Source organism: Prunus avium, chromosome 3 (assembly GCF_965620075.1).
Source record: "Prunus avium chromosome 3, drPruAviu1.hap1.1, whole genome shotgun sequence".
In the NCBI taxonomy this organism is placed as follows: domain Eukaryota; kingdom Viridiplantae; phylum Streptophyta; class Magnoliopsida; order Rosales; family Rosaceae; genus Prunus; species Prunus avium.
Window position 1 is genome coordinate 2,761,706 of NC_142286.1, and position 109,804 is coordinate 2,871,509.

The following is a 109,804-nucleotide window of genomic DNA, read 5'->3' on the forward strand; positions in this document are numbered from 1 at the left end:
AACACACGAATATATAAGCAACTCACGGATGACCAGTTAAGGGCCTCAGAAAACACAGCCAGGGGATCCGGGAAGGTTGGAGGGGTCACAATGGTCCCGCTTAAAACCCAAACTTCTTAGACACCGAAGGTGTCGCCTAAAGAACTCCTAGACACTGTATTAACGGAAGTGCTCACTGGGGTTACCATAAGTCAGCTCATATGAAAAATCTTTTTTAAAAAATTTTAAAATTTTTAAGATAAGAAATAAAAACAAATTAAGATAAAATGAAACAACAAACCATAAAAAATGAACTAAGTACTGTAAACAAATTCAAACAAACAACATAAATTGTTGTACTAAAAGAAACAAACCAAGAAACCAAAGAAGAAAAAAAGAAAAACAAACAGTACTTTCTATCACCCTTTTATCACCATTTGGACAGATTCGTTTCTATGTTTTTCAGCTTCGACCTATGTTCAGTTTTTAGGCTATAACTTTCCAACCGTAAGTCCAAATTTTACGTTCTTTATATGGTTGGATTCAGCATAGAAAAACAAAGAACTCAACGCGGACCAAAAGGCAAAAACAACTACGGAAATAAACAGAATTCAAAGAAGAGAAAGGATTGAAATGCTCCCCCTTGAAGCGATTAGGTCGAGCGTGATGCACTTGGAGGTCGCGACTTCTCCCACTACTCCACACTTCCTATCTTTGAAGTTGCCATCTCTCTCCATTTTTATTAAGCTATCATAAATTGCTAAAACAAACACAGAAAACTTGAAACAGAATTAGGAAATAAAAACTAAAATGAAAAGGAAAATCAACACACATCCAATTCCATGCTTCAAAGCAACAAGCACCAATGGGTTGTGTAAGCTGGGACTTAAACCCAGTTCTCTTGCTTGTTGGGCAATTGTCCTTTTCTGTTGGACTACAAACACAACTTGTCCATTAACGTCATTAACTTTAAAACTTGAAATTATCTAGAAAAACATGAAAATGAAAAATAAAAATAAAACAAGTAGGGAAAAGAAATAGAACCAAACTATGTTGCCAATCCCCGGCAACGGCGCCAAAAACTTGTTGTGTAGATACAGCTGCACCAAAATGGATTAAGCTGCATCCTCAACTTGTGATACTCGCAAGTGCACGAACCGTTGGTAGTTTAGCGTATGTAAGTGCGAGGTCGATTCCACAGGGATTGGTGATTGAATGATCCAATTTAGTTTCCCTATACAAAACAGAAATGAAAAAGAAAGGAAATAAATAAAACAAGGAAGAAAGAAAATAACTAACTCAAGTAGATAAGTTCCCAAGTTCAATTAGATTAACGGATTGATTCTAGCTAATGTATGATTAAGCCATGGTGTTTGGTCATAACCTTGTGTTCCTAATTCCCTAATTTGATCATTTGTTGTCTAACCTAAAATTAAGCATTAGGAACCCATTAAGCATAGAAGAACATTTTAAACAACCAAGCATGTATCTAATCCCTGTTGTCGAATGTCCATACATACTCTTCCTATTCATAGTTCAATTCGAATTAAAGCATGGTGTCTACTCTTAATTCAAACCAAGATAGCTAACATGCAAGCCTAAATGGTGATCAATCATTCAAACTAGCATATTAACTTATAAGCATAATGAATAAGAACAAAAATCATAATTGAAACTTGGAAACTAATCAAACTTGAAACTAAAGAAAAGAATTTACATAACAATGAAAATTAAGTAGAACTTGGAAAAACTTAAGGAGAATTTCAGCACAAAGATCTCATTATAACAATTGAAAACTAGAAAGAGAAACTAAGAGAATTTGAGGGAGAGAAGGGAAGGGAGCTCTAGAGAAGTGTTTGAGAGCTCCCCCCCTTGGGGTGTGTTTACAAGCTTGGGAAACCTCACTATATATAGGCCTAAGGAAGCTGAAAATCTGAATTAAGTATGGCTAATGCATACAACACTTGTTTTATAAAATCTGAAATGGTTGATGCACTTCACTAATGCATACAACACTTCCATTATAAAATCTGAAATGGTTGATGCACTTCACTAATAAATCCCACCAGCAGCCCTAGCTCATCTTCATGTCACCATGACCAAGCTTCCAACCAGAAATAATAGCTCATCCTGAGGTCAGCATGACCAGCAACTTCAAGGGCTTACGAATTGGGCTTCCCTTAAGCAAATTAAGACTTTAAGCACTCAAACTTGAAGTTCAGAATGTCTTCTTTCCAGCCATATATCATTTGGGCCAATCCAAGGTCGGAGGAGGAAGTTAAGGCCAAAACAAATTTCTAACTCATTTTGCGCGCTGATAAAATCCATCCTGAGCATGGCTCTGTGTTTGCTAGGTAACAGACTCCATATTTATCCAATGGGGCTGAATTTTGGATATGTTATATTACACACCCATTGGAACAACTTTCATGAATAAGGTGGCCTCATCCGAGCTATGTAGGTTGCTGAAACAAAGCTTGCAATATGACCTACGAAACTGGGCTGGCAGGGGACTGTAGCCAAAATTGAGTTTGTCTTTAAGCTCTTCATCCATTCATCCAAATTAGGCCCTAACATGCTTGAATTGCATGAATTATGCTCTCTAAAGCCATCATTATTACCTAAAGCTCAATGAACTGAAAGATAAACACAAAAAGGATTAAAAGCACAAGTTTAACTCAAAAACATAACCAAATCATAAGCTAGAATGGTACAAAATGATATACAATTATGAACCGATCAGGGAGCTCTCAAACACTTCTCTAGAGCTCCCTTCCCTTCTCTCCCTCAAGTTCTCTTAGTTTCATTTTCTAGTTTTCAATTGTAGTAATGAAATATTTGTGCTGAAATTTTCATTAAGTTTTTCTTAGTTCCACTTTACTTTTCATTATGTAAATTCTTTTCTTTAGTTTCAAGTTTGATTAGTTTCCAAGTTTCAATTATGGTTCATGTTCTTATTCATTATGCTTATAAGTTAATATGCTAGTTTGAATGATTGATCACCATTTAGGCTTGCATGTTAGCTATCTTGGTTTGAATTAAGAGTATACACCATGCTTTAATTCGAATTGAACTATGAATAGGAAGAGTATGTATGGACATTCGACAACAGGGATTAGATACATGCTTGGTTGTTTAAAATGTTCTTCTATGCTTAATGGGTTCCTAATGCTTAATTTTAGGTTAGACAACAAATGATCAAATTAGGGAATTAGGAACACAAGGTTATGACCACACACCATGGCTTAATCATACTTTAGCTAGAATCAATCCGTTAATCTAATTGAACTTGGGAACTTATCTGCTTGAGTTAGTTATTTCCTTTTTTTCTTGTTGTATTTATTTCCTTTCTTTTTCATTTCTGTTTTGTGTAGGGAAAATGAATGGGATCATTCAATCACCAATCCTCGTGGGATCGACCTCGCACTTACATACGCTATACTACCGAACGGCTCGTGCACTTGCGAGTATCACAAGTTGAGGATGCAACTGAATCCATTTTGGTGCAGCTGTATCTACGCAACAAGTTTTTGGCGCCGTTGCCGGGGATCGGTAACATTGTTTGATTCTATTTGGCTTTCCTACTTTATTTTTTTTTCTTAACTGGACAATTTCAAGTTTTAAAGTTAATGACGTTAATGGACAAGTTGTGTTTGTAGTCCAACAGAAAAGGACAATTGCCCAACAAGCAAGAGAACTGGGTTTAAGTCCCAGCTTACACAACCCATTGGTGATTGTTGCTTTGAAGCATGGAATTGGACTTGTGTTGATTTTTCCTTTTCATTTTTAGTTTTTTTTTATTATTTCGTAATCCTTTAATTCCGTTTCAAGTTTTTGTGTGTGTTTGTTTTAGCAATGTAAATAGCTCAATAAAAATGGAGAGAGATGGCAACTTCAAAGATAGGAAGTGTGGAGTAGTGGGAGAAGTCGCGACCTCCAAATGCATCATGCTCGACCTAATCGCTTCAAGGGGGAGCATTTCAATCCTTTCTCTTTACTTGTTATTATTTTAAATTTCTGTTTCTTTTTTTTTTTTTTAATTTAAAAAAATAAAAAATTTAAAAATTTAAAAAGATTTTTCATATAAGCTGACTTATGGTAACTCCAATGAGCACTTCCGTCAATACAGTGTCTAGGAGTTCTTTAGGCGACACCTTCGGTGTCTAAGAAGTTTGGGTTTTAAGCGGGACCATTGTGACCCCTCCAACCTTCCCGGATCCCCTGGCTGTGTTTTCTGAGGCCCTTAACTGGTCATCCGTGAGTTGCTTATATATTCATTTTTTTTTCCTTTCTAAACCTTCTTCTTAACTTTTCCCCTTATCATTTACATGTTCTCAATCATCTTTACTTTGCTTTAACATTGAGGACAATGTTCAATTCAGGTCTGGGGGGAAGGTTTTCAATTTCAATTTTCTTATCCATTTGTGTTTTCAATTTTCGTTCTCTTGTCACTAATTTTTTTTTTTTAAGAATGTCATACAATCAATGCTATGGAGCTGCTATTTGAGGTTTTCATATCAGAATTTTGCACTTCACAAAGCTTTTGCTCTTAGAATTCTGGTGGCTAAAGTACCATGCTCAAATTCTTGAATGAAAATAGTGGAGACTACCCTAGTGAGCTATATCGAGCCTAATTGCTTTCTTGAGAGGGTTTAAAGTGTTCTATTTCTCATCCATACTTATTTTCTTCAATTCACTCTAATTGATCTCATCATTTCATTTTGATTGAATACTAAGGATGATTCTCTTTTGCAGATATCATGTGCTTGCTCTCATTCATGAATGAACTCATTGAAGTGATGCTAGGCTATGTGTGTATAACCATTTTATATGCTTTCTTTTCACCCTACCCATATGTGTGTTCCATTAGCCCTCTTGAAGCCAAACACTTCAAGCCTTTTTCTTTTATCACCCTCATCATTTTCCCTACCTTTGTATCTCAATCTGAGATACTTAACCTCTTGTAACCATACCCTATAACATATCCAAAATTCAGCCCCATTGGATAAATATGGAGTCTGTTACCTAGCAAACACAGAACCATGCTCAGGATGGATTTTGTCAGCGAGCAAAAACGAGTTAGCAATTTGTTTTGGCCTTAACTTCTTCATCCGAGCTTGGATTGGGCCAATACTTGTGTGGTTGGATCAGACACATTCTGAACTTCAATTTGGAGTGCTTAAAGTCGTCATTTGCTTAAGAGAAGCCCAATTTGTAAGCCCTTGAAGTTGCTGGTCATGCTGACCTCAGGATGAGCTATTGTTTCTGGTTGGAAGCTTGGTCATAGTGACATGAAGATGAGCTAGGGCTGCTGGTGGGATTTATTGGTGAAGTGCATCAACCAATTCTGATTTTCTAATACAAGTGCATCAACCAATTCAAGATTTTATAATACAAGTGTTGTATGCATTAGCCATATTGAATTCAGATTTTCACTTCCCTTAGGCCTATAAATAGGGATGTTCTCTAAGCTTGTAAACACACCCCAAGGGGGGGAGCTCTCAAACACTTCTCTAGAGCTCCCTTCCCTTCTCTCCCTCAAGTTATCTTGGTTTCATTCTCTAGTTTTCAATTGTAGTAATGAAATATTTGTGCTGAAATTTTCATTAAGTTTTTCTTAGTTCCACTTTACTTTTCATTATGTAAATTCTTTTCTTTAGTTTCAAGTTTGATTAGTTTCCAAGTTTCAATTATGGTTCATGTTCTTATTCATTATGCTTATAAGTTAATATGCTAGTTTGAATGATTGATCACCATTTAGGCTTGCATGTTAGCTATCTTGGTTTGAATTAAGAGTATACACCATGCTTTAATTCGAATTGAACTATGAATAGGAAGAGTATGTATGGACATTCGACAACAGGGATTAGATACATGCTTGGTTGTTTAAAATGTTCTTCTATGCTTAATGGGTTCCTAATGCTTAATTTTAGGTTAGACAACAAATGATCAAATTAGGGAATTAGGAACATAAGGTTATGACCACACACCATGGCTTAATCATACTTTAGCTAGAATCAATCCGTTAATCTAATTGAACTTGGGAACTTATCTGCTTGAGTTAGTTATTTCCTTTTTTTCTTGTTGTATTTATTTCCTTTCTTTTTCATTTCTGTTTTGTGTAGGGAAAATGAATGGGATCATTCAATCACCAATCCTCGTGGGATCGACCTCGCACTTACATACGCTATACTACCGAACGGCTCGTGCACTTGCGAGTATCACAAGTTGAGGATGCAACTGAATCCATTTTGGTGCAGCTGTATCTACGCAACAATGCCTCGGCGAGGTTTTTGATGTGATCTACACGTTTTGGGGCTTTGACCAGCATATCGTCCACGTAGACTTCCATAGTCTTGCCGATCTGCTCATTGAAGATTTTATTTATGAGCCTTTGGTATGTTGCTCCGACGTTCTTTAGCCCAAAGGGCATGACCTTGTAGCAGTAGGTCCCTCTCCTGATGATGAAAGAAGTTTTCGCCTTGTCATCCTCGTGTATCAGGATTTGATTATAGCCCGAGTAGGCGTCCATGAAGCTGAGCAGCTGATTGCTGGAGGTGGAATCTACGAGTTGGTCGATTCTCGGCAATGGGAAGTTGTCTTTAGGACATGCCTTGTTGAGGTCAGTGTAGTCGACGCAAACTCTCCATTTGCCCTTTGCTTGTTTCACCACCAGAACAACGTTGGCCAACCACTCCAAGTAGAAGACCTCTTCAATGAAGCCGGCTACTAGAAGTTTGTCGATCTCGGCTTCAATGATTGCGACCCACTCTGGGGCGAAGTTGCGTCTCTTCTGTGCCACTGGCTTGTTGGCAGGGTTGACGTGGAGGCGATGGCAGATGATGTTCGAGTCGATGCCGGGCATGTCTGACGGTGACCATGCGAACATGTCTTTGTTGTTCTGGAGGAAGGTGGTCAGCTCCACCTTCTCGTCTGGGCTTAGGCGCGAGCCGATCCGCGCTTTTTTGTCTGGCTGGTCAGGATCCAAGGGTATTAGCTCGACGTCCTCTTCGGGTTTCCATCCTTCTTCAGGGGAGACCTCCGGACGGATTTCCTCGACTTGGTCCTGATGCTTTGATTGCTATAAGGGGATAGCTATCCCCTTCCCCTTCTTGCTTGCTCGGTTGCTAGGAGTGAGATCTGGCTGTTCTACTCCCTTCAGATCTGCCTGATTCACAGGGAGGAACTGTGTTGGCTTGCTTTTCTTCAGCCCTTGAGCTGAGCATTTCCTCACCATTGCCTGGTCGCTGTTGATTTGGCCGACACCGCCCCCAGAAATTGGGTAGCGGATTTTCTGATGAGTGGCGGAGATGATGGCGCTAATCTTACCAATCCATGGTCTGCCCAAGATGCCATTGTAGGGTGAGACTTCGTCAATGACCATGAATGTTTGTGAGCTGATTACAGGTGGGGAGTAGACGTCGAGATCTATTGTGCCCACAGTAATCGTTGTTGCACCATTGAAGCCGGTCAGCGACCTGGCTGATTTGTTGATCTTTGCTTCCAAGCCCATCTGCTGGATGACAGTCAACTGTAGGATATTGGCTGCGCTGCCTTCGTCCACATGGATTCGGTCGACCATTAGGCATGTCGAGGCCGATCAGATCTTTCTTCTGGAAGCCGATCACTGGGTCGTCTTCCACCAGTGGAAGGTCGGTCGAAACTTGGGAGACCACCGTGGCCTGTTTGATCTTCCTCTTCTTTTCTTTGCTGGTCAGCCCAGACTCCTCGGAGGCGGCGAGGATTGTGTTAATCCTTATGACCTTCTGAGGCGGCTCCTTGGTGGTGTCGCGATCCTCTATCCGCTGGATGGCTTGCTTCGCAATGAACTCCGTGCAGTGACCTTCTCTCACGAGTTCCTCAAGGTACGTTTTCCAAGCAAAGCAGTTGTTTGTTGTGTGCCCGTACGTCCTGTTGAAGGCACAATATTTTCTGGTATCCCTCTTGTCTGGATCTCCTTTCAAGGGCGACGGCTTCCTTACCCAAGGTTTGTCCTTCACTTGGGCTAAGATTTGGTGTATGGGGATGGAGAATTTAGTGTAATTCTCTCCTGCCGTCGCGTCCTCTTTTGGGTGTGACCTGCGCTTGTCCTTGTTTCTGTTGCTGAACCCGTTGTTCTTTTGGCCTGCCCGCTTGGTTGGTTGATCTTCCTGCTTAGTAGACTTCTCTGCGGCGATTCTATTGTCATCCCAGAGCGCATAGCGTTCCGCGGTTACGAAGACCTCTGCCAGGGTCTAGCTGGGAGCGATAGTCAGCTCGCGGTATAAGTCGTGTTCAGCTGGAAAGCCTTTCTTGAATGCAGAGGACGCGATCCGGTCGTCACATCCTACGATGTTGGCCTTTTCTGCTTTGAATATCTTGATGTAGTCTCGAAGGGATTCGTCGGACTTCTTGCGTAGGTTGAACAGGTGGTCGGGGTTCTTCTTGATTGTCCGGTAAGACGTGTATTCTTTCGCGAAGACGTATGCCAACTCCTTGAAGCTGCTGATCGACCCAGATGGTAGAGTGTGAAACCAGTCCTGAGCTGCTCCCCGCAGGGTCATCACAAACACCTTGCACATCAATGCGTCATCGGCCTTGTGGAGGATCATGACACTTTTGATGTGTTTCAAGTGGCTCTCGGGATCGGAGTCCCCCTTGAAGGGTGTAAACGAAGGCGTCGAGAATCGCTTCGGGGGAGCCGCCTGCTCAATTTCGACAGTGAAAGGCGTGGAGTTAGCTTGGTCCATCTCCTTACGTAGGGCATCTTTGAAGTTCCTGCCGGCTTTCAAGTCTCGTAGTTAGTCACTCACAAGCTTCTTGACGTCCTCTGCACGCATTGCTGGTTGGACACATCGGCGACCCTCGCGATTTGGACGACGCTGATTGACCTCCTCATTGATTCGCAAGGTTCGAGCTTCTTGGCTGTGTTGCCTAGGCGGCATGTTGGTGGGCTGCGCTTGCGAGTGATTCTCCGCAGCTTGTCGACGAGAATCGGTCCTTCGAGAGTGAGCAGGGGAGCGCCTTTCCTCGCGGTTCTCACCGTGAAGGTTGTCAAGTTGACCTCCTTGGGAGCCTAGCCTTTGAAGAATGTTCCTTGGCGAGTGAACAGCAGAGCGCCTTTCTTCACGATCCTCATTGCAATGGTCATCAGGCTTATCTCTCCGGGAGCCTAGCCCTTGAGGAGCATTCCTCTGCGGGCCTAGGCGGTCGCGGACGTGGAGTCGAGGGCCCTGCCTTCCTCGCACATTGCTCTGAGTGTGGCTTGCGGATGCTTGTGACATGTTGGCGAGATGATCACGTTGTTGTCCCTCTCCTTGTCTGCTCATGCCTGCTTGACCTGCTCGGTGCCCGTTGATCTGCCTGTTGGCGCAGTCGTCCATCCTTCTCTCTTCGCCCAATGGTCCAAGGCCAAGGTTTTGAGCTAGATTGATTTAGTTGAGGAGCTGCCTCATCAAATTGCTTTGGTCATCCATTCTCTGAGCTAGCTGGTCAACTCTCATATTAAGGTCTGCTTGACTTCGTGGATCGGGAGGAGAGAAGTGTGTGGAGCCCAACTGCATACGGGCTAGGGTTTCATGAGAGGTGTACGCGGAAGCGTGCGTCGAGCATGGAGGCAATGGAGGGAATGCTTGAGGGATCATGCGTCGGGTTGATCAGAGAATCGTTGATCAGGTGGACCAAGGACTCGTAGGTTAGCCACCAACTCATTTGGTATTTTTCTGATCATTAGTGATAAAATGTAATTAGCTCGCATGATAGAAACACAATTATATGCCAACTATAATATCACTTGTGCCTCTAAACAATAAATCTATTAAATAAGGTATGTGCAATAAGAGGTGGAACAATTCCAGCCGCATGTATGGCCGTTCTGGTGGCCATTTGTGGCCGTTCTATGGCTTCTGGAGGCTGCGGCAAGGTATGGGCAGCCATGGGAGGTTGCTGCGATGTATTGGCAGTCACGGGAAGCTGCGGAAATGTGCTGGCAGCCGCGGGAGGCTGCTGCAAAACAGGTACAGCAGCTGTTTGGAGAGGTTGTGAGGCCCCCGGAGGTGGTTGGACAGCAAGGGCAGCCACGGGGGGCTGCTGGAAAGCGTTGGGGAGCTGCTGGAACGCCCTGGCAGCTATGGGAGGCTGCTGCAAGTCTCCTGGGAGCTGCTGGAACGCGCTGGCAGCCATCAGATGTTGCTGGATCTCGCCGGGAAGCTGCTGGAACGCGCTGGCAGCGATGGGAGGTTGCTGCAAATTGCTAGCAGCAGCTGTACCTCGTGGTGGCAGCGAGGTTTTGGCCTTTCCGGAGTGCGCAATCGCAGTGGTTTTGCTTCTAAGACGTTTGCTTCCAACCATGGTTGTTTGGAAGGCTTCGGTGGATTGGAAAATAGGAGGAACGGATTCCTTGAGCACACGTTGAGTATAACTCGTGCTCTCAATGAAAGCACCAATTTGTGGGAGCAAATTTCCTCCCACGGGAATATTCGGTTGAAAGATTCCTTCGTCTTCTCCGCTTCTTTGTCTCCCTGCAAAATGAATAGCAATAAGAGGACCACACCCGGGGGGTGTTGGCCAAAGGCCCTCCGATGCCTAAGTCAGTTCAATCGATCTATAGAGAAACGATAGCTAAAATAGGGTACGGAGTTATATGTGTTTTTGGGATGAACCGGGCGGCCGGAGCCTTATGTAAAAGAGGGAGAGAAAGGAGGTGGCTAGGGTTTCTGAGAGATAATTTCTGCAGAGTTTCAGTGGGAGTTTAGACGTACCTCAACCCTTGTGTGTGGCCATCCTTTTATAGAGGTCTCGGGAGCTAGGGTTTCAGAGGAATAATTCCGTAGATGGAAGGGAATTATTCCTCCCCAATTTGGCGAGATTTGACTAATTAGGGATTTGATTTATTTGATTTAAATCAAATCCCTAATCAGGGTAGCAATCAAATCAATACCTAATTTAATTAGGTAACTCCTCCATTAATTGAGAATATTCGTAGGAATCAAATCAATCCTCAACCTAATTAGCTAACATTCTATTTAATTGGGTAATCCCCAATTAAATTGAATAATTCCCAATTAGGTCAAATAATTCCCAAATGTAAGGAATTATTTGACCTAGGGTTACGAATTAATTCGGTTCCCACAAATATCCACATATCAAACATAAAAACAAAGAATCCTATGGGAAATGAAGTTTGCCTAGCTAGATTTTATGGTTATAAGATAAATCAAACTTGACACTAACCCTCTCACCCTATCCCATCCATACCAGTTGAATTTTATGATTTGTGGATTTGGACCCAAGAATCTTCAAGGAAAGTGGCAAATGAGCAGGCAAACCTCATTTGCCTTGCCACATCAGCATTTTCATGCTCCAAGAAAAAAGGCAAACGGGCAGGCAAAACATACATACTCTCACAAGGCAATATTGCCTACTTTACCAACAGGAGTTGGTCCAAGTGGAAGGGGCTTGGATCCTTTAAACAAGAGGTCCTGGGTTCGATCCCAGGCGCTTGCGAATAGAGCAGACTTTGTTGGGAGAGGTCTCCGCTTTGCGCCCGACAGTACCTCGAGGGTTAGTCCCCGCAATCGCGCGGGGGATACCTTGGTTTTCACCAAAAAAAATATTGCCTACTTTAAAGTGAAGAGGTATATTGGGACTCATGGCTAGCAAAAGAAAAGTCTTGTGGAGTCCAATTTTCCTCTTACAAAATTCCATGTGCCCCCTATTTCCTCCTTATTTTTGTGACGTGTCTCCTTTTACTTAACAGAAAGTTAACTCTTGATCTGTTAATTTCTTTAATTTTTATTAATAATAACAGGACTCAGGCTTGTGGCTAGGTTTGCACATACTCAATTTTAAATTGTTCTCTACATGATCCCAACGGTCGCATTTTATAAAACTTCCCTCTTTAGGCTTCTGTGCTGCGTGGTTTTCAAATTTCCCTTCTTTCAAATCTCTCTCACCCTAAAAAGTTCCCACATTTCCCATCTAAATAGAAGTATAAAGCAACCTTCCTGGTGTTTAAGCGATAAACCCAGATTGAAACCTATCAATGGCTACCTCTGAACAATCTAAATATCATCAATACGAAGAAAAAGATGGAGATTTCTTGGAAAACGGAGAGTCCGACCCGGAATATGATTCGGATGCTTCAATGAAGGACCCGAGTTATAGCAGTACTCTTGAAGAAACCCATGCCAACTTCTCAAAGCTCTCAATCAAGCGTAATTCAAAGACTCGGTTAGTGTCTGGTTTATCAGAGGGAAGTTTATGCTAATGGGTTCTTTTCTTTTGCCTTTAAATTATGATTTAATGCTAATAATCTATGATTAAGTTTTGGAATTGAAATGGGTTTTGTTGCATTTGCAGTATTGTTAAATATATCGATCTTGGTAGTGAAGCGGACCTTAATGGGCAGGAGGTGGTTTTACCTGAGCTGGACGAGAAAGATGAGAAAAGCTTTGAAATGGTCCGAAAGATTATTGAAGGTTAGCCCAGAAATTTGAACTTTTTGGTTCTTCAGAAAAAAAATAAAAATTGAAGAAAATACATGGCATTGGCAAACGTTCAGGAAATTATGCCCTTTTAATCAATTTCAGTTTTGTATTATCTTCCCTAAACTAATAAGCTGCTTTATCCTTTTTCATTAGGTTTATAGGCCATAAGTAATGTCAATGTGATTCTGTGAATTGTGACCCAATTGAGGTCAAGAAGATGTCGATTTGGACCAACCGATCACAAAAAATGTACACTAAACTAGTCATGTTCATCTTTTGTGTACTGATATAACTTTGCTATTTTCTGTCATTGTTGGCTGGCAGCTAGACAAATTGAGAAATTGAAAGTGGAGCAATGTAAACTGTACCTGAGGAAGAATGGGTTGAGATTGACTGGCAATAAAGACACGCTCATTCGGCGGATTAAGGAGCATTTAGAGTAATTTCAGCCACTGTAGTAGCTTTTTGGAGATATGATTAATCCTCCCATTTCTGAAGTTCGTTTATGTTCCTTAGGATTTTGAATGGTGGAGGTGAGAAAAAGTACCCAGCATCTAGCTTTGTTTTGAATTGTAAAGGTATGCTTGCTAAGTTAATGCATATTGTTATTATCGTCATTATTCTATTTGATCCTAGGCTATGTTACGAAAACACAGATTGTTCCCCCCTGCCTATAAACCCTCCCTCATCACTCGTTATACAATCATAAGATAATCTTTGCAATCATATCATTCCTTGTGTATGTCTCAATTTTCTTCCACTAAGATGGTGCACTTAACATTTTTCATTCCTCTAGTGTTTAAAACCCACTAATACGATGACCTTATGCAGGGGATGCATGCACTAGCGATGTTGTCATGTTTGAACAAAATGTTTATGAAATGTAAGCTTTTGTTTTTATTTGTGTTTTATTTTTACAGTTAGATGATTAAAGTAGTTATTACCTCTAATTTTGATGTTTGCAGCCGTGTACTACGTGTATTATTGCATATTACATTCAATGTCTTTGCTAGTTGATTAAAAAGCGCTTGGTTTATTTTCTTTATGATTCTCATGGAAACCGGAAATTAGGATCACAAGTACTGCTAACCCCCTCCCCAAATTTGTACCCTGGACTTTGACGTTCTAGTGTTAATGTTCTTTTATCTTTGTAGATTTGACATAGCGTCCAGGAGTGGAAGAGGCCCTCCATGTGGCACAAGGATTGTTGCAGGCCGAATTGTTAAAGAAAGCTATGGCGCTGCTAAACAGCAGCACACATTTACAGTGAGTCCAAGAATCTTATGATTTTTATCAAAGAATAGAAGTGTTAAAAAGAATTGCGCTGCATTTTAAACTTCCATTTAGATTGATATAACAATTGAAGTGGCTGTAAATTACCAATCAGCAGATTTAGCTGATTTTAGATGGAAAGCTATCACTCAACGAGCAAGTTAAGTCTTCATATTATTGCAGTTGCTAAAATTGCTGCTCTTGGCTATTCTGACCAGATTGAAGTACTCTGGAGCAAGGGGGAGAAACCACTCCCTCCACTTCATCCCCTTCTAATTAAGGGTCGGAATCTTTACAGGTTGAAAACTTTGAGACAGGTCTGTGCAAAGTAACTTTTGTTCCTTTGTCATCATTTGAGAATCTTTTTTATGGTAATTAATTCTATTCGTCAACTTTAGAGATGGGAAGATGAAGGGGAGAGGCAGAAAGTTTTGATGGAAAAGCACTCAAGAGGATCTCTTGCTAGGACTGCTAAAGAAGCACGGGTCCAAGAGAAGGAAATGAGAAAAATGCTCAAGAGAAATAGGTATTGGATATGATTGCAATGGAAACTAGTTGTTTATATCTAGCTAGTTAGTCTGCTAATGCTCATAGCAATTTCAGTTATTTTATTTTTTCATGACAAGCTTAAGCCTTCTGTACTTCAGGGTTTCAAGAAAGGAGGAACTGAAAAAGAACCAGTCTCGGTTTAACTCAACCTCGGTGCTCAAAACATCAGTTCAACCTCAACAATCTGGTTCACTTGTTAACTCAGCAAACCTACATCAACTAGTTGGTATATCAGTTCATTCAGGAAATACGAAAGTGTGTGCTCAGCAATTGGGATTGTTTACTGATTTATCAAGAGACCCTTCATTAAAACCAGCAACTCAAATTCACCAATCAGGGTTTGTTGTCTATTCACAAAATCCAGCAACTCAACCTCCAGCTCCGAAGTCCGGCTTTTTTGTTGATTCCGGAAAGGTGACAATTCAACCTCAACTGACAAAGAATACTACAATGCAAGGTGGGTATTTCAACCAAGCTTCTCAGAAATTGAATGAGAGTAGGAATTCAAACAACACAGAAAGAGTGTACAATAAAAGACAGCCATTGACAAGTGTGAACCACTTTCTTCCGACGAGTCCACGAGGCCAAAAGCAGATGTGCCAATATTATGCTCAGGGTAGATGTTATTATGGAGACAACTGCAAATTTTCTCATGAAATGAGAGGGAATTACAATGAAAGGAGGGAAGAGAGGTGGCCTCATGAGCAAAGGAACTTGTGTCATTATGGAGACAGCAGCAAATTTTCTCATGAAATGAGAGGGAATTACAATGAAAGGAGGGAAGAGAGGTGGCCTCATGAGCAAAGGAACTTGTGTCATTATGGAGACAACCGCAAATTTTCTTATGGAATGAGAGAGAACTACAGTCAAAGGAGTGAAAAGAGGTGGTCTCTTGGTCAAAGGAGGTCCTAGGTGGGAATGCTCAAGTTATATTAGTGGAGAAACCTAGTGATTGAACATGTTTTTGATATTGTTTTGTTATTTGTGACAAGTGAACAATTTTTTAATGAAGCTCACATGTACCCCACAAATTTCTGCCACACGGTTTTATATAATCTCTTGGCATGTTTACTAATCCGTAATGGGAATCAAAATAAGGAGTTGAATTTCTATTATAGATTACTCCCGTGTTTACTTCACATATAAGAATGGAAAAGTAAGTGGGGGCTCACACAAAATCAGGAGTAAATTGGACTTAGGTGGGAGGTGGTATTCTAATTCGTAGAAAACTAGCCCATCATTAATCCATCTTTTTTACACATTAAATCCTCATACAAATTTTAAAATTCTCAATTTGCTATCCACTTTAACCCAATAATTTATTTACAACAAATGCATTTTAGTAATCAAACTAGTTTCAATTCCGATTCATGAGAATTTAGTAAACAACTTATAAGGAATCGATGCTATTCCTACCCCGATTCCACATAGTTTAGTAAACAACTTTAATAAGAATTCACATTTCAACTCCTCCTCAATTCAATTCCTCTTAACCCGATTAGGGATTAGTAAACATGCCAAATGAATCTCTCAATCAGTTCAGTCAGTCTCAGCCTTAAAATTGGGAAATGAAACTTGTAGAGAGGCTGAAATAAGCAAATCAACATATGCCGAAACAGAAAAAGGTCTATTTGCACACGCTCAAATAGCTTCTTTCACAAGTGTAGATAACATTTAAAATTCCTTAAATTACCCCAACTTAAACAAAAATGCTGCTACAATCCAATTTAATAAAATAAGTATGAAGTACAAGTAGTTCATTGAATACTTAACAAATTTGAAAATTAAAATTAAAAACACTCTTAACGATATTATCCCACTATTATCAATTATTATAAGTTTAGGGTTGTTTGATAACTATTTCAATTTTAATTTTTAGTTTTTATTCTTTGTGCTAAAGTATAGAGGAAAATGAGAGTGAGAATGGGAGTGATGATGAGATTAAGAGGGAGGATGAGAGCTGCCATGATTATAGGGTAAAAATGCAAAGGACTCGTAGCTTAAGTGATAAGAACATTTACTCATGCACCTCAGCTCAGGTCCTAATATTGATTCTCCCCTCCGTTTGTATTTTAAAAAAATAGAAAAAATAGAAAAAATAGAAACAACTTGCCAGAAAATGACTTGCTCACAACCAGTCATGCAATGAGTAAATTAATGTCTAAATCAGTCAGCCTTGATAATTCTCTGATATCTTCCTCTTTCTCGGGCCCCACATAAAGAAACAAAAGTAATAATTTTTCCTAGAAACAGTCCAGTACGATTGTCTATTTCTCTGCAGTTCTTCAGGACAACAAAATTTTGGGTTTTCCAAGTCTCAAGTCACAGGTGTGTAGCTTACTTTTTGGTTTAAGATCAGCTTATTTGATTACCATGTGAGCTTGAATGCACATAGTTTTAGTGGATCAACACGCTTTCTTTCTGATGGTTTTGATTCAAAGCTTTTGAAGCAGTTCTTAGTTGTTTTAGTGCTAATTGTGAAGTAAGTTTTTTGGATAGCAAAACACATAATTCAGTAGTTGGTGAATATTTGATAAACACAAATTGTTTGAGATTATAGAGGCCCCATAACTTTTGCCTTTATTTCCTTCTGAAATGTCCATTATAAAATTGCAATGGATGTTCATCCAGTTCTGTAGATTCTAATTAAAATCTATAGCTCTTTCCTTGTAGTTTCCAATGTGTACATCGTATCATCTAGGATGGATTGTTCGAAACTCGAAAGCTATGATTGATCAATGTGTATGTTCCCAGGATAAATGGCCTCCGAACCTGTCAATGTGAATGAGCTCCGAGAATCGGCTAGGCAAGTTCTTCCAAAAATGTACTATGATTTCTTTACTGCGGAGCTGAGGACCAGCACACGCTAAAGCAGAATGTTGATGCATTTCGCAGAATCATGTAACGTTTAAACCTGCTGACGAATACCGTCAAATACAATATATTTGCTTAAGTGATTCCTATGTATTTCTTTCAGGTTGCAGCCTAGAGTTCTTGTAGATGTTAGCAGAATAGATATGTCAACTACAGCTATAATGATTGTTCCTACAGCTAGGCATCAGTTATAATGATTGTTCCTACAGCTATAATGATGTTAGCAGAATAGATATTGGGTTACAAAATCTCAGCACCTATAATGATTGTCCTACAGCTAGGCATCAGTTAGCCCACCCCGAAGGTCTAAATCGTATTTGAAGAGTGCTCAGTTGAGATTTGCTTTCAGACACTGCTAGTTTTAACCTGCTCTTTATATTTAATTTGGAAACAAATGTCATATTTCCGCTAATAGCTGGTGAATAATAAGTAGAATGGATTATGGAAAACCTAAATAACCTAATTTACTCAGAAGCAGTGATGCGCAGCATCCCACTTTCTAGGCTTAACAAGTTAAACATTTTAAATTACAAATAGAACACGATATTATGAGAAAATAATAGATAATAGGGTTATTCGCAGCAATGGTCCCTCAACTATACCCATAGTTACACTTTGGTCCATCAATTCAATTATTAGTTGCGGGGGTCACTCAACTCTATGTTCCGTTGCACCAGTAGTCCTTCCGTCAAGTCTGTTAGTTTTTTCCGTTTAAAATGATGACGTGGCAAGCATCTATGAGAATCTCATAGATTCTTGAGGGGCAAATCTGACTTTTCAATTAGCCTTTATCACCTCTTCCACACCTAGTTCTCACCAAATCATCTCCATGGTAGAATTATCAAAGCTAATCTCCCAACACCAACCCAACTTGCCCATAACAATTCTACTCACAACTTCCACACCTTCTGAAACCTCCGCCACATCCTCCTCTTACATCAACCTCATCTCATCTGATCCAAACCAAACCAACCCCAATCTCCCAATCTCCTTCTTCAATCTCTCAATCCAAAATGGCCATAACTGAATTCACTGTAAAGTGGGTTCCGTCTGGAAAGACTAGATATTGGGCTGAATTTAGAGTTGGTTTGCAACAAAGGCAAGTACTTGGTGACTTCAGGGTCTTCGAAGCACTTCTAAGAAAACCCATTTGAGGGTTTAACGAGCTGTTGAGCAAAGACGAGTATGCACTGCGGCGAAGCTAAAATTCAGAATTTTCGGTAACAGAAGCTGTTCGTCTTCCAAAATCACAGGGAATTATAACAAATACCTTCCAAGCACTCGAGCCATCTGCAATCAAAGCCATAAGCGATGGTTCTTGCGTTCCAAATCATCAAACCCCACCAATATTCCACATCGAGCCGTTTTCTATGGGGACTTTTGCAGAGCAACACGCCTTCCATTTCCCTTGCATAGCTGCTCATGTGCGCAGCCACAGGGACGGAGCCAGCTAAGGCTCACTGGGTGCAGATGCCCCCATTCATCCGCTTGAAACCATGAACCCAAACCCATCAAATTGATAACAAAATTCATTCACACTCCCCAAACCATATCTCTGCCAAACCCACTCAAATTGTTTTCTTTAGTTGCCCCCACTCATCCGCTCGAAACCATGAACCCAAACCCATCAAATTGATAACAAAATTCATTCACACTACCCAAACCATATCTCTGCCAAACCCACTCAAATTGTTTTCTTTAGTTTCCCTTGTTATTATGGTACCAGACCAGAGCCAGAGGCTGCTAGGACGATACCTCATGATTCTTGCTCACCCAGAGCCCAGGGAAGTGGAGAAGAAGATAATAGTGGAGGCCTTCTCGCCCAGAGCCTCATTGAAGCCATTGTACGACTACGAGACTATTTTTCTCTCCCACATCTCGGATCATCCCTATACCAGAAGCCGACGATGAAGACGAAGACGAAGACGCCACAAACCCATTCCCTGAAACGACGACGTCGAGGAGTTCTAGGCCCGTGTCTTTTTTAGGTTTTAAAATATTTTTAGGAAAGCATCATGAATTTCCGAATTTACCCTCACTTTTGACAGAAAAAGTCACAGACTTGACGGAAGGACTACTGGTGCAACGGAACACAGAGTTGAGTGACCCCCGCAACTAATAATTGAATTGATGGACCAAAGTGTAACTATGGGTATAGTTGAGGGACCATTGCTGCGAATAACCCTAGATAATACAAACTTACAATGAGTAAAATCTGTATAAATCATGCATCTTCATTGTGTATTCCCAAAAACAAAAAGAAAGAAAAAATTAGCCTTAGAGTAAAAAGATCTGTAGCATAGAACATCGAATATATGACTGTGTAATGGGAAGACTCAACTGATTCATACCTCCCAGCACAAAGAAGCATCAAACGTCTCTTTGACAAAAGCTTCCACTTTCGATCCTTCATCCTGCAGAGTAATTTACTCAGAGGCAGTGATGCGCAGCATCTCACTTTCTAGGCTTAACAAGTTAAACATTTTAAAGTACAAATAGAGCATGATATTATGAGAAAATAATAGATAATACCTATTCATAACTAAACAATTACACTCACAGAGTTTACGTCAGTTGATAAAATGCCTTCAAAGTTCTTCAACTGAGGTGCAACCATTCTGCAGAAGTTGTCACAGTCATGTTTCAAATGAGATGCATAAGATATAGTTCAATCCACCACATGAGAGTGTTAACAAAACAACATTTGATATGATGTTCACATAAAAATTTCTTTCATGGCATAAAGCAAGTTATATCACACTACAAAACCAATAAATTCCATGGCATGGAGAAACAGAACACAAGCAAAATGAGATGACATGAACCTGTTCTTTATGTCTGCCTCTCTTCGACCAAGTGTGGGAGCATCAACAGTTAAGACAATAGCCTGTATCCACTTTTTTCAGCTCTCTGAACTATCTGAGCTGATATACACTACTACAAAAAACGAAATAGACGACAGGGATCCACCGTCGTTGTAATGCTTTGAAATCCGTCGTTAAATCGACCGCTGTCTATTTGGGTGTCAAACTACGACGGCTTTTCACCGTCATTGTTTATCTGTAAAGACGACGATTTTTAAAGAAAATCGTCGTTGTTTAAAGGTAAAGATCATTAATTATAGGATGAAAGACGACGGTTTTAAAAACTGTCGTGTATTGTATGTAAAGATGACGGTTTTTTATGAAAACTGTCATCTTTACTTACAATAGACGACCATTTTTAAAAAAAAACAGTCATCTTTACTTCACAATAGACGACCCTTTTTAAAGAAAACCGTCATCTTTACATATAATAGATGACCCTTTTTAAAAAAAACCGTTATCTTTACATATAATAGACGACCCTTTTTAAAAAAAACGTCATCTTTACCTATAATAGACGACCTTTTTTATAAAAACTGTCGTTAATTATCTGTAAAGATCATGATTTATTATAAAAACCGTCGTCTAATACGTTCCCAAATTGCTACATTTTAGTTCTTTTTGATTTCCTATGATGCTATACAACGATTTTAACTAGAAAACCAACCATAATGCTTTATTAATGAATATATACACTCAAAAATAGTTTCTTTCATAAAACTTGAAGATTCAATAGTTATTACATAGTTAACCAATCTTTATTCTACAACAAACATAATTCCTAACAAGACCTACGTACTCCTAATCCAAGCCTTCCTCATCCAAACATACAAATGATGCACAACTGAAGTCTCCTCCATCATCCCTGTAAATAAATCAAAATGACAAAGAGAGAGAAAAAAAAAAAGCTAAGATTATAAACATAAAAAATTAGGAGGAAGAGAAATTTTACCATTGGACCATATTTCCATAGAAAACTTGTAAAATGAGCATAAAAAAGACCATCGAGAACCTGCAAAAGAAAAAATTTATAAATAAAATGATAGTGAAACGAGAAGGTAACAAATTTTCAACAACAAAAAAACATACGACTCACATAGAAAACCTGCAAAAGAAAAAGTTATAAATCTGCAAGCTTCCTCCTCATCTCCTGATAATAAAATCAGAAAATCTAAAAAGAAACTAGAAATATAAAAAAAAATTATGTAAACAAACCAGACAAATCAAGAGAGACAGAAAATTTGAAATCAGGGAGACAAAGAACATACTAGAAACGCAAAGAGACTAATCCAGAATTCACTAGCAAGATATAGAAGGGTATTGAGAGATTGGGTGACTTTCAAATCAAACCTTTCAACCAGCTTTGATTCTCAAATACAGAACCTCCCTCTACATCTTATGGATCTGCGAAAATCTCTCAACTCTTTCATTGATATCGATTTTTTTATGATTTTGTAGAGAGTTTCATGAGGGTGTTTTAGAGAGTGCAGGAGGGTTTCAAGGAGGGAGAGATAAGGTTTTCAGAGACGGGGGAAAATCTGAAAATTTGTCGAGCGCAAATTCACTTAAGTAGCCTTTTTTTAGCGTGTTTTAAAAGACGACGCTTGTTAATGAGAGATAAGGTTTTCAAAGACGGGTGAAAATTTGAAAATTTATCAAGCGCGAATTTACTTAAGCGGCCATTTTTTAGCGTGTTTTAAAAGACGACGCTTTTTTAAAAAAAACGGTCATCTTTACATATAATAAACAACCTTTTTTATAAAATAAAAAAAACCGTTGTCTTTACATATAATAGACGACGGTTTTTTATAAAAAGCGTCATCTTTACATATAATAGACGACCCTTTTTTAAAAAACACCGTCATCTTTACTTCACAATAGACGACCCTTTTTTACAAAAAAGCGTCATCTTTACATATAATAGACGACAGTTTTTTCAAAACAACCATGTCTTTACCAAAAAAAGGACACTTGATTTTTTAAAGACGACGCTTGTCATATCTTCTGTCATCGTTTTTTGGTCAGATTTTAACTCTGAAGAAAACTTTTTAATAAGACGACGCTTTTTTATTTGTGTGCGTCGTTATAAAAAAATATTCAATAGTACCTCCGTTTTTTAGTTGTTTAAGTCACTTATCTACGACGGTTTTTTTGTTACCGTCGTCTTTTTAAACACAACGACGGTTTTTTCTTCTACCGTCGTCTTTTTCTGGTCATCTTTTTCACTTTTTGTAGTAGTGATATCTCGTCTCTTGTAAACCTGTTCAGGAAATAGTACCATTTGATAGAAACTGAAAAAACTGTAAACAAGAAGAAATATTCCTGTAAAGAAAAACTTGTCAAGTGAAATTAAAATGAGTTCAAGAGAGAATAAATACATATAATTGAAAGAACCGAACAGCATCCTCCACTGTGCACGTAGACATGTTGGATAAAACCTACAATGAAAAATACAACAATTCAAAAACCTAACTACACATGTATTAGCTCAAACTGTACAATGAGCATTAGCAGACTAACTAGATATAAAAAAACTAGTTTCCATTTCAACACCTATTTCTCTTGAGCATTTTTCTCATTTCCTTCTCTTGGACCCGTGCTTCTTTATATAAATTTATACCAAAATCATGCAAAATAAAAGAATATATAAAAGAAAATTTCTAACATTTTCGAACCTTGATATTATCCGACTTTTACTTTTGTATTTTCTGTAACCTTTATATTAAAAAAACAAAAACAAAAAACTGCAATAGGGCCATTTTAATACAATGTTTAAGCCCATTTTACAAAGGACAATGCTTGGCTCCTGATACATCAGGAGCCATTCCTCCTCAACAATGATGTGGCCTCTTTAAAAAATGACACATGTTTTTTTTTTCTTTTTTTCTTTTTTCTTTCACTGACTCTCTCTCTCTCTCTTATCACCCACTCTCCTCTCCTCCCCCAACTCTCTTCTCTCATCTGCCCTTTTTTGTTTCATACAACAATTTCTTATCATCGGAGCCTTCGATAGTTCTCCCTCTTCATCATGGGCAGGTGCATTACCATCAAATTTCTGACGAATGCAGCACCATGATTCACGCATCCCTTCCATTCTACATTGTAGATCTAGATCTGAAGAGTGAGTTGAGATAAATAAATAGCTCTTGGAATTTGGTACACAATTGCTAGATCGCTGGTTGCCTTGTCGACGGCCACAGTTGCTGAAGATGACGACGACGACGACGACGCTAATATCCTCTCTCTCTCTCTCTCTCCCTTTCTTTCTAAGATTTTTTTGATGCAACAGAAACTTCCCACCGATCTAAAAAATGAAATGGAATCGCAACTAAAAAGATAACCCACAACAACTCACCTTCCCGGAAAATTCCCCGCCATGTTTTTCTTGTTTGGATAGGTTGATAATTTTGAAAACCCATCATGGTCCCCTTTTTTTTAAGACTTCAACAAGGAAAGGTAGTTGGGTTTTGATTCTAAAAATTATATTATTTCAGATTTACAAGAACAGTTTAGTTAGATTTCTGAGGGAGTTGATGAAAATATAAAGTTTTTATCGGATTAGTTGCTTTTTCCACCACATTTTGGCGACTAGTTTTTGCTGCCAAAGAGACAAAGAACAAAAAATGGCAGCCGTAAGAGACGGGGAGATGAGAGAAGAGAGAGTTGGGGGAGGTGAGGAGAGTGGGTGAGAAGAGAGAGAGGGAGAGTCAATGAAACAAAAAAAAAAAAAAAAAAAACATGTGTCATTTTTTAAATAGGCCACATCATTGTGGAGGAGGCATCAGGAGCCAAGCATTGTCCTTTTAGAAAACCCAACCCGTTAGTTACATTAAAAATTTAGATTATTATAAATAAACCCAATTCTAGACATGTATTTACAAAAAAACTCACGCACTATTTAAACATAGAAACACACCCAAAAGCAACCCCAAAATCAACAATTGTATATTTTTTGGGTGTGTTTATAAATGGGTCTTTTGTGTGTGTAATGATGGGTTTTGGGTGTGTTTATAAAGTGTTTTGGGTGTTGGGTTTTTTTATAATTTCAACCCCCATTTTGGGTGTTTTAGTGAAACTCCCTTAAAAATTAGGTTAGATGTCTTCTTCTTCCTAGCGTCACCTACTCCTTCCTCTCGTTGTTTCGACTTCATCACTCTCTCGGTCTTCCTTCCTAACAAGCAGTGCCTTAGTGCCACCTTAAGCGTCGCCGCCTCCTGCGCGCTTCAACCGCGCCTCGTCGACGCCTCAACGGCAAAACGCCAGGCCTAGGCGGGCGCTAGGCGGGGGCTAGGCGGCCGAGGCTGGGGCTAGGCGGCCTAGGCGGCGCCCAACTCCCTGGCGCCTACGCCTTAATGAAGATGCATGATTTATACAGATTTTACTCATTGTAAGTTTGTAACTTTCTGCAGAGATTGAGGCTATAAGACATCCATTGAAGTGCCTAATTTTTATACTCATTTCTGTGGCTGTGTGCTATCTGGTTTCTTTTCTTCTTAAATTTTTAGTTATTGCATCGCGTATGCAGGACATAGAGTGGTTGAAATCTATTACAAACTTGCCAATTCTGATCAAGGGAGTACTCACTCATGAAGTTGGTAAGATGAACTGATCAAGGCTCCAAATAATCGTATCTTTATCTTTACGTCTTGTAAGTATTAACTCGTAAAGGGAAAGATCAATTTGCGTAAAAAGGAAAAAGGTCTCGTAGATGTTAACTTCTCTCGGTATTCAAAGCATGATGATCAGTCAAAATAATCGACTCGGTGAAATACATTGGATTGACACTTGAAGTCAAATTTGGCATTAGCCCTTCTGAATAGGTGTTCCTCTTTCTACCATTTCAGCAAGAAAGGCTGTGGAAGTAGGTGTTGCTGGGATTGTTGTCTCTAACAATGGAGGCCGCCAACTAGATTATACTCCTACTACCATTTCTGTCCTGGAAGAGTTAGAACTCTATTTCTAATTCATAGATTTCTGGTGTAACCTGCAAAGCACAAACATGGCGTAACTTATGCATGGCTAAGCTTGTATAAACCCGAAATAGGATCTCAAGAAAAAAGGAGTCTTTAAAAGAAACTCTCCCATTGGAAAAGTTGTAAGAATGTTCAATCATATATATCTGTAATGTTCTCAGGTAGTTGACGCTGTTGGAGGAGAAGTTCCTGTTCTGCTTGATGGAGGAGTACAGCGAGGAACAGATGTGTTCAAGGCATTAGCCTTGGGTGCACAAGCTGTCCTTGTAAGATATCTATATCTATACAAGCTGCCCTTCTGATATGAACCCTTAAACTGCTTGTATTGTTTTGGATTTTCTTATTGAAATACAGGCAAATGTTGCTGCAGGTTGGAAGGCCTGTAATCTATGGCCTTGCAGCAAACGGAGAACGCGGTGTGAGACGGGTTATCGAAATGCTGAAAGATGAGTTTGAGCTCACTATGACCCTCTGTGGCTGCCCTGGTGTTATGGATATTACCAGGAGCCATGTGAGAACAGAATGTGATAAACTCCACTCCATGCTTTAATTTGTTTTAGAAGCATCAAACGGGAAACTACTTCAATTAACAGCTATTGGAAATCAACTTGTTTTTTCTTCTCTCTTATATTGTAGTTCAACTTCATTAAACGGCAGGTTAAATTTATATTTACTATGGAAGTGATAGCATAACATGTGTTTATGTGTCAACGGAGAGAACCATCTTTCGGAAGGAGTAGGCGACGCTGGGAAGAAGAAGACATATAACCCAATTTTTAATATAACTAACGGGTTGGGTTTTTTAAAATGGGCTTAAACATTGTATTAAAATGACCCAATTGCAGTTTTTTTTTTCAAAAAATTTTATATCTAGGTTACAGAAAATATGAAAGTAAAAGTCAGATAATATCAGGTTAGAAAATGTTAGAAGTTTTTTTTTATACTAGCCTCTCTGCACGCGCTTCCGCGCCTGCAAGAGGTTTTTTAAAATTTATTTTAGAATAAAAAAAGATAATGGGTAGTTGTGTTCCATAAAAATAAGATCTATTATCTAATTTTTCTTTTAATTTTAATTTTTTTAAATATGAAAAAGTGTGAATTTACCATATTATCCTCATTTAATTAATAATTTCAATTCTTAATGTTTGCATTAACTAAGGGCATTTTTTTGTATTTTGAATGTTTCACCATTCTCTGCCTTTTGCTTTATATATATAGATATTCTTTTATTTTGCATGATTTTGGTATAAATTTATAATACAAAATAATTATATTTAAAATAAATAAATATCCAACCGCCAGCTTAGGCCCCAATTACTCCTCTAGGCGCTACACTCCTACCTACTGCTTAGCAATTTTTCGAACATTACTTCACATTCACTAGGCTTGGGCAAATGTCGATTCTGTATGATAGAGGCCTCAACCCATCAACCGTACCGAACTTTCAGTAGAGCAAAGGAGGGTATAGTTTAAATTATTTTTATTCTTATGTCCGTAAAATCTAATTTAATTATACTCAAATTTTTATATTTATTAAAGTTTAAATTGAATACATCTAACTTTTATACTTAATTAATTACTAGCGCATGTGCTAATTGGTTTTCTTTTTTCTTTTTTCTTTTCTTTTTAGAATTAAGAAAAAATAACGTGGGTAGTTATATTCCATAAAAGTAGTACCTATTATCTGATTTTGTTTTCATTTTTATTTTTATTTTTTTTAATATGAAAATGTAAATTTACCATATTATCCTCATTTGATTAATAATTTCAATTCTTAATATTTGAATTAACCAAGGGAATTTTCTGGTATTTTGAATGTTTCACCATTCTCTGTCTTTTGCTTTATATATACAGATAATTAAGATGGTATACACATGGATGGCACATCAGTTAGGTGTCACAACATGGGACTATTTCAAATTCTCTTCTCTGTCCCTTTGTCGGGCCCCACATAAACGAAACTAAGTAATAATTTTCCCTAGAAACAGACAAAAACAGTCCCAGAACAGAACTAGATTATATAACACTCAGTCCAATACGATTCTCAATCTCTCATCCAAAATTCAACAAAGAATTTAGTCCAGAGGTAGCAGACTGTCTAAAGTTATATAGTGGGTAGCGGCTCTCCAGTTCTTCAGGACGAGAACAAATTTTGGGTTTTCCAAGTCTCAAGCATAGGTATGTGTAGCTTGTATTTTTGTTTTAAGATCAGCTTATTTGATTAGCATGTCAGCATGAATGCTCATATTTTTAGTGGATCATCATGCTTTCTTTCTGATGGTTTTGTTTCAAAAATTTTGAAGCAGTTCTTAGTTGTTTTAGTGCTAATGGTGAAGTAAGTTTTTTGGATAGGAAAACATATAACTCAGTAGTTTATTTGGCAGACAAAAATTGTTTAGGATTGCAATGGAATGGATGTTCGCCAAGTATTTTAGATTCTAAGTAAATCTATTGTCCTTTGCTTGTAGTTTTCGATGTTTATATCATATCATCAAGGATGGATTGTTCGAAACTCGAAAGCTATGATTGATCAATGTTTATGTTCCCAGGATAAATGGCCTCCGAACCTGTCAATGTGAATGAGTTCCAAGAATTGGCTAGGCAAGCCCTTCCAAAAATGTACTATGATTTCTATACTGGGGGAGCTGAGGACCAGCACACGCTAAAAGAGAATGTTGCAGCATTTCGCCGAATCATGTAACTTTTAAACCTGCTGACGAATACTGTAAGATACTTATAATTGTTTGAGTGATTCCTATGTCTTTCTTACAGGTTGCGGCCTAGAGTTCTTGTAGATGTTAGTAGAATTGATATGTCAACTACTATATTGGGTTGCAAAATCTCAGCACCTATAATGATTGCTCCTACAGCTATGCATCAGTTAGCACACCCTGAAGGTCTAAATCTTCTTCCAAGAGTTCTCAGTTGAGATTGGTTTCGGACACTAATTTATACCTGCTCTTTATGTTTTATGCAGGAGAGGTTGCCACTGCTAGAGCAGCAGCTGCGTGCAACACCATAATGGTATTTTTATGAGTTATTATGACATGTATTGAGCTAATGTGTGTAGTTTGGTGTTTGAATTGTAGTGTTTTTCGTTGTAGATTTTATCGAACATGTCTACCTGCACCGTGGAGGAGGTTGCTTCCAGCTGCAATGCTGTTCGGTTCTTTCAATTATATGTATTTATTCTCTCATCATGAGCTCATTTTAGTTTTGCTAAGCCAAATTTGTTCTTTACAGCAACATTTCTTCTTGTTTCCGCTATATCCTGCCAATCGAAGCTCAAGCTATCAAATGGTACCCTTTCTTTAACAGGTTCTCAAGAGACGAGATATATCAGCTCAGATAGTTCACAGAGTTGAAAAAAATGGTTACAAGGCTATTGTCTTAACTGTTGATACTCCCAGACTTGGTCGAAGAGAGGCAGACATAAAGAATAGGTTGAGATCATCCTGCTTTTTTTTTTTTCCTTGTTTCTTGATGCTGTGCAATTTATTGCTTTTGAAGTATAATAGGACACTTACTTTTCTGTGCAAATCAAGTCGAATGTTGTCTGCATTGAACTATATATGCATCTCATTTGAAACATGATTGTGACAATTTCTGCAGAATGGTTGCACCTCAGTTGAGGAATTTTGAAGGCCTTTTATCAACTGAAGTAGACACTGTGAGTGGAATAGTTTTATTGTGAAACTTTTCATTTAAATGTGCTATGTTTCTCAGTTGTATACATGACACTTTCTCTGCAGGATGAAGGATCAAACTTGGAAGCTTTGGCCGAAGGAATCTTTGATACTTCTTTGAGCTGGGAGGTATAATTCAGTAGACTCCTCCAATTATATGGTCATATGCTTCTAGCCCATATGTTAGACACTTTTTTACTAAGGCTAATTTTTTTCTTTCCCTTTCATGGGACTACACTACACTATAAAGATGCATGCCTTATACGGATTTTGTTCCGTTGTAACTTTCTTTTGAGATTGAGGCTATAGAATACCCGTCGACGTTATATATTGAATCATATATGCAGGACATAGGATGGTTGAAATCTATTACAAACTTGCCAATTCTAATCAAGGGGGTACTCACTCATGAGAATGGTAAACATCAACTGCTCAAGGCTTATCTTTAGCTTTTGCAAATATTATTAACTCATAGAGGGAAAGCTCAATTTACGTATAAAGGAAACTAGACATTACCCCTACTGAATAGTAGTTGTTCTGCCATTTCAGCAAGAAAGGCTGTGGAAGTAGGTGTTGCTGGGATTGTCGTCTCTAATCATGGAGCCCGTCAATTGGATTATACACCTGCCACTATTTCTGTCCTGGAAGAGGTAAAACTCTGTCTCTAATTCATCATTATTCTGGTGTAACTTGTAAGGCGCAAAAAGGATGCAACTTCCACTTGCTAAGCTTTTTTAAACCCAGAATAATAGTTTGACAGAGTCGTCTTTAGAAGAAACTTTGCCATTTTTGCAATAAAAGGGAAGCTTGTTTTTTCATAATGGTTATTGCAATGCTTTTTTCTATCACAATTTCAGTTGGCAAAGCTGTAAAAATGTTCAATCATAATATATCTATAATGTTTTCAGGTGGTTCATGCTGTTGGAGGAAGAGTTCCTGTTCTTTTTGACGGAGGAGTACGGCGAGGAACAGATGTCTTCAAGGCATTAGCTCTTGGTGCACAAGCTGTCCTTGTAAGATATCCACCACACTTTTTAATCGTCTAGCATATCAATCTTCTGCTATACTCAAATGTAACCGCAGGTTGGAAGGCCTGTTGTCTATGGCCTTGCAGCAAACGGAGAACGTGGAGTGAGACGAGTCATCGAAATGCTGAAGGATGAGTTTGAGCTCACTATGGCCCTTTCTGGCTGCCCCCGTGTTAAGGATATTACCAGGAGCCATGTGACCACAGAATTTGATAAGCTACGTTCGATGCTTTAATTTTCTTCTAGAAGCATCAAAACAATATTCTGCAGAGAGATGAATGAGAACGACTGCACATTGTTATTCTTGTCTCTCATATTGTAATTCAACTTTATTAGTGATCACAACGTTAACGTATGTGATAGTGTGAGTGATAGCACTTTCATGCTGAAGTTAAATAGTCATTGAGAAATTAAATAAAATGAATATATACAACCCAATCCAGGTTTGCATCTTTGTTGGCTGAAATTTAAAAAAGAGATCTTCTATCTTTGTTGGCTGCAAGTTCTTGCATCGTTTGTCTTCAGGTTTGCATTCCATCAACTTTTTAAGAAATTAATGACTTGCTAATGGGTTGCTGAGCAAACTGTTGAATCCTTTAATTCCTTGCTCAAATTGGTTCCTAGAACGAGTCAGTGATAGGTTTAGAAGATAAGTCTTTAAGAACAATGGTTTTTGGCATATGAGAGTTTATTTTCTCTTACTGAGCAAACTGTTTTATTCTCTGTTTTAGAAACACTTGCTTTCGTCCCCCAACAAAAGCAATCAATTCATCAACTGTTGTTGGGGTTACTCTAAATTGTGTAATGATCTATTGTTGTTAATATTTGTTTTTTATTATTTTTTGTTTTTATGTTCATATGTTTTTGTACTAATTTTGTGTAATATATATTCATTTGGTGATTTCATGTTAGAGATGTTAAAAACTGTGTTAGTAGCTATTTGATGTGGTTTGCTGCCAATATATGAATATGAATGAACGTGTATGAGATAGAGAGAAAGAGAGACCAACCTAATGATGTTGATGACTGCTGGAGAGAGAGAAAAACACAGAATAGTATATGTGAAAAGTTTTTTTTTTCATTGAAATTATGATTTGGTTATGTGGTAGGATTGATTTTTGATTGAATTGATGAACTGAATATGTGTTATATTAAAGATTTGACTATGGTTATGAACCAGACATGTTCAAGATTTGGTTTTTTTTTTAAGCAAATTTATGAATTTCGCATGTATTATTTGTTAACCAAACTTCTGTAGTGTGCATTGTCTTTAATTTTTATTTACTTTCATGGCTGAATGTTAAATGACTTACTCTGTTTCATATATTAGGATTGCCCGTCTTATCATATAGTTGTGAGCCATGTCAAATTTAAGTTTATCCGTTTCCCTTTTTGTTTAAATAAGGCAATACTCACATAGTTTTTCATTGTTCATAGCTTCTTTCCCTACTCAATTTCTCTATATTAAGTGGTAGTTCATTGTGTCGAATTTGGAGACAGTTTCTTTTTCTCATGGTTGTCTTGTCTTCAACTACAATTCGATTGCAAAAAAAGTATATTAGCTCATCTTCTAAAATATGATTATTTTTCGAACATATTTTACAAAGCAATTAGGTTCATATCCTTTTGTCCAAAAGACTACCCAATATGTTTGACTTTAAAGATTCTATCCTACATTAATTTTTGTAGTCCACTCAAGTGGTATACGTATACTTCAATTCTTCCCAATTCTAATATTTAGTTGCTGCAAATTTCAGCTCATATTAAGAAACATGGCTTTTTTGGGAAGATGAGTGAAATCTGGGAAAGAATAGTGAACTATGCTGCAAATTCTACCCATTTGTGCATTTGAGAAAGATGAGTGAAATGTGGTTGCTAAATATATAAAGAATTTACGGAAAGGGTTTAAGGTCTCTACTCTTTTTGTAGCTGCATAATATAAACTTCTGTTTCCTTTTTTCTTTAAATAAGGCAATACTGCTCAACTTATTTTCATTGTTATGATCCATAGAACAAACCACACATATTTTATTGTCTTATTTTCACTAGAACTTTGTCATTTATCTACACTGACAGCTACCATTTTTCCAATTTGTAACAGAGAAGTGAAAATACCTGCACATGAGAAGAAAGAAGAAAAAAACACCTATGCAGCCAAGCCAACAAAAGAAAAATACCCTTCCTGAAGACATCGATGAAAAACCAAGAACCAGTGAAGAGTGAAGTTTGCCACCATCAGTGTATATCTGTGTATAAAACATGTTATTTATCTATCTATTGCAACAGCTGTAATAGTTTTTTAAACACTACTTCACCTACATAACATGTTACTGATCTATCTTTTGAAACTTAAACTTTCACATGTACGTAAATAATATTGTGTTTCCTATACGTTTTTACAACTTTTTACATATATTATACAGTTTTAAAACCTGCGACATCACACGGGCACCTTTGCTAGTTAAAACTAAAGTTAAAAAGTCATTAAGATTATTTTTTGCTTTCTAGTTTCTAAATTTTATTTTACAAATCAGTTTTAATCCTCTTTCTCCCTTCCTCCTTTCTTTTCAATAAATAAGCAGACAAGGAAATTTCCAATCAAGCCCGTTTCTTCTTACTGCATCAACAAATTGCGTTGGCCAAAACGAAAACAAAAACAAAAACCAAACCAAACCACTGAGATATGACAATCTGGATAAATACTAACTATTTGAGTTAACAGTAAACTTTTGTGAGTCAAATAAACATTTAACCAATTCCCAAGAACTTATATACTTATATAGCACAATGCTTCTTGATGGATCTTATTTCTCAGCGCTCTGAAGCCCAGTAAAAGCATTCACCTTTGCACCTGTCAAAGGTGACATCAAGTACTAAAGTAGTACTTCTGCCAGACATTATTGAACTATATAAATGTTGTAATGTTAATTCCTAATAATTCTACAGGTTGACTTATCTCTGAAATTCAAAGCCAGTTCCTGCCCACAACATCAGCTTTTGCTTCAACAATTCCTGAACTTGAGGGGGAGGCTTCTGAGAGGAGCAGCTGAACCATTAACTCCAGAAAACAAGCCCAAGATTTCATATTTTTACTATGCATTACCAACAGAGTTGCTCTTGTTCACACCTTGAAGGTCCATAGGAGAATTTGTGATACTACCAACTGAACCAAGCGTTTGAGAGCTCAGCTGTGGGCTTGCAGGACAAGCCTCTGGATTACCAGCACTCATGCCATGGATTGCCCCTGAGCTCATCTGCTGTGGACTCATTGGAGTTCTTTGGCTCATTTGCTGTGGGCTAGCCTGCTGCTGTTGCTGCTGGCTTTGCTGGTTTAGTTGTGAAATTCCCATCGTTGAGGGGGAGCCCACCTGCTGAGGCGAAACAACAGCCTGTAGTGGTGAAGTTGTTTCTTGTTGCTGCTGTTGCAATTGCTGCTGCTGCTGCAATTGCTGCTGTTGCTGCAACTGCTGCTGTAATTGTTGTTGCTGTAACTGTTGTTGTTGTTGCTGCTGCTGCTGCTGCTGGTGGTTCATGTATATATTCATCCCCGCCACCAGCTTTGGTGGACCCATAGGTCCCATTGCCTGTTGCATAGGACTCATGTTAGTTCGGTTTAGAGACTGACCCAACATTGAGAGACCAGCAGTTCCCTGATGCATCTGTCTGGATCCTGACATCCCAGCCATGCTTGACTGAGGGACCCCTATCATGCTGCCTCGGTTCTGTTGCATCGTAAATTTAGATGCCATGAGAGTAGCTTGTGTTAATCTTCCAGATTGAATTTGCTGGGTTAAATTGCTAATATTTGAAGCCTGGCTTAAATTCATTGGATTCTGACCCACATTTCCCATTCCAGAAATAGGTGTCATGGGTGCTGACATTCCTCCTATTCCCCTTGCAGCTCCCATGCCCATTGTGTTTCCAAGGCCTGAAAGCCCAACCATGTTATTGCCTATGCTCCCCATACCCATAGCTGTTCCAAGTCCCATCATCATTTTTCTCTGCATTTGTGGCTGCTGTTGTTGTTGTTGCTGTTGTTGCGGCTGCTGTTGTAAAAGCTGAAGTTGCAGGGTGGAAATCTTATTCACCATCTGATTACCCAACTGCATGTTGGGATTCTGTCCAATTGCAAGCATCATTGATCTCTGGAGCTGGGGATGCTGCTGCTGAATCATGGAGTGTTGGCTTTGCTGCTGCTGCGGCTGTTGTTGCTGCTGCGGCGGTTGTTGTTGTTGTTGTTGTTGTTGTTGTTGTTGTTGTTGTAGTTGTTGTAGTTGTTGTTGGTGCTGCTGCTGCTGCTGTTGCTGTTGCTGTTGCTGTTGCTGCTGCTGCTGCTGCTGCTGCTGCTGCTGCAGCTGAAGTGATGGTTGTGACTCCAGCTGTTGTGGACGTTGAGGCATTGAAGTTCCTGTCAAGAGCCCCTGAGACATCTGTAAGGCCTGAGGGTTTCCAGGAGGCAGCATCCTTGTGCTTGGTAGAAGATTCTGGGCCGGATTTAAGGATGAATTACCACCATTAATTGGCTTAGCAACTTCATTGGATGGCTGACCTGAAACTGATTCTGCATATTGTTGCATCTCAACTGCTGAATTATTACGAGGCAGTCCAGAAGCATTTGATTGATTTCCTGGGCCAAGATTCATGCGGGTTGGCTTTGGTTGGATGTGATCCTCTTTAAGATAACCCTCATGTTCCATCTGTATAAGAAGATAACATAAATCACAAAGGAAAAGTGTAACTTAAACTCTAAGTTAACTTCAAGACCTTCTAAACCATACCAGTGAAGAGAACTGTGCTGCAAGCAAATCCGCCAAGTGCTGTTGCAAGGAATAAGTTAAATATATACGTCAGTTCAACAGAAAACATAAGAAACGATAAATTGTGAGAGTTATCCTGACATAGATTCCAGTCAAGCTCTCTTAGACAACCAAAGCTACTAGTGACTCTTCAGAAGGTTATGTATTATCATCAGCCATATGATAACAAATTATTCTGAATGTCAAGCCAAGCTTCATGATGCAGAATGTTGAAGGACAAATACAACAAGGAGCATTTTGCAACAAATGGCAGAATTTTTTTTTAAGGAATGTAAAGAATATAAATGCAGGACATCCAAGGACCCAATAGGATGAGTTGAAAGAGTGAAAAAAATTCTGAAACAGTGATGTGAAATTGAAAACAAATAAAGAGTAAAAGAGCTAAAAACTGAGAAACCACAAAAGACGCGTACTTATGGGAATTTATATTTTGATAAAATGAATTATCAATAAGATAGAATGACGAAAAAAAATTGTTGATTGCCTCAACTGGTAGTACACTAAGTTCACTCAAACAGATGGTCACCTCAGACAGTAGAGTTTAATTTGTACAATAACACTTACAGTATTGGGCAACGTCGGAAGATAATCCTCAGCAGCCAGAAATTCAGCATCATCTATTTCGCCATAGTACATTGCTACAGTACCATCATTTGGTTTCTCTGACATGATCAATCTAGTTCGTGCCTTCAGAACATAAGAAACAGTTCCTCCTGTAGAAACAAACGTAGACTGTAAGGGGCAGAGATTCTACTAGAAGTTTAAACAAATCATACAATCAGCACCTTGAACATATGGCCCAAAAGTTGAATAAATATATCAAAACAAATATTCGTGATTGATATGATATACTGCACCTTGAACCATACGATCAGCATAAAAATTCAAAACTCTAGTCTTGCAGATATTCATGTTGCCACCAACAAGCGACTTCGACAAAGGTCTCATGGATGGATCCTCTTTGAAATCATCATTATTGGAACCATTTGAGAGGGAGGTCAGAAGATGTTGAGCTGAAAATGTATTTGGCTTCCTGTTGGGTGGATCCTCAACCTTATTCTTTTTTCTGTTGAGTTGATACCTAAAACAAAAAATCGGACAAAAATAATTAAATGCTGTTATTGCCATATAATTGACTAACAGGTCTTTCGCCACAAAGATGATAGGATCTTAAAAATTTGACCTCGCATCTTTACAAGTTAAAGAACACTCAATGAAGGGCAAGTAATCAACATAGTAGGAAAGAAATCACATAGCTAGGCTGTAGAATCTATAGCTATCTCCTTGAATTGAAACTATTAACTGATTAAATGCTTACAACAATTAGGGAACATACATTTTTTAAAAATTCCATTTTCTATCCTGCCCTTCACTTTCTTTTGTAGGATCAGGGAGAGAGGAAAGTGCTGGTGATAAAGTACAAAGAATTTATATAAATTCAAAACTATTATGGTACTATGATGAAAAGGAAGAAAAACAGGAATTATACCTCATGGTAACAGTTTCAATTTTTGAGAATCTTTCAAGCATGCTTTGATCAGTAGAAGATGGAGTTCCGACAGAAGGACTGCCTGCATTTAGTGGAACACTTATATTACTAACGCTGGCAGGAGATCCAACACCGCTCATTGCTGAGGTCTTAGGGAGGGAATTTGACTTTCGCTTTGCAGCAACTTGAGACTGGTGTGGCCGTTGCATGGAGTCATTAGCACTGGAAGTCAAGGATGGGGTTCCAATAGCAGGAACTGAAGTCATTGCTGCCTTCTCCTTCTGTGATACCCCTAAAGCAGCAGTTGCTGCAACTGCTCCAAAGTGGGGTCCTACAGAACCATTAGAAAATTCCCCTGATTTTGATGATAATGGGGATTGAACCAAAGACACAGAAGATAATCGGGGACTTTGAACTGATTTTCTTTTTTGGAGTTGGTCATCCTTTCTTGCATCTTTCTCAATATTCTGACCAAAATTATTCCAGGATGGCTGAGAAAAATTAGATCTCATGAATGGATGCTGTGGTAATCTTTGGTGATGCCGTGATATTTGTGGGTCAAGATGGCCTGTGTCTCCTTCCACCATCTGCATATCATTCTTACTCCCACTGAGCTCTGACCCATCTAACTTACCTGTCTCAAACTGCTCTTCCTTGGCACCATATCTCATGTTTGGCTGTCCAGAAAATTGCATTGTCCCAGCATCCTGACTCGGTGCCCCTTCAAACACCTGCTGGGGAAACTTCTGAATGCCTGTATTGGAATACTGAATTCCTTTGGCCATTGTTTGCTGCTGCAACAATGTATTCTTCCAGTTCATATCTGATCCATGGAAGCTGTCTATATGTGGCCCTATTTGCTGATGTTGCATTCCATCAAGGCCAACTGGTGAGGGCCTCTGTCTTTTATTAAAATTAGATAAGTGTGACATTTGCCCATCTTGATGCTCTCTCTTTCCATGAAGAGGTACATTGGCGCTAACATTGTCAGCATATGAGATCATCGTGTCCTGCCCAACAGGCGAAGCTGATGCATTGGCAACAGTTCCTGATCCATGGTCCTGCATACTTCTTGGGGTTCCAACCCCCATATGATACCTAGATTGGGTGGGTGGTGCCGGAACAGAAGCATCGGACATAAAATTCTTAGATCGGACCATGTTATTTGGACTCAAATTTTGAGTGGTTAAATTTTCATTGATGTGGTGTGGCATCATATTGCTTGGAAGGATTCCTGAATCTCCCAACCTACAGTTGGAGCTTTCTGGAACTCTATCGATGCAAACTTTCTTCCCATGTGTCTTGCTACTAGATGTGATGGTAACTTCTGGCATCTGCCTCAACCGCTTTCTCCGGATACTGGTCAAAGCCAAATCGAGCTACAAGCACAAGGCTTGATATGGTTAAAATGCATCAGTTCATCCAAATGAAGAACATCAAATGGATCAAAACTTAATTACCTTTGTGGGAACTGGATTCTTACAGAGCCTGTCCAACTTCGGAGTTGGATCCAAGTGAAGTTGTGGCTGCAAAGCTTTCAATATTCGGGATTCCACTTCCTGCAAGTTAAAGTGAATACAAAATGTTGACATCACAACTCAACATATGACAGAGATCTATTTGGAAAGGATGGGAGACATCAAGGTACTTACCATCAGATCACCATAAGCCCAAGAATTATCTGAGATCAGTGGGATATCCTTCACTACATTTTCCAATGACATTTTAAGGCATACTTTATTTACAACAAGGGATCCTTCAGTAGGCGGACTACCGGGCCCTTGTTCAGAAATACATTTGCGATAATCACGAACCTGCAAGAAATGGCAGATAACCAATTTTTAAAGCCTAAATATAGCTAAATAATAAAAACTTCACATCTAACTGAGCATTTTGAAAGGTACATTTATAAAGTATCATAAAGGTAATCACAACCACGTCACCAATGCTTACGGAAGAAACTTGAACATCTAGAAATTAAACCTATCTTTAACATAGGCTTTTAGCCTAGTCAATTTTTAAGCTTGCAACTCTACAATAAATTTATGTATAAGACAGGATTCTCCAATAACATATTCATGCATGGAACCTATTACCCCCTTTCAATAATGTAGACTCTGAGTGATAATATAAAATTAATTATGTTCCCTGATAATTGGTAAAGCTTCCTTCATCTGAGGTTGCCTAGACCAGGATACCACCCAAATGGAAAAGGAGTGAAAAAGAGAGCCTCGTAAAAGGAATATGGGATACTAATAATATTATGGTAATTGACCATTGCTAAAGATTTTTTTCATTTAGAAACAAACTGAGCTCCTACTTTATACGCATACTTAAGCATGCATACAGAAACTGCATGATACAAATATCATTTTGGGATCAGAAACAAAAATTTATATATGAAAGAACAGGATCACAAAAGGATCTGGACAAGTAATCCGCCTATGCAAGACCAACTAAAAAATGGAAAACAAGAAAAGTCCCACTCAAATAAAAGTCAATTTTCCTGAAATTTATTCGTCTCAAATAAAATTCAAATTTCCTTACTATTTAAAAAAAAATTTGTGTTCCTATCATACCACACAACCCAAATAGAAGATGACTGCTTGATACAAATATGGTTATCTCAATCTGAAAAGCTACTATTATTTGTTTATATAACAATTAACAAAAGTTGATAGGCGTACTATTCATATTTCAAAGTTCTTATTTTATAGGAACATTTCACAGTACTTGATAAAGGTAAGCTTAAGGAATAAGATAACTCGCCTCACACAGAAGTGTTCCATCAACATACTTGCAAGGTATATCATCTAGAATATCTCCAGGCAACCGGCCAGATTCAATTGCCTGCAAAATATATTTGTAAATAAGAAAGGAAGAGAAATTTAAAATCAGACAAGCTACAGTAAATATTAAATAGAAAGTAAGAACTTCCAGATAGTAATTGTGAGGCAGACGACAAGGAGTTATAGGTGGCATAAAGTGATTTATAAGCTATTTAAATTCAAATAAATAAAATGATGAAACACTTTTTGACAAAACCATTATTCTCTCTTTCGTTTTTTGTTTTTTCCGTTGTTTGGTTTTACACACTCAGTCCATGTCATCATGCTCATTGATGGGTTAAGTCTATTGATATATGGATCTAATGAGAGAAGCTCATCAACAGTCAGCTTGCTGGAGTTCACTGAACCAACAAAACAGCAAAGATTTCATATACAATTTCTCAATATAAGAGTTGTCATAATGCATGCAACTATTCGATATTCTTAACAAAAGTTGCAAATTTCTAACCCTAACTGGATGCACAAAAGATATAGGAGGAAAAGGTTAAAATGACTAGACATTTACCGAAAAAAGAGTTTCAGATGTCCTATCATACGGGTGCAACAACTTTGGAACATCTTGAAGTGTAGCTTGATGAGCATTCTCATTCTGAAAATTCATAAAATACATAAGACCTTAAAATAACAAATAAGATGTAAAAGAATCAGTTTTTCATGAATATATATATATATATATATAATGTTATCCATAATTTATTTTTCTTTGTAACAAACCTCTGAGGGTTTTCCAATAGAATATCCATCTGGGAAGAGATTCAAAGTGAAGGAAACTTCATTCTCTGTCAAAACAAAAGGAAGCAAAACCAAGGTAAAACAATGAATATGCACCCAAAAAAAACGAAACAGAAAAACAAATTGTGACAAACCTGGAGATACGAGAAGCCCTTCAGAAGACACTGATGAACCAGATACCCTGGGCACACTACCACGTCTCTCAATGACATCACCCTATATGGTCAACCATTAGAGAATCTAATTTGTCAAAAAACAAAAATAGAATGCAAATTGTACATCAAACCCTCTACTCATTCTCCTTATTCAAAGGCTCTCACTCAAACTATAATCAAAATTCTGTGGTTGCACATTCCATATCAGGGTACACAAAAAGTTATGTCCGTGTATATATTGATTGCAAGAAAACATGATAAGAATATAGATTCCGTATGCATCAATCTCATTTACCACCGCAGAAAATGTAACTTACAGAAATTCAAAAGCTGTATTAGACTATTAACCAGTTAGACCAGGTATATTGATCAAAAGCGTCAACTCTCGAAATTTTCCTGCTCGTCACAAATTAAACCAAAACAACTAGAACCCACCGACAGAATGGAGTAAAACTACAAATTTCACAAGCAGAACTTTAACATATTCGTTGAGTCCACATAGCAACCCTTCAAGTCTAGTTCAAGAGTAGATTTAGCTTCAATGATCAGATCTTTTAATCATAAGACGCCACCGCAGCTAAAAACTCTAGGAAATGAATAAATTCCCCCTTAAGTAAAATACCCGTTTTGAAAATAAAGAGCTGGATCTGAAATTCTTTTAATTTCAACATCCAGCTTCCACCACCAAAAATAAAAATAAAAATATTCACTACGATTAAGCCAAATATTCAAATTAAGACTCTGTACAACGCCTGAACACACTCGTGCAAAACCCATATGTCAAAAGACCGAAGTAAACTGAAAAATTGAAAACCTCTATGTCTCTTCTTTCCTGTATATTCTGGGTAACCAAAAACAAGCCCAGTAATTAATCCTCCACTTGATTACACAGAAAAAACAAAAAGAAAAAGAAGGGCCCAGAAAACTGAAGAAGAAAATAAGTTCAATTTTGCTTATATACATATGCACACAAACACACAGAACCAGACCCAGATTTTCGATTACTTTTCTCGCATTGCCTCGCTCATTTTCCCACGTTTTATCAGCAACCAAATAGAGAGAAATTGGCCAATCTCAAAATTTTACCTCGAGCATTCGAGGATTGGATTCATTCCTGGGGGCAGCTCGGGAGCTGCTTCTGGAAGTATCGGACACGTCATCGTCAACAACGCTGGTCTCGGATTGCAGAGGAGGCTTGGGACGGAACCTGGTACCGGTCTTTGAGACCTTAAACGAAACACCCATGATGAGATTTTATTGAATTTTCTCAGAATTTGAATTTGAGGTCGCTGCGGAGGAGAGTTTGGATCATGGGAAAGAAGTTGGACAATAATTTTATTAATTTTATTAACAACAAAAAAAAAAGGAAAAGAAGAAGAGAAGCAAAAACCCTAAAGAAAAATTGTGTCTTTTTCAGTTAGTTTTGAATTCATGAGAGAGTTAACAGAAAATTGAGAAGAAAGAGAGACGCGGGGTAGTTGTGAAGCTCGTTGAAGAAGGTGTTTTCTGTTTGTGTTGTCTTCTTCTTGTGAGTCTAATATGATTTTTATATGGGAAATTCTAATAAAATTTGCTCTTTACACCCCATAATTTATGTACATCCCACTAAATTTTAATAAAATTTCCTAAATTGTCCTCATGAACCCCATTCTCTAACTCATTGTGTAAACCTCATCCCATATCAGACACTACCCATCGAAAACCCCCTTCCCTTTCATACACACCTCATCTGATATCAAACCCCACCCCATCCCATATCAAGCCACACCCCATTGAAAATTCCCTCCTCTTGTAGACACATCTCATCACACACCCCATCAAATTTACAACAAGCTCCACCGCACAACTCATCCCCTTTGAAACAGAGCCATCGCAGAACCTATCTCTGCAAACCGCCGAACCCCATTGCATAACCCATCTCTACAAACCTGAACCCATCGCACAACCCATCACTGAAACAGAGCCATCACACCCCACAGCCAACCCCAAACGCCTAACCCTGTCGCAAACCACCATCGCTCCAGTCATCTCAAACATCCATCACCAATCTGTCAAGTTTTCACAAATCCTTCGAAGAGCCAAGGTATGATTTCAATTTTGATTTCTATATTTCCGTTTCTAAGTGTTGATTAAGCATAGGTTTGATTTCACTTTTGAAAAGCCAAAGTCTGATTTTAATTTTTGATTTCAACTTTGTGGGTGTGGTTGGTTCGAACCTAGTTTTACGAAACTGAATTTTAGTTTCGGTTAATTGCCACCGAATTTGTTACATTGCTTTAATGGCAGTCCACCAAATTTGAACCGGATTTGTACTATGATTAATTTTACTTTCGGTGGGTTATCACCAAAATCATTACCTTGTTTCGGTGGTAGTCCACCAAATTTGGTTCTATTTTTCAGGAGATGTCCACCAACTGAATTTATGTTTTTCAGTGGTAATCCACCGAATATGTTTTCTTTTTTCAGTGATAGTCCACCGAATTTGTTTCCTTTTTTCAGTGATCATCTATCGAATCCGTTACTGAGTGTGTACTTAATATTGTTTTTTTATATATGAAGAGGACTCGCAGAGGTACTACTGAGGCTTCATCATCTTGACCTGATAGACAGCGTTTCATAGCCTCAACGAGGAGACAGAGAGCGGCTCCCCAAGATCACTTTGAGGATACTACAGAGGTTGAAGATGTAGCTCCTACTCATGATAATAATGTTGATGCAAAGGTTGAAGATGTAGTTGCTACTCATAATAGTAATGTTGAGGTACATGCTGAGCCATCTCGAATAGGTCCCGTTGATCCATCTTTACTTACGAGTTTTAAAACTCACATAGCAGCTGCATACAAGTGTCTGTCCATGTGGCCACAAACCTATTATTAAATGGATTTAACTAATTGTCATGTACATTCAAGAGCTTTTTGAAATTCACTGAACTTAGACTCAATCTGTCGCAAACAACACTAATATTCCTCTTCCGTTTTTAAACCAACCAAAGTATTCCAATCCTCATTAAATGCTTCCATTGTTTGAGGGTCCCAAATAACTTCTTGCAGTTTGCCAACACTCCTTTGTTAATATGTCATCTACATAATAAATGTCGTGCTTTCGGAAATATAGACATAATAGAATTCATGAGTGTTAACTCTCGATCGGTGACAATAACACCAGGAAGACAATTATCATCCAACAAACACCTCAATGCAGTCAAAGCCCATGTGTAATTGTCTTCCTTCTCGGCATTCATATAGACATACGCAACAGAGAATGTCATATTAGTAGATATCACCCCCACAATTTGCAATAGTGGGAAACGATACATATTAGTCTTATAGGTGCAATCCATGATAAGTACATGTGGAAATGCACGCAAAATCTCAATATTATTGGGGTGTGTCCAAAACAAGTCAGTTACAATATCACCAGATGTCCTATGCCACTGAATATAATTGTGTTCAGGTAACTTAGTAAGCAATTGTTGCATTTGGATTCTCCCAGCAAATTCTTTGGTTCTATTTCGGATCCTAGCATTGTATATTGTCTTCACAGTTGAAACATTCATTGCATCTCTATCCTTCAGGGTGACCAAAATATCTCTAGGTTTCACCAAACTCTTAGATATGTCCACCAATAAGGCATTCTCTTCTTGAGAAAGTCGCGCCCACAAATGAATGACCTTGAAGATACTCTTAAATATGATGGTTGTGTACTCCACAAACCACTTCCAACTTCCATTCATCCACATCACCTTTTGACAAGAATGGGCATCCACATTTCTTGGTATCAGTGTCTCTAGCACATTTTTTTCATATCACTATTTGCATCCGACCTTATATTAGTTGTCTCACTAGATTTGCAAGACTTATAGTTATCGCTCATCTCACAAGCAAGTATTACTCGAGGTCTTCTCTTGCCCCCACCTCCATAATCAGACCTTTTAATTACAATGACAATATTATTCATTTTTCCTTGTGCACGAGCCTATTTAAGTAATGCATCTCTATCATTGAATATATACACATAAAACTCATGTTATTTAAAGAGAAAATTTGAAACATTAATGTCGCATTAATGATACTAAAAATGATTTCAGACAAAAAAAAACTCAAAATAATTACCGAATAAGTTGTGAATTGATCGCTATAATCCATTACATATTCTGTTCCCACATTGTTGCCTTCAGTAGGGACGCCACCTTGTTTTTGTTCCCTCAATGGGAAAAAGATCAAAATAGCTTGCATTAAATTTGTGGTTGATAATAAGTTATTGAAAAAATAAATACATTTCGGTTTGTTTCCACTGAAACATAGGTAAAATTTCGGTAATAAACAACTGAACAACGTTCCATATTACGGTGGATCTCCACCGAATATTAAGTTCATGATCAGTCAAACACGACCGAAATAGGTGCAACGTTTCGGTGGCATCCCACCGAATTTACCTATCGCGTTCTGTACTAATGTGTTGAACGCAACTAGCGACCAACCCTAAACTCTAAACTTGCAAAATGCCAAAAAATAAACTCATATCTCATTCGAAGCCTCTCTAACTTCAATCTCACCCTTCATGAATAAATACAAGATATTCTTTCGCCAATATAAACATATAAATCTTGTTAGAGTTGTAGGAACATGATGGTTTGAGAAAAAAAGTCAAACTAGGGTTGCATGAACATATGTGGGGTGTAGTAAGCAATTTTATTTTTATTTTTTAATTTTTTTGTCCTTAACGGTAATTATGTACAAGGGTAAAATAGGTTATTCATGTTTAAAGAGCAAATAATGGGATGCCAATACAATCTCCCTTTTTATATGATTAGCATTCGGGGAGTCATTGGCTGCGCTGCTTAGTAGTTGCCTATATGTGTTTTATATACTGATTTGGATTAAGCAAATTCTATTTTCATCCTTGTTTTTCCCAACACATTAATTTTTCTGTCATATTTTTTTTATCAGAATTTGTTTTTCACATGTATCACTTTTTTTTTAGCATACATACTTGTGACATAAATTTAAAAACAATGTTGTTATTGTACATATATTATATTTTCCCATCCACTTTTTAATAAAAATCTTAATGAAAAATTTATATTTTCATAAAACTAAAAGTATAGTGATTTGCCCCCTGAACTTGTACTTAACTTTCAATTAACCCCCTATACTCCTAACTTTCAATTAACTCTCTCTCTCTCTCTCTCTCCAGGTTAGCTCTGAGTCGACATCCTCACTCCCCTTCATCCAGAAGTTTCGAGGCAAGACCATTGTCATCAATTATGGCGCCACCGCCAAATCCCAATCCCTCCAGGCCTCCGTCGTCAATGGCATCATCCTCCTCTCCTGTGTTGGGCTCAAGACCGTCCTCGTCTACGGCGATGGGCTCGAGATCAACCACTAGCTCAAGTACCTCAACATCAAGGTCACCCTCCACGATGGCCTTTGAGTCACCGACGCCGCAATAATGGATAGAGAGAAGGGCGGTTACAACCTCTTTTCCGGGTCGAGCTCAGCATTCCTCTGGAACTCAATGTACCCAATCACCAAAACCTCGAGATGCGGATAATGCGGGAGTGGTGCCACCCGTGGAGGCGATTGCCTGTGTCTGCACTGGCAGCCCTCTTGAGGTCTAGGCACAATGGGTCTTGATCTTCACCAAATTGAAAACACTTTCAAGTTGTTTTAAAAAATAAGGGTGATTTGAAAACTAAATTTCACTTTTTTGAAAACTGAAAACAAAATTTGTTACCAAAAAGAGTGATCATGAAAACTGAAAACTGAAAACGAAATTGTCCCTGAAATTTATTGAGTTCAGGAATTGCTCAATACAATGGACTAATATCAATCAGATTATGTTTAACCACAATAAAATACTAACAATCTCATCGATACTTCTTAATATTCGATACAATATTTGTTCTTTCAACCCAAAAAAAAAAATTATACTATGTTTTTTTGATATTTTCATTTAGTAATTTGGTTCGATATCAATCTATTATCAATGTTTCTACTTTCTATATTTTCCATCAACGTCAATATGCTAACCAAAATAATTAAGTCGAGAAAGCAAAGATCTTCATCATATGTAGTATACCATTTTACAACTCTATAAACCTTGCAGTTGGCACCAGAGACCCACCTTGTCATGCTCATGACCAACAACAGTCAAGTCAAGAAGAAAGCTCCTCTTCAAGCTCCATTTGCCTTATGGAGTATTCCCTCTCAACCAATAAAAATTCCTACACATGAGACAGCCGTTCAATTAATCAGCTCATATCAATCGACAACGGCTTCAAAAGAGCAAGTAAACTAGGGAGAGCTTCACAGAAGCTCTTCAATGGTTATCCGTCGAAACTTTGACAGTGAGATATTTAATTTACACTACAAAAGTGACTGCCCCTAGGATATATGCATTTTCATCTGATTGTTTAAAAGTGGAGACTGCTCAATAGACAAAGAAGAAATATGGTTAAAGCATCAAGTTATAAATTGTCTACCCTGTAAACAAATGCCAAGTACACATTAGCTTACCTGCAATTGTTGGTGACTAAACAAATGAAGAACCCCAGCCTCGGACGAAGCAACTAAGTCAATCAACTGATCATGACCTTCAGGTGGCATACCCAACTCTATAAGCGAAAGAGAGACCTGCATATAGTGACATGCATTACACCATGAAAGGGGAGCACAGTTTTTTTGTTATTATATAAAATGATTTAAACAGAGACTTCAATCGGGGCTACCAGGGAAGAAGGTTACCTCCATGCACCGAAGAATGACTTCTGGAATACAGCACCTACGACAAAGGCCCTGCACAATGTATGTTGCTGGGCTCTCTAAGGAACCACCTTTGCTCGAATACCAGGCATCTAATCGGGAAATCTCCATTGTGACTCCAGATTGAAATCGAAGCAGCTCACCTGCAATGACAATTAATCAGTTTAATCACCACTTCTGCTATTTTTTAAATATAGCATTTGGAGAGTACATTCTATTCCCTTCATAACCCTGTTTTAGTTTCACATTGTTACTTTTCTTTGTAAAGAAATTTTGTTACCAGTTGATTAGATTTTATTCAGTTTTGATTATATAGCAGCACGACTGTACTTTGATCAACTGATCAAGATTGGGTTAGGTTGAACATAGAGAACGGAATGCACCCAAAAGAAAAACAATCCATTTTATTTCAATATAACCTTCGCTTTTTCTTGAAATTCCAATATAACAATTAGTTCCTGAACAAGTGTAGCCGACATGCAAGGCAATATAGAACTGCAGTATCAATAATATTGCTTACCTTTGAAGCCAGCAGCCATAACAGTACTAAGAATACCACCATCATTGTGCTCCTGTTGCCCAAGACCATCACCTGCAACTGCCAAGCAGCGAAGCACAACCTCTACGCAGTAATTGTCCTTTGAGGATATGGAGACATTTATCTACGGAAAAAGAAAATTCCTATTTGTAAGGAAAATAAAAATTAAGAAACAGAGGCATTAATGCATAAAAAATTACGTAGGCCTAGCCAATATTCTGGACAGCATAAGTCTCTATTATTGTTCTTGCCATTGAGATCCCACACCAAGAGGAATTTGGATTCTTAGTTTTGAAAACATGTCAATCCACATTTACTTTACCCTTTCTTCCCATCGGTTTCCGCAAACAAATAAACATACCATTAGTTGCCGATTTAACACATCTTGCTCGCTTACTGAAGAGTAAAGAGCACTCATTAAAGTGGTGCACACAGTTGCATCTGGAGGCAAGCATTCACCGGAACGCAAGCAAAGCATTGCAGTGGCATGCAATTCAAGAAATATAGGTTCCACAGATTCGTACACATGATCTTCACGAGAAGCTAACCAAGGATTTTCTTTTCCTATAGCCAAAAGACAGAATATTTATACGTCAGGCCATTCAAATTCAATCTGAAAAGCTGAAACAAAAGAGGACACAAATAATGGATTCTGTCAAGCAATTAAAATTAAATATGCAAAGCTGAATCCATTGTCCTCAGCAAAATCCGTAGTGTTTAAACTAACACAGATCTTCTCTTTTTTTTTTTTACATCCAATAAGAGAAATAATCAACTTACTCAGTAACAATGACAAAGACGAATTCACAGTCTCCTTGGCTGCTAAAATAGCCCTTTGTTTTTCCTCCATTGAGAGTTCAAGTAGAGAAACCTCTGCATTCTCTAATTCAATTTTGAGCCAATTGCGATATTTTGCATCACAAGAATAATACTCACTCTGTTCAAAATGAATAATGATTCAATACCTATATTTATATAAAATTTCACAGGGATGGGATAGCATCCTAATAAATTGGCAAGGTTAATTGGCGAGAGAGAGAGAGAGAGAGAGAGAGAGAGAGAGAGAGAGAGAGAGAGAGAGAGAGAGAGAGAGAGGTACAAAAATGAAGCATACCCAATCATGGAACTCTTCCAGGTTCTGAGAAACGTTGTAATCCTCCAAGCTATCAGAAGATTCTGAAAGTTGCTTCAACGGTTCAGCAAGAAAACTAAGTAATGTGTGAGCACCAATGGGCATTGCAGGAACTCTCCACATTGAAACCAGGGCAAACTCCCGGAACAATATGTTGCTATAGGAAAAAGAATTTTTTTTTAAAAAAAGGTTATATTTGAGGAAGCCAAGAACCTAGAATAGTTCGCATGCAGTGTATTCATTTTTGTTTGATTTCAGAGCTGCAAACTGACGAGAAATCAGCTTCATATTCCACAATCCTAATATCAAGCTATACAGCATGGTACAACCATTACCTGTGCATCAAAGCTCTCAGAAGAAGTTTTGTACTGACATCCTCAACATTAGTAATTGTGGAGGGGGGTGTGAAGCAGAGCCACTGGATAACCATAGCTTTCGGAAGGCTCTGCAGCCGGTGCTGCTCTGCAACATCTGATAGCTTATCATACTTACCAACTTTGATTTCCCGAGATCTTGACAAAACCCTGTTTAAACAGTTTGTTAGAAGTTGAATAACTTATAGCAAGATCAAATTGCATTCTTCCTACCCGAAAAGTAAAGTAGTATCAAGAAGAAACAGAAAAACCTCTCAACAATTTCTTCAAAACTTCCTTTCGAGTTGTCCACAGGGGAAAATTGTAAATAGTCCATAGCAGAAAGGAAGATCTTATATTTGACATGCACACTGTTAACAGGCAACAAAGAAATCATAAATAAGAAGTTATCGCTAAAGCTGCACGTGGACCTTTGCACAGAATACCCTACAATCTGAAATATCTTGCTAACATAAAATTATGATACAAACTGCAAATCTTGCATACCATATAGATTTTTGTTAAAAAAATATGCATAGAAACATTAACCTCATAACCCAAGTAAGGAGTCACCATTACCTGCTGTTCAGCCTCAGTTCCATCATGTGCACAAAGAGGTCAATGCATCGGTGGCGTGCAAGTTGAGAAGCATATATACCCACCAACTCCTCATGTTGCTTGGAAAACAAAAACATTGCATACCTGCAAACAATAAGACAAAATTTAAGCTTCCCCCAAAGACACCCTCTCTCCGCACTGAGCTCATTCAAGGGTCAGTGAAGGTAGACACCTCTACATGGGAGCCAAATCCATGTCAAGCACATGTTGAAGAATTCCACTACGAGATATAATTTTGAAATGTGCCATATATCTCCACTTTTAAAAGAAAATATTTTAACTTTTAATTACGAAGGGGGGGAGATTACAGAAAAATAGGATGATAAAAAATCCAAATAAGGTATAAGAACAAGACTCCAATGGAGCAATAAAGCAGTAGAAGATAAACACACTATTTTATGGTAATTGTCATTTCTTCTTGGTAAGATTCTCTACCATTATAAACCAAAGACCTTCCCCACCACCTTCTGTGAAGACAAATTTGGCAATTTCCGGGTCTTTTCTGTATACCCCAAAGAAAAAAGAAAAGCAGAAAGGAATACAGCCATAGGGAAGAACTCAGCTTCAGCTTTTGGCCTAAAGATAATTACATGGTTAAATTTCTGGGATATCTATTTACCAACATGATAGAAAATAAAAGCATATTGTAATTATGATTGTAAAAAGATTTGGTTTCCTAGCTTGTTAGGGGGTGTGATAGTCCCCTAAATTAAGTGACTTGGTTGAAATTTAGTTTTCTCGTGTCAATAGAGTTGTATTCTATTTAATCCCTTCAGGGGGTTAAAGAATACATCTTATTTCCTCATATTGTTTCCCCGAGTTTTCTTTTTGTTGTTCATCATGGTCATTGGTTTCACAAAATGGTAATTAACTATAGTTTGGGTACCTCATCACATCGCAACTGCATTAGACATGATTTGATACTACTTACATGTGTACAATGAGATCACCAACATTCATAATTTTCTCTCTGAAAGCATCCATTTCATCACCAAGTAAGTATCTGAGCACAAGCACTAGATGAGCACCAAATCGAATCATCTGAGGATCTCCATGAGGCCTGACAGAAAAAAAACAACGCCCATTAGGCATTTAGCAAATCCTAAGCAACTAGGAGAACCACTTGATGTGTTTGGTTTAGTGGAACATGTAGGACTACAAGAAATTTGTTTGCAAAAATTTATTGAAACTGAGAATACTCATGTACGAAAGAAATCACCAAAACACATTAACATGAAAAATCATAATATCATCGTGATCATCCATTGAAGAACTTGCATGTTGCATTGAGCATCTGATACATTGTCACTGGGACTTTCCAGTGGACAGAAACAACACTTATTTGTCTGAGTTAGTATTTGGTCATACCAAATGTTAAAAGGCCCAGGAAAAAAGAGTTAACTTGGTTTGTCCTCTGACACATATATCTAGAACTGAGTTGAAGGCAACTAACATAACCTTACCTGAAGACATTCTGATCATCTTCTGAAGGTGCTATCCATGACCATATAAGGTCTAGCAATCGTGCAATATCCCCTAACATTAGAATCATCTGTGAAACAATGTGTCGTTATAATCACACACAAATTTGTATCCTTCCTTTGGATAAAGAAGAAATAGTGGGAACTTAGAATCATCTGTGATCACCAAATAATGGAACACAGGCAGGAGTGGGGAGTTAATATATATAAAATAGTGCACATATATTCATAGAAGAGTTGAGCAAATATTAGTGATGAATAAAATAGCATTAGGAGCATACATAAATAAAAAAAATCATTAACACCTTCCAATTCTTTTGTCAAGACAAATAAACATGAACATAAGATTCAACAGAACACATTTACCCAATTTAGTAGAAACACCAAACAACTTCACCTGGAAATCCAATTCTAACTAAGGCTCTATTTGTTAGGAAATCAGATTTCTTTGAGGAAATTTTTTTTCCCACAATAACATTTTCTTGATTATATTCTGGTCAAAGGCTTTAACCTTGTACAAGTGTTTGAGAAACCTTTTTCCTTCATATTTTCTTTGACCATAATTTTTTTTTTTTCTGTTTTGTAGATTTTAGGGGGAAAAAATTGTAAGAAAATGCCCGTGTCCTAAAGAAGTTTCCACATGAGAAAGCTTTTCCATTCAAACGAACATTAGAAAAAAATTTCAACGCAACTATTTTCCATCAAAACAAACAGAGAGTCACTAACTTATTTCCTTTTCAAGATACCTCAATTTGGCGTTGCTGCTCCTTGCATCCTCGAGTAACACTTTCATGGACCATTTCCCTAATTCAAAGAAAATAAAATTTGCATATTGAATAAATTACACTTTTGTTACCATTAAGAAACACTGCAGAACGGACAGCTCAAAATCAGAATGAAAATCGCACTGTAAACATTACCCTGAATGAAGTTTCTGAAGAAGATCAGAAAGTTGTCGTGGTTGCTGGTTCAAAACTTGGAGTGGCCAAATTCCTGGTCCATTTGAAGGCTGAACAGCTCCATCACTATGTCCAGGACTTCCATCAATTGCATCTCCAATGCTTTTAAATTGATCCAATCTTCCTGGTTCTAAATGAGCCAATTCCAAATCCACCTGAACATCTAGCCATGACTTTGCCATTGCCCAGCAGGCTGACTGAAAATATGTTTGGTCAGATTTCAAAAAAGGCATCTAAAACTGACAGTCGTGTTACAAGGAAATAAAAAAAGAAAATCAATATTATCAACAAAGAACTCCAAGAGAACAGCATTCCTAGACATATAAACTAGTTTTACAATGCAGCAAACATAAAAATATTTTCACCATACAAAAGTGGACTTGGCAAGCAGACTTTGTATAAACTTTGATGGTTGGAAACCTTAGAAAGTGGAACAACATTATTATCAATTTATGTTGCATGCACAAGAGTAGTGGCGATACAGTTGATCTTGACCATCTTTTGCTGAATTGTCTGCTTAACAGGGAGCTATGGTCTTTTGTGTTTTCTTTGCCTGCAGTGAAATAGGTGATCCCAAGTCTGTGACTCACATTCTTGCTTGTTGGGAAGACTTTTTATCAGCCTTAAAATTATAAAATTTATTGTTCTGGGACATTTCTTTTTCAAACCTCCTGTGCATGAGTGGAGCCAATTTTTTAAGCTCTTTAGGAATTTTTTTATAAAAGTTATGAAGGGACTGTCACACGCTGTCACTTAACAATTAAAAATCTCAATATATGAACCATTAAACAGTAAATACAAAACAAGCTATTGACTCCTCAGAAAGAAAAATCATATAAAAATTAGTTACAACAACATATGAGATTAAAGGAGATTTGAGGATTTTTGTAAGTTGGGGAAAAAACAAATACCTCCCAGTCAGTACAGATTGGAAGCATGCGCTTTAAATTGCTACATTGTGCTGCATAGACTGCTGATTCATATTTACCAGCATCTTGCTCCGCTATTTTCTTCCAAATAAAGATAGAAAGGAAATTTAGCATGTTACAATACTTCAGGTGTTAAAAAAAAAAAAACAAGCAACCTCCAAATCACAATTGGACAAAAAATTAATTGTAAAGAAACGCAACAGATAATTTTATGACAGTAAGAACAACGAGAAAACCATGGAGAGAAAACAAAAATTAAAAATTAAAAAAAAAATTATATATATCTGTGTGTTTGCAGGACCTGCCTTCAGCCGCAAAATGCATTCAATTTTATTATTCACACATGTTGGAGAGAGATGTTATAAAATTCATAGAACCTAAAATGGATGAAACAACATATGAACTTCATCTAAAAGGACAGAATTTTCTATTGCCAAATCCTTCAAACCCTACCTCTGATGCACAATAAGAAGCCCACTTCCACAGATGCCATTGGTGGCCAATGCCACTTTCCAACTCAATGGCTTGCAAAGTTCTATCCTTTCCATTTTTCACCAGGGCTTCAATTGAAGGAAACTGATCAAGTCCTCCAAATACGCACAAAGTTGCAGCTCTCCATGGCTACCAAAATGTTAATATGTATCAGGACAGGAACATGAAACCTAAAATAAAGTATTAATCTCATATTTTTCAGAACTTCTCTTACCTGTCCTGCAGATCGGCAAAGGTGACATGCCTCTTCCAGTCTTCCAGCTCTTAAAAGAGTCCAGACATCTTCCAAAAGAGATTCATCTTGTTTCTGTAGGAGTGAAACTGTCAAAATGTTATCTGAGACGAGCATACATGCATAAAAATATATACAAGCCCCTTTAGGTAACAGTCTTCGACATGGAAAAAAGTGCAAGTCAATCACTCACGTTAAAATTATATTTGTATATCCCTAGCCGGAAAAAAGGTGAGGGTTGGAGCCCAGTATATAGTTAATTGACTCTGACTTGACAACACCTGTCCCCTTTAATACAAAAATAATGTAAACCTAGATACTATTTTTGGAAGACCAATTTGTGTTGTGTTGCAGCACAAAGGCACACATACTGCATTTGTTAAAACTCTATAGAATCTAAAGTACTTTCCATAATTTTAAATGCAATTTCCAGACAACAGACAAGACAGAAGGTTCATATTCTTATAAGAAAATATACAATGCTGGTAATCTTCTACTTACAACTTGATATTTTTTCCATTATACTATGGTGTCTTCCCTACGTGTTCACCTGGTCAAATGTAAGTTTTGTACTCATGATGGTAAAAGTATATTAATCCTCTGATTGGTGTTTGTGTCTGTGTTTGTACACCTGGTTGCATATTTATGGGTACTACAAAATAAGCCAGCAATGCATTGGGAACTTAAGGAGGGGAAAGGAGGCAGTTATAAAAAGAAGTCCACTAGACAACCCATTTAATTTAAAAATCCATTTTTATAGTAGATAATTATTTTTAAAAGTGCATAAATTTTATATACAAATGAAGAAACATGGCCACAGGAAACATCAAGATGGGACTGCAAAAGCGAAGCAAACTTCAAAGAAATTTGTAAGACAAGCACAAAGAATACTTTGTCATCAGGTAATTGTTGAGCATGTTCACGTGTTGGAGCATCAAAATCCAAGTGATGAATCGTATTTGTACTGGATGCTCCTTTCTTAAGATAGCACTGAGTATGGTACCAAATTCCAGAGCTTGGGAGACAGGCACCAACATGAGACCCTCGCACCTGAAAGTATTGACAATTTTCCATGTTCAAAATCTCTCAGTACACAAGAAGCTGTGAGAGTTCACTGTCTTTTCCAAATAAAGGGGCTAATACAGGCCATGGTGTGATACTAGTACTCAGAAATTTGCATAAGAACAGATTGGCATATTAGCCAGATCATAACTTTTTGTGCACAATTCCAGATATTTTGGAATAAAAAAATGTAGCAGTAAGTAATAACCTTTCTTTCCAAGTCAAGTGCTTTGGAGGCTAAGCCTTCCAGCCATTGAACAATCCGTAGACATAATTGTGCCGTATGGTCCTCTGCGACGAATTGGCAAGCCTCCAAGTGTGATGTTGAGGGCAACTGTCATGAGTCAATATATTTAAATGAGAACAAACTCCTCCCTGTAACTGGCTAACCTCCCTGTACGTAATGTACTAAATTTTCTGAAAAAATAAATAAATAAAGGAATTCATATGTTTTCCAATCAAACAACTAACGACAAGGAAAATGCCTTACCAGGGTGAGCTCTTTAGGAATCTCTTCAGTCCCTGCAAGAAGAAGATTAACTGTCACACTAAAACCCAGAGCTCATAAGTGTAAGACTCACAGCCAAAAGCAAATGTTAGTAACCTAAGGGGAAAACAAGCAATTAATTCTCCTTTTCACCAACTAGAAAATAAACACAACTCAGAATATAGCTGAATAAACCTATAAAATAACCAAAACATTTACCTAGTTGTCTCCACAAACAGTTTTTTTCCTAGAAGATGGTAAACTTTTAGAAGAGATTAGCAGATTAGAATAAGCAAAGATAAAATATTAAATTTTGTCGGATTGCCTGCAATTGCAAATTATTAGAATACAGGTATCATAAAGTATGGCAAGTTAGTATAGAAAGATTTTTTTTTTTTTTTTTTTTTGACACAGATGGTTTTTCACATTTACAGACATGTATTTGTATTTCCATTTGGACACCGAATGTACAAAGCATTAAAAAACAGGATTGGCGAGTCCAAGAACTGAAATCCATCTAACAATGTTGCATTAAATCAGAGAAATTACGCCTCATCAAATTCATTCATTATTCAAATACTATTTCATTGTCATCAGAAGATTTGTACTAGCAAATATAAGACATCTGAGACACTTTATTATTAAATTCACCTGGATTACAGCATCCTTATAGTCTAATTACATTACATGTATTTGTGCGAACATCTATATGTGGTTGTGTGAAGGAAATCAGTTCTAGCATAAAAAGTTCAGAGGTTAGAGATAGATTTCCTTTCCCAAAAAGGTACCACAGGAGCGACCATGAAGCAGCCTCATCGAGAAGGAGCTGAGCCTTCTGCCTCATCAACTTGTCCTCTACTATACGATGCCGTATGTTGGAACCATACCTGTAGAAGAAACCCAATGGTTCATGTATGTGTATCTGCAATACTAACAGCTTCTATACCAGATTACAAGTGTTCTCAATAACAGGGAGCATACCTAATTGACTCTGAAACGTTTCGGCAGGATCTTTCAAACCTTAGTATCAAGTCAGGAAAAGACATCAACCCTGCAAACCACCAATGATGCAATTAAATAATACATCAAGCTGCTCATTAGGAAACTTTGATACAATTTATAACAATGAGACGAAGCTTGAGATCAGAAACACTCTCAAAGGAAATGTTGAAAATGGAGGGAAAAAATATAATAAATAGAAATCTGAACTTCGAGTACAACATTATTTAGGTATGTCTAGTTCAAACACCTTGAAGAGCAGAATCAAGTAGAGAAGCAAATAAAGTAAAGGTTGTATCTCCATCATCAGCCAGTGAGTCCTCCTCCTGCTTGAGCAATTTTATTGAATGGTGGACTAAACCAGAACCGGCACCAACATCCACCTCTGTCCCATCAATGGGCGACCTCCTTTTTGAGACAGGAGTCTTTCCAGGAGTTCCCTCCAAGTGATAAGGATCAATGCTTTCAACCTCTTGCTTAATATTTTCTAGAAGAAGTGCAGCATTGGTCGGGCTATGTATACTCTGCCCATCATAGAGTAGCCTAGAGTCACTAAATTTTGAAGCTGAATTCTCTTGGTGCGGAGATATGTTTGAACCCAAGTGCCTTTTCCTGGCATTACATTAAAGCAAAAATAAATGTCAGACTTACTTACAGTTCCAAAAACACCTAAAAGGGTTCACTTCAAACATACAAAATGGAAAACCAGTAGGAACAATACCCAGATTTTTCAGTAAACCATAAAGGAGGATACTATGAAGGGACAAGGGAAAAGGAAAAGAAAAAACAGAGTGGAGCTCTCTAAGGGCATTTGAAGCACAATTTTGAACATTAATTGCAAAATACACACATCATGCCTAATTCAATTCTGAGCCTTCACAGTCTGAAATCATAACCCTAATGCTTGAACCAATATTTACCAATCAAAAATAGATGAGTTTCCATTAAAATGGCACAAAAGACTAAAACTTCCATTTATTAATCAAGCTTCACCCAGCCAAAACCAAATCACCCAAAACAACAGTATCTTAAGCTAAATTGGAAATCTTGGATTCGAACCCGTATCGACGAAATTTCTCTCTGGTTGAGAGGTCTTCTGGGTCGAAGAAGCTTGGAGAAGTATCCATTTCGACGTCCATTGCCACCAAAACGACGCTGTACTCAAAACCCTAGGGTTTTCCAGTGGCTTCTAGGTAGCTGGTTCTCGCTTAAACCCAAGAGGAGCTCAAAGCGCGGGAAGCCGAAGTGCTGTGAGGGTTTAATTAAAACCCTTTGTCTGCTTCAGAGACAGACAGAGACATGGAAGACTGAAGAGAATTTTATCATATATAAACATTGAGGCCCTATATATATATAGCCAAAATGACTTTCAAATATACTAAAGAGACAAAGATACCCTTGAAAGAAACTCAGTTTTTCATAAACCCAATCTTTTACCCAATATCATCTCCCTTCAATAGAGACCAATCATCATCTCTCTGTCTGTCTCTCATCATCCAAGTCACAATATCAAAACCCATGCTGAAATGCTTTCTCCATCCATCGCTGCTATATCCAAATCCAATATTCTCTGCTTATTTTCTCACTTTTCACCCAATAGAGCTTCTCTGCTCAGCCATTGTAACAAAACCCTTCAACCCCAATTATCTCTATAATGGAAGGTACTCTGTTTCCATCCAGACCAGTATATCCCCTTCCAACAAACAGACCAATACAACCAAGCCCTCCTGTGAAATTCAATTCAACAACATTGCCACCCCCTCCTCAGACTCCATCTCCTCCATTTCCTATTGACTCTCTTCTCCAGCACCTTCTGAGCCTCTCTTCACCACCCAACACTCCCCCCAAGCTCAAACCTTTAAACCCACCTCAGCAAACCAATGGCAATTTCCCTTCTCTTCAAATTTCAGTTGATTCAACCCCAAAACAGCATCATCAACTGAAGAAACCCGCTTCAATTTTGGCCCCAACTTTTGAGGACGATAAAGTAGAGGTGAAACCAGAAGATGGGCTTCTTGACTTTTTGACAATAAAGGGTAAGTTGATGTTCAGTTCCATTGTAGAGGAGCCTTTGCATAGTTTGAATGATTTCTTTGATTCTGCTAAGTTTGAGTTGTTTGAAGTTGATTTGATTAGTCTCTTGAAAGCTTTGGACCTCTCTGGCAATTGGGAAAGAGCCCTTTTGTTGTTCGAATGGATTCTGTCCAACTTAAGCTCTGAAAATTTGAAATTAAATAATCCGATGATTGAACTAATGGTTAGAATTCTTGGTAGAGAGTCACAGCATTCGATTGCATCGAAATTGTTTGATGTGATTCCTATAGAGAAATACTCATTAGATGTTCGAGCTTATACGACTATCATTCACGCTCATTCTCGTACTGGCAAGTATGAACGTGCAATTGACCTGTTTAACAAAATGGTGGAGATTGGTCTCTCACCAACTTTGGTCACATACAATGTCATGCTTGATGTTTACGGGAAGATGGGTCGATCTTGGTATAAAATTTTAGGCCTCTTGGAGGAGATGAGGAGCAAAGGATTTGAATTTGATGAGTTTACTTGTAGTACGGTGATATCTGCTTGTGGAAGAGAGGGGTTGTTGAATGAGGCAAAAGAGTTCTTTGATGGATTAAAGTCACAAGGCTATGTACCAGGAACTGTTACCTACAATGCTTTGTTACAAGTTTTCGGCAAGGCGGGGGTATTTACAGAGGCCTTGAGTATATTAAAAGAAATGGAGGACAACAATTGCCCACCTGATGCTGTTACTTACAATGAGCTTGTGGCAGCTTATGTGAGGGCCGGATTCTCTGAGGAAGGTGCATCTGTCCTAGAAACCATGACCCAAAAAGGAACAATGCCAAATGCTGTTACATACACGACTGTGATAAATGCATATGGTAAAGCTGGAAAGGAGGAAGAGGCTCTAAGGTTGTTCAACCATATGAAGGCGACAGGCTGTGTTCCTAATGTTTGTACCTACAATGCTGTCCTTGGAATGCTTGGAAAAAAATCACGACCAGAGGAGATGATAATGCTGCTTTGTGATATGAAGGCAAGTGGATGTGCCCCTAACCGTATTACCTGGAACACAATGCTTGCCATGTGTGGTGATAAGGGTAGGCACAAGTATGTGAATCGGGTCTTTCGAGAAATGAAGAATTGTGGTTTTGAGCCTGACAGGGACACATTTAATACCTTGATCAGTGCGTATGGACGGTGTGGGTCGGAAATAGATGCTGCACAGATGTACGATGAGATGATCAAAGCAGGATTTACTCCATGCATTACAACTTACAATGCACTTCTAAATGCTCTGGCTCGGCGAGGGGACTGGAAAGCAGCAGAATCTGTTGTTGTAGACATGAGAAGTAAGGGCTTCAAGCCTAATGAAACCTCATATTCATTGATGATCAACTGCTATGCTAAGGGAGCTAATGTGAAGGGGATAGAGAGAATTGAGAGAGAAATTTATGATGGTCATATTTTTCCTAGCTGGGTTCTTTTAAGAACTCTTGTTCTTGCAAACTTCAAGTGTAGAGCACTGAAGGGTATGGAGAGGGCATTCCAGAAATTGCAGAGCAATGGATACAAACCTGACTTGGTTCTATACAATTCTATGCTTTCAATTTTTGCTAGAAACACCATGTATGACCGGGCGAATGACATGTTGTACATGATTCATGAAAACGGCCTTCAGCCAGATCTTGTAACCTACAATAGCTTGATGGACATGTATGCCAGAAAGGGAGAGTGTTGGAAAGCAGAAGAAATACTTATGGCCCTACAAAAATCTGGTGGGAAACCAGACCTTGTCTCTTATAACACTGTCATCAAAGGATTTTGCAGGCAAGGGCACATGCAGGAGGCCATAAGAATTCTCTCCGAGATGACAGCCAGAGGGATTCGGCCATGTATCTTTACCTACAATACTTTTATCACAGGCTATGCAGGGCAGGGAATGTTCTCAGAAATAGATGAAGTGATTAGCTATATGACTCAGAACAATTGCAAGCCCAATGAGCTAAGCTACAAGATTGCAGTGGATAGTTATTGTAAAGCAAGAAAGTATAAAGAAGCCATGGACTTTCTCTCAAAGATTAAGGAGATTGATAATTCTTTTGATGATCAATATGTGCAAAGACTTGCTTCCCGCATTAGGGGTAATTTGGAATCATAACTTCATCATATATCACTGTTGGTTTTGATTTGCTTCTTGTTTCGAGATGTGCTGGTCAGTACTGAAAAAAAGCGTGTGAACTAATTTTCCAGCTACTTTGTTCAATTAGCAATGGATAAGTCAGACAGGTAGTCAAAGTTATATGGAATCTTGACATGGAAGATAAATAATGGGTTTCAGCTTCTGAATTCAAACCTATCAACTGCTTTTCTGTGCAATTGTTGCAAATTGATAGTGGTACAAATTAAAATCTCAAGCATCAGTTTGAGTTGAGTTCTTTTGATCCCAAGACCTGCATAACAGGGTTTCAAAGCGAATCTAATTGTAACGGAATGTAAAATCAGGTATGTAGCTGTCCTAAAGAGACGTTTGTTACTTTGTTGTTGGGTATGTGTATTAAATTTTTAAGGCTAAATTATTGAAATACCCCATGTAAGTCCATTTCAGTCTCAGTTTCCCCCATGAAAAGGGAAACTGGTTTACTGTTTTTGATTGGAAAAGGGAAGCTGGTTTATATGTTTTTATTTTATTAGAGATATGAAGCTGCTGGGGATTATGTTTTGATGTAAAAATATGTTTTTTTATGGCAATTGTGTTGATTGCTTTTGATTAGAAAAGAGCTGATGGTTTATATGTTTTTCATTAGAGATTTGAAGCTGCTGGGGATAATGCTTTGATGTAAAAATCTGCAGCAAATAGCAGTTTAATGGTTTTTTTATTCCAAAACAGCAGCAGGTTTATATGTTTTTAATTAAATATATGAAAAGGTAGTCGAGGCTACTGTGGATTAATTCATGTAAAAGTCTGCAGCAAATGGCAGCTTGCTCACACATTGTAATGCACCATTATTTCATGTAAAAATCGCATATGTGAAGCTTCAGTTTGCATATAGGTTTTCTGTTAGTTTGTCTATGAGTTTGTAGATTACGTACTACTTTGAAATGTACATAACCCTATGTTTGGACGAAGGAATTGAAAATTACATAGAATTCTAAAATGATAGAATTTAGATCTTTGTCATTTAAATTTCTGGCAATTTAGATCTCATGCCCCAATTTTCACAATTTTTTCCACTCGTCATTTAATAATTCCATGTTTTAAGTTGCCAAACAAAGAAATTATCAATTTTTCCATTTAAATTCCCGACTTTTACCAAATTCCGAGTTATTTTTCTTCATCCAAACGAAGGGTAAGAGATGCAAAAGTGCGGGTCGGACGAAAACCATCGGGAATTGCATAAGACGACGTGTTTTTGGGCTTGACGTTTTGTTGGGCTTCTCTTTTCCCGCTCAATGTTACTTATTGGGTATGAGCCCAGCAAATTACCAAATAGCACCAATTTAATTGCAAGCCCACTCTTGACCAAAAACAAATTGCAGGTCCACCAGCAAGTAATAGCCCAACTTATGCCCTCTTGACTTCTTTCTTTTTTTTCAAAGAAATTGAAGGTACAGTAAATTTGAGTTAGGCCAATTCACATCAGTGTGCCCGCTTCCTCTAGAGTAGCTTATAAAAAAGTATTCTCCAAAAGAAAAATTAAATTTGAAGCCCTTGGTGATCATTTGGTTGCATGGAGAAAAACTTACATATCTCATACTTCATATCTCTTTCTCTCTATTTGTCTTACTTGGTATAACGAGGTGAACTATGAAAAAGACCTTTCAAGAAGTGTCAAACAAACTCCAATGCCTTAAATTGCCATTTGCACCCTTATACATGGCCCTACATGGGTAAAATTGAACAAAATTGAGGTGAAAAGTTTGATTTAAATTGGATATTGGTAACTTGCTTAACCACAAGGATATTATTAAGAACTTTTACAAAGAAAGGGACATTGACATATGATTCATACCACAAAGGATTTGTGTAATTTGGCAACTAAAGAAAAAAGAAATAATTATTTATTTGTTTTAATAGCTAATGGCATGATGAGGGTGTAATTGATATTTTATGTATGAGAACTAGGGCTGGTATTGAGATGTGTCATGTCAGACTAATAAAATGTTCAATTCAAACCCGATCAATTTAATAAACTTGTTGTGTCGAGTTTGGGTTTTGTTAAACAAATTATTAAACATGTATTCTATGATTTATCCAACAAAAAAAAAAACAAGTATGTTGTTCAATAACATATTTAATAAATTATTAAACATGTAACATGTTTTTTTTTAAGAGATTAAATTTAATAAAGAAAAAAACATGTCACATGTTTAAGAAGAGACTAAATTCAAAATAGATATGAGAATTAGAATAAGAAGATCGACTTGGTCTAAGGTTTTCATTTTGATGGGTTGAAATCCACTATCTTAAAATGCAAGGTGGAATCTATATATATAAAGTAAAAGGCATAGAATGGTGAAACATTCAAAATACCAGAAAATATCCTTGGTTAATTCAAACATTAAGAATTGAAATTATTAATTAAATAAGAATAATATGGTAAATTCACAATTAAAAAATTAAAAAATAAAAACAAAATCAGATAATAGATCCTACTTTTATGGAAAATAACTACCTATTTTTTATTTTCTTAATTCTAAAAACTAAAAAAAGAAAACCAATTAGCACACGCATGAGCATGTGGCAAGGGGCTAATAAAATAGAATATAGCAATATATTCATGCCACATATTTATTATTATTAATAAAATTAAAAATTAAATAGTAAGGAAGAATGTTATCCATTATCAATATCCAAAATACAATCCTTATGCTCGTGTCGGATGTCTAGTGGCACCAATGTTATTTATGAATTAAAGTTATTTTATAGTTGACAAAGATTCTGCTTATCTAAAAGCCCACAGTAACGCCACCAGCGTTTATCCGAAGCAATGGCGGTGGTAGCCCGTTTCTCCTGCTGCTTATTTACTCACCCGAAGAACTCCGGCCGATCTCCACTGTCCGATCAAATCTCCGTCAAGTCCAGTCTTCCTGGTTAGTAATGACTTCTTAAAGTTCTTTCTTTTAGGTGCCAACTTAGTGACCTTGAGTTTTCCGGGGGATTTTTAACTTGGGTTCCTGTTTGGTTACTCAGAAAGTTAAGGAAATAAAATGGGATGTTGTTGACTTAGAATTCTCAGATATATGTGACTTCATAATTGAAAATTTTCCCTCTTTTTAGTTTTTCTTCCTAGATTGAAATGAATAAATAAGCTTGGCATGGTCAAAGGTGCGAGTGGAATGTGAGGATTTAAAGCTACTGCATTATGGGATTTTTCTTGTCAATGTTCTTGGGCAGTAACTTAGTACATTATTTGTTGCAAAAATGAGTTGGCACACTTGAATTGAAGCTGATCTGCATATTGACATGGAAGTTTTTTTCATTGTAAGAACCAGGGAAGTTACCTTTTCTTCCATTTCAAGCCGGAAAGCTTAGGTCAGCATTTGGACTTACTTTAGATGGACTGTTTGAGATCCACCATGTATTGCCAAACAAAAAATGTCAGGTATGATGGTGAGTTCCTGTACCAGCTTTTTGTGGTTTATTTGTATATTTATTTTTGGGAGATTGGGGTTTTTCATATTTGTCACCGTCAACTTGCCTGCTTTGTGACTTGTGTAAAGCCAGTCTATAGATAAAGTATTACAAGAGGAAAATATATGTTACACCCTTTTACGAAGCCAATCTATAGATGACAACATCATTTGTATTTTATTCGAAGGTTTATGTAGAAACCTGATGAGCATATGCATTCTGATGCTCCGTTCAAGTATCTTAAATCCCCTTGTTGATTGATTTTCATCTTTTGACAGATGCATCATTATGAGGGAATAAAAAGATATTTGAGTTTGTCTAGTATCATGAAGATGCATGTGCTCCAAATTCCTATTTTTTGTTACCCTAAACCCTTCGCATCTATTATGATCTGATGATCCCTATTTAACAATTTTTTTTTCCACTCCTGCGGAAACTATCACTTCAGCAGGGAGACATACAGTTGAGATTCCCAGCAATGGAACTTTTGGTTGGTAATGCCTTAATACTGACAACACCTTTGAAGGCCTTGGCAGAAACATGTGAAGCTGAAAACTCTGTTTTCAACATGAACATGCCTGTACTGCTATTTGTAGCCCTCGTAGGGGCCACTGTTGGTGGTAAGATATTACTGGGTTTGTAATCAAATCAGCATTAATGCTGTTCCATAGGATTTAAGGGCTTTGCTTATGAACACGTTTTAAGTAGTTCCATTGCATTTCTTTTTTCAACAGACTCTATTCAGTGTATTCCTCATAGCCATGTTGAGTAGTTTGTTGATGGTTTATTGCTTCTATGATAGGCTTGCTTGCTCGGCAAAGGAAAGGAGAATTACAGCGAGTGAATGAACAGTTGCGTCAAATCAATCAATCTCTAAGAAGGCAGGCTAAGATTGAGTCATATGCTCCCACTTTGAGTTATTCACCTATTGGTGCAAAAGTACTACCAGAGAATGAGGTGATAGTTGATCCAAGAAAGCATGAGTTGATTTCTCGATTGAAGGCTGGGAAGAACTTTTTGAGGAATCAAGAAACAGAAAAAGCACTAGGCGAGTTTAAGACAGCTCTTGAGCTTGCTCAAAGTGTGAAGGACCCAATTGAGGAAAAGAAGGCTGCAAGAGGTTTAGGTTTGTTTCCGTTACTCTTGTTCATTACTTTCCTGTTTTCACATATAATATTATTGCAGCAGTTCAAATGTGAATAAGAAGAACTAAAGAAAAGTAGCAAAATTGGAGGGCCCGTATCTTGGGAACAAACATTTTCTGTTCCTTTTTCGCATCAGTTAAGTTGTGTTGTTGAGTCATTTGTAATATAAACTACATTGAGCACTCCCACTGAATGTCTCATTCATTGGCAGGTGAAATTCTTTTGCAACTTTGTTAAGACAACAAATAAGAAAAACTAGATGCGACTGTTCATTTTCTCTATCTAATTGAGACTGAGCATGCATTATGCACAGATTCACATTTTTGTTCTTTTATTCTTTTGCTTACCAACTACTTCTGTCTCTATGAGCCTCATTTCTTAGCTTCAGGTGGCAGTGTGAATGGTGTTGAACAGTTTGCAATTGTACTTGTCTTAAATTATGTTGGTTTGGGAATTTTTCTATTTTGAAATTCTTTTCTAATGCTGTTCTTTTTAATGCGATTTGCATCTCTTAGGAGCCTCGCTGCAAAGACTGGGCAATCACCGAGAAGCCATTAAATACCATTCTATGGTTTTGGCAATCTCCGAGCGAGAAGGAGAAGACTCAGGAAACACAGAAGCTTATGGAGCAATTGCTGATTGTTATACCGAGCTCGGAGATCTCGAACGGGCAGGGAGGTTCTATGACAATTATATTGCAAGGTTGGAATCTGACTGAATCAGCCTCATGACCCAGAAGTTTGGTCTCTATCTATGTATTACAGAGTTAGATGTAGCCTGCGGATCCCGGATCATTTTGTTTCATTTTTTGTGCTAGAAGTAGTTTGATGCATAATGCCTTGTTAAACCGTTTACTCTTTCCAACCTTGTCATTTTTTGTCACTCTAGATTGTAGAAGAATATAGATGTTCAATTTTTAATTCGTCCAAGAAAATAAATTACAGATCAGTGGGTCTTAATTGTCCAATCTTAACTTGTTGACCCCAGTTCGTGCCTTTACCTCCAATGTTTCAACTTTCACGGAGCTATGGCAAAGAGAAAGTTAACTTGGAATTGTAGCTTCCAGATATGATAATGAGTGAAATTGTATACTGACTTCCATGTATTAATCATACCTTCAACTATTGCTGATAGCTTAAACAAAGGTGGGTTTTACCATTACAAAATCAATAACAGCTAAAATGACAACAAAGGCAGAAAAAATAAATAATAGAGGGGGAATAACTGAAAACAAATTTGAAAAAGCCAACTCCCTCTAATAATAATAACCACTCATCATAACACAGTAGAAAACAGGAGATCATACATGTTACATATCCAGAGACAGCAAGCACATAAGGCAGGGTAACAAGCTCACCGCTCAAGGGGCGGAAATAATAAAAAGCTTCCTAAGGGGTTTATAACTCAGATAACACCTGCATAGTGGCAGGAAATATATATATATATATGTAGGTTGTACCATTTAACAGAACTCTTATGTATTATTACTGATAGTACATGAGCTGCTGGGCAGCAGCAACATTCTGGAATCCGCCGTCGTATATAGCTTGGCTTGCTCCAGCAGTGCCCATTCCCATTGCTGCCTGCTTAAGGGGATGCTGCCCCTGGGGGTGCATGAGAGCATGGACACCACCCATCTTGCTCATTGCAAGTTGCCGTTCATAGGCCAAGAGGTCTGTTGCAGAGAGACCTGGTAAAGGTGCTGCTGCTGCTGGTGGAGGGAGTGGGTTTGAAATTGTTCCTGGTGGAGTAGGCTTGCTACCCCAAGAGCACTACATGCACAAAAATAATACGAGTTCAACGATCAATGTACAGACACAAAAAGTAGAAACACTCGGACAACAAATATGCATCACTAAGAGAGAGATAACCCAGTATGATTGAACGACACAGTCCTCTACTATTTCCAACTTCCTGAAATTCATAACTCTAATAATAAGCAGAGAACCACACCTTTATTTGTCTACCACACAAAATTGACTGAGTATTTCCCATTTGAATAGCCAGAGCTGCCTCAGCATGGGTACTGAATCTCACAAAACCAAAGCCCTTATCACGCTGGAGCCGAACCTCCTCAATCACTCCAACACCAAGAGTATGAAAATGCCGATGAAGATCAAGCTGAGTGACCTATAACGAAAAGACCAATTTAACAGGTTTTCAAATGAACGAATAACAGTGGAATTTCTATGATCTAAAAGTACTGAAGATATTCATTTAGTTCTCTAAATCATTTCCTCTTTCAAGAAACTAAAAGGCGCCAACTCAAGTTGAAAAGCAGTTAAAGTAAAAAATTTCATCTAAGGCATGGCAGAAATTAATGTGTGACAGTGCAGGGGGCAAGTAAATGTGCGTATCTGAGTGTGTGCACATGTTACACGCGCACACACAGAGAGAGAGAGAGAGAGAGAGAGAGAGTAAAGAGATATAATAGATAAGAAAATTTCTTGCCTCTGGAGCAAGATTGCCCACATAAACAGTAGTATATTGAGGGTTGTTCTCCGGAGCCTCGCTGTTTGTCGTCTCCTTTCCATCTTCTGCACAATCAAAACTGAATATGAGTCTGTCAAAGGCAGAGGGCTCTATCCTTTCACACAATAAATTTGAAACTAGCAAAAACCAAATTATTTTCCTTTCGACATAAAAAATGACCACGGTGGGCGCACCTGATGAGCCATTTGTAAGTTCCACAACACTTTTAGCATCTGAACTCTGCTTATCCTCATTGGAACCAGCACCTTTTGTTGCCCAGTTGCAACGTATCTGTCTACTTCCAAGCCACTTACCTGGCATCACAGCCAAAAAAAGTTCAAAGTATGGTGAGAAGCAAAACAAGAGAGGAAGCCATAACCACGTACTTAGCATCTATGCATTTTTAAAATAATTTTTAAAGAAGGAAGAACGTCGTCCTTACCAGTTAAGTCATTTATTGCACTTTGAGCATCCTGAAAGAGAAAAAGGAAGTATGATGAGAATCAATTTAAGCACAAATCTACACAATTAAATAAATGCAGAGGCTGGGTTTTGGCTAACGCGTTATTGACTCTTTAAAAGAAAATTTGAAATTTGATATCATTATATCAAAGCCGTTACCTAATTTCTCTCATCCTAATCCCTTGCATTCAGTTACCAGTCCATCAGAACTACCATTCAGACTCAGAATAGATTATTAAGAAAAACGAATTCAAGATCCCATGCATTCCAAAAGATACCAAAAGTAAAGAACATGCTACCTGTTGGTTTCGGAATGAGACAAACCCAAAGCCTCTTGAACGCCCTGTCTTCTGATCCCACATGACCCTTGCATCTCTAACACCAACAAAATAATCAAATTAGATATGTCATAAACACACTGGATTACAAGGTAAGCTTAAAGAATGTTAACGGATGACCTAAAACTTTCAGGAGTTCTAACTATTGGCCATCAGATGTCCTATAAAAAATGATAAAATTAAGAAAATGGGTGTCCAAGAAAACACTTACGAACAACTGGGATAAACAGAAAAGCATGCAAATAATGTAGCATCAGTAACCTCAGGGCTTAGATCACCAACAAAAATGTTGAAATGGCCTGCACATCAAAAAGACTATCAAAACTAACCTAGCTGATAAATGCGAAACCTACATCAAAATTAGTTCCAGGAAAGAAAAAACTTGAACTAACCTGATGTATCCTCCCTTTGACCACTAGCATATGCCCAATTTACTTTGATAGGCTGCCCAAACCTTGAAATCACATATCAAAATTTTAGAGACAATCATAACAAACAAAATAACCAGGAGAGTAATTAAGATTTGTACTTACAGATGTCTGCCATTGAGAGACAATATTGCAAGGGCAGCTGATCTGCGATCAAAATAGTGAATGAACCCATACGATGACTGCAAAAGGCAGAGAAAACAAAAATTATCGTCAGCTGGTAAATTTGAGTTAGGCTCATAGTAAACTAATTGATTCAAGAAATTTTCAATAGCCACAAAGTAGACTTCTTTGGTGAACAGAAAACAGTTAAAATAAACACCAAGGGCGGCTATGTGGACCATTGCAAACTTACCTTTTCCTTTCTTATAAGTTTGCAGCTTTCAACAGCACCGGTACTTGCAAAAACCTCTTGAAGAAGTGGCTCAGTCACCTGGGTATGTATGTTCCCCACATACCTGAAATTTCTCAAAAATAAAGAAACTGGAAGTTCTAAAACCAGAAGAGAAGAAAGAAATTAAATTAATCCATAAGCAATTACTTTCGATCAGAAAAGACAAAAATATAATGCAAGTAACACATAGAATAACATCAAATTGATATTTTTGGACAAAGAGCATGGCCAGGGAAAGGGTAAAACTGCAATAAAGGTGCATAATTTAAGATAGTTGAAAATTTAAAATACTTTAGGAAGATAGCATGGCTAAGTGAAGAGCAACAATGAAAGAAACAAAACTATGATAAAAATCAAATATTCAATGAAGTATTGATTAAGGGTATGAAAACTAGGGCGAACTATAACAGTTACATAAGCATAGAGGTGAAACAAAGAAAAACAAAAGATGAAAAGAAAAAAAATTGTCTAGACAAAACACTCACACACTGCGGCAAGTACTTGGATCAAAACCAGGAGGCAGATTTCCACTTGGGATTGGCTCTATCTGCAAAATAAAAATATGAAAAAGAAAAGAAAATAAAGAAACCTAAAAAATACAAGCACAATAAAAGAAACCTAAATCAAAATAAACTAAAATCCCCTACTTCTTTATCAACCAAGTCAGGAGTACTTCAACCTGAAAGCAGAATCCACTTAAATAGGTATTTGCACGAGAAACTAACAAGGACAATTTAAAACACTAGTGCTCCGCCGTGAAAAAGAATGATTATGCAAGACAAAAACATGGTTGGCAGGAAAACTAATGTTAACGTAAAAAAGGGCAACCCTACGCAATTAATCAAAATTCTAAGATAGGTCAAAATGACTATTTGGTTTACTTCTATATTTGAAAGTCTTTTCTGCAACTTACTGGAGCCTTCAAAATCACCAGGAACAACATACTTAGAAACAATTCAAAAAAACCAGTGTTCAGAATAGATAAATCAGTACGATATTTTTATTGCCATTTCACTACGACATAATGATGAGAAAGTTACCCAGATGCCTATAATGCTTCTCCATATTTGAATTCCGAAAAAGTTTTAAAAAAATTATTAATCTAATTAAACATGAATCATTTGACCCCAACACTCGAGCTCCGCTTAGCTCCAAAACATAACACGGAGAAGAGAAAATTCAAAAAATAAACTCAAACTCAACACCCTAGCTCAATTTCCACTATCGAGAAACAATCAAATTTAGAACGTTCGCACAACAAAATCTATAAAAAAAATCCAAGCTTGGAAATCAGGTACTTCCAAAACAAGGAAGAAGAGAACTTAACCCTAGGTCGCTAGCTTCCATAATGCAATCACATAGAAAGACAACCGGAGCTCGAAGATCAACACCAAAATTCAAGCAAAACTCGAACCCAGAAAAAGAATCAAAGTCACAGGAAAAGAAATAAAGAAGAGAGAAAGCTCGAACCTGAGGGGGAGCTAATAGGCCAGGGTGGTAAAGAGAATGCTGCTGAAGAAGAGCCTGTTGCATCAGAGCTTGTTGCTGCTGCTGCTTCAGCCTCTGGTGCTGCATTTCCTCGGTGATTTTCCGAGAAAGTCGGTGTCTCGCCGAGAAATTTGAGGTTAGGGTTCGAGCAAGGGCCTCAATAGAAATGAAAGAGAAGGGAAGAGAGCGAAAGAGAGAGAGAAGAGGCCTCTGACAGAGAAAAAAATATTCATTAATGGCTCTTGGGGTTTATATAGAGGGATATACCAAAGACAAAGAGGGACAAATGCTAAGCTAATGAATTTGGCTCCCCCTGACCCAATCTCTTGCCACATGCCACTTGGCCACTTAGATTTAAACTTACTTCAGTCAGTGAAATAATAAGCTCATTATTTCTGGATTAGGCACTAAAAAGTCTTATTTATAACTTAATTGGGCTTTCCTAAATGGAAATGTCTCCACACTTTTTTTGCAACTAATTAGGCCTTGGGGCTAAGGCTAGGAAATTGAGCTTGGATTTTGAGGTGGTGTTGGACTTGTTACATATGGAGTCCACTCCAAAGTTGGGCTTCAGCCTTTCTTTTCTAGCCCACTTTAGGTATTTGTCATTTAATTTTCAATTCCTTTTTTTGAGAAGATGACGATATTTTTATTTTTTTTTCTAATACAAGTGATAGTCTAAATTACTTCAAATTAATCTAATTTATTAGGAGGGGGACTCAAACTTGAGCAATATATTTTGAATAATACCATTTGGTTCTTTTACATTACCTTTATGTTGTTTCGTGTTGGTCTAGTTCAAGTCTTTACCCAAAAATTTCTCGTTTATTCATTGTGTACACACTTTTTGACAGAAAAATTAGGTATTAATCATAAGAATCTTTACCAATTAGGATTTGATACCTAGAGTATTTCTATTTAGGTTTTGATACGTAGAAATCAAATTTTGTTTTGAATTTGGCCAAAGAGGAGGCCCAAATTCGTTGGATTTGTCTAAATTACGAAGGTAAAATACAATTTTAGCCTTTTTGTTTAAAAGCCTTCGCCAAATCAGATCTCATCCTCTCCTATATGACGATGGAGATCTCTACAACTCTTTGCCGCGATGAAGCCACTGCCGTCCTGATCCTCCATCTGAAAGCAAGCCATCATGTTCCAGTCCGTACAAGGTGGGAACAACGATAGCACCAAATTCGCGTCCATGAAGTAACCCAAATTCATGAACTTGGTTTCGTTAGAGTTGAAAACTTTAATCGAAACCGGAGCTGACGTTTCGTACTTCAACGACGGCGGCCTCACCCCGCTGATGCAAGCGCCCAAGTTGGGCCATGAAGACACCGTCAAGACTCTTCTAGAAGCTGGCGCGCCATGGAACGCCCTATCTCTTACCAATCTCTCCGACAGCGACTTCGCCATGGACGCAGGCCACGAAGAAGCCTACGACATGCTCCTTAATACCGATACGCAAACTTGCAAGTATGGATTGTATTTGTAATTAGCAGTTTCATTATCAAGCTAGAGACCTCATGTGACGGGCAGACAACAAACTTGCAAAGCTTGGAGTGTAATAGAGCTTCCATTCTCACTTGTATAGTGTGTTGAATTGTACTTTTACTAATTGATAGTTGGGATTAGTTAATTGTTCATGTTATTGGTTGATAGATTTGTCTATTTAATCTGTCAATCCTTTGTGCTTGCCTTGTCCCTATATTAATATATTGCAGAATTTAAGTCTTAGGATGGGGTGAATAAAGCAAATATGCAAGTACATACTTTGTTCACCACCATTGAGAACAGTAACCCAGATGTATATTTTTCTTCTTTGGCTTGGTGGTATCATATTCAAAATATATTTTTGTTCACAATATTGTCATTTGTGTATTTTTCTTCTTTGGCTTGGTGGTATTGCAGTTTCCGTTTCCGTTTTAGTACTTTCATCATGGTTTTGCATTTTGATTCCTCACTTATTAATATCAAGTTCTCGGAGATTGTAGATTGATCATTGACACAAAATCAAGTTCGAAAACTGCATTGCAGACAATAGAAACTGCATTGCAGAAAACGGAAATTGTAATGCAGAAAATGGAAACTGCAATGCATAAAATAGAACACAAATAATCTATTTTACGTTCTAGGTGGTCTTCAGTCCCATTCCCCCACTCCCAACATGGCTTGAATTAATATATATATATATATATATTGTTTTGTTTTGTATAACTCTAGAGCTGATCATGAGGGATTTATTAGATTGTAGATTGATCATTAACACAAAATCAAGTTCTCGGAGACGAAGGGTGATCTTCAATGCCACATTCTTCTTCTTCTTTTTTCAGAAACTACATTGCAGATAATAGAAACTGCATTGCACAAAACGGAAACTGCAATGTAGAAAATTGCATTTTCCGCTTCTGTTTTAGTACTTTCATCATGGTTTTGCATTTGGTTCCTCACTTATTAATTAATTATTTTTTCTCGTACTTTGCAGTGCAGTTTCTAATTTGATTATATGATTTTATTGGTTTTGGTTGTTTCTTACTAGTTGTTGGCATGAATTTTTTGGTTTTCAGCTTTTATTTTTGTTTGCAATTTTTGTTTTTATTTACAGTTTTTGTTTTTGTTTACATTATTTATATCTACACTATTTGTTTTGTATAACTCTAGAGCTAAGCATGAGGGATTTGGTACAAATTTTGCACGTATCGATGTTGAAATAATTTTATTTTTAAAAAAAACCATTGATTGTTAGTAGCATGCTTGACTTAGAAGGAGTGACATTTTGTGTAATTTTGATGTTTTTTAATTACATTATTGTAAAATTAGATACTACTTTTTGGTCTTTGGCCTTGTGCTAATTAGATGAAATTGTGTTCCTATCTTCCAAATTAGTAAACTATATAGTGTCTTAAAATGAAAGCTCCCCTTTTTGATGCGGATCTCATATACCTTTGGAAAATGTTTACATTGATCTTCTTCGTAGCATATCTTCCACATCCATGATCATCAATCTACACCTCTCTCTCGGTTTCATCGTCTATGTCACGCCATTGCTATAACGACTCCCTTGCTCTTTGCCCTTGCTTTTTGCTAGGCATCTCCTTTGTGTTTTATTTTATAGATCATTATTTCGTCCATCTCAAAAATTGCCTCTACAACTGAACTAGCGTTTAGCCTCTATGCTCATTGATCGCACCAAAACCGTTTTCTCGGTTATCTAGCGTGGTCAGCAAAAGCTTTCACTTATTTGGTGTCAATTGCATATTTTGCCTACAGAAAAGCTCGATTCAAAAGCCTGTTATGACCATGAACATGGTTGGACCACATTATGCCTGATTTTAAGAGAAATTATTCTGTATGCCCAATGAACCGCATGGAGTGTTCGACCACGCTCGCACAACAGTGAGAGCACTGCATTTTGGTTCCACCCATCCCACAATGATCCTAGCAAAGTAAGTGTGATGTCGTATACGGCAACTCACAATAATTTCTTAGACTTTAAGGCATGAATAGGAGTGGGAGGGTGTAAAAGGAATGGAAGGTAAACTTAAACAACTTTGTGGATTAAGGTACTTTAATTAAAAGTTAATTAAACAAAAGTTGACCACATTAACTAAAATGATGCCTATTAATACAACTCAGTGTGAATCCAAAACAACCCTAATTTCTTTCTTTTTCCTTTATAACCATCCACTACTAGTTGATCAACTTTGACTAATTCAAACGTGTAGAGTTTCTTTCTTCTGTTTCTTTACTTTCCAAGATGAAACAAAGACATAGAATTAGGGTTAGGAAATAAAATCTTCTTCTTCTTCATATCGTCTCCTCTGAAAAGTAGGAAACATAAGTTTTTTTTTTCATGTTTCTCTCCGAACAAACAACAACAAAAAGTGGAAGAACTTGATTTTCATTTTCATTAAGATCTAATTTTTTGTTATAAATTATATAATTTGGATCTAAATTCTCATATTAAATCTCTCAAAGAAATTTCGATTACACACATACTAATAATATCCATCCATAAATGGATCCAATCCCATTGATAAAAAATAATTACAAAAATTAAATTTTGATGGAAGAATAAATTGGGCGTATAACAAATTACACAGTCAGAATCATAAAGCCGCCAGGAACCCTATATATATTTTATATAATAATGATAATAAAATCTAAATCTAATAAAAATTGGGAGCCCACTAAATCACTATAGCCTGAGTTCAAGCTGCTTTGAACATTGACCTTCTACTTGATCCCTTGAACTCATTTCTTCCTCAGACTTGGAAGGAGATGCTGTTTGGTAGTTCACTTGGTATGGTGCTATAGCTGCCACCCTGAAATTAAAATTCCCAATAAGAATCTCTTCACACACATTTACCCAAATTAGGGAACAAGACTTTTCAACCTAGAAATTAAATTATTTTTCGGAAAGTAATTTACCTTTCTTTCCTCTTAGCCAGAAACTTGTGAAGTGAAGCTCTTCTTGCAATTGGCAAATCTGTTTGTACACAAAAATTGTAGCAAAAAAAAAAATCAATATCCAAAAAACTACAAGCCTAGCAAATACACAACCAACAGCTTCACTCTTCCACCTCCACCTCCACTTCCAGGCACCCAATGAATATTGTTGTAAACTCCCTCCCCGAATCGCTTGTACTAAAAAAAAAAGAGGTAATTTAGTGGGGATGAACAATTTAATTACCTGAACCAATAACTTGAGGCTGAACTTTCTGAATGTCCTGAGAATTAGCTGCAATATTTGGCTCAGAAGCCACCATATTGGTCACAGAGGAAGAACCCAATTTGTCAATACCATTAGAAACAAACCCAGAAGAAATCTTGGAGCTTCCCTTGGTAGCCAAACCCATGATTTCTCTTGCCTTTCCTGCTTGAAGATCATTGAAAACCAGCACCTGGCCACCATAAAAGATGGTCATTTGGGCAGATCCAGGCTGATCTGCCAAAACTGCTTCTGGGTTCTTAGCAAAATGAGGAAACAAATCAATACTGGGTTTTGAAGATGGAGTCTCAGCAGCTGGGCTGGTCTCCATGTTATTCAACAAGTTCATGGTTGTGGGGAGGCTTCTCTTCTCCTTCAAGTACTGGCTCAGGAGGTTGCATGTTTGTGCAAAATTGAACTTCTCTGCCATGGCTTTTCCAGTTGATGGTGATGAAACTGAGAGAAAAATCAAATCTTGTTTGGTGATGATGATGCTTGAGGGGCTTGAATTGAGAGAAATTCTAATGGTGAAGAGAGAAGGGGAGGAGGAGGGAGAATATATGGAGAGAGTCAAGTGAGGTTGCCTAGCGTGTTCTTTGAAACTTATAATCGGCAATGAGCTTTCTTGGGTGTCTTTATCTTTGAATATAATATTACAATTAATTGGTTAATGGGTATTCTATTTTTTTTAATTCAAATTTTTTAATGTGGGTTTTAAGCACGTGTTTTTTGCATTGTATAAAAATTCGAGGCTAGCGCAAGCAAGTGATATGATTCAAACACGTGGACTCAAAGGGCAAGAGGGGAGAGACCTTCCTACATAATAATGCTTTCCCACTTGGGATCTAATTACAAAACTGTCCTCCAACACTACAAGGAGGAAACTTCGTATATGGAAAATGTTTTTGTTTTTATTTATTTTTCTACAAGTGATATTGGAGATGAAGGGACGACTTTAGGATCTCGAATATGGGAATCAATATTTTTAATCACTTCAACTACAAATATTTTACATGAAAAATGTTTTATCACTCCAAAAGTAAATTTATATTAAAAAACGAGGATAGTTGTAGAACAATTTTTCTTTTATATTAAAAAACGAGGATAGTTGTAGAACAATTTTTTTCTTTTATATTAAAAAAAGGAGGATAGTTGTAGAATAATTTTTTCTTATATACAATTGATAATCTAAACTGCTCAAAATTAATTTAATATATCAAGAGAACTTGAAATTGAATGCAATGAGACGAGCTCATTACCCTAACCAACTGATATAACTCACATTTACTAAAATAACTTTTTTGAAGTAACAATAATATTTCTTTGGACAATAACAAATTTTATTTTGCTCTTATCTTTTATTTTCTTTAAAAAAAACATATATTATTTTTTAACGAATAAAGTGTGGGGTATATTGGTAATTTCATGTACTTGACGGAGTTAGAGTTAACAAGGTTAGGCGGAAGCGTAGAGTTTGGTTCCTGGATTTCGTGCCGACAACGACCAACAGGGTGGCGGGGCCCACAGGTGACAATTACAAGCAGGCGGTTCTCTTCTTCGTGTCTTCGAGATTCCAGACTTGGGTTGAGCAAGAGCACGTTATACACAATTCTCAATCCTCCTTGGGTAATCTCGTCACTTCACTAAAGTGGCCATAGTGATCGCCACGTGTCGAAATATTACGCGCTTCGACGGATGGTCACAGACACGGACCCAATTTGGGGTAGTGGTAAAGTGTCCTGTCGTGTTATTCACGTGGTTACATTACAGTATGAATTTATGTATAAATGTTTGAATTTTTTCGGCTTATTTTGTGGTTGGGCTTTCTTATTTTCTTACATTAATCATAACATTTATTTATTTATTTTTAATTTTATAAAAAGAAATTAGGAATTATTAGGATCGAAAATATCATTAAATTAATATCTAATTAGTTCATTTCATGTTGCTTAAGATAAAATTAGCGCAATAATTAGATGTGGTTAGCATAACTTATTTTTTCCTCCTAAATTCATAACAAAAACTATAACTTCCATGTGACATGAGCTTGTTTATTGACGTAATGTTTGTCCACATTATATTATCACTTGTTTATTATTCTTATAAAATATTTAGGTATTTCCTAATAACTTAATTTAATAGGAATTGAATGACTGATGAGCAATTGGATTGCATGCTATGTTCTAGTTATATTTTTTCGTAATGCAAAATTCCGACTGCTTGAAATGAGTTATATGAGTTGATATTTCTCTGCTTATGTGCCTAATTTTGTACAATAATGAACTAATGAGATGTTGTTACTTTTGAAAAAATAACGCATTTAAAAAATCATTATATATATACGATATCATGAGACTTTATCAAACTAATTTAACATATAACGATCTAATGATATAACATAACAGACAAGACAATGAACAACCATATTAGTTTCTTGAAAAACATGAGTTATCGAAGAATCATGAAATTGAAGAAAACCATCCCGAGCATAATCAATAATCTTTCTCAAATCAAATGTGTTTGAAATTGAGCTATTGCAGTGCTTGAATCACTTTGAATTGAAATCTACATTGCATCATGAATTTCCCTAGCTAATACGTATGCATGTTACATTAAGAATTTAAGATTACATTACTCTAGCTGCAATACAAGTTACAACTGCCACTAGCATTACTTAGTTTAGTTTTTTAAAATCATGAATCATTACCCCCACCCAGCCCTATGGCATTACTTTTGGTTTTTTTTTTATAAATGATTTGTGACCGGAATTAAGGGTATGTTTGGTAGCTCCTTTAGATAATCAAAAGTGGTTCTGACAATATTTGACAAAACAAGTTAAATTGCTTCTCACGTTAAATAAAGCAGTTTTGTGTTTTCGAGAGAAGCACTTCCAAATGAATTTTCAACACCAAGTGATGTTTGAAAAATCAAAAGCAATTGTTTTGGTCTTTTATCTTCAGTCTTTTATAAGTTAAAAGGTGTTCTATGCTTTTGTCTTTCTATTTTTAATCCGAAGCATGATTTTAAACACACCTTATTTATTCACTCATGCATATTAAAGAATGCGATTTGAAATCTCCCACGCGGTTTGTTACTCACCCACTCTCATTGTTTGTACACATACTATATAACATTGACAATTCAGACCAAATAAATAAAATAATAAATAAAATAATAAATTAATAACTCCACAAAATACCAAAAATTTATACTTGCTTGGAACAATGGGTATAACACTATTTTGATATACCCGACCAGGCACAATATGCCACATATGTCAGTCTGTGATTGGTTGAAAATAATAAAATAATGATATCCCCGTTTTATACAATTTTTTTTTGGCATTTGAGATGGCATTGTGCTCCAAATGCACCTCTCTTAATTTTTTTAATCTATTAAAAGCATCTCTACTAAATATATTTTTTTGTTGACCAAGAGAGAGAATTGACGAAATACCAGCAGCCATATTCAAAACGTGTTAGCTTTGATGGGAAGGTCGGGTCACCCATCAACATAAAGGTTGCCAAACAAGTCAAGAAAAAGTTTGAAAATTGATTGGGGTTTTGTGGTGGTGGTAGGGCAGAGCCATTTGGATTGGAATCTTTCAAAACATTGGTCAAATAAAAAAAATGATAGGGCACATGATCCATATGTGTACTTGTATTTATAGTAAGTATAATAATTATCATTTAATTTAATTTAATTGGTTGGTTTGGGGGGTACTTTGCACGAAATTTACATCTGTGTCTCTGCACTAATAGCATTATGCTAAATTTGCTCTGAAACGTTCAAAGTCTTCTTGGCACCGAATAAATTAAAAAACTTCTCCCATCACATCAGAGAAGTCAAGAAAACGCCGAGTGACGGGACAAATCAAACTATGCATGCACCAGTGATGTTTTCCACAAATACTCTTATATACTTTTTAAACAACTATTTTTAACTAATTTTTCAAGAACCTTTTTATTGTTTATTATGTTTAATTTTTATTGGAAATTTCTAATCTATTAGTATTTTGTATAGGGAGCTGATTTTTCCACTTTCATTTTCTCCATTTACACTACCTCTTGTTTTTTAAATATTTTTTAATCAATTTTTTTCTTTCTCTTTTCTATTTTACCATTACCCTTCATTAATTTATTTTTACGTCATTTTTATATTATTCTTTTTCTTTATAAATTATACTTAATTTTCCAACTTACACTCTATTTTTTTTTTTTTCCTTTAATCGAGTAAGAAATAATTAACACTGTATATTTGTCTAGGCAAAATTAAACGGTCCACCTGCTGCAAAAACTCATGCCCCACGAATAAGGTCTTTAGTTTGGATTAAAAACTAGGGTTTTATGCGACCATCTTTATAACCCTTATTTCGTAATAGACACTTCCACAAAGCTTTATCTCATATTGTCTTGGATGCCCCTCCTTTAAATACCTAACACATAGCAATGGCCAAGCTGACCTAATGTTGACGTCATTGTGATGTCAACAACCAATTTAAATAATAAAAAATTGAAAAAAAAGAGGAAAAAAACCAAAATTTTTAAAAATTAAATAACTCGTCATATTCTTCACTTCTCACGCCAAACTCATGTGAATAATGGTTGCTCTTGGGTTGCCATGATAATGGGTGGAAAACCAACAAAGAAATTGCAAGTACAGACACTATTCACTTGAATGGTAACAACCATTACCTCCCTTTATTTATAATGTCTTAATTTCTCTGAAATGGAATTGGGTGCTCTTGTTCTTTCTCTTTGCTCCAATCCTTATGCGAAGAAGTGTTGTGAAGTGTTCCATTTTGTTGTGAAGATGTTCTCTCTCCCTGCTCTTGCTCCTGTTGGCCTCTATGCTTCTTCCTTGTTGGTGTAAGTTAAATGAATTCTAGATTTGTGCAGGTGTCTATTACGAAATAAGTGTTGTGAAGATGGTCCATCTTAGCCAATTCTGCTAAAAACCAAGCCCTTTTTTACTAATTATGGTGGAAGAAAAAGTCATAGCCTCCTTTGTTTTACTTATTTCACTTGGACTCAATTAGTCAAGTCTTTCTAACCAAAAATAAATAAAAGCTCAAGTCCTCAACTATAGCACATGATATATAAAGAGTCCTGGATTTATGGTAGACTGAGGACAAAATTGATCAATTCTTTTGTGGTCCAGGGAAAAAAAGTCGTACTTCTAGTTCTAGTCTATAAGCTACAAACAAGATACTTCGACTCTAGCCCTTCTCATTGTCTAAATAATAGACCCCAAAAAAAGAAGAAGTCAATTATATGCAGATCTTGATGGGCTTAGAATCATTACATTGAAAGAGCTGTTGGGCAGAGCAAATCAATAATACAAAACCAGGCCTCATTAGAATCAAAATCCAACCCAAATTTGCCATTTTTGTGGTCCAACCCAATTTAGTTAAACACCATCTCAAAGTTGGGTTATTTGTAGTGAGCCCACTACTAACCTTTGTGAAGTAAATATTTTTGAGAAATAACACCAAAAGAAAAATAACAATAGTTTGCAACCTTCCTATCTATTAGGCCTTTTAATTTCCATAAAGAAAACACAAACCAACAGTTTACCACAATATACTATTAGGGTGTTAGTTGGACTGACTCAGGTCTTTGGTGTCTTCCGAGGTGGTCATTGATTCAAACCCCTACGATACCCGTGTGTGTGAGTTTTCCCTATTTCTCCTTTCTAATTTTGGCAACAACAAAAAAAAACAATCATTTTATCACAATATTTAGTAACATAATTTATTATTATTATAAGAAATATCAATTTTGTGGTGACTCTGGCCCTAGAATAGGATTTATTTACAATGTGATTGCAGTTAGAAACCCAGGTAAGCAAAGTCCATAATGTTCAATGAAAAAGAAAACGGTTATAACGGTTTTTTGAACCTGGCTTGACTTGTTCAAAGAAAGAAAGGGTGTTCACCAAGTCCTTTAGGCCTCCCTCTCATTCTGAGGCTCTTTAGGCCTTTCTGATTTTTGAGGCTCTCTTCCTCTCACCCACCAAACAAACACAAAAAACAATCACCCCCAAAATTTTTGCACACCCCAACTACGATGCAGCACACAACCAAAAAAGCTTTTTCCGACTAAAAAATAATGGCTGCAACCTGGTTTTTCGATCACCGGCCGCACCACCTCCTCTTCTCCTCCATCATTTTCTTTGTCCTCCCTTGTATAGCATACTCCCTAGCCGAACCCGAAGCCTTGTTCAAGCTCAAAGAATCCTTTAAAAATGTTGAGGCACTCAATTCTTGGACCCCCGACACCGCACCCTGTGCGCGAAACACACAATGGGCAGGTCTTATTTGCTCCAATGGCATCGTCACAGGACTTCGTCTTGGGGGAATGGGTTTAGCAGGGGAAATTGACACGAAGGCCCTCGCTGAAATCAAGGGCCTTCGCACCATGAGCTTCGTGAACAATAATTTTTCGGGGCCAATGCCCGAGTTCAACACCTTGGGTCCCTTGAAGGGTCTTTACTTGTCGGGCAACCAATTTACAGGGGAGATTCCGTCCAATTTTTTTGTCAAGATGGAGTCTCTGAGGAAGCTGTGGCTTTCGGATAACAAATTCACAGGAAACATCCCTCCTTCGTTGGCCACGATTCCCAATCTTCTCGAGCTGCACCTTGAAGACAATGGATTCAGTGGAAGCATTCCGGTGATCAATCAATCAACGTTGGTGTCGCTCAACATGTCCAACAACAAATTGGAGGGGGAAGTTCCAGCCAGCATGTCGAAATTCGAAGCGTCGTCGTTTGTTGGGAATGCCGGCCTCTGTGGAGGGAACTTGGGCAAGGAATGTGCAAAGCCAGAGCCTCCACCTGCAACATCAACATCCCCTAATGACACCAACAACAATGGTGGAAATGGTTCGAATTCGAAAGGCAACGGGGGAAGCTCCAAAGTTGTTGTGGCGGTCTCAGTAGCTTCGGCAGTGGTGCTGGTTGCTCTCATCGTCATGTTTTTCGTGAAGTCGAGGCGGAAAGAGGATGAGGCAGATTTCGACATGCCCGGGAAGGAGAACACAGAGAAAGCAGATCATCCGGACGCGGTTGAGCTGAATGTGTCGGAGATAAAACAAAAGGAAGTGGTGGTGGATCGCCCCTCAAGCTCGAAAAGGGCGGGAAACAGCTCAAGAAAAGGGTCCAACAATGGCAAGGGAGGCGGAGGGATGGCGGAGCTTGTGATGTTGAATGAGGAGAAAGGTGTTTTTGGGCTGCCAGATTTGATGAAGGCCGCCGCAGAAGTGCTTGGAAATGGGGGCCTGGGGTCATCTTATAAGGCGGTCATGGCAAATGGGTTCGCGGTAGTGGTGAAGAGAATGAGGGAGATGAATGGCATGGAAAAAGATGGGTTTGATGCAGAGATGAGAAGGTTCGGAAGTCTACGCCATTGGAACATCTTGACACCTCTAGCTTACCACTACAGGAAAGAGGAGAAGCTCTTGATCTATGAGTACATTCCCAAGAGTAGTTTGCTTTATATATTACATGGTATGAAATTAATTTAACCTCTCTGTTTTTCCTTTTTTTTTTTTCTCATTACATTGGAAGGAATTGAACTCTAAACTTGCTGATTTTGTAGGTGATCGGGGACCGTCCCATGCTGAACTTGATTGGCCTACCAGGCTAAAGATTGTTCAAGGCACAGCAAAAGGGCTGGCTTATATTCACACAGAATTTGCATCCTGTGATGTGCCCCATGGCAATCTCAAATCAAGCAACATACTACTTGGCCCTGACTATGAGCCACTGCTCTCAGACTTTGCATTTGGGCCTTTGATCAACACTGCAAATGTAGCACAAGCGCTATTTGCATACAAAGCCCCGGAAGCTGCAGAACATGACCGAGTCTCTCCCAAATGTGATGTGTATTGTCTAGGGATCATAATTCTTGAAATCATGACAGGAAAATTCCCTTCTCAATACCTCAACAATGGGAAAGGAGGGCTTGATGTGATCCAATGGGTTCGATCAGCAATCTCCGAAGGGAGAGAATCCGAATTGTTAGACCCCGAAATTTCGAGCACGAATAGTTCACTTGGTGAAATGGAGAAGCTCTTACACATTGGGGCAGCCTGCACTGAGAGCAATCCAAATCAACGGTTAGATATGAGGGAAGCTATTATAAGGATAGAGCAGGTACAAGTTTTGGGAAGTGACTCTGTGCCACACACAAGGCATGCACCAACTTTGAGAGAAGGGGTTGGAGAGCTCCCCGAGGAGACGAGGCTCAAATCAAACGCCATCGGAAGCAGATCAGGGCGCCTTGATGGAGATGATGACGCTGCCTTTTCCATATCTTAATTAGCGATCGAGTTATGTTAGGCAAAGGCAAAATGATAGATGGTGTGACCTCAAAAGAAAACTTGAGCTTCAAGGAAGTGAGTCAGAGTCAGAGTCAGAGTTAGAGAGACCCCCACAATGGTTTTTCTGGGGCATTATTGTACAAGTCTTGGGCAAGACAGAAAAGAAAAGACATAATGAAGATACAACAATGCATGTATTAAAAGTATAAATATACAAACATTAACACATTCAACTTCTGCTTAAGCATATGTTGATGTAATTGTAAAAAAACAATAGATAAATTTGCTTGAAGTTAGACCAAAATATGATTTGTAAGCTTGCAATGCATTTTTATTCTTTTTACTTTTTACAAAAAAAAAAAACAACTATTGCGCTAGAAAAATTATACATACTTAACCAAATATAAGTGTTCCCTATTCTGCAAAATTCTATGATAAAACTCTTCCATTGTATTGTTTTAGGAACCCTTCTCATGCTTTTCACTCTGTTTTGTAATCAGCTTTAAAATTGATGACGTCTTAACCGGAGTGAGAATTATAGCTCACGTTAAGTATTAGTCGATCTTATTTTCAACGTGTACAATTAACCATGTCAAATGACTTGATACTAAGCTAAAAAAACTTCCATTTCTACAAAATTCGTAGCTCATTTCAAGTTATATCCATATAATTATAGTTTGCCAATTTCAAGTTAGATTCATATCGTTTCACTTTCACGAGGCCAAAGTTTGTTTATTTCAGCTAAGTCAACCCTAAACTCCAGTTGGAAAACAGCAACCCAAAAAAAGGAAAGGAAAAAAAACAGCTGGAGATATGTATATTATAAAGGGATAAATTGTCACTTTGTGATAGTGCAAAAGAAACCGGGTGCATAACAGAACAATGGCCCCATTTAAAATTTGGAAACTGTATGTTAATAATTATTAGGCTTTTTATCACAAATGGTCCTTCACGTTTACGAAATTATCACGAATGGTCCTTGAGGTTTTTTTGTGACACTAATAGTCCTTAACGTTTGGGTTTTTTATCACAAATGGTCCCTGCCGTTATAAATTCTGTAAAGTGTGATGTGGAAGATAAGTGGAGCCCACATGTCCAATCACATTGTGACATGTGGATAAAAAATAATTAAATAATTTTTTAATGAAAATTCCAATTTTTTTTTCTGCAACTTTTCATCCCCTTCTTACTCCGTCTCTCCCTCTGCCCTCGCTCTCCACCCTTTGCTCTCCTTTTTGTGGTTCTGTTGTTGGGTTTTGTTATGTTTGAGTGGTTTTCTGATGTTTGGTTTACAATTACTGTGATTACATTTGCAGGGCATATAGATCACTCTGCTAGAGTGATGCGTGTTATTACATGGAATCGTTCTTTTAGAGGAATTCCAAATGTCGATGATGGCAAGGATGACTTCGACTCAGAAGAGCATGAAACTCATGCTAGAGTTTTGGATAAGTTGCTGGCATGGGAGAAAAAGCTATATGACGAAGTCAAGGTACTAAAAAACTTAATCAGTTTCGTTTTGCTATCACTGTGATAGAGAAACTGTGTGAGAAATAGATAGAGAGGTTGTGCATTCAGGTCTCAAAGGTTCTAACTATTTAGGGCTCCACTGATATCAATATTTTGGTTTAATTACTACATTGTTGTACACAATTTCATGAAAATGTATATCTTATATTTTTTTCTTGTAGGTGGCGGTGGCAAAGAAAAAAACAGAGGGAGGAGATGGAGAGCAAAGGGTGGAGAGCGAGGGCAGAGGGGCTGAGAGACGGAGTAAGGAAGGTGGATGAAAAGTTGCAGAAAAAGAAAAAAAGGAATTTTCATTAAAAAATTATTTAATTATTTTTTATCCACATGTCACAATGTGATTGGATATGTGGGCTCCACTTATCTTCCACGTCACACTTAACAGAATTTATAACGGCAGGGACCATTTGTGATAAAAAGCCCAAACATTAAGGACTATTAGTGTCACAAAAAAACCTCAAGGACCATTCGTGATAATTTCGTAAACGTGAAGGACCATTTGTGATAAAAAGCCTAATTATTATGTACTCTACTTGACATTTACCGATGCTAATTCATTGAACCAATATCGTAATTTGTCACTCTATATAATCCTAGGTTCTACTAATAAATAACATAGTTAATCGATAGAAAAGCTATGCATTCAGTGGCGGACCTAGACTTCTGTCCATCTGGGGGCGTAAAAAATAATTTCATAACTGACTCCTACAAAGTCTAGGTTTTCATAGCAATACAATATATATTATAACACATAATCTATTTCAATAATTTTTTAATATATGATCTTGGGCCAAAATCTAAGGCTTTATATATTGGACCACATGTTTATTAAGTCTTGGGCCTTGATATTTTCAATATAGGTGAGCCCAAAACCTTGAAGGCTTTACTTATTTAAGGTGTTGAGTGGGGATTTTGCATGTAAAATATTAGCTAAGTCTCTTTATTTTTATTGGCAAAGTGTTTGGCTAGAGGGTGAAGAAAACACTGTGTGGGCAACTGCCCACAGTAGGCATGTATTGGGTCCGCCAGTGTATGCATTAATGATATTGTTTTAAGCGTAAAAAAAGTGACACATGGCATAAGGAAAAAAGAGAAAGTTAAAGAGAATGTTGCTAGCATTCTTCTTTATAATAAAGAAAATTTTCATAAGACAATTGTAAGATTAGAATTGATCTACCGCATGTTGAGAAATGTGTACATAATAGGATAATATTGTTTTGCTTTACGTTCTGTCATATGTGATAAAGATTTCACATAGAGGAGCGTGATTGAATTAATATAGTAAAACAATGTTATTCTCGTGACATGCAAGTTCTTTTTCATTGCATGACACAAATCTTAATAAAGCGCATTAATTGGGACCAATAGTACTTCTTATGCTCCTAAAGCCGCTTGGGTCTAACTTGAAAGAAGGGTGAAGATAACGACAAAGGGCTGAGTTGGAGTCGGGTATGTCATTATATCCTCGTCCCATGGGGTCAAGGGCGGAACTAGGAATTTTTTGAAGGGTGGGCTAGCTAAAAATTTTAGCTTAAAATCTAATGATATTTTTTAACTTACAATTTCTATATATTTTTTTCTAAAAATAAAAGCATACATTAAATCATATAATCCTAGTTCATAGCCTTATTAACTAATTTTCAATAAGTTTAGCATATAAAAAATACAGATTAAATGCAACAAAAGGGTTAATATACGAACAATTGGGAAACCACTAAGAAGACCACAAAATAGACTTTGGAAAAATAATATTTCCCTATTCATAGAAATAGTGCGGAAATTGCCGAAAAGACCACAAAACGAGGGGCCCAACCACAAGTGAGAACGACAAGTTGATGGGCTCTATAGGTTTAATTTTGTTTTTATTTAAACATTGGCTACAATAGGTTTAAAAAACATCTTCAAAAACCTACATAGGCTGGGCTACAGCTTAGGGTAGTCTTGTAGGTAGTTCCCCCCCGCATCGGGTAAATGGTGTCACAAGAAACTTATCTCTCCGATTGATCATCCATCAATTTCAAATCCTCACGGTATCATAGTTGTGTGTGTGTGAGAAATCTCAATTCTCTCTAGTTTAGACTGTCGTTTGTACAAAAAAACAGAAAAGAAAAAAGAGTGCTAATTCCATGTCTTTTTGCAAAGTTGAAATTAAGTCTCCAAATTACAAACAAAACAAAGGCCTCAAATGTTAAGAACTTGCCCCTCCTACCCAGTGGCGGACCTGTGTAGGCGGAAGGACGTGCACCTGCACCTCCGGTCGCTGGAAAACTCCTGGAGTTGCACCTTTGCTCAGACCAGAGACGCACAGAGACCTGGGTGCTGCGCTGCTGTCTGCAACGCGCTTTATTTTATAATTTTTTATAATTTTTATAATAATAAAAATGGAAACAGCTGGGCCATTCGTGGGCTTCTATAGGGTTTTAGTTGGGTATTTATAATTCCTTGCTGAATTGGGTTTTGATTGGGTTTTTGCAATTCCTCACTTAATTGGGTTTTTGTATTCCAATTAAAACCCAATTAAGTTTTCTTTATTTAATTGGGTTTTGGGAATTCCTTATTTAAGTGGGATTGAGAATTCTCTTTATAAAGGACCAATTTAACATCACCCAATTTCATCAAAGTGTGTATGCATTACAAGAATCCTACATTTTTCTTTTCCTTCTTGAGTACGCCAATCCAAAGTAAGTCAGATGCATATATATTTTTTCTTGAGCAAATGCCGATTTTGTTTTTTTTTTTGTTTTTTTAATAAATCTTATTTTTACATTGAGAAATATGTTTTTTCTTGTATTAGTAATGCAAATATAATGCGACGTTTTCATGATATGAAATCTCGTCGACAACAATTGTAGTTAATTGTAATGTTTTTTTTTTTCAATTAATTATGGATAACATTAGTATTGTTTAAATTATAAGGATGTTTAGTTGTCTTTTTTACTTTTGTATTTTTTGAACTCTTAGCTTTTAAAATTTGCACATCCGCTGAAAAATTCCTTGGTACGCCTCTGCTCTACCATCAACCATGGGAACTTTACAGTACTAGCACAACATAGGGCAAACAAAACATAGAGCAATAAATGAGCACGAAAAAATAATTTGCTTCTCCTTAAACGCAGCCTGCAACACTCGTGCAACTCTGAAATTCAAACATTTTTCTGTCTCTCCCTTCTAGATTGTTCTTACCAAAATAATAAATGTATAGTGTGTTGTACTAGTAGCCACCTATGTTTACACCAATCAATAAATAACAAAATAATAATTATTTTATTTTATTTTATTAATTTTTTTTAAAGACAATACTGCACACAATATGCTTATATGATCCTGTTACATCTTAAAGTATTGCGTTATGCCCCCTTTAAATTTTACTTCATGGATTTTTTTTTTTTTTTTTTTGGGGAAGAGATATGGATGATTATATTCTTAATGAATTAATGCAAATAAATAGCGTGTGTACGTGCAAGCAAGCATGCATGCACGTGAATGTCGCCCTAATTTGGCAGTAGATTAGTTGACTTCATTAATTTCATCATTTAATTTCGTGATTAGTTTAAGTTTGCTCTTGTATGTGGCTAATAACAATAATAATTATTGTTAAGGCTAATTAGTATATTAATTATAGACAGAAAGCTTAGGCCAGAGCCAGCAAATCATGCTCTTGTTTAGCTGGCATTGCACAGATTTCTGCTTTCATGATAAAAGATTAATTAAAACTAATGACTACAGAAGGAGAGCCAAATGTCAATACTTAACTAGGCCTCATTTGAGTAAGTTTGGGCCCATCACTGTGGCAATATAGGTACAAAACTCATTTGAGTAACTCAAATTTTTGGAATATAGCTAGGGCTCATCTGGTAATGTTTTCGGAGAAAAACTATGGGCGGGGATTTTCCTGCCATATGACATAATGAATCCAATTAAATCTGTCATTTCTTCCAAAATTTTGACTATGAAAAAAACGTTACGATAAATGAAAATTCTTATATAAGGAGGTCAATTAGTCAACTTGCCACGTAACAAGAAAGAATCGAACGAAATTTTTGCGTACGCTAATTTCTTTGGATATACATTATACTTGAAGAGATAATTGAAGTTTTTCAAGTATGTATGTGAGAATCCCATATGAAATTTGATGTGACCATAAAGCAAAGCAATGCCGTAGATATTTATTTTTTGGTGACATCCTGTCACAAAAATGATCAAAACTCAAGAGAAGAAGAGTAAACCCAAAATAGTTTGCTAAAAGGGTGAGCCAATCCGACACGCCGTCAACATGTTGAAGAAGAGAATAGTAGTAGTAGTAATTCGGGTTCGATGGTTTGAATGGAACGGTCAAAATTCAACCAAGTCAAGTCTAATATAAAGACACATATCTTTCCTTCCTTATTCACCCTCTCTCACTCTTTGTCCTTTTTTGGGTAACGTCTTAGCATTAACCTTGTCATGTTGGTTCATGTTGGTGGTTGGCATTACCAACCTCAACAACATTATCACAAAATTAGAATAAAACACCTACTTATCCCATCTTAATTAACCTTGTATTGCACCACTTTTATAATACAAATACGATACAACCCATTTTATGTATTGGACCGCTTGTAAGTTGCGTTATGGTTGTTGTACTTGATTATTATAGATTTAAGGCGATTAAGTCCAACTATCTATGGCCCTGTGGGACATTAAGTTGACTCTACATAGCTTTAAGTGGAGGTGTACCATATAAGTTTGATGATGTGATTAGATCCCTTCGTGTTTGGTGTAGTCATTCGGGGGTGTTTGTCATAGCTCTTGAGACTTTTGTATTTGTATTGCGCTTTTGTCATAATTTATAAATGCAATCTCCCAGCATTTGACCAATAGAAAGAAAATTGAAGAGAGACAAATAAGAATAATATTATCACATTAATGACTTATTTGACTACTTACATATCTAATACTTCTATTTAGAAAGCGCTTTTTTAGAAGTGTTTCTATTCTATCAGAAGAACAATGTGAAAATTTGTATTGAAAATTAAAGTACTTATTGGAAAAGTACTTGAAAGTTATTCTTAGAAAAGTACTTGAAAATGATTCTTGAAAGGGTGTATGTGACCTAGAAACACTTATAAGTTTCTCTGTTAAACACTATGAAAAGTTTTTATTTATTTTAGAATCTTCTTAAATAGACTTTAACATCGCAAAACCACTAGTGAGCAAATCAAGATCCTTATATGCACTGGCTAGACACATTGGCATGAAATGTTTTAATTTTAAATGAACACTGCTCGACTCCTTGTTAGTGGAAAAGTTTCAATTTCCGTACAAGAAAGATTCAGTTTTAAACGCGAAATACAGCGGCGGCATCCGAGCCCCCGTGTCTTAGACAAGTCATGGTTGAGTAGCAAAAGGAAGTCAAAACTGTCAAAAATCAAGTCTTTCTTGCAATTTTACCTTCTTCCAGTTTCCCATTTTTCCATTTCCACAGTGTCTCTCAACGACTGACGCTACGGTCGCTATTACCACCACAATTGACAAAAGATCAAGAGCAACAAATTTTTTTTTTCCACAGCTGCCTTTCGAAGACCATCGTCTACTTCCTGAACCTCCAATCTTTTTCCCCCAATTTTCAACTCTCGCCACCACCACCAGCAGCTCAAAACGCAGCGTTTCATGGAAGCTCCACCTCCGCCTTCGCCTACAGAGCTCGACGCGGCGGAGAGGATTATTCTCCTGTGGGACTCGACGGCCTCTGAAGAAGCCAGGGAACGAATGATATTCGAAGGCCACCGGGACGAAGTCGATCGCTACTTGCAGGCCGTCGATGAAATCCAACGCTCCATGTCCTCCGCCTCCCTCGTCTCCGACGACGACCAGGCCAAGCTCAACTCCGCCATCCAGATCGCCATGGCGAGGCTCGAGGACGAGTTCCGCAACATCCTCCTCAACCATACCTCTCCCATCGAGCCTGACTCGCTCACCTCCACCGATCCGAGCTCGTCCACTCACTCCTGCGCCGCTGATTCGAACTCCGAGTTCGAGGATTACTCTGCCGAAGACGACTCCGGTTTGACAACTCCCAAGGCCTCCTCCGCCTCCGTCGGCGACGCCGACGAGCTGCTTCAGCGCGGCGATTCGTCGAACACTTGCAGCTACAGGTCCACCAGCAGCATCCGCGAGCTCGATCTCATCCCCTCCGATGCCGTCGTCGATCTCCGCAACATCGCCGAGCGGATGATCGCCGCCGGATTCCTCCGCGAGTGTATTCAGGTGTACGGTGGAGTACGGAAGTCCGCAGTAGACTCGAGTTTCCGAAGGCTAGGGATTGAGAAGTTGAGCATCGGCGATGTTCAGAGGCTTCAGTGGGAGCAGCTCGAGGCCAAGATCCGACGCTGGATACGCGCCGCCAAGGCCTGCGTCAGGATCGTCTTCGCCTCGGAGAAAAAGCTTTGCGAGCAAATCTTCAACGACATCGGCACCGCCATTGACGACGCTTGCTTCATGGAAACAGTGAAGGGCCCCGCGATTCAGCTCTTCAACTTCGCCGAGGCGATCAGCATCAGCCGGAGGTCGCCGGAGAAACTCTTCAAGATTCTCGACTTGCACGACGCTCTGATGGACTTGATGCCGGATATCGAATCAGTGTTTGAATCGAAATCGTCCGAGTCGATTCGGATTCAGGCGGTGGAGATCCTGTCGAGGCTTGCGGAGGCGGCGAGGGGGATTTTGTCGGAGTTTGAGAACGCAGTGCTTCGCGAACCTTCTAAGGTCCCAGTCCCGGGTGGAACGATTCATCCATTGACTCGGTATGTAATGAATTACATCAGTTTGATATCGGATTATAAGCAGACTTTGAATGAGCTTATTGTGTCAAAACCCTCCACGGGGTCGCGGTACTCCGGCGACCCCACCACCCCGGATATGGAGTTTGCCGAGCTGGAGGGAAAGACCCCTTTGGCTCTGCATTTGATTTGGATTATTGTGATTTTGCAATTTAATTTGGATGGCAAGTCCAAGCACTATAAGGATGCTTCAATAGCTCACTTGTTTATGATGAACAATGTTCATTACATAGTTCAGAAGATCAAAGGGTCCCCGGAACTGAGGGAGATGATTGGTGACGATTATTTGAGGAAGTTGACCGGGAAGTTCCGCCAGGCGGCCACTAGTTACCAGAGAGCTACTTGGGTGAGCGTGTTGTATTGTTTGAGGGATGAAGGGTTACATGTGAGTGGGAGTTTTTCTTCTGGGGTGTCAAAGAGTGCTCTGAGAGAGAGGTTTAAGTCTTTCAATGCCATGTTTGAGGAGGTTCATAGGACTCAAGCTACTTGGTTGATACCGGACTCTCAGCTTAGGGAGGAGCTAAGGATATCTATCTCAGAGAAGTTGATCCCAGCTTATAGGTCGTTTCTTGGGCGGTTCAGGAGCCATATAGAGAGTGGGAGGCATCCGGAAAATTACATCAAGTATTCGGTCGAAGATTTGGAAACTGCTGTATTGGATTTCTTTGAGGGGTACTCGGTATCCCAGCACTTGAGGAGGAGATCTCAGTGAATGTGATCAAATTGAAGTTAAGTTTTGCAAGTTTAGAAACTAGGACACATTCTTTGAATTTTTTTGTGGAGTGTTCGGGTGGTGTTGGTGTTGGTCAGTCTGGGATTCAATGAGCTTTCCATTTCATTACAAATCCTACATAGTTCAATATTCTGTTGATTGGAGGAGATCAGATTGTTTGTGAAGATCTCAGTTGCAGCTCTACAGAGTGGCCAAGTCTACAAGCCTGAATGCTTCTGCCCTGTAAGCATGTTATTTATTATCATTATTATTATTATTACTACTACTAGGATCTAGATTTTGTTTCATTTGTTCATATTGGAATTGTTGTGTGTGTGCTTTGTTCCAATCTTTTTAATATCAAGAAGCAGTTTCTTATAATTAGTTCCAGGTGACTTGTATACCAGGTCGTATTTTTAGCCTTTTCATAAGGCAAATTTGGAAAATGAAATCTTAGATAAGTTTTGACAATTATAGCAATTTCCAGCACAAGCTTCAGATGATTTCTATGCCGTATCGTAACTTTCTGGCCATGATTGAGATGCATATGGAAAATGTTGTATAAATAGGCTTCTACATCAAAGAGGAAACCTTATGGACAATTGCTTCTAATTTTAGTAAGTAAAACCGCGCATGTGGAGTCGATTTTAAGTAAAGTTCGTTTGAAGTTGTTTGCATCTCTCAGTAACTAAACTACTGTATATAATATGTAGCTTTGTCCCTTCAACTGCCCTTCCCAAGTTGCATTACGGCATCTCTGCTTCAGTTGAGGTTTCTGTATGTTAAATGAGTTAGTTTTCTAATTACCTTAGTTTTGCTCCTTATGTTATTTATGATATATAATAAATTTAGGTTTACACATGGTATTTTTCTGTATGGTACTAGAGTAACGTTACTTATTGAATTTCTCTCGGTAAATGTAAATATGTTTTTATGGATTTGATAAGAGAAAGTTCTGTGATTAATAAGTTAGCTGTAGCCTGGATCTAGAATATATTTGGCAAGAAAAGTTGGTGCTTCTGTTTGTTCTGAACCAATATTTTGGAATTCCAATTCCTTCCAACCCTGCAAATCTTGCTTAACTTGGGCAAAGCCATTCTTTCTTCATGTGGAAATGTTTCCCATGGCCGAGAGAGGACTTCCAAACAGGCCTCGGGGTATCGATCTCTCGTCGGGCCTGCCAGATTTTGCATCCACTAGTACAGAGCAAACAATTTCCTGACCTTTACATTTCATAACATAACCTTCAGGATCAGATGATTTGTTAAAATCTCACTTTTAAGACATTTCCATTGACATAGTTCATTCAATCTGTCGGTTCTACGTATTATAACAAAATATTTGAACTAGTCACTTATTTGCAGCCAGATGGTGTTCGGAAAATTCCTCTACAAAAGCTAACAAATCATTTTTCATGCAAAGGTGCTATGATATCAAATGAGTTCCACGCGCATCATAGTCCCTCTGTCACAGGAAAAATTCCCATAACAAGGAAAATGCTCAGGATCCACTCTATCATCAGGTACTAGATCTTATGGTAAAGAATCGCATACGTGCACACACTTACAAAACATGCGCTAGAGATTAGAGTGTTGTAGCTCAAGTGGTTAACATTTGTTCGCCCTCCCGTATTTGATCAACAAATTAATATAAAAATAGAAAGGAAGTAATATGTGAACAGCCAATGATATAAATATATTTATCAGAAAAGAACACAACAACAACAGATCTCATTTGCGTATCTTTGACTACTTTTAAGTGGAACATTAATAAAAACGAAATAATCGAATACACAAGGACATGAAACAAAACTAACTAGCTAACGTTATAATCCCAACATAAAATTTGAATTTTCTATCCCATGATCAATTCTGCTCCTCTGTATATCATACGGTCCCTTTGTAGTGTAGGAGCAGCTGGATATTGATGCAATGCAAACAAAATATTCCAGCTGGGCGGTGGTTCTACTTTACTCTATCTTGTCTTCTTCATCATCACCTTTTGATAACCCATTGCTGCCATGCATTGCTCTAGCTTCTGGTGCACTAAGGACATCCTTAGCAGGTGTTAGAGATGGCTTTATGAGTGTCAAGGTCGTATCGTCCTTGTCAAACTCTTCGCTTGCATCGCCCGAGTAAGCATATCTAAGAAAACAGAAGAGAGATAGGTTGGGGATAAGGGATAATTCATATACCAAAAGAAGGAGGGGTCTCCAGTTTTCAAATAAAAAATACGAAAAGGGTAGATTCATGTAACAAGTTTAAACATGAAAGAACTTTTGTGAGTGAAAGGATGGAAGCCAGATCTTTACCTTGTTGAGTTCTGCGATGGTGCCCAAAGAACGCAGATGACAAATAGGAGAGAGAAAGATAAAACTTGCCAGAAGGCAGGGACGATCCATGCATTCTGCCACTGCTCATTGTACACATCATTTGATTTGAAATATAGCTGCAAGTACAAAGTTCAAAATGCTTGACTTATCAAATTAAAAACAAAGAGAGCTGCACGCCCCGATAATGTTGTTTTCAACAGATGCAAATCATTCATCTGTAAGTAAAAAATTATCCTGAGCATGCTAACTCACAACCAGATCACAAATACTTTATTCATCTTCTTAGGTAAAAGTGCACGCATTTCAATTTCAAGATTACCTCATAGCATATCCAACCCACGGACACGACGACAGTCACTGCCAAAGCGTTGGTAAACTTCCTGTAAATATCTAGTTTAACCATCATTCGCCTAGCCTGCCACATCACAGAGGCAAGAAGAACTTATCAGCCAGATACTTATAAGTTAAAGTTCTTGACAGAAATTGGTGGCATCACATCATGCAGCATACATTAAACCTAAGTATACGAATACAATACCCCTGGATAACCCACAAACAAGAGATTAATGGTAACTTATGGTTGACAAAGGGTATGATTTTCCTTCATTTGTTCTCATATAATTTTCCTCAAGATTCAAGCACCTTGGTTTTTCATTTTGGTAAGACAAATTGGCAGATTATATGAAGCAAGTGCAGAAAATTAGTAACTGAAGCTTATATTGAAAATAATTCACTAAATATCCTTGGAATCAAAACCAAAGCACGTACCTGAAGCTTATTTAAAGTTGCGGAGAGGGAAGTGAATATCCAAAGAATGAAGAAAGCATCCAATATTGCAACAGGAAGAACCAAGAACAACCTTGCCTTTCCGGAAAGATCACTTACTGCACCTACGTTTTCTACCATCTCAAGAACCTCGGATGCTACAAAGAAGGTCAGTCCAAGCAAAATCACCTTTGATGTAAGCCCACCAAGGGAAGGCCTTACAACACCGAAGCCCATGGAGACCATTAAAAGTATCACACGTGCCACCGTACGTTTAACTGTCCCGAAGGTAACTGCCCATACAGTTATCCCAGTTGGTCGGACTCCGGTCTCATTGAATTCAGCATACTCAAAATACCATAGAGCCATCTCAAACATACCCAGTGTTATTACCAGAGTGATACAGTTCTGCAATGGGAAAACTTCTCTCCAAAATCTTGCATACTGTGAGAACCAAAAGATCCCAAGTATGACAAAAGCAAGGGACATAAACCCATAGAAATTCATAAAAGGTGCCATTCTACCAGGTAAATACCCAGTAGGGTTTTTCCATACAGTTTTCCCCTCAACAACCAAATCGCTCAGCTTCAGATCGCAATGAATGAAATACAAATTGTACATCCCAGTTTTAGTAATCTGTATGGATTTGGATCGCAACATGGCAACTTTCTCATGTGCTGCAAATGAGACACCAAATACCTGAGGCCAACCTGGATTCTTAGTAGATGGGCGGTGTATGATTTCGCCTTCAGAACAAACTCCCAGCTTTGCAAGATCCCCTGTGCAACACACTGCTCTTTGACCACCATAGGCTGAACCCCCAATAGTCTCTCTATCCTCCACCTCAAAAACAATGGCATGGATAGGCCATGAGCTCAAGTTAGCAGATTCTTTGCTTCTCCTAAATGTAATCTTTTCAAAGCTGGTTCCAAATTATAACACAAAATCAGACAATGGGTACAAACAGGGTTTAAGAAATGTAATAAATAAATAAAAAAAATAAAAAAAATAAAAATCAGCTACAGCCACTAACACATGAACTGGCCAATCACATTCAAAATTCCCATGAAAAATCTTGGTTTCTTTACAATTTACAAACCAGAATTACCAATTATGCACCCAAATAATCAAATATTCAAGTGAAGCAAATTGGGCAACAGATCTTATCCAATTACAAAGTAGACTACAGCTAGAAAGCAAAGAGAGAAAATGGGAAAATGGCATTCATGATTTACCGTATATAAGAGTCGCCGTTGGCAGAGACGGAGGTGGATTGAGTAGGGGCAGAAGAGTAAATTCCCTCGCTACCGCCATGGACGACAAAGGCGTTGCCTTTAGTGGCGAATCTCTCTCCGGCGTACTCGTGGACCGAAGCTTCCACGCTCAAAACGCATAGCAGAAGAGCAAGAGCTAAAGAAGAGAACCACATTTCAATTTCAAATCCCTAAATTCCAATTCAACCAATCTCAAAACCCAAATCTAAGAGACAGAAGAGAAAGAGAGGAAGCTTCTCTCTGGTGGTCTCTGAAATCTGATCTGTTTTAGCTTTCAGCTGCCTTTGTCTCTCAAGACTCTCTCTCTCTCTCTCTCTCTCTTCCTAGTTTCTACTCTTTCAACTTCAGACTTGCTGGGACTATGTTTAGTTAATGTTTGCTTAATGTTGAGGTGGGAGAGATAGTCTTGTGTGTAACACACGTATGGCTTGGTTTTCGTGTGAGTGGGGTTAAAACCGTTGAACTGAATGCACGAGGGAACTTGCGAAACCACGAGCGTCTGATTATTTACTTTTCATATAATAATAATTTTTTATTTATGGATTTTGAATATAAATAATGTGTTTGTTTGGTTTGGCCTTTGAGACTTTGAGTAAAAGCCTGGCCAGTAAGATTTTCATCCTTGTGTTGTGAACTTGTGACGAGAGGAATGCCATCGAAGTCAATGCTGTCGGTGTTTAGAAGAATTGGACACTCCATTCCACACTCTTCTGTTCTACACTGAACGAGAAAAACTTACTACCGAACAGGGTTACGTTATGTGGCTTGTTCGGTTGGTCAGGCCGCCTGATCACGTGAATTGTCCGGCCGTCCGGCCAACTTCAGGAAAGAAAGAAACCCCCGTTCTTTGATCCCACTCCATGTGATAGGGCTGCCGGTGAGAGTGGCAGCCCCACCATTGTTTTCAGCACTACAAAATTATGCTAAGATGACAATAACAGCTTTCGTTAGTACTGTGTCGGCTTCGATGCGTCATTCTTGGTGTTCATTTGATTCTTTGATGTTCTTTATTGCGTCAAAAGGGTTTATAAACAAACTAAATCAGGGTCCCTTGGACTTTCGAATCCACACAAAGTTTTGTCATACTGCTAGTACCAAAAGCAAAGGGATACTTCTATTCAACTCAGACAAATATTACAGAAACAAATTTGAACTATTGTTCATTACAATTCTAATTTCCAAGGATTTTAAAACCTCTAGCATCTACGAACACCGGACAACCTGAGGGAGAAGAAGAGAAAGAAAAGAAGCCGCTATAATATTTGCGGATGGACAACAAGTGAATAACTCCATGAACTTGGAAAAAAATCCTTTAATCCATGTCGAGGAACTCCATTCTTTTTCTCATGGTACCTTTAAGATCAGACGCTTCTCGTTCTGCTTTCTGTGCCTGCACAATTACAAGGCAAATCATTTGTACAGGATTCCAATAAAAGTGGCAAAGCAAAGCACATAAAAATATAACAAACAAAGCAGAACCAAATATAACAAAAACACTGGAAAGGAAAAAATGGAAAACCATTTATTCATGAGCCCTACCACCAGGAAAGCCCTAATTCAAACCCCACTCAGGGACCAACATCTTTTGGCCAGGTTTCTAGACATTCTGCCTCTTGGTATGACTTTTGCAAAATGGCTTACCAAGTTTACTCAAATTCACAGAATTATTTAACCCCAGTTTTGGTTACCTAGAAACCTTTTCTGTTGATCTGTTGACTCCAATACATAAAGTAAACAGAAATACAAGAAAACATTTTTATGAAGGTCATTTGAAAAAAAAGGCATAGACCTTAAAGGTACTTAGAATTTCATCCACTAACACTCACTCTTCAGAAAAGATATTTGGGCTAATCATTACAATCACCTTTACTCTAGCAATGTCAGATATTTCTCTCTTCTAGAAATGTTAATGATTTCTCCTATGGATACTTAAACACACATAGAACAAGTGATCCTAATATCCCACCAGACATTTGTATGCTTACATTTTGAACATATAGCACAAAATTAAATGCACCAGCTCAAGCATCCTATACACTGGAATCAAACTTCCAAAGTTGTGATGAACATATGCTTCTAAACTGCATCATTCACCTACTAATTTCCATTGTGAATTTTATTCCCCTAATCTTCTCAATATTTATTTTCAAACCAAGTGTTTTAAAATCATGCAGCTTTACAAACTCAGTAACTTAAACAAATTGAAGTCCAAAACAAAGTTTTACTTCATGAAGGAAAAAGGAAGGAACTGAGGGAGTTCATGTCAACACACCATTCATAGATAACATCAAGCGGGTAAGACTTACACTTTTGATTTCTGCAGCTGAAACACGAGTCATGTGTGGTGGGAGTTCCTCTCTCTCTGAATCCTAGAACATCAAATGCAGATCTTAACATTATTCAAAGATGCAAAATTTCAATCTCTTGTAAGTTGTAGATGCCAAACCAACTAATAACTAATCATACCAGCTCGCCAATTAGAACAACATTCTCCCCACGGATTACATAAAGACCTAAAGGGATGTCACAGTAAAGTTCACCGACAATGACTCGCTCACATGCACCCTCTAGAACAGCATTGGCTGCAAATCAGAAATAATAATAATTTTAGAAGATTGAGCCAAAGTTTAGCATGCGTTTCCCACAACAATAGAGGAGATAATGTTGGTACCAAATTGATCAAAAGAACGAAGAATCCCCAAAAGCTTCCGACCATCTCGGAGCAGCACAAGAAGTTTTTCTGCAGCATGAAAAATAACATCAGACCACCGGGCCTTTACTGCAAGAAAACAATTGCTGAACCCACAACTAAAAAGCCAACCTAAACCCATCATGCAATCTTCGAGTCAATTTTATTAATATTCATTCAAAGATGTCATTGACAGCGAGATTTAAAGAAATATTGTTATGCACCATGCACCAACTTCAGACCACATAACATACTTTTACACGCTTCTGAAGTATTAATGTATCTACAAGGTAATTCAAATACGAGAAGAAGAAAAATTCAAATGGAAACCTATAAAGAACATAGACTACATTGAAAACAAAAACCTTGAGATGAAATTGAATAAACAAATTGAACCATAAAGAACACAAACAAGAACAAATCAATGGCACAGTGACAAAGATGCATGAAAACAATCAGGAAAGAACTAGAAATGATATCATAACTTCATGCAACCATTAAATTCATAGCCCCAGAAAAAGTATAAATTAGAGAAAGCATACTGTCAAGATAGCTGGCAAGAGAAGTGGAGAGGTAGACATCTTCGGGGCCCGCCCAAGACATCGGTGTTTCTTCCTAGCTCTAAAAACTTCAACTTTTTCGGTTTCTCAAAAATCACCGAAAAATTTACCAATATCCAAACCAATAATGGCATTGGCAGCTCAGGCTTCTCTCTGATGCCTCCCAAGACCCTTCAATTTCCTCCAAGATAAACAACACCAAAACCAAGGGCCTAACTTCGAACAAAATAAGCAAAAGACCCTAACTTTAACGAACTAAGCAAGAAAATCCTAGCCTTTTCAGATCCAAAAACCCTAGAAATTGAGGAGAGACAAAGAATTCGAGGCTTCTCTTCCGGATTGATGGGACCGGATAAATTTGTAATTAAAAAAAGACTCAGATCCAATCGCCCCGGAAGAGTACGAGGGGGGGAATTTGGCCAGGGAAACGAGAGAGAATCCGAGAGAAAGTGAGAGAAAATCCAGAAATAATGGAGGCAAGGGGTTATTTTATTTATTGGGTCGAGAATTACAATTATTCTAGGGTTTGGAGAGTGACATGGTTTTGTATGGAAGTTAAGCAAATATCTTTGGTTTTTTTTTTTCAATCAAAGGTCTAGTTTGGGATTGCTTTTCTAAGAAGTACTTATGTTCGTAAGCGTATTTAGATAAATTGTTTTTATTATAAAAATCTTGAGTATAGAAAGTTCTGAACCAGTTGGCGTTAATTCATTATTACATCAGGTTTGTTTTTTTTTTTTTTTTCCTCTCTCTCTCTCTGTGACAATTTCTTTTATCTTTCAAGAGAGCAAAACTAAAATGAATGGGCTTGTTTCCACCTTGTCTTTAGAAATCATTTTATAAAGGAATAAATTTGATTTAAATTTTTTGAAAATAAGGTGGGTGGCATAATAAGATACGGGATGGAAATAACAGCACCCTACTAAATTTTAATTTTGTCAATTTAATAGCTGTAATAGGATTCGGTCTGATTTGACTCGATTTAGATCTAAAGCGCACACTAAATTTGTGTAATACTACGGTTGGAATTATACACTTTAGCCTTGTACTAGAAGTATAATCAAATCAAACCAACCTATTTCGTAACCGATTTGATTAAACAATCAATTGCAGTTTATCAAATAGAAATTCATGTTGTATTCTTTGACATAAATTGAACCGAATCAAATCAAACAATTATGATTTGGTTTGATTCAATCTAAGATCATATTTTTTTGATGTAAAACGAACCAAACCACTCAAGTTGATTTTGTTTGCCCGATTTAAACGGTTCAAATGGTTTTTTGCTCACCTTATCTATTTTTATTCTCTTAACACAATTTTTCACTATCCTTCTATTTAATTTGAGAAAAACTTGCATCATTTTCCAAGTATGAAGTTTTACATTCATATCCATAACAGTTGGAGTTTAATATGTGTGTTTTTGTTTTTGTGTCGTTGATGCATTGTTTTTGCATATGCGTGGGTTGATAAGTGTGGATTGTGGAAATGGCCAATATTACAGGGAATTAAGCGAGCTCCTCCTAAGTTTTAAAAAGCCAAACTTTTTCTTGAATGAAAAACAAACCAAAAATGGGTTAAGTGTGGATTGGGGAAATGGCCCATGAAGTGCAAAGCCCAGTTTATTTCAATCCTACCTTATTAGGCCTTCTCAGAAAATTTTCTCATATGATTTCTCAATTGCAATCTCCCTTTTCTTGTAGTGTTCTTATTCATGACATCTCCGATTTAACAATTTGACAGTCTTATTTTCCATTTGATGTTTCTTATTGTGCTCAGTTCAACCATGACCATGTTTATAATTCATTATATTAAAGGTGGTTTTGTGTAATCTCACTTGGCATTTAAATAAAGAAAAGAAAAGAAAAGTGATGGGCTAATGGTTGGCATTCAAATTGAACTTCATTTTGAAAACATGGGGCTCTGGGCAGGTGAAGAGAATCAGAAACTCTGAACCATGCCTTCATAAGTTCATGTCAATCTAATATTTATTCACCTCAAATTATATTACAAGATAGCAATTCAGACCAAAAAAAAAAAAAAGGAAAAAAGAGAAAGAAAAGCCAAAGACAGAGAAAAATGTGTAGAAAATAAATAGGATGAAAAATGTAGATATCGTCTAGCTCAATTTGCCAGCACAGACTACAGAAATCCCTTGTCCCCTTGAAATTTCATAACATGCATTGCAACTGTTTCCACAGATGCAACCATGAAAAAAAGGGGAACCGCCACAGTTAAGAAAATAGAAAAGCTGTCTCAGTCATACATGCATATTTTATGATCATCTCAGAAGCCACTGGGGATGAACTTATTGGTGATTTGTTGTTGCCCCTATGAAATTTCTCAGACTTTGCCAATTTCAAGTATTTCAGTTCATAATTGTATGAAGCATAAACTTCTGACTCTGCAGATAAAAAAAGAAGAAGTTTAATTAGCATATATGAAAGTGAAAAGAGTGGCAGTCTCATTTCAATGAAACTCAAAAAGGGCTCTCTTACCTTTGTAATAACTAATAAGCATGCCAATAAAGTCAGAGGCACACTCAAATTTCTAGGACTATATCTGTAATGAAAAAAAACAGGTCACATCAGATCCACAGAGTTTGTGCAATTTGGTTCTCTTCTAAATTTGAGCATGTTATAAATCATGCTATTTGAAGAAAAGAAAACAGCACTTACATTCAGAATCTGTCTTGACCCATTTACATCCATCATTAATTTTCTCTTTTGTATCATCTTCAGTGTTACTTTCCTTCTTTGTTGGAATCTGTCTATCCTCCAGGTATTTCTTCATTGATGCTGCTCGAGAAGATCCTTGCGGATTGATGATCTTCTTGTTAAGCATTACCCTCAAAAGCTGCAAGTCAAAATATGGATGATCAATTAGGATGGTACTTAATTAAATAATTGACATAATTTTTTAATGCATATGTGCACGTTCATGTTCATGTAAGCTTTTCACATAGTTTTTGTGAGCATAGTCATGGTTTCATACCTTCTCCATTCTTGACTCTTGAAGTGTATCTCTCAAACTTGGTTGTGGTGCAAATCCACTTCTGCAAACAAACATCTTCTTGAGTAGAAAAGAAATGGATTTCTTCCCAATTGCCTTCTTATTATTATCTCCACAAATTTCTTTGCATCTACCAAGTATGACACTAATAGTCTTCTCAATGTCTTCATCCTTGTGATCATCTGCTGAATCGGAGCAAAGCGCATTGCTGTTTCTCCGATCAACCTCCAAGCTTGATGGGCAGTTTAGAAATCTGTCCAATGGAAGATCTGCGATTTCCTTTTCGATGTTCGGTTTTCGTGTTAAGAGCTTTGTTAACTCTTTATGTAATTTGCCAACCTCTTCAGGAGTGAAATTATCTAGTATTTCTTCTGATGAAGTTGGATCTTCCTGAATATCTTGGCTTTCAGCTGCATTTTCTTTCAAATCATTGTTTCCAAAAGTTCCAATTGCTAGTAATCCATGAGGCCAGTCACTGAATTCTTCACGAGGCTCTTGTTTTGCAGGATCTACACAATAAATACATAATTACATGACAAATCCTAAATAAGATATTTATGGAAAGAAATTAGATCATAACTGACATTAATGATATGGGAGTTGAAAAGCTGCATTACCGTTATATTTATTATGGGTGGTGCTAGAGGCACCAACTTTGGGCACCAACTTGCTCACCAACTCTCTAATAGAGGTGGAGCCCGCCAATACAACGGTTCCCACGCTCTATTAGAGAGTTGGTGAGCAAGTTGGTGCCTCTAGCATTTTCCATTTATTATATATATGGACAGGCCATATTGAAAATAGTGCAAGCCTTATTTTATTTTATTTTTGCCTTTCTGTATATATAACTTTAACTTGTGCAGCATTTTCAAAGTGTCTTTTTGTAAAGACAGTAGATCTACTTTGTGCTCCAGAAAAATGCTCCTTTTATGATCCCTACATCACATGCACTTTCCTATTGCTTTAATCTATATGAAAAAGGACGTGAAACCAAGACTTGATCAAAATCAAGAGCTTTGGGATCTGATCATGGAATATTGTTGGATTTGAAACTTACAATGAGGTTAAGAACATGGAATTTGGCAGAAATTGCATATACTGTATATCTGGATCTTTATATACAATACAACTGGTTAACTTAGTTCATTGATAATTCCATGTTCTGAATCTTAATCAATTTGAAGTACACGTCTGCTCATTAACATGATCCTAGAATGCTGGTGTTATCAACAAATCGTGCATTACTATGGATTCATCTTGAGATTCACAATTGTGCACGAGTCACCCACTTATATAATACACGTGAACAACTGTTGCTAGCACAACTCTTTAATTAATTAAGATCCTCGTAAACTAATTGCTTTTCACTTCAAAATGGCAAATAACCCTTAACATTGCATATATTGCTTGTTAAAGAAAACAATTCCCCTTACATAGGAAACAAATCCCATCACTTAGATTGAAGCACAAACTATGGAACATAAAAGTAACATAGAAATGCAGAGTTATTTTTTGGGTAAAAGAATAAAGCTTACGAGTAGTAGTAGGAACTGTATTTTGTTTCTTGTTCCCCTGCTTTCCATTAAGCTTATTTTGCATCCAACCAAAAAGCTGCAATCAAATAAAACCAAGACCATCATTGAAGAACCTCATTTGCCAGTCATTCAGGCCTTTTTCAGCCGGAAAAAGAAGAAGAAGAAAAAAAACAGACTAATCTCTCTGTCTCTGTCTCTCTGTTTCTCTGTTTCTCTAACACACAGAAACAAACACATAAACACAAATGTAAGTTTATGTAACAGAAGCAAAGACTCACCTTCATTTTCTGATATACAAATAGCCAAGGCTCTTCTGAGTTCTGACAGAAAGGTGGTGGAGATGGTTGGAGGAGAGTGGTGGGTTTTGTTTTGCAGAAGTGAGGTGTTCAAGAGCAGATCTTAAACGCCAATGAGAATTGAGCTTTGGGAGAATAAAACTAAAGATGGGGGGTTTTGTTGAATTTCATGGCCAAGCTGATCAAAGAGGGTTGGCTAGCTAGCTAGCTAGCTTGATTTCTACTGGTTCAAGTTCCTAAACACAGGCTTTATATCTTGTATCTGGCCACTATCTTTGCCAACTCTCCTCTTGCCTTTCTCTCTCTTATATAATAACTCACACTCCCATACACCACTAGCCCAAAAACATTCTGTTTAATTCTTTACTTTGCTTTTAATTTATTTACTCATATAGTTTAAGCCACACACATACTTAATTACACATGGGTCAATCTGATTTTGCGGACACATTATTCTGGAACATCTGCTGTGAATTGTAGCCTCTGTGTCACCAATTTTATCCACATCAAGTTTGGAACCAATCTCTATACAATTTTGCTATGCTACATTTTGTCCAACTTGTGATTTTTAATGCCTTAATTGTGTACTTAAATCCCTTTTAATATTTCATGGTTTTCACCAACCTCTTCGACAACCTTCTTCTTCTTCTAACCTCAATACATGCGCATAAATCAGTCACTTTGTACTTTCGTACTAGAACTCTGCAATTTTGCAAGTAGTCAAGTCAATTACTTTGGAATGAAGCATTTGCTTAGTCTATTATGGTTTGCACAAAAAAGTTGCTTGCTTCAAACACTGCTTTTGCTATTAATTCTCACAAAGATGTCAGTAGATGCCCCTCCAAAAGTGGCATTTGTTAACATAATGCAATTTCAAAGTCGTGCCTATCAATATGCTAGCTTTTTGTCACTGAGGACTGTTTAGGAGTGATTTTGGATAGGCCAAAAATCACGTCTATGAAGAATCACTTCTCCATATGATCACTTAGGGTGGTTTTAAGAGATTTTATTCCCCCCAAAATCACTTAAAGTGATTATATGAATAAACACGTAGGAGATGCTTTTCCTCATAAATAGTTTTGACCTTCCCAGAATCACTCCCAACATGCTTCTGAAAGTGATTTTTTTCTTCTTCTTCCATTAATACTAACATTTCATATAGATGGCAGATGGGAAAATGTTGCTCCTAAAAGGGCATCTTGGTAGCATAATTCAGTTTTGAATCCTACAACAAATTATTTTGCCACTGCATTTGCTTGTCCAATGCACAAGGTTTCAGCAGGAAAAAAACAATGAGCCTAATGGGAACAGAACACAGTAGAGGAAGCAGGAAGCCTCTAAGAAATTTTACTCAGTTGGAGCCTACCTAGCAATATACATCAGAAAACTTGGCTGAAAAGTTTATGAGAATAAAAATGACATATTGATGTCTGATCCGGACAAATAGTTTAGGTCATAGGAACTTGGAGGCATGGGCAGCATGCAACATTAGCAATATATCCAAATATAACTTAAAATAATGGGGCCATGAACAAAAGGCCATCAATCTTCAAGTGAAGAAAAACCTCACGTTCGCGTGGGAATGTCCCTCACTCACCGGACTGACAGCCTCATAATCTCACCTGCCCCCTCCCCCAAATCTTGTAGGGCACAAAAAACCTCTCACAACAATGCCAAGCTGCTTCAAACTCATGGACCCTTTGGCCAAAAAGAACATCTCATGGACCCTGTTCTTCTAAGGACCAATATAAATGCTACAGTAAACACTAGTGTTATGTAGTTCGGCAATGTTTGGGACGGTTTTTGGAATGGTTAAAAGTGTTTTCTAACAACCAAAACTGCTTTTGACAACATTTGATAGAAAAAGTTAAAATGACTTTTTTGGAAGGCACTTTGAAGCACTTGGGTTTTTAATAAAAATTTCAACATGCTTTTGTTAAAATTGCTAAAAATAAAAATATTCACAAGCAGTGTTTTCTATAAAAATAACCGCAAACAAGCCCTAATAGTACGTAGTTAGTGATTGTCCATTTGTTAATTTCCCTTTTTCCATAATAAAAGTACAATTAAAGTTCAGTTATCATCCAAGAGGAACATGTATTTTTGGTTACATTGGGAGGAGTTTCTTTCCTGGGTGTCAAGCAGAGGGGAAAGGGGAGGCCATCACTGTGTTACCAGCTCTTATACCTGAAAGGGCAAAAGGATAAATAATATACCACACATGCTAAAAGTACTACTGGTCAAATTATTGGAAAGATCTGGTCATTTCCCAAGATATATTTCAAAGTATAATCTCATTTCATGACCACCGTCACCAAGATATGCAGGAAACACAAAATTAAGATGAAGAACATGTTGGAAAAATCTCATTGAAACATGAGCAGAACAAATCCCTCTGCAACAAAGAGAAGCAGAAAATTCTTCAACTACAGATCCTTATTTTGAAGGGACGCCTAGTATTATGGAGACATATTAATTGACTTGAAATGAACCATATCAAGCAATTTGATGATCGCCCATTTTTCCAAAATCCTACTAAAAAATACCCCCATTGAATCCCAAAACTGATAAAAATGCATGATTTTTGTTGTGTTTATCAAACCCTCGTGAAAAAGATAATATATTTCATTGCAAATTATGAGTTGATTGGCCAACACGAACAGGGTCTAACCCAATGAAAAAGGAAATAGGCTTGCAGACCAATGGTTTCACGATCGAACTCTTATGTCACTTTGGTAGTGTGTGTGTTTATATTATGGTGTGTTTACTAATCAGGAATTGGAATTCTCAACAGGAATTGAATTCCGCTTAAGGAGAATTCCTGTGTTTACTTCACATCAATGAATTGAAAAGTAAGTGGGGCATACACAAAATTAGGAATTGAATTCCTGATTTTGGAGGAATTCAATTCTTGGTTGGGAGGTGGTATTCTAATTCCTGGAGAATTCATTCATTAGGAATTCATCTTTTTTACCCATTATATCCTCACACAATTTTCAAATTTCCAAATATGCCATATGCTTTAACCCAACAATAAGGGCATTTTAGTAATTAGCACCACTTATATCCCAATTCTATATGGTTTAGTAAACAACTTTAATAGGAATCCGGAATCTAACTCCCTTCAATCCATATGGTTTAGTAAACAACTTCATTAGAAATTCAGAATCTAATTCTCTTCAATTCATCTCCTCCTCAATTCAATTCCTCATAATCTAATTACGAATTAGTAAACATGCTATAAAATGAATAGAGACTGAGATGTGAAGAAAGTTTTCAATTCAATGTGAGCTTCCGCATCATCGTATTGTGGACCACCACAGTGGAACTGGGTTAGGTTATAGCAGTTGGCCATGTGTCACGACAAAGAGAGTCCCATCATCTTCTGTCGGACCAACACGTGCAAAGAATGTGAGGTTTTTTTAATTTATTTTTTGGTTGGATAGAATGTGAGGTTGACTTGTACCAAAACTACCATGATTCATATCGTTCCTCGACTGCCCAAAAAAGGCAAAAACTCCTTTGCGCTCTCTCTCTCTCTCTCTCTCTCTCTCTCTCTCTCTCTCATGGTCTGCTAAATATCAAACAAATAGCAGCAAACCATCCTTCCGATTTCCGCATAATTAATTATATAGTTAATTCATTGCTTCTTTCAAGACCTCCCCATCTTCTTCTATATCTTTCTTAAACATGATTAATTTGGATTATACCAATATAAACAGTAGTATCTTAGAGACAAACCCCGAGAATTATATTAACGTGAGCATAATTAAACACAGTTTACTTGGCTGAGTGTTGTGTTCTGTCACTCTCACATTGCAGGATGCCACATCAAACAAAGGCCTTGCCCCAAAATCCAAGGCCAAAGCTTGGCTTAAACAAACCCTTTGATTGGTGCAAAGTTGCAAACCACTCTCACATGCATGGACAAAACTTAATTAAACAAAAACCAACAAGTGAGATCGTGCAGTTCGTACATAATTTTTTTGCATTGCTTAATTACCACTCTCATGTTGAACAAATCAATGAAGCTATGTGCAGGATGTTCTGTGGTTTATATTCTTAATACACGATTAACACTGCTAAACCGCAACTTAATTATAATCTATGAATGCAAGTGAAATTGTGAAAATATCCAAATATATATTATGTATATATGTATCGTCACTGCATTTGTCACACTTCGCCTTACATGCCTAAAAAGTTGCTCAGAATTCGAAATTTTTCTCGAGATGCAATCAAGGGGGCAAATGCAAAGAGTTTGAAAGAAAATCACTCCCACCAAGATTCAACTTTAATGGAGAAAAGAAAAAGAAGCCATGTGCATCTACTAGATGTCTAGGGTTTAGAATCCCAGCTAAATTAAGCAACCATAGATGCTAAACTTTCTAATTTTGGAAAGCTATTCACTTTCTCCAACATAAACTAAGGCCTTGTGAGATGTGGAACTCTCTAGGCCAGAAGGCTGGTGCCATCATTGTAATTTGTATTGACCAAGCTCTTCTTTTATTGGATATTCAATTAAATTAATAAAATATAATGTGTCTTGCATTAAGACTAAGCAAATGTTTCATCTTGCAAGAAGGTCCTTAAGGACCTCAGAGCAATCAAAATGCAATATGTCAGTGACATGAAAGTAATAAACTATGGCCTGTGTCTCTCAAAAACACAGAGAAACCCCTTATTTTTGGCTGTTGATTAGGACCTTGTTGGTCTAGTCTAGCTGTAGTTGGAATTTAATTAAGTGTTTTTTTTGTACAAACGATAATCTACTTTAAACTAATCTAAACTGTGGGAAGGGGGATTCGAACTCGGATGCAAAGTGGGAAGCACATCCACTCTAGCCAACTTGGCTAAGCCCATATCTGCTTGAGGGTTAAGTTTAGATAACTTAAAAAATGAGAGTAAAACAAGTTTCAAGGCCAGCATCCTACTGGCATGCATGCTTATATCAAGCAGTACCAGGTCACACTGAGCTTGTATGAAACCTTCAGGAACCTTTCAATATAATTCATTTGAAATCTTAGTGAAGAATGGACTCAACGGTCTACAACCCTTGAACCACCAAATGGGAAAAGAAAAAAA

At 37.5% G+C, this 109,804-nt stretch overlaps 15 protein-coding genes across 26 annotated transcripts; 7 read left to right on the forward strand and 8 right to left on the reverse strand.

Moving 5' to 3' along the window:
- Positions 1 to 7,352: 7,352 nt before the first annotated feature.
- LOC110771502 (uncharacterized) lies at positions 7,353 to 8,708 on the reverse strand. The gene is made up of 2 exons (XM_088250172.1): positions 8,310 to 8,708; positions 7,353 to 8,213 (listed from the first exon to the last, which is right to left on the reverse strand). Exons 1-2 carry the CDS (start codon positions 8,706 to 8,708, stop codon positions 7,353 to 7,355), a joined length of 1,260 nt encoding a protein of 419 aa, XP_088106298.1.
- A 3,096-nt stretch (positions 8,709 to 11,804) lies between these two features.
- Positions 11,805 to 15,298, forward strand: LOC110768901 (uncharacterized). The gene is made up of 9 exons (XM_021972770.2): positions 11,805 to 12,189; positions 12,319 to 12,437; positions 12,771 to 12,885; positions 12,963 to 13,024; positions 13,278 to 13,329; positions 13,601 to 13,712; positions 13,937 to 14,035; positions 14,117 to 14,244; positions 14,366 to 15,298. The coding sequence occupies exons 1-9, from the start codon at positions 12,002 to 12,004 to the stop codon at positions 15,177 to 15,179; spliced, it is 1,689 nt and encodes a 562-aa protein (XP_021828462.1). The 5' UTR covers positions 11,805 to 12,001; the 3' UTR covers positions 15,180 to 15,298.
- A 9,226-nt stretch (positions 15,299 to 24,524) lies between these two features.
- LOC110768880 (peroxisomal (S)-2-hydroxyacid oxidase GLO3-like) lies at positions 24,525 to 25,624 on the forward strand. The gene is made up of 4 exons (XM_088250173.1): positions 24,525 to 24,600; positions 24,850 to 24,948; positions 25,138 to 25,244; positions 25,349 to 25,624. The coding sequence occupies exons 1-4, from the start codon at positions 24,525 to 24,527 to the stop codon at positions 25,526 to 25,528; spliced, it is 462 nt and encodes a 153-aa protein (XP_088106299.1). The 3' UTR covers positions 25,529 to 25,624.
- Positions 25,625 to 26,984: 1,360 nt separating this feature from the next.
- Positions 26,985 to 32,105, forward strand: LOC110768868 (peroxisomal (S)-2-hydroxyacid oxidase GLO4-like). Of its 3 annotated transcripts, none has more exons than XR_015834688.1 (13): positions 26,985 to 27,156; positions 27,528 to 27,675; positions 27,751 to 27,875; positions 27,956 to 28,002; positions 28,083 to 28,160; positions 28,297 to 28,421; positions 28,591 to 28,648; positions 28,731 to 28,793; positions 29,012 to 29,081; positions 29,214 to 29,314; positions 29,573 to 29,677; positions 29,748 to 31,602; positions 31,794 to 32,105. XR_015834688.1 is itself a non-coding variant. In XM_088251115.1 (12 exons), exons 2-12 carry the CDS (start codon positions 27,533 to 27,535, stop codon positions 29,925 to 29,927), a joined length of 1,095 nt encoding a protein of 364 aa, XP_088107241.1. In that variant the 5' UTR covers positions 26,985 to 27,156; positions 27,528 to 27,532; the 3' UTR covers positions 29,928 to 32,105. The 3 variants fall into 3 exon arrangements, 1 of the variants encoding a protein (XP_088107241.1); XR_015834689.1 differs by having other exon boundaries at positions 29,748 to 30,217; XM_088251115.1 differs by having other exon boundaries at positions 29,748 to 32,105.
- A 264-nt stretch (positions 32,106 to 32,369) lies between these two features.
- LOC110768867 (nuclear receptor coactivator) lies at positions 32,370 to 41,254 on the reverse strand. Its single transcript, XM_021972730.2, has 12 exons — positions 40,821 to 41,254; positions 39,714 to 39,795; positions 39,562 to 39,626; positions 39,353 to 39,436; positions 38,768 to 38,848; positions 37,651 to 37,812; positions 37,459 to 37,557; positions 35,999 to 37,377; positions 35,367 to 35,590; positions 35,074 to 35,222; positions 34,471 to 34,509; positions 32,370 to 34,389 (listed from the first exon to the last, which is right to left on the reverse strand). The coding sequence occupies exons 1-12, from the start codon at positions 40,977 to 40,979 to the stop codon at positions 32,785 to 32,787; spliced, it is 4,128 nt and encodes a 1,375-aa protein (XP_021828422.2). The 5' UTR covers positions 40,980 to 41,254; the 3' UTR covers positions 32,370 to 32,784.
- A 3,527-nt stretch (positions 41,255 to 44,781) lies between these two features.
- LOC110768873 (nuclear pore complex protein) lies at positions 44,782 to 57,110 on the reverse strand. 2 transcript variants are annotated; one of them, XM_088250019.1, is made up of 25 exons: positions 56,840 to 57,110; positions 56,031 to 56,392; positions 55,763 to 55,832; positions 55,552 to 55,668; positions 54,785 to 54,815; positions 54,503 to 54,628; positions 54,124 to 54,282; positions 53,215 to 53,307; positions 52,962 to 53,129; positions 52,491 to 52,589; positions 51,541 to 51,776; positions 51,367 to 51,424; positions 50,603 to 50,691; positions 50,071 to 50,199; positions 49,101 to 49,223; positions 48,794 to 48,892; positions 48,504 to 48,692; positions 48,151 to 48,325; positions 47,817 to 47,973; positions 47,398 to 47,600; positions 47,019 to 47,160; positions 46,481 to 46,641; positions 46,253 to 46,369; positions 45,861 to 45,960; positions 44,782 to 45,371 (listed from the first exon to the last, which is right to left on the reverse strand). In XM_088250019.1, the coding sequence occupies exons 1-24, from the start codon at positions 56,917 to 56,919 to the stop codon at positions 45,892 to 45,894; spliced, it is 3,252 nt and encodes a 1,083-aa protein (XP_088106145.1). In that variant the 5' UTR covers positions 56,920 to 57,110; the 3' UTR covers positions 44,782 to 45,371; positions 45,861 to 45,891. The 2 variants fall into 2 exon arrangements, with proteins under 2 accessions (XP_088106145.1, XP_088106144.1); XM_088250018.1 differs by lacking the exon at positions 44,782 to 45,371 and having other exon boundaries at positions 45,590 to 45,960.
- A 53-nt stretch (positions 57,111 to 57,163) lies between these two features.
- Positions 57,164 to 60,623, forward strand: LOC110768874 (Tetratricopeptide repeat (TPR)-like superfamily protein). The gene has a single exon (XM_021972738.2). The coding sequence runs from the start codon at positions 57,435 to 57,437 to the stop codon at positions 59,961 to 59,963; it is 2,529 nt and encodes an 842-aa protein (XP_021828430.1). The 5' UTR covers positions 57,164 to 57,434; the 3' UTR covers positions 59,964 to 60,623.
- A 2,063-nt stretch (positions 60,624 to 62,686) lies between these two features.
- FLU (Tetratricopeptide repeat (TPR)-like superfamily protein) lies at positions 62,687 to 65,530 on the forward strand. Of its 8 annotated transcripts, none has more exons than XM_021972743.2 (5): positions 62,687 to 62,896; positions 63,299 to 63,408; positions 63,886 to 64,057; positions 64,240 to 64,563; positions 65,098 to 65,530. In XM_021972743.2, the coding sequence occupies exons 1-5, from the start codon at positions 62,794 to 62,796 to the stop codon at positions 65,298 to 65,300; spliced, it is 912 nt and encodes a 303-aa protein (XP_021828435.1). In that variant the 5' UTR covers positions 62,687 to 62,793; the 3' UTR covers positions 65,301 to 65,530. The 8 variants fall into 8 exon arrangements, with proteins under 8 accessions (XP_021828435.1, XP_021828436.1, XP_021828434.1 ...); XM_021972744.2 differs by having other exon boundaries at positions 63,889 to 64,057; XM_021972742.2 differs by having other exon boundaries at positions 62,688 to 62,896; positions 63,293 to 63,408; positions 63,889 to 64,057.
- Positions 65,531 to 65,817: 287 nt separating this feature from the next.
- On the reverse strand, positions 65,818 to 70,399 carry LOC110768876 (oligouridylate-binding protein 1B). The gene is made up of 12 exons (XM_021972740.2): positions 70,147 to 70,399; positions 69,162 to 69,223; positions 68,638 to 68,740; positions 68,388 to 68,464; positions 68,247 to 68,308; positions 68,066 to 68,153; positions 67,816 to 67,891; positions 67,497 to 67,527; positions 67,249 to 67,368; positions 67,034 to 67,119; positions 66,536 to 66,712; positions 65,818 to 66,354 (listed from the first exon to the last, which is right to left on the reverse strand). Exons 1-12 carry the CDS (start codon positions 70,249 to 70,251, stop codon positions 66,067 to 66,069), a joined length of 1,275 nt encoding a protein of 424 aa, XP_021828432.1. The 5' UTR covers positions 70,252 to 70,399; the 3' UTR covers positions 65,818 to 66,066.
- Positions 70,400 to 74,163: 3,764 nt separating this feature from the next.
- LOC110768871 (jasmonate ZIM domain-containing protein 1) lies at positions 74,164 to 75,485 on the reverse strand. Its single transcript, XM_088249833.1, has 3 exons — positions 74,858 to 75,485; positions 74,596 to 74,653; positions 74,164 to 74,489 (listed from the first exon to the last, which is right to left on the reverse strand). Exons 1-3 carry the CDS (start codon positions 75,303 to 75,305, stop codon positions 74,363 to 74,365), a joined length of 633 nt encoding a protein of 210 aa, XP_088105959.1. The 5' UTR covers positions 75,306 to 75,485; the 3' UTR covers positions 74,164 to 74,362.
- A 5,336-nt stretch (positions 75,486 to 80,821) lies between these two features.
- LOC110768911 (pollen receptor-like kinase 3) lies at positions 80,822 to 83,490 on the forward strand. The gene is made up of 2 exons (XM_021972780.2): positions 80,822 to 82,384; positions 82,476 to 83,490. The coding sequence occupies exons 1-2, from the start codon at positions 80,986 to 80,988 to the stop codon at positions 83,195 to 83,197; spliced, it is 2,121 nt and encodes a 706-aa protein (XP_021828472.1). The 5' UTR covers positions 80,822 to 80,985; the 3' UTR covers positions 83,198 to 83,490.
- Positions 83,491 to 90,100: 6,610 nt separating this feature from the next.
- EXO70D3 (exocyst subunit exo70 family protein D3) lies at positions 90,101 to 93,178 on the forward strand. 2 transcript variants are annotated; one of them, XM_088251070.1, is made up of 3 exons: positions 90,101 to 92,499; positions 92,744 to 92,873; positions 92,970 to 93,178. In XM_088251070.1, the coding sequence occupies exon 1, from the start codon at positions 90,376 to 90,378 to the stop codon at positions 92,254 to 92,256; it is 1,881 nt and encodes a 626-aa protein (XP_088107196.1). In that variant the 5' UTR covers positions 90,101 to 90,375; the 3' UTR covers positions 92,257 to 92,499; positions 92,744 to 92,873; positions 92,970 to 93,178. The 2 variants fall into 2 exon arrangements, with proteins under 2 accessions (XP_088107196.1, XP_021828458.1); XM_021972766.2 differs by lacking the exon at positions 92,970 to 93,178 and having other exon boundaries at positions 92,744 to 92,933.
- A 748-nt stretch (positions 93,179 to 93,926) lies between these two features.
- Positions 93,927 to 96,987, reverse strand: LOC110768883 (Lung seven transmembrane receptor family protein). Its single transcript, XM_021972754.2, has 5 exons — positions 96,589 to 96,987; positions 95,357 to 96,275; positions 94,908 to 95,003; positions 94,568 to 94,704; positions 93,927 to 94,400 (listed from the first exon to the last, which is right to left on the reverse strand). The coding sequence occupies exons 1-5, from the start codon at positions 96,780 to 96,782 to the stop codon at positions 94,226 to 94,228; spliced, it is 1,521 nt and encodes a 506-aa protein (XP_021828446.1). The 5' UTR covers positions 96,783 to 96,987; the 3' UTR covers positions 93,927 to 94,225.
- Positions 96,988 to 97,716: 729 nt separating this feature from the next.
- On the reverse strand, positions 97,717 to 100,494 carry LSM1B (Small nuclear ribonucleoprotein family protein). The gene is made up of 5 exons (XM_021972755.2): positions 99,859 to 100,494; positions 99,299 to 99,367; positions 99,094 to 99,209; positions 98,934 to 98,996; positions 97,717 to 98,017 (listed from the first exon to the last, which is right to left on the reverse strand). Exons 1-5 carry the CDS (start codon positions 99,917 to 99,919, stop codon positions 97,940 to 97,942), a joined length of 387 nt encoding a protein of 128 aa, XP_021828447.1. The 5' UTR covers positions 99,920 to 100,494; the 3' UTR covers positions 97,717 to 97,939.
- Positions 100,495 to 101,782: 1,288 nt separating this feature from the next.
- On the reverse strand, positions 101,783 to 105,005 carry LOC110768886 (protein DEEPER ROOTING 1). The gene is made up of 6 exons (XM_021972756.2): positions 104,702 to 105,005; positions 104,424 to 104,499; positions 102,871 to 103,397; positions 102,555 to 102,732; positions 102,375 to 102,438; positions 101,783 to 102,280 (listed from the first exon to the last, which is right to left on the reverse strand). The coding sequence occupies exons 1-5, from the start codon at positions 104,705 to 104,707 to the stop codon at positions 102,419 to 102,421; spliced, it is 807 nt and encodes a 268-aa protein (XP_021828448.1). The 5' UTR covers positions 104,708 to 105,005; the 3' UTR covers positions 101,783 to 102,280; positions 102,375 to 102,418.
- Between the last annotated feature and the right edge of the window lie 4,799 nt (positions 105,006 to 109,804).

What these genes read in the sequence shown, in the direction of transcription:
- LOC110768867 (XM_021972730.2), bottom strand. Translation starts at nt 40,979, where the DNA reads ATGGGTGTTTCGTTTAAGGTCTCAAAGACCGGTACCAGGTTCCGTCCC. An exon ending in GGGCTTATGGTGATCTGATG is followed by an intron (nt 37,558 to 37,650) that starts GTAAGTACCTTG and finishes TTTAACTTGCAG; the next exon opens with GAAGTGGAATCCCGAATATT. An exon ending in TGCTGATCGTATGGTTCAAG is followed by an intron (nt 35,223 to 35,366) that starts GTGCAGTATATC and finishes TTGTTTCTACAG; the next exon opens with GAGGAACTGTTTCTTATGTT.
- LOC110768880 (XM_088250173.1), top strand. Translation starts at nt 24,525, where the DNA reads ATGCAGGACATAGAGTGGTTGAAATCTATTACAAACTTGCCAATTCTG. An exon ending in TACCATTTCTGTCCTGGAAG is followed by an intron (nt 24,949 to 25,137) that starts AGTTAGAACTCT and finishes TGTAATGTTCTC; the next exon opens with AGGTAGTTGACGCTGTTGGA. An exon ending in TGGGTGCACAAGCTGTCCTT is followed by an intron (nt 25,245 to 25,348) that starts GTAAGATATCTA and finishes ATGTTGCTGCAG; the next exon opens with GTTGGAAGGCCTGTAATCTA.
- LOC110768868 (XM_088251115.1), top strand. Translation starts at nt 27,533, where the DNA reads ATGGCCTCCGAACCTGTCAATGTGAATGAGTTCCAAGAATTGGCTAGG. An exon ending in CTGCGTGCAACACCATAATG is followed by an intron (nt 28,003 to 28,082) that starts GTATTTTTATGA and finishes TTTTCGTTGTAG; the next exon opens with ATTTTATCGAACATGTCTAC. An exon ending in GGTACTCACTCATGAGAATG is followed by an intron (nt 29,082 to 29,213) that starts GTAAACATCAAC and finishes CTGCCATTTCAG; the next exon opens with CAAGAAAGGCTGTGGAAGTA.
- LOC110768874 (XM_021972738.2), top strand. Translation starts at nt 57,435, where the DNA reads ATGGAAGGTACTCTGTTTCCATCCAGACCAGTATATCCCCTTCCAACA.
- LSM1B (XM_021972755.2), bottom strand. Translation starts at nt 99,919, where the DNA reads ATGTCTTGGGCGGGCCCCGAAGATGTCTACCTCTCCACTTCTCTTGCC. An exon ending in TCGTTCTTTTGATCAATTTG is followed by an intron (nt 99,210 to 99,298) that starts GTACCAACATTA and finishes TCTGATTTGCAG; the next exon opens with CCAATGCTGTTCTAGAGGGT. An exon ending in CAGCTGCAGAAATCAAAAGT is followed by an intron (nt 98,018 to 98,933) that starts GTAAGTCTTACC and finishes GTAATTGTGCAG; the next exon opens with GCACAGAAAGCAGAACGAGA.
- LOC110768873 (XM_088250019.1), bottom strand. Translation starts at nt 56,919, where the DNA reads ATGGACGTCGAAATGGATACTTCTCCAAGCTTCTTCGACCCAGAAGAC. An exon ending in AACAATTACCTGATGACAAA is followed by an intron (nt 53,308 to 54,123) that starts GTATTCTTTGTG and finishes TCACTCCTACAG; the next exon opens with AAACAAGATGAATCTCTTTT. An exon ending in CAATCTGTACTGACTGGGAG is followed by an intron (nt 51,777 to 52,490) that starts GTATTTGTTTTT and finishes ACATATTTTCAG; the next exon opens with TCAGCCTGCTGGGCAATGGC.
- LOC110768901 (XM_021972770.2), top strand. Translation starts at nt 12,002, where the DNA reads ATGGCTACCTCTGAACAATCTAAATATCATCAATACGAAGAAAAAGAT. An exon ending in GGTCCGAAAGATTATTGAAG is followed by an intron (nt 12,438 to 12,770) that starts GTTAGCCCAGAA and finishes GTTGGCTGGCAG; the next exon opens with CTAGACAAATTGAGAAATTG. An exon ending in CTTTGTTTTGAATTGTAAAG is followed by an intron (nt 13,025 to 13,277) that starts GTATGCTTGCTA and finishes GACCTTATGCAG; the next exon opens with GGGATGCATGCACTAGCGAT.
- LOC110768876 (XM_021972740.2), bottom strand. Translation starts at nt 70,251, where the DNA reads ATGCAGCACCAGAGGCTGAAGCAGCAGCAGCAACAAGCTCTGATGCAA. An exon ending in GCCTATTAGCTCCCCCTCAG is followed by an intron (nt 69,224 to 70,146) that starts GTTCGAGCTTTC and finishes TTTATTTTGCAG; the next exon opens with ATAGAGCCAATCCCAAGTGG. An exon ending in TCAAAGGGAGGATACATCAG is followed by an intron (nt 68,154 to 68,246) that starts GTTAGTTCAAGT and finishes TTTGATGTGCAG; the next exon opens with GCCATTTCAACATTTTTGTT.
- EXO70D3 (XM_088251070.1), top strand. Translation starts at nt 90,376, where the DNA reads ATGGAAGCTCCACCTCCGCCTTCGCCTACAGAGCTCGACGCGGCGGAG.
- LOC110768886 (XM_021972756.2), bottom strand. An exon ending in AAGAGTCAAGAATGGAGAAG is followed by an intron (nt 102,733 to 102,870) that starts GTATGAAACCAT and finishes TTTGACTTGCAG; the next exon opens with CTTTTGAGGGTAATGCTTAA. An exon ending in GGTCAAGACAGATTCTGAAT is followed by an intron (nt 102,439 to 102,554) that starts GTAAGTGCTGTT and finishes TTTTCATTACAG; the next exon opens with ATATAGTCCTAGAAATTTGA.
- LOC110768871 (XM_088249833.1), bottom strand. Translation starts at nt 75,305, where the DNA reads ATGGCAGAGAAGTTCAATTTTGCACAAACATGCAACCTCCTGAGCCAG. An exon ending in GCCTCAAGTTATTGGTTCAG is followed by an intron (nt 74,654 to 74,857) that starts GTAATTAAATTG and finishes GTGTACAAACAG; the next exon opens with ATTTGCCAATTGCAAGAAGA. An exon ending in CTGGCTAAGAGGAAAGAAAG is followed by an intron (nt 74,490 to 74,595) that starts GTAAATTACTTT and finishes TTTTAATTTCAG; the next exon opens with GGTGGCAGCTATAGCACCAT.
- LOC110771502 (XM_088250172.1), bottom strand. Translation starts at nt 8,708, where the DNA reads ATGGACCAAGCTAACTCCACGCCTTTCACTGTCGAAATTGAGCAGGCG. An exon ending in AAGCAGAAAAGGCCAACATC is followed by an intron (nt 8,214 to 8,309) that starts GTAGGATGTGAC and finishes GCTCCCAGCTAG; the next exon opens with ACCCTGGCAGAGGTCTTCGT.
- LOC110768883 (XM_021972754.2), bottom strand. Translation starts at nt 96,782, where the DNA reads ATGTGGTTCTCTTCTTTAGCTCTTGCTCTTCTGCTATGCGTTTTGAGC. An exon ending in CAACTTTAAATAAGCTTCAG is followed by an intron (nt 95,004 to 95,356) that starts GTACGTGCTTTG and finishes GTGATGTGGCAG; the next exon opens with GCTAGGCGAATGATGGTTAA. An exon ending in CCATCGCAGAACTCAACAAG is followed by an intron (nt 94,401 to 94,567) that starts GTAAAGATCTGG and finishes CTGTTTTCTTAG; the next exon opens with ATATGCTTACTCGGGCGATG.
- LOC110768911 (XM_021972780.2), top strand. Translation starts at nt 80,986, where the DNA reads ATGGCTGCAACCTGGTTTTTCGATCACCGGCCGCACCACCTCCTCTTC. An exon ending in TTTGCTTTATATATTACATG is followed by an intron (nt 82,385 to 82,475) that starts GTATGAAATTAA and finishes CTGATTTTGTAG; the next exon opens with GTGATCGGGGACCGTCCCAT.
- FLU (XM_021972741.2), top strand. Translation starts at nt 62,794, where the DNA reads ATGGCGGTGGTAGCCCGTTTCTCCTGCTGCTTATTTACTCACCCGAAG. An exon ending in CGTCAAGTCCAGTCTTCCTG is followed by an intron (nt 62,897 to 63,292) that starts GTTAGTAATGAC and finishes TTTCATTGTAAG; the next exon opens with AACCAGGGAAGTTACCTTTT. An exon ending in TGCCAAACAAAAAATGTCAG is followed by an intron (nt 63,409 to 63,885) that starts GTATGATGGTGA and finishes CTATCACTTCAG; the next exon opens with CAGGGAGACATACAGTTGAG.